Source organism: Gadus chalcogrammus, chromosome 3 (assembly GCF_026213295.1).
Source record: "Gadus chalcogrammus isolate NIFS_2021 chromosome 3, NIFS_Gcha_1.0, whole genome shotgun sequence".
Taxonomy (NCBI): Eukaryota; Metazoa; Chordata; class Actinopteri; order Gadiformes; family Gadidae; genus Gadus; species Gadus chalcogrammus.
The window spans coordinates 21705313-21835312 of NC_079414.1; the positions used below are offsets into that span (position 1 = coordinate 21705313).

The 130000-nt window shown below is 46.8% G+C and overlaps 18 protein-coding genes and 1 pseudogene across 29 annotated transcripts in view; 11 read left to right on the top strand and 8 right to left on the bottom strand.

The window, feature by feature from the left end:
- The window catches only part of cnrip1a (cannabinoid receptor interacting protein 1a), a 2152-nt gene extending 940 nt beyond the window's left edge, over window positions 1-1212 (top strand). Inside the window, exons 2-3 of the mRNA XM_056586762.1 lie at window positions 529-688; window positions 883-1212. Of these exons, the coding sequence (XP_056442737.1) occupies window positions 529-688; window positions 883-1047 (325 nt within the window). The 3' untranslated portion in view covers window positions 1048-1212. The remainder of the gene's footprint in view (window positions 1-528; window positions 689-882) is intronic.
- Window positions 1213-2175: 963 nt separating this feature from the next.
- On the top strand, window positions 2176-9792 carry ppp3r1b (protein phosphatase 3 (formerly 2B), regulatory s1ubunit B, alpha isoform, b). The gene is made up of 6 exons (XM_056586761.1): window positions 2176-2382; window positions 4909-4948; window positions 6768-6944; window positions 7114-7173; window positions 7532-7716; window positions 8165-9792. The coding sequence occupies exons 1-6, from the start codon at window positions 2380-2382 to the stop codon at window positions 8210-8212; spliced, it is 513 nt and encodes a 170-aa protein (XP_056442736.1). The 5' UTR covers window positions 2176-2379; the 3' UTR covers window positions 8213-9792.
- Window positions 9793-22273: 12481 nt separating this feature from the next.
- On the bottom strand, window positions 22274-33901 carry srd5a2a (steroid-5-alpha-reductase, alpha polypeptide 2a). The gene is made up of 5 exons (XM_056586753.1): window positions 33586-33901; window positions 24703-24857; window positions 24195-24296; window positions 23743-23893; window positions 22274-23392 (listed from the first exon to the last, which is right to left on the bottom strand). Exons 1-5 carry the CDS (start codon window positions 33861-33863, stop codon window positions 23326-23328), a joined length of 753 nt encoding a protein of 250 aa, XP_056442728.1. The 5' UTR covers window positions 33864-33901; the 3' UTR covers window positions 22274-23325.
- On the top strand, window positions 28246-28364 carry LOC130380222 (5S ribosomal RNA; annotated as a pseudogene).
- A 10085-nt stretch (window positions 33902-43986) lies between the features above and the next one.
- On the top strand, window positions 43987-46432 carry LOC130379746 (ladderlectin-like). The gene is made up of 6 exons (XM_056586763.1): window positions 43987-44223; window positions 44817-44864; window positions 44952-45043; window positions 45168-45293; window positions 45816-45915; window positions 46235-46432. Exons 1-6 carry the CDS (start codon window positions 44163-44165, stop codon window positions 46306-46308), a joined length of 501 nt encoding a protein of 166 aa, XP_056442738.1. The 5' UTR covers window positions 43987-44162; the 3' UTR covers window positions 46309-46432.
- Window positions 46433-47005: 573 nt separating this feature from the next.
- Window positions 47006-49148, bottom strand: LOC130380097 (3-oxo-5-alpha-steroid 4-dehydrogenase 2-like). Its single transcript, XM_056587280.1, has 4 exons — window positions 49067-49148; window positions 48723-48824; window positions 47835-47985; window positions 47006-47574 (listed from the first exon to the last, which is right to left on the bottom strand). Exons 1-4 carry the CDS (start codon window positions 49146-49148, stop codon window positions 47508-47510), a joined length of 402 nt encoding a protein of 133 aa, XP_056443255.1. The 3' UTR covers window positions 47006-47507.
- Window positions 49149-51163: 2015 nt separating this feature from the next.
- Window positions 51164-53384, top strand: LOC130379747 (ladderlectin-like). The gene is made up of 6 exons (XM_056586765.1): window positions 51164-51248; window positions 51869-51916; window positions 52004-52095; window positions 52220-52345; window positions 52523-52622; window positions 53041-53384. Exons 1-6 carry the CDS (start codon window positions 51188-51190, stop codon window positions 53112-53114), a joined length of 501 nt encoding a protein of 166 aa, XP_056442740.1. The 5' UTR covers window positions 51164-51187; the 3' UTR covers window positions 53115-53384.
- Window positions 53385-59145: 5761 nt separating this feature from the next.
- Window positions 59146-62669, bottom strand: LOC130379741 (struthiocalcin-1-like). The gene is made up of 9 exons (XM_056586756.1): window positions 62397-62669; window positions 62107-62190; window positions 61923-61991; window positions 61683-61808; window positions 61456-61512; window positions 60903-60994; window positions 60447-60572; window positions 59672-59768; window positions 59146-59442 (listed from the first exon to the last, which is right to left on the bottom strand). Exons 2-9 carry the CDS (start codon window positions 62153-62155, stop codon window positions 59372-59374), a joined length of 687 nt encoding a protein of 228 aa, XP_056442731.1. The 5' UTR covers window positions 62156-62190; window positions 62397-62669; the 3' UTR covers window positions 59146-59371.
- A 905-nt stretch (window positions 62670-63574) lies between these two features.
- LOC130379727 (zinc finger and BTB domain-containing protein 17-like) lies at window positions 63575-66993 on the top strand. The gene is made up of 2 exons (XM_056586743.1): window positions 63575-64210; window positions 65435-66993. The coding sequence occupies exons 1-2, from the start codon at window positions 63835-63837 to the stop codon at window positions 66328-66330; spliced, it is 1272 nt and encodes a 423-aa protein (XP_056442718.1). The 5' UTR covers window positions 63575-63834; the 3' UTR covers window positions 66331-66993.
- A 235-nt stretch (window positions 66994-67228) lies between these two features.
- On the top strand, window positions 67229-70191 carry LOC130379748 (rheacalcin-1-like). 2 transcript variants are annotated; one of them, XM_056586766.1, is made up of 7 exons: window positions 67229-68011; window positions 68128-68198; window positions 68291-68347; window positions 68556-68647; window positions 68895-69017; window positions 69354-69453; window positions 69589-70191. In XM_056586766.1, exons 2-7 carry the CDS (start codon window positions 68150-68152, stop codon window positions 69657-69659), a joined length of 492 nt encoding a protein of 163 aa, XP_056442741.1. In that variant the 5' UTR covers window positions 67229-68011; window positions 68128-68149; the 3' UTR covers window positions 69660-70191. The 2 variants fall into 2 exon arrangements, with proteins under 2 accessions (XP_056442741.1, XP_056442742.1); XM_056586767.1 differs by having other exon boundaries at window positions 68132-68198.
- Window positions 69289-73407, bottom strand: LOC130379723 (zinc finger protein 174-like). Of its 4 annotated transcripts, XR_008895151.1 has the most exons (5): window positions 72734-73407; window positions 72154-72242; window positions 71612-71696; window positions 70617-71471; window positions 70546-70561 (listed from the first exon to the last, which is right to left on the bottom strand). XR_008895151.1 is itself a non-coding variant. In XM_056586733.1 (4 exons), the coding sequence occupies exons 1-4, from the start codon at window positions 73212-73214 to the stop codon at window positions 70771-70773; spliced, it is 1326 nt and encodes a 441-aa protein (XP_056442708.1). In that variant the 5' UTR covers window positions 73215-73407; the 3' UTR covers window positions 69289-70770. The 4 variants fall into 4 exon arrangements, 3 of the variants coding, with proteins under 3 accessions (XP_056442708.1, XP_056442707.1, XP_056442709.1); XM_056586733.1 differs by having other exon boundaries at window positions 69289-71471; window positions 72154-72212; XM_056586732.1 differs by having other exon boundaries at window positions 69289-71471.
- A 316-nt stretch (window positions 73408-73723) lies between these two features.
- LOC130379724 (zinc finger protein 500-like) lies at window positions 73724-79021 on the bottom strand. The gene is made up of 5 exons (XM_056586736.1): window positions 78472-79021; window positions 78026-78135; window positions 77787-77927; window positions 75843-75909; window positions 73724-75622 (listed from the first exon to the last, which is right to left on the bottom strand). Exons 1-5 carry the CDS (start codon window positions 78752-78754, stop codon window positions 74883-74885), a joined length of 1341 nt encoding a protein of 446 aa, XP_056442711.1. The 5' UTR covers window positions 78755-79021; the 3' UTR covers window positions 73724-74882.
- A 485-nt stretch (window positions 79022-79506) lies between these two features.
- chchd10 (coiled-coil-helix-coiled-coil-helix domain containing 10) lies at window positions 79507-82402 on the top strand. The gene is made up of 4 exons (XM_056586768.1): window positions 79507-79696; window positions 81270-81516; window positions 81593-81734; window positions 82241-82402. The coding sequence occupies exons 1-4, from the start codon at window positions 79656-79658 to the stop codon at window positions 82258-82260; spliced, it is 450 nt and encodes a 149-aa protein (XP_056442743.1). The 5' UTR covers window positions 79507-79655; the 3' UTR covers window positions 82261-82402.
- On the bottom strand, window positions 81562-85628 carry LOC130379728 (zinc finger and SCAN domain-containing protein 5B-like). Of its 2 annotated transcripts, XM_056586745.1 has the most exons (4): window positions 84501-85628; window positions 83984-84093; window positions 83748-83888; window positions 81562-83639 (listed from the first exon to the last, which is right to left on the bottom strand). In XM_056586745.1, exons 1-4 carry the CDS (start codon window positions 84781-84783, stop codon window positions 83037-83039), a joined length of 1137 nt encoding a protein of 378 aa, XP_056442720.1. In that variant the 5' UTR covers window positions 84784-85628; the 3' UTR covers window positions 81562-83036. The 2 variants fall into 2 exon arrangements, with proteins under 2 accessions (XP_056442720.1, XP_056442719.1); XM_056586744.1 differs by having other exon boundaries at window positions 81567-83888; window positions 84501-85626.
- A 1090-nt stretch (window positions 85629-86718) lies between these two features.
- Window positions 86719-88225, top strand: ddt (D-dopachrome tautomerase). The gene is made up of 3 exons (XM_056586772.1): window positions 86719-86948; window positions 87045-87220; window positions 87943-88225. Exons 1-3 carry the CDS (start codon window positions 86841-86843, stop codon window positions 88013-88015), a joined length of 357 nt encoding a protein of 118 aa, XP_056442747.1. The 5' UTR covers window positions 86719-86840; the 3' UTR covers window positions 88016-88225.
- A 460-nt stretch (window positions 88226-88685) lies between these two features.
- On the top strand, window positions 88686-90853 carry gstt1b (glutathione S-transferase theta 1b). The gene is made up of 5 exons (XM_056586755.1): window positions 88686-88915; window positions 89156-89243; window positions 89471-89621; window positions 89849-90025; window positions 90380-90853. The coding sequence occupies exons 1-5, from the start codon at window positions 88804-88806 to the stop codon at window positions 90575-90577; spliced, it is 726 nt and encodes a 241-aa protein (XP_056442730.1). The 5' UTR covers window positions 88686-88803; the 3' UTR covers window positions 90578-90853.
- Window positions 90854-100638: 9785 nt separating this feature from the next.
- Window positions 100639-110132, bottom strand: LOC130379715 (uncharacterized). 6 transcript variants are annotated; one of them, XM_056586720.1, is made up of 10 exons: window positions 110000-110132; window positions 108231-109687; window positions 106975-107328; window positions 106536-106624; window positions 106226-106316; window positions 105807-105937; window positions 105035-105125; window positions 104769-104857; window positions 104173-104545; window positions 100639-103575 (listed from the first exon to the last, which is right to left on the bottom strand). In XM_056586720.1, exons 3-10 carry the CDS (start codon window positions 107267-107269, stop codon window positions 102611-102613), a joined length of 2124 nt encoding a protein of 707 aa, XP_056442695.1. In that variant the 5' UTR covers window positions 107270-107328; window positions 108231-109687; window positions 110000-110132; the 3' UTR covers window positions 100639-102610. The 6 variants fall into 6 exon arrangements, with proteins under 6 accessions (XP_056442695.1, XP_056442694.1, XP_056442689.1 ...); XM_056586719.1 differs by having other exon boundaries at window positions 108078-109687; XM_056586714.1 differs by having other exon boundaries at window positions 106975-107382; window positions 108078-109687.
- Window positions 109046-118734, top strand: LOC130379718 (zinc finger protein 79-like). Of its 2 annotated transcripts, XM_056586725.1 has the most exons (7): window positions 109058-109630; window positions 110824-110927; window positions 111094-111196; window positions 111612-111742; window positions 115648-115738; window positions 115898-116001; window positions 116419-118713. In XM_056586725.1, exons 1-7 carry the CDS (start codon window positions 109336-109338, stop codon window positions 116794-116796), a joined length of 1206 nt encoding a protein of 401 aa, XP_056442700.1. In that variant the 5' UTR covers window positions 109058-109335; the 3' UTR covers window positions 116797-118713. The 2 variants fall into 2 exon arrangements, with proteins under 2 accessions (XP_056442699.1, XP_056442700.1); XM_056586724.1 differs by having other exon boundaries at window positions 109046-109630; window positions 115898-118734.
- Window positions 118735-125861: 7127 nt separating this feature from the next.
- The window catches only part of tmem132a (transmembrane protein 132A), a gene marked incomplete at its 5' end in the record, with an annotated part of 12151 nt that continues 8012 nt past the window's right edge, over window positions 125862-130000 (bottom strand). Inside the window, 7 exons of the mRNA XM_056587281.1 lie at window positions 125862-125867; window positions 126043-126327; window positions 126430-126927; window positions 127472-127663; window positions 127827-128046; window positions 129020-129222; window positions 129359-129502. Of these exons, the coding sequence (XP_056443256.1) occupies window positions 125862-125867; window positions 126043-126327; window positions 126430-126927; window positions 127472-127663; window positions 127827-128046; window positions 129020-129222; window positions 129359-129502 (1548 nt within the window). The remainder of the gene's footprint in view (window positions 125868-126042; window positions 126328-126429; window positions 126928-127471; window positions 127664-127826; window positions 128047-129019; window positions 129223-129358; window positions 129503-130000) is intronic.

The following is a 130000-nucleotide window of genomic DNA, read 5'->3' on the forward strand; positions in this document are numbered from 1 at the left end:
TTGCAAGGGTGGTCCGACCCAACATGGGACACGTTCAGGTGTACTGGGTCAGTGGCGGAACATATTTTTACTGTGCCCCCCCCCCCCGTGCAGAAGTCCGCCCGCCCCCTCCCATTTGATATGATTTATTACAAATTAAATATCCATCTGCATTAAATATATAAATCTATAAATACATAACATTTTTCTATGTATTTTTATTATTAAATTATAATAAATAATAATTGATATGTATTTGCTATCTTTGTATATATATATCTGATGGTTGAGATTGCCCTTAACCGAATAGCATTACATGACTAATCAGACGCTACCAATTAATGTTATTGTGTAGCATCTCTTAAAAGCAGCAGATCTCAAACTACGGGTTCGACCACAAATTGGTCGCGATCTAGTCAGAGCCGGGTGGTGGCCGGGAACACAATGAATCCCCCAGAGGGGGGGTCCTCTGACTAATCAGAGGACCCTCAGAGGTGGTCTTTGGGTCAGCCGCTGTTCTGAGTGTCCCTTCCCTCTCCCCCCAAACAGCAACATGAACATCGGGGGGGTGATATTCCCCCTGGAGCTCCAGGCCCAGGAGGGAGACCAGGAGGTAGGGGACAAGATGGTCTACCACGGCCAGTACGACACAGAGGGGGTCCCCCACACAAAGAGTGGAGACCGACAGCCCATCCAGGTCAGCATCGAGGTAAGACCTGTCGCCAGTCCTCCCACCGGGGGGGCCTGGGGGATTCTACCGTCATAGTGACATGACTCTCGTGCATTCAAATGTTAACTTCTAATGTTATACTTTGACGTGATAATGTTCCAATATGTTATATTCTTATATGTTATATTATTTTAATGTGTTATATTCTAAATTCCTGATGTCCTCTCCTCTAGTTCCCCAAGGCCGGTCAGTTCGAGACCGTGTGGCAGGTGAAGTTCTACAACTACTACAAGAGGGAACACTGCCAGTTCGGGAACAAGTTCAGCGACATCGAATACGAGTGCAAGCCCAACGAGACGCGGACCCTGATGTGGATCAACAAGGAGATCTTCAACTGAGCCTCCGGCGGGACGCTGGCCTGCCGGGGAACCAGAGACCAGGAACAACACTGCTTTCAGAACAAGAGCCGTCTCCCATGCAGGTTTCTCGCGGGGCGGATGTAACCAGGCATGAGCAGTCGAACCAGAACACTTTTTACATCAATCAGCAGCTTTGATGGGACATACCAATACACGGCTGCAGGCTGACCTAGAGCCGTCCCAGACCCCCCCCCCCCCCGGACCACCTTTAGACCCCCCCTAGATCACCCCTAGACTACCCGTAGGCAACTCATAGACCACCCCTAGATCAGGCTGGAAGGCATACCAGTTGAACCTGTGTACCTGTGTATGGCACAGACAGAGAGAGAGAGAGTGAGAGAGAGAGAGAGAGAGAGAGAGAGAGAGAGAGAGAGAGAGAGAGAGAGAGAGAGAGAGAGAGAGAGAGAGAACTAATCGTGAAGGTGTGTTTGGTATTGCGTTGGTGTGTGTGTGTGTGCGTGCGTGCATATGGCATGATTAACCACATGAGTGTCTGTGTGTGTATATTTAGGTGTTCATCAGTCATTTGTTCTGGACGTCTGTGATAACTCTTCGGTGGTTTTGGTGCATGGTTGGATTCATTTTGCCAAAAGCGGTTTTGTGTCTTATGATGTTCTCCGATCTAGTTTTGTTATGTATTGAGCAGGAAACCAATGTGAATAAACCTGATGAATACACAGAGCCTGTCAATGGATGCACAATACAGAAAAAAAAAAAAGTCTATGAATCGCTCAACAGAGGAAAACCATGACATTTTTTTTAAGGGTCAAACCGCAGGAGCCTATAAAGACATTGAAATAAAGACAGTAGGCTAAACAGAGGCGGGTTGAAGAATGGTAAGAATGATTATAAAAGTTCAAGTTAAATAGAAAACAATAGAGATAGAGATATATATAGATATATAACCTAATGTTTCTATTTAACTTTAACTTAATATATATATATTATATTCTATTATTAATATATATATATATATATATATATATATATATATATATATATATATATATATATATATATATATATATATATATTAGAGAGAAGTATGTAAATGAGAAAGAGCGAGAGAGTACCCGGATGCACCTCTCCTTAGCTCCTCCTCCGCCTCCTCTTTCAGCCGTCAACCTATCTCTCTATTACGGTGCCTGTTGCAGTGTTCTCGCCTTCCCCTTTTCGCTCTGTCTCCGTGGAGGTGAATGTGATCGTGGATAGGAAAGTCAGATTCTAGTCTTGCTAGTTGCACAGATACAGGTGCGACCCTTTCTAATAAAGTTAATTTCTCCGGGAATTAGACGAGACCACGACCTCAGTATGGTAAGGACAATCTCTTTATAATACTGAGGCGAAATCAAGTTGTATTGTACTTGGAGTCAAAACGGGTTTATTTACGATCTCCTTCCGTTTTTCTTAATAGCAACCTGAAGCTAGCCGTTAGCCCGTCTGATAGCATAGTAAACCTAGCAGTACAGGCCAGTTCCGTTTAGTGGTCAAATATAATCCGTTTATCTTCTAATCAAACTGCTGACGAACAACTATGTTCCTATGCAAATATTCATAATATGTCATCATATGTACTGGCTGCTAACGAAGGAAACATTTCCACATTGATAGGCGAACATTGTGTTATACTGCGTTGCCATTCGGTTTATGCATTAAACATCTCCAAATGTTTCCTCATTTCGCAACGTAACGTTACGATGAAATGCTCAACGTAACATTGTGCTTAACGTAAACACGCGCATTGCAACAATTTGCTTAACGTAACGCTGCAACGCACAACGTAATATTGTGTTGAGGCTTTAACGCACAATGTAACAATTTGCCTGACGTAACGCTTTACCGTTGGAAAGATGGATAACGTTACAGCTACAAACCCACCATATACATTTGAGAATTATTTGATTCAACGTTGAAATTGAAATAGATATCAAGTATAAAAGCACACAATCAGTTTACCTCTCAGCGTTAATGCAGACAACATGCCGATATCATATTTATTAAATTCATTAAGAGTTAATTATATGTTACCATGTTACCAAAGACATGTTACCAAATTACCATACACCATCCCAGTATTAACACAATGCATATTTATTGACGCAACAGTCTAACTGAAGAATATCACATCATTCTACGGTCAGAAAATGCAATCTATTCATTGCAGTTAATGCTTATTATTATTATTATTATTATTATTATGTTCTATTATATGATACTCAACTAAGCAGTGTCAAAACAAAGCTAACAAAATGCAATTTGCATAATTTGGTAGTATATTATTCGGAACCTCTCAAGAATAGTATTTTACTAGACTTTTAGCACTAACTAGATTAGGGTTATTAGAAGGAATGAGCATATCTACAGAATGTGCAAATGGAATATTTAAAGGATGGAGCATGTTATGAGCAGAGAGTGTTGAAGCGGCGTGATTGTGACCAAATCTACCCCTCTCAGAAGCCTGATCTCGTACATTCATGGGCTGCATTTTTAATTGATGCGCATATTATGCATGACGCAGTTTGGCATACTACAGTGTGTACTGTTCTCTGTCCTATAAGATTGCGAGCCAAAAGTAGGCATAGTCACAGATTTTACTGAACGGCCATATTTGGTGACGACACGCCACAAACCCACCATTTTTATATTTATCCCGTCAGTGCGTTATATGTTGTATTCCAAAACAAAGCATTACGGGTGGTCCTCGCACGACTAACAAGACCCCACTAACACCTGGAGACAAGGGTGACCCATCGCTGAGCTCTGGGGGTCCTTGATGGAGGGGCGGCGCTGATCTTTGACTATGTGGTCAACAGAGAAATGGGGTTTGGGCTTCCCCAAACACCACCTCATGATGCATTATTAACCCCATCCCTCCCTTGGCCCGGAGACACATGGATCGTCTTCCTGTCACATGTTAAATGGGCTTTGTTTTGCCGTGATGGACAATTCACGTAAGAGCCACAGGGAAGAGTTGAGAGTTCGGGACGGACACTTAGCATACCTCCGCGGACCCGTAGCACATGACTGCGGACACTTGGCATACGAATGTGGAGACTAAGCATAAGACCGCAGGTGGGAATCAAACCTGTGTCGCTACGAGGCCCTTCTGCCACAAAGCTAGTGGTTGAGTCCTACGGTTACTGGTGACACAATCAATACACAGCAACAAATGAAGAGTGAGGACAGGCAACCCATTTGTCCCAAACCTAGCCCTGTTTGTAACGTAAGAGCGCACCGTCCCAGTGTTCTTCTGATCCGTACCGCACATGCCCCTCCAAAGCCACCTCCAGTCACATGCTCAAGGAGGAGCAGATGGTTAGGATGTCTGCAGGTGGATTCATATGGGGTTGGAAGGAACCCACAACCCTTTGTCCCATCCTGAACGATGGGATAATATCCCTCCTGTAGGTCTCGATAGATTTGAAATGCAATCTATATTGGTGTTTACTCCCAGACAAAATGGCGGGTGTGTGACCAGATGAAAGCACCACCTTCAACTTGTGTGTTGCTGCTGCAGTGTGTGTGTGTGTGTGTGTGTGTGTGTGTGGTGCTCAGTCGAACAGGTCAAACCTCCCCCGCACATAACACACCGCTGTGCCTGCTGCTGGTCATCAACACCAGGGGAAAGATTGCATGTGGTCCCACGGCGACGCAGTAAACAAACGCAGGACCACATTGTAACCTACTGACCTCGCCGTGTCGGAGGGCAGCTCCACAGCCAACGGCAACATGCTAATTAAGAGTTTTTGGTGTACTGCGCACACTGTCCATCTCTCTAGGTCCCCACTCTGAGCCTAGCTGGCCTTCATTCTTTTCTTCTCTCATCCTCCTCTCCTGCAGGGAAATGAAGCCAGCTACCCTCTGGAGATGTGTACTCATTGTGAGTATCCCGTTAATTATCTCACCTCCTCCATCCACATCTTCATGCATCACACCTCAGCCTCAAATGCCAAGTAGGACACGTAGGGTTGCTGGGCGACGAAAATAAACAAGTCCAGATCTCTCTCACTCTCTCTCACTCTATCTCTCACCTGCTGTCCAGCGGTTAGCTATTGCAATATCAGGCTGTTAGCCTGGTGGGCGGTATCAGGCTGTTAGCCTGGTGGGCGGTATCAGGCTGTTAGCCTGGTGGGCGGTATCAGGCTGTTAGCCTGGTGGGCGGTATCAGGTGGTTAGCTTGGTGGGCTGTTAGCCTGGTGGGCGGTATCTGGCTGTTAGCCTGGTGGGCGGTATCAGGCTGTTAGCCTGGTGGGCGGTTAGCTAGGCGGGCGGTATCAGGCTGTTAGCCTGGTGGGCGGTATCTGGCTGTTAGCCTGGTGGGCGGTATCAGGCTGTTAGCCTGGTGGGCGGTTAGCTAGGCGGGCGGTATCAGGCTGTTAGCCTGGTGCGCGGTATCAGGCTGTTAGCCCGGTGGGTGGGCGGTATCAGGCTGTTAGCCTGGTGGGCGGTTAGCTAGGCGGGCGGTATCAGGCTGTTAGCCTGGTGGGCGGGCGGTATCAGGATGTTAGCCTGGTGGGCGGTTAGCTAGGTGGGCAGTATCAGGCGGTTGGCCTGGTGGGAGGTTAGTTGTCCTGCAGTACTGACAGATTGCACAGGTCCTGGTGTTTTTTCAGCACCCAGTCAGAGGGTACATACTGATCTGTGTCATATGATCAGTAAGTGGGACACAAACAGGTGTGTCTGGCCCTTACTTATGCATGGCCAGCTTGTACCTCTCCAAATGAAGCCAGACAACAGCATACCAATATCAGTGTGAAAGAGTCTAGTGCTCCATCTAGTGGGGGCAGCAAGTCATTCATTCAGCAAATGCTTTTATCCAGTTTCCCTTAGATACATGTCACTAAGGAGCAGGTAGGGGTAGGACATCTGGCTCAAAGATGCGTACGGATAGACTGCAGACCTTCGGGATTGAAGCTTTCAGCTATGGTTTGACTTAACTACGTGGTTAGGTTAACCCCAGACGGTGGGGGTGGTCGGGCTGACCGTCTTTGAAGGGAGCTTTTCTAGCTTAGAGGATCAGTAGAGCAGTGCACCAGAGCTCCACAATAGGTCAGGGCACATGGTCTATGTTCTTTAAGGTCTTCAACGCTACTCAAGGTTACTGAGGGTTTTCTGGTACGCTGGGCAGAGGGTGACAAGTCAGACTTAACATTAAACATTAGCCTACATGAATAAGTCTGACAGCAGATCTGGAGCAAGGCATTATAGTATTGTTATGTTATAATTTTGTAAAGAGATAAACAAATCCAATATTGGAGCTCTGATTGTGATTATGAATATTTGTAATCAATCCAACAGTAAGGATCCAAACTTTTTCAATGTGGGCTAATTCTGGGCTAGCCCTGACTGCTGACCCCTGACCCAGACTTCATTATCAGTGCTGTAGGCTCTAGGGCCCAGGTAGCCCCTCAGAGAGATGACTTCTTACACACTCACTTGGGCACACAAACGCTAATAAAACGCTAATAAATAACAGAACAGCTGGATTCATATTTGTACATTATTTTCAAAACATTTTTGTGTATTTTTTTAAGGGAGAATTTGTGTTTTTTGGAGAGAATGCTGAATAAATGCATAATTTTTTCATAACAAAAATAATCGTGATCATGACCTTTTCCATAATCAGGCAGCCCTAGCACGCACACCGGGTACATTTTGCCCAAAATAAACATAATATGAATCTGTCTCTCCCCCTTCAGTTGACCCAGATGAGATCAAGCGGCTGGGGAAACGTTTCAAGAAGCTGGACCTGGACAACTCTGGCTCCCTGAGTGTGGAGGAGTTCATGTCCTTACCTGAGCTCCAGCAGAACCCGCTGGTCCAGAGGGTCATCGAGATATTTGACACTGACGGCAACGGGGAGGTGGACTTCAAAGGTCGGTCTGAGTTGAGCTGTAGTGACCTCGAGACTGGACCCACCAGTCTCTCATTTGGTCTGTCGGTAGGGACCTGGAGACTGATCGGTCCAGGGTCTCACCTGGTCTGTCTGTAGGGACCTGGAGACTGGTGGGTCCTGGGTCTCATCTGGTATCTGTCTCTCCTCAGAATTCATCGAAGGGGTCTCCCAGTTCAGCGTGAAGGGGGACAAGGAGCAGAAGTTACGCTGTGAGTCTGTCAATCCATCCCTCATCCCTCCCCCCCTCATCCCTTCATCTCTCATCCCTCCCCCTCTCACCTCTCATCCCTTCATCTCTCATCCCTCCCTCTCTCATCTCTCGCCCTCATCCCTCCCTCTCTCATCCCTCCCCCTCTCATTCCAACCTTTCTCATCTCTCCCTCTCTCATCCCTCCCCCTCTCATCCCTCCCTCTCTCATCCCTCCCCCTCTCATTCCAACCTCTCTCATCCCTTCATCTCCCCGGTCCGCACAAGCAGTGATGATGAGGAGGAGGAGGAGGATGATGATGATGATGATGATGATGATGATGATGATGATGATGACGTGAGGTGATGGTGTCTCCCAGTCGCCTTCAGGATCTACGACATGGACAAGGACGGCTACATCTCCAACGGGGAGCTGTTCCAGGTGCTGAAGATGATGGTGGGCAACAACCTGAAGGACACGCAGCTGCAGCAGATCGTGGACAAGACCATCATCAACGCCGACAAGGACGGAGACGGACGCATCTCCTTCAGAGAGTTTTGCTCCGTGAGTCCCCTCCATCACCTCATCCACCACCACCACCACCACCACCACCCTGACACTGCATCCACCACCACGCTGACAATACAACCGCCATCACCACACCGCCACAACCACCACCACGCTGAAGACAACCTCGCCACATCCGCCGCCCCCACACTGACTACACCCTCACCTAATCCAAGACACCATCGTCAACATACACCATCACTACGGCAACTACACTCTCCGCATACACATCACAACGGAAACTAAACCGTCACCACTTACACCTTCACCACGCTGACCACGGCTCTGTTGCCGCATATACCATCGTCACCGCAACTTCCCTGTAACCAAAATTCACAATCATCATCACCTCGACGACAAGGCTGTCACCGCAGCAACAACGGCTCCAGAAGCCATATTAACAAAGCAGCACTTTAATCCTCCTCCTCTTCTGCTACCCTGCCAGGTGGTCGGAGGTCTGGACATCCACAAGAAGATGGTGGTGGACGTGTGATGGAGCTGCCTGCATCTACATCACCATCACCACTTCCTGTTTGGAAGTCATTCCAGTACCACCCAGGTGGTTACTGCAAGGGGAGGGGCTTATCACATGTCTGTTTACACTGCGGGGGGTGGGGGGGCTGGAGATAGTTTTCTATATATACGTGTGCGTGCGTGTGTGCGTGTGCGTGTGTCTGTGTGTGTGTGTGTGTGTGTGTTTATTTTTTTCACACACATATTTCTGTAAGTGTTTACTTTAGGGACGTGTAAACTGGTGTATATTTATTGTAAAGTATATTTTCTGGGACTTGAGGAGGCTGCTGTGACGTGTCATTATGTACTTGATCTGAACGCACAGCAACCGCTGGCACCAAGCTAACTGGTATAAAGCTGCTAGCACCAAGCTAACGGCTATATAGCTGCTGGCACTGGACAAGATGCTATACAGCTGCTGGCCCTAGGCTTACTGCTATATAGCTGCCAGCAGCGGCTAAGCTGCGAGCACCACTCATATGGCTAGCTGCTAGCATCTAGCTTGATTCTAGCACTTGCTAGCTACCAACAACAGGCTACTGTTTCTATCACTGCTCTGTCTAATGTACCAATCATTCTATCTTGCTGATTAATCAATGAGTTGCTAATCAACATGTATATCTGATACATTTGTCAATCAGTTACAAAACAACATATCTAGCTGCTACATTCATCTGCTTTAATATCTGGGTAAGAAGTAGCTAGTGTGTTGCTTGGTAAAAAGTGCTTCTAGGCAGCAGCTGGCATGCTAATTGTTTAGCAGCAGCTGGCATGCTATTTGTTTAGCAGCAGCTACCATGCTTTATGTTTAGCAGCAGCTAGCATGCAACTTGGTTAACAGCAGTTAGCATGTTGCTTGGCTAGGCAGCAACTAGCATGCTACTCGGCTAGGTAGCAACAGCAAAGCCCATTTCAATTTGGAACTTGGCTCATTTGGTTTTTCCTCTCCTACCAGATAAATATGAATCTAGGCGTGCTTTTGTATTTTTCTACATGTTTAGAAGTAAGTACTCATTCAGAATGCAGAGGTGGAACTATTGTCCATGTGTTACTTGATAGAAGGCAAAGTTATTGATTAGAAGATGTGGTGATTTAGTTAAGCATTTGAACAGATCAGAAGGCAATTTCTGCCAGCACAAATTTAACCCTGAAATTAAACATTATTCCCCAGATGGTTTGTGATAAGTGTTCACTCAAACTTTTCAAAACATTACAACAGACGTCCAGTTGACAGTTCTTACTCTTTAAGTTGTTCACACATCGATAAGGGTTCCAATACAAACCATAACAACACCTACAATATGTTTTGTGTATGTTGCCAAACAGAAGTGAATGTTTAAACGTGTAAATAGGTAAAAAAAAATAAAAAAATAAACATGCTCCAGGTGTACTGCTTTTGTGTCGATATGTTGCCATGACGACAGCAATGCTTCCGCACTTATTAGGTCGATAAAAAAACAACCTGATCTTAAATGTGATCTTTCAATGAAATGTTGTCAAAGGTATTTTAAACCGTCATGAATAAACAAACTATGTTCTTGCTATTATTTTGAGCAGATTCCCTTTTTACTGGATTGAAAAGTAGAATTTGCAATAGCCAAGCCCCTGCTGAACCACAGCGTTCTACTTCGTGCAGATGAATAATTAGTAGGCAAGTAGTAGTCAGTGGGTTTCATTATATTTTATGATGTGGCACACATCATTCATGTTATTTATTGTTGCTTGTGGCTCTTAGTTTTGGAAGAAAACCGCTGAATGTCGTGTGGGGTTTGTTTTAAGAAAAAAACGAATAATGCATCACATGCATCTCTTGCATTTTTTTCTCCAAATGTCCTTCCTGCACGGTACAATTGTTCGCTTCTATCCGTCAGTACGATGGTTAACAACACTTCCGATACAAGCAAACACACATCCACACGCAATAATACGCACACACAATCATACGCACACACGCCCTGCTACCCCTTCCCCCATCTTCCTCCTCTTCCGTCAGACGTGTTTTACGGAATGTTGTCAAGGGAATGAACGGAAAATCAGCGTTTGAGGTAAGACATAGCCTACTGTTGCTGCATGTGTGTATGATTGTGACCCATGAATACAGCGTCAATTGTGTCCGCAGACTTGGTCTTGCACAATCGCCTGTGTGTGGATGTGTGTGTGTGTGTGTGTGTGTGTGTGTGTGTGTGCGAGGGCGTTTTGGGACGGGAGAGCTCCCCCGGCGAAAGGCGCGTCTCCGGTCTCCGGTCAGCACGCGAGGGAGAGCCTTGCCTCGCCCTAAGGACGAGGGCGCTCCGGTTCTCACGGTTCTCACTGCTTTGCAATTCAATACATAACAATATACGGTATACTATATATATAATATATACCACTTATTTATATATATACTATTTATATAGTGTGTGTGTATATATGTATATAGCGTGCTATATATATACAACATGAGGGTCGCAGAATGATATGGCTTATATATGAGTCATAAGGATATAGATAATATATGAGCTAATGTATATTAGGATATAGACTAAGATATTCGATCATATATTATAGGATGCTGCACGCTCGGCACGTCTATAGTTGTATTTTGTGTCCGCCGACATTCATCTGGTGTTCGGCTGGGATCTTCCTTGTCCATCCCCCTGGAAATATAACTCTCTCTCTCTCTCTCTCTCTCTCTCTCTCTCTCTCTCTCTCTCTCTCTCTCTCTCTCTCTCTCTCTCTCTCTCTCTCTCTCTCTCTCTCTCTCTCTCTCTCTCTCTCTCTCTCTCTCTCTCTCACTCAGTCTCTCTCTGTCTTTATTGCTATGTCTCTTGTCTCTGTCTCTCTCTCTATGTCTGTCTCTCTGTCTCTGTCGCTATCTCTCTCAATCTCCCTCTCTCTCTTCTCTCTGTCTCTCAAACTCCCTCCCCCGTCTGACTGACATGGTGTGTGTTGGTACAGGATTGGTTTAAAGGTGTGTGCGAAGTTATTTGTTAACTGATATAACATGACCTTTCTCTTGATGGGGAGGCTTTGTTATTAAGCCTCTGCCTCCTCTTGATTTCTTGTCTTGTCTTGACTGTGTTTGTGTGTTATCATTATTTACAACTGGCTTGCAGTAAGCTAGCTTACAACTTGTTTTAAACTTATTATCACAAACCAGAACATTTCCCAGTCACAGTGATTGATAAACACATGCACGATGTGTTCACAGTAACTCATCTCCTAATGAGTGTTTATTACCATACAGTGGATTCAACAGGGCTTGTAACTAATCTCCTCATGAATGTATCTCACCATGCAGTTGGAACACCTTGGCTAGTAACCCAGTGTCCACCACACAGCTCCCACTCAAGGAGCTTTTCTGATCGGTTTGGCAAAATGAAGTTTACATTTTGTTTTGTTCAAGCACACTGAATGTCTGTCTTTCTGTGACACCCAAACACACGCTGTGTGTATGTGCCACTGTTTTCGTTTAAATTCAAATGAGTTGGGAGCTGGCACTTGGCCCTATCTCCTGGCTGCACCGGACACTTGGTTGGTCTGGGAAAACACGCATGAGCCCTGATGATACGAGCAGCATTAGAGGGGCAAAACAACAAAACAAAGAACAACTAAACCAAACCACAAACTCAATCAGCACCTACAGAACCCAAACTAAGTCGAAAAATCAGTGTGGCCAAACAACAGCAAGCCTCTTACTGAGGACAGAAGAGCAAAGGAAAGGAGATGGCCAGTCACTGGAATACTGTACTTGAAAGAGGTCTGCCTGCGCCTACTGAAATATATTTACAGAAGCCGCAGAACAATAATCTCTCTCTCTCTCTCTGTGTAGATGTTGGGCTGTGTCGTGGTTCTGCTGGGAGCCATCCTAAGTGCTGGTGAGTGTCTCCCACTCACTCTGTGTCTCTCTCTGGCCCACTCTCTATATCTATCTCCATCCAACTCTCTGTCTCTTTGTCTCTCTCTCGCTCTTTCACTGTCTGTCTGTGTATGTGTTTCTTGCTCTCTCTCACCCGTTCGTATGTTTTTTGTTAACGTCGAAGCCCCCTCACCTCTTTGACATTTGACCGGATCTTTTTCTCCCAGAATGCTTTGCTAAAAATGACCTCCATGAGCGTCTGGCTCACGGCCGGCAGCTGAAGATCTTCCTCCCTAAGACCTCAGAGCGACTGGAGTTCATCCCTGCAGGCCAGTCTGTGGCCAGCGACGTCTATTGGGAGAAGGGCCAGCACAGGTACCAGTACTGTCTGACTAGAGTAATACAACTACAGGAAGTGTACTTGTATCAGCAACGTATGACTGGAGTATTGCTACAGTTTCAGTACTGGTACCAGTACCATATTTATAAAGTATTGCTACAGTATCAGTACTGGTACCAGTACCGTATTAATAACGTATTGCTACAGTATCAATACTGGTACCAGTACCGTATTACTACAGTTGTGGTAGCATTAATAATAACAACTTATCTAATTCACTTCAACTAGCTATAAGCAAAGAGGAATCGGAGAGGCCAGGTCAAGTATAGATGGAGAGTTTATTGCCACCCGCAAACGAGAGACAACAAAGCCGAATGGTATCCGTGAATATACACTACTGAATGAATCCCGGCCAGCTCCTTATATCCCCAATTCTTACACAATACAAAGTTGGACTTTCATCAAATATTGATGTGCATAGAATTTCCCATCAGGGTCATACTGTGTGGATGTCAGCATACTCTTATGTCTTCTGAATCCCAATGTGACCTTAGAACATATATTATCCTTATACAAACAGAGATGATGCACACGTGTGAATGTAAGCATTGTCTTCAGAGAGTACATAAAAAATGGGAGTAGACTGGACTCTCTTACTGGTGCCACATGGCAAACTCAGATGGGAATGAACTGGACTTACTCACTGGTGTCACATGGCACATAACATCTAGGCTAAAGGTGATCAGCTCTTTTCCACCATTAAAGTATATATATATATGATATGTAGGCCTAATAATAATCATAGTTTAACATAGAATGTGAGGTTAATTTCTACCACACAGTAACAGTACTGGTACCAGTACCGTATTACTAGAGTATTATGCCGCTTTTCCATCGCACATGTAGCTCGACTCGACACGACTCGACACGACTCGACACGACACGACTCGACACGACTCGACACGGTAGCAGCACGGGTCCTTTTCCACCGCAAATAGTACCTCCTGGACGTGGGCGGGGTCGGCTGTGTGAAAGGGCCGTGACGTATTTTTGTACGCGACGCAAACAACACCTACGCAACCCACACATGGACAGAACCCACATAACAACAATGGATGACATCGATGCGTTGGTATTCGTGTTCGTATTATTAGCTGGCATGTTGAATAAGTTGAAGAAGTGGAATATGTTGGCTGTGGCGCTGCTATGGCTGTTACCAGCATGGTTGTCATGTCGCTCTCGTGACTTTGTCACACTCTCTGGCCTATCAGTGGCCGGCCGTCTGCCGACGTCACCTTTTAGCATCGGCTCAGCTCGCTTGGAACCTAGAGCGAGGCGGTACTAGAAAAAGCAGCCACTTCAGGTACCAGATACCATGTTTTCGCGGTGGAAACGCAAAAGAGTCGAGTCGAGTCGAGTCGTGTCGAGCTTGTACCATGCAGTGGAAAAGCGGCATTACTACAGTAACAGTACTGGTACCAGTACCCTATTACTAGAGTATTGCTACAGTATCAGTACTGTAACTGCTACCCGTCCAGTATGACTAGAGCCGTACAATAGTCGCATGCTTGTGTCTCCACGCAGGCCGAAAAGAGGGAGTGTTTTTACGACGGGAAGTGACCGCCGCTGGACTCTGGATAAGGTCAGCACGTTACGTCATTATCTAATCGTCATTATTCATAGATACTGTGTTACTAATGAGTGTAATGTGATGTGTAGGTGACGTACGCGGACGAGGGAACGTACATCCAGAAAGACTTCTGGCAAAAGGAGGTGTCCAGTGTTAAAGTAGCCGTAACACGTACGTGTCATTGGTTATTACCTAACCAACTCAACTAGTTAATTGCTCGTTCACTACGTCTGTCTCTGTCTATTCCAGCTAGCCTGCTCGTATTAACTAGTTCACTCAACTAGTCCACATCCTCTCAGTCTTTTCAATCTGGCTTGCTGGTATTTACTCGTTAAATCAACTAGTCCACTACCTCCCAGTCTATTTTGGCTAGCCTGCTAGTATTAACAAGTTAAACATGAACTGTCTAAGTTTTCCCATGAGCCACTTCCAGGGGCTTGATGTGTAGCTTAAACTTTGAAAAAAAAGTTTGTCTCCCTTTACCTCTCTGACTTTCTACCTGTCTGTCTCTCTCTGCCTGTCTGTGAGCAGCAAGACACGTCTTTACGAAGTGTGTTGCTGGGGAGGATCTCTCTGTGTCTCTGGAGGGCATCGAGCTGAGTGACGCCACCCTCCGCTTCTCTGGAGAAAACATCAACATCACCCTGGTAACGCTACAGGGGTTACCCTGGTAATGCTTTGTTGGGGGGGGTGGGGGGGGGGGGGGGGGGGAGCATGGAGAGATATGATGGATGGAAAGAGAGTTGGATGGAGGGATGAGTGATGGATTGTGATGGAAAAAGACTCAAGACTCACCTGTTCACCTCGACTCTGCATAGCCACCCTCCCCCTTCTGGCCAACATTGTATTGTATTGTGTTGTATTGTATTATAGTACTTTAACTGTGTAGCAACTGCAGTAGCTGCTATCGTTGCTGTAACACGGGGAATTGGTTAGCCTATGGTTGTACTTGCACTTGGTTCTATGAACATCCTTACTGTACCGACAGCGATATATTGATGCACTTCTTATGACAAATAAAAAGATAAAAAGCGTCTGCTAAATGCCCTAAATGTAAATGTAAATGTAAATGATGGATCGATACATAGAAAGATGTCTGGACAGATAGTTATAGCTGAAAGTCGAGGGGCCAGATCCGAAGGAAGCTGAACACTCGTGTGTGTGTGTGTGTGTGTGTGTGTGTGTGTGTGTGTGTGTGTGTGTGTGTGTGTGTGTGTGTGTGTGTGTGTGTGTGTGTGTGTGTGTGTGTGTGTGTAGGTGCGGGATGGGGCCCCAGTGGGGCTGGACCACATGGACTACCACGACCGGGTGCGACCGCAGCGCACCAGGATTGACATCCGGGAGGTGAACACCACCGACGTGGGTCACTACACCCTGGTGGACCGCCGGGACCGCGTGGTGTCCATCGTACGCATGGATCTCACCGGTACGACTCCTGATAGATCTATAGAGCTATATCTATATATATACCACTCTGAAGAGACGCATAGATATATATATGTACTGTATATATATATATATATATATATATATATATAGGGATATATACAGTATATATATTATATACCACTATATATAGATGCATAGATATAGGTATATATAGAGCTATATTTACATAGATACATGCCACTATGTGTACATACTCACACAGCTGAGCCTAATAATGTAAAAAATCCTGAGCCTTAAATACCCCCTCACACACACAGTCTATATCTGGTGTGACACATTCTCTCTCTCGCTCTCTCTCTCTCTCTCTCTCTGTCTGTCTGTCTGTCTGTCTGTCTGTCTGTCTGTCTGTCTGTCTGTCTGTCTGTCTGTCTGTCTGTCTGTCTGTCTGTCTGTCTGTCTGTCTGTCTGTGTCCCCTCTCTTCTGTGCCCGCTATATATCCTAGTAGGCCTACTCTCTCTCTCTCTCTCTCTCTCTCTCTCTCTCTCTCTCTCTCTCTCTCTCTCTCTCTCTCTCTCTCTCTCTCTCTCTCTCTCTCTCTCTCTCTCTCTCTCTCTCTCTCTCTCTCTCACTCTGTCTTTCTCTTTTAAAATAACTTAACGAAGGTCACCAGATGCTAATGCTACTGCTATGCTATGCTAAGATCAGGAGTGTGTCCTGGAGGGGCGGATGCCAATGCTAATGCTGTGTGTGTGTGTGTGTGTGTGTGTGTGTGGGGGGGGCTACAGACCACCATGACTCCAGCGGGGCGAACCCCCTCCTGGCCCTCCTGCTGCTCATGGGCATCCCAGCTGGCATCTGCTGCTGCTGCAGGAAGAAGATCTTCAAGAAGAAAGGCTCCCCCACCACCCACACCTCCACCACCCTACAGGTACCCCCCCCCCCCCCCCCCGAAACACCTCCACCACCCTACAGGTACCCCCCCCCCCGAAACACCTCCACCACCCACACCTCCACCACACTACAGGTACCCCCCCCCCCCCCCCCGAAACACCTCCACCACCCTACAGGTACCCCCCCCCCCCGAAACACCTCCACCACCCACACCTCCACCACCCACACCTCCACCACACTACAGGTACCCCCCCCCGAAACACCTCCACCACACTACAGGTACCCCCCCCCCCCCCCCCCTCAAAATACCTCCACCACCCACACCTCCACCACCCTACGGGTAACCCCCCCCTCGAAACACCTCCACCACCCTACAGGTACCCCCCCCCCCCAAAAAAACACCTCCACCACCCTACAGGTACCCCCCCCCCACCCCCCCCCCCCCCCCCCCCCCCCCAAAAAAAACACCTCCACCACCCTACACCCCACCCCCTATTTAGTTAAATTGGGCATGTATTAATTAAGCGAGTAATCAACCCCTCCCCTCTGTTTCCAGACGAGCCCGGTGGGTCCAGCCGGCCCTCCCCCCTCCTATCAACCTGGTCCTGGGGAGCCCACGGTGAGTCCCCCCCCCCCCCCTCCCGTGAGTCCAGGAACAACCAGAACCACTCAGGAACCGCTCAATGAGTGATAACATTTCTGTCTGTGTTTACAGGTGTTTTACCATGGGCCCAATACGGTATACACACACACACACACACACACACACACACACACACACACACACACACACACACACACACACACACACACACACACACACACACACACACACACACACAAACACAAACGTTTTACATGTGTGTGTGTGTGTGTGGTTGTGTGTGTGTGTGTGAACAGGGTCCGGCGGTACAACCCCCTCCAGCTGGGGGACAGTGGAACGGCCCGCAGCCTTCTCCGGTACGTGTAGCTGACCGTCTAGCAGCAGTATATGCTACAACAGAACCAATGCTAACCCACTAGCAGCAGTATATGCTACAACAGAACCAATGCTAACACACTAGCAGCAGTATATGCTACAACAGAACCAATGCTAACCCACTAGCAGCAGTATATGCTCCAACAGAACCGATGCTAACCCACTAGCAGCAGTATATGCTACAACAGAACCAATGCTAACCCACTAGCAGCAGTATATGCTACAACAGAACCAATGCTAACCCACTAGCAGCAGTATATGCTACAACAGAACCAATGCTAACCCACTAGCAGCAGTATATTCTACAACAGAACTGATGCTAACCCACTAGTAGCAGTATATGCTACAACAAAACCATTGCTAACCCATTAGCAGCAGTATATGCTACAACAGAACCGATGCTAACCCACTAGCAGCAGTATATGCTACAACAGAACCAATGCTAACCCACTAGCAATAGTATATGCTACAACAGAACCAAAGCTAACCCACTAGCAGCAGTATATGCTACAACAGAACCAATGCTAACCCACTAGCAGCAGTGTATGCTACAACAGAACCAATGCTAACCCACTAGCAGCAGTATATGCTACAACAGAACCAATGCTAACCCACTAGCAGCAGTATATGCTACAACAGAACTAATGCTAACCCACTAGCAGCAGTATATGCTACAACAGAACCGATGCTAACCCATTAGCAGCAGTATATGCTACAACAGAACCGATGCTAACCCACTAGCAGCAGTATATGCTACAACAGAACCAATGCTAACCCACTAGCAGCAGTATATGCTACAACAGAACCAAAGCTAACCCACTAGCAGCAGTATATGCTACAACAGAACCATTGCTAACCCATTAGCAGCAGTATATGCTATAACATAACCAATGCTAACCCACTAGCATATGCTAAAATTGGTCTCAAATTGACCCCTTACACATTCAACATAGAGCTCTGATCTGCGGACTATTGTTCTGAGCTCAGTTTTGATCGGGCAAATAGCGGGCCGGCCTGGGTCGCTGGGACAGAGCCCTCCCCCAGAGGGATTGCTTGTGGTGCAGGGGAACCTTTCAGCGACACCGTGTTCCGGAGGTTGGGGTAGCCCACCAGGACCACTGGATGAGAGATCACCTGAGCTCACCTTTAACCTGACAACACAGGAGGGTGTTTGCTAGTGGCCACCGCAGCACGCTAACAGGAAGTGGTCGTGCTGCTGCTCTTTTCACTCCTGCAGGGCTCCTACCCCCCCGTGAACCCCATGTACCCCCCTGTGGACCCGGGGTTCCCCCCCGCTGGCCCGGCCTACCCCCCTTCAGGCCCAGGGTACCCCCCCGCTGGCCCGGGGTACCCCCCCGCTGGCCCGGTGTACCCCCCCGCCCAGCCCACGCAGTGGAATGTCCCGGCGCCTGGACCCTACCAGCCCGGTGCCGCTCCAATGGTACGTACCGCCTCACACCACCCTCCTCCTCCACCCAAGGGGAGCAGGGAGCCTCACACCACCCTCCTCCTCCACCCAAGGGGAGCAGGGAGCCTCCCGCCTCCCTCCTCCTCCACCCAGGAGTTCACCCAGAGTTGACTAGGCCCCGAGTGTGATTTGAGAACGAGCAAACGAGCGAGCGAGTGGGCGTTTCTCTGGAGTGCGAACGGCGTTCCCATCGTGCGACTGGCGCAAAACCAGGAGCTGCTTCGAATCGTGATGTACTCTACTCCCGTGTTTTTTTCGCGTCCCAACTTCCTTCGGCTTCCACTCCCTCTGTTGATAGTGCGGTTACGTCTTAATACATGGGGAGTACTGAGTATCACAGCAGAAAGAGTCAGCGTTGCGGAGTGGGTAGCCTCATCCACGATGCGTTGTAAATAAAACACACTTCCGCTGTATCTTCCGAACTTCCGATGCACTTCCGGGTACCTCCGGACTGTGTGTGATCACTGATCACGCCTGATGCGGCTTATGAACGATGTGGCGGGTGTAAGGGCCACTCCGGGTCATCTCCAGAACCCGGCTCTCCGGAGATGACCCTGAGTGTGAGAGGCCAGTCAGTGAACACGTGTTTGCTGGAGGTTTGCGGGCTAAAAGACTGCTTGTCTCCAGGGCTACGCTCCAGCGATGTACTCCGCTCCACCGGCCGACGCCGCACTCTCTGCTCCCGCCAACGCCCCGCTGCTGGGTCCCCAGGTAACGCACGCACACACACACACACACACACACACACACACACACACACACACACACACACACACACACACACACACACACACACTCAGTCAATCACTCACTCACGCACGCACGCACGCACGTAAGCACACACACACACTCACTCACTCACTCACTCTCTGAGCCTTGCCCTGCCCCTCCAGGTGGAGGCATCATCAGCACCAGTGCCTCCTAACCCCGCCCAACCCGGTGACTCCGCCTACAACTTCCTGTAACCCACCGACCACCACCTGGTGCACCACCTGGTCCCCCACCTGATGCCACCACCTGGTCCACCACCTGGTCCACCACCTGGTCCAACACATGGTACTCCAACCTGGTCCCCCACCTGATGCCAACTGGTCCCACCACCTGGTCCACCACCTGGTCCCACCACCTGGTCCACCACCTGGTGCCACCACCTGGTCCACCACCTGGTCCAACACATGGTACTCCAACCTGGTCCCCCACCTGATGCCAACTGGTCCCACCACCTGGTCCACCACCTGGTCCCACCACCTGGTGCCACCACCTGGTCCCCCACCTGGTCCCACCACCTGGTCCCCTCAACTGGTACCACCTCCTGGTACCCCCACCTTGTCCACTACCTTGTGCCCACTAGTCCAACCACCTAGTCCCCACACCTGGTCTCCCCACCTGGTGCCACCTAGTCCCCACACCTGGTCTCCCCACCTGGTGCCACCTAGTCCCCCAACTGGTCTCCCCACCTGGTGCCACCTAGTCCCCCACCTGGTCTCCCCCACCTAGTCCCCCACCTGGTCTCCCCCACCTAGTCCCCCACCTGGTACCCCTACCTGGTGCCCCCACCTAGTCCCCCACCTGGTACCCCTACCTGGTGCCCCCACCTAGTCCCCCACCTGGTACCCCTACCTGGTGCCCCCACCTAGTCCCCCACCTGGTACCCCTACCTGGTGCCCCCCCCTGGGGCCCCTGCCGGGCCCCTTAACTGGTGCCACCACCTGATTTAACCCGAGCATATCAGCCATGTTTGATGTTTAAACGATAGAAACGTGTTTAAATAATGGATTTGGGTTAATTAGATACATATTTAACGCTTAAATACATGCTTATCGAATAATCAACATTTGTATGCATGATGTATTCATAGTTATTCATATCGGATACATCCTTGTTTTTTAGCTTTCTTTCCCGCTCTGCTTTGTGTGTATTGTTAGGCCTTTGTTTAAGGGTAGGAGATGAGTGTGACTAAGGGCTTTACTTTGGTTATGGGTAGGAGATGAGTTGGAATAACTGTCCTACTTTGGTTAAGGTTTTGAGATGAGTTGGAATAAGGGTTTTACTGCTCGCATGGCTAGCATTTCTTTGGTGAGAGATTGGAATGATGACTTATTTTAGACAGGGTTAGAGTTACATATATAGAGATTAGCCTTGTATGGGGTTAGGATTAAGCATTGGGATTGAGGTTTAAATGTTACCTGGATCAGTGGATCAATTGTCAAGTGTTACTGCAGCGATCAGTAGGGTCTTTATATCCCCTGCTGTGAATCATCTATACCATCCGTAAATAACCAAGAAATGTTTTGAATGTTGATGTGGAAGGAAAGTAAGGTACCAAGAAAACAAATGAAAGAAACGTAAACCAGTAGATTGACGTGGATAAAGCGATAGCCTAGTGCTACATATGTACACCAAAGGTCAATACCTTCAGAACAGTTTTGCAATTAGTTGAGGTCACTTATTCAAGGATCACAGATGCCTTCCACCTAAGTCTAGTGTAGCGTGATATGGTGGCTCTCCGTGGTGGATCGGCCTCTGGTCTCCACAGGAGCTTCTGAAGCAAGGTGCTGTTTCACTACACGGCAGTTGAACTGTATACAACGGAAACAATATGCTTAGTCCGGACGTTAGCAAGTAGCAACGTCCTCAGTGGCCTTGCAGAGTTTCAACTCAAACATTTTCTACATGAAGTCGCCTTGATGAGGTCAAACGGTTGGCTCATTCTCCTTTTTGAATCTTCATTCTAACTTTTTTCTCATCTCAACGCTGATAGCCAAACTCACAAGACCATGCAATACCTCATAGTTTTACTGGGGTTGTTTTTTGGCCTGAGATTCACCATGGCTTGGTTTAACAATGTTAAATAAATTGCCAGAATCGAAGTGCTCAGATAACAGAAGTAGAAGGCAGAACATCTATTGGATCAGATACCTGGAACTGGAGGGGATATGTTACACATCAATAAAGTTGTGAAGTGTAATATTTCAAATAGCTTCTAGCGTGAAATTAACTGGACACATCTATATTCGATGCAACAGTCAGTGATTGAAATATTGTCCTGTAACTGATATATTCTATAAATAAAAAGGATGTCCTCTCTCTTTGTTTACAAGAATCTTACCGTCAACACTCCCAAAACCTCTCCCCCGCATGCCACCAAGCCAGCCGAGCTATGCTAGGACGCGTCACAGTTTTTCAGTTCATTGCTATAAAAATTCTGAAGGTCTTTGGCCTAACTGGAAGAGGCTAAATCGAACACATTGTGTCTTTAAATTGATTGACATTGATTAACATAATTACTGATTTAAAAGGAATTTTTAGTGGAAGGTTTGCTGAATGGTAGCTAACAGATGCTTCTTTGTACCCCTTGGCCACTTGCCCTAGTGGAGCGAGGCCATTGACTAGCCTAATGAGAAGATATTCTCCTCCCCCCAACTCTTCAAAGTTGACTTCTGGTGATTAAAGAAGCCTGTCACTGAAACATGAATTAATCTATTTTTAATCTGATTCCTGGGGAGAACAGGGCAGCTATTACATTTACATCAGGTGTAAAATAACCATGGACAAAGGCCTCTCTGTCTGCCTCTTTGTTTGGACGGGTGTTTGGGTATTGTATAGAGACACACAATCAGTCCACCTGGTCCGACCAGTCCAGTAACAAGTATCTTTATAATAGCCTCTGCTTTAAAGGATGTATCAGCGTTGTTGGGTGACATCACTTCTGTTGGTATTTGAAGCGAGATCCCAAACAAACCCCCTCCCATCCGTGTTTCCTGCATCCCGTAAAAAACATGATGAACGCAGCGCAAAACCCAACAACACCCACTCCTTGTCGGTTTTTTAGCAGAATTAGCAGAGAAGGAATTTAATATATATTTAAATTAGTGTATAATCCCATGAAAATTCAGTTGGTTGCAATCTGCAACCCCACCACTAGAGGCCACTAAATTCTACACTCCGCACCTTTAAGTTTGTCTGCCTGGACAGTCAAATTTTTATTTTTTTCAAAAGTGCTTTCCTATCGCAGCCATAGTTCTCCTGGTTCAGCTTTGCGTGTGTGTGTGTGTGTGTGTGTGTGTGTGTGTGTGTGTGTGTGTGTGTGTGTGTGTGTGTGTGTGTGTGTGTGTGTGTGTGTGTGTGTGTGTGTGTGTGTGTGTGTGAGAGCGATTTAAGCATCTGTTAATCTATGATCTTTGAATACCACGGGCCTTACCATGTCAACCTTGTGTTTTAAGTTTTTAAATTGGAAAGTAGAAGATGTTTGTATTACAATAGGGAATGTGTCGTAATTTATAGTAGTTCTTGACCAATTTATTGGTAGGATATAACGGTTCTCCAGTTCTACCTCCAGAAGACAGGGGGCGACATTTCTTACTCTTTTGCCCCCATCTACACTAACACACATCTGTGTAACCATTCAATTTGCCTTTATTCAACTCTCCAACAAAGTCTGTGTGAAAATGTTGCTGTTCATAACAAATAAAGTGGGATAAAAAAAAAACGTTTGCTGGTGTTTGTTTGTTAAATGTCCACACACGGAAGAATACAATACAACTTGTATGCAAGGTTCTACAGAAGGAAAGGAATCAGGGCTCTTCTGGACTGAGGGTAGTCCTTGAACTGCTGCTGGTAGAACCTGAGGAGAGAGCAGAAACACATTACGCCTTAACTTCGCTTGAGGATCCATTCATCCGTCAGGGTGTTCTCTATGTACAGAGGTGGAGGTGAACTGGTGCATGGTGCATGTGAAGGTGGTGTAATCTATCGTGGTTCAGATGTTGGTGGTGTTACCTATGGTGGTGCAGGTGAAGGTGCTGTTACTTATGGTGCTGCATCTGAAGCTTGTGTTACCTATGGTGGTGCACGTGATGGTGGTGTAATCTATGTTTGTTCAGGTGATGGTGGTGTAACCTATGGTGGTGCAGGTGTAGGTGGTGTAACCTATGGTGGTGCAGGTGAGGCACCTGTATGGGTGTAGGTGCATACCTGTGGTGGTGTATGGCTCGTGGGCCGATGGTACAGCTGGTGAAGAGAAAGAAGGCGGCTGCAGGCAGCGACCAGACGGCCACAGCATAGCCAAACCATTCCAGGATCTCCCCGAAGTAGTTTGCCCCCGACACAAACTCAAACATCCCCCCTAGGGCCGGATGAAGGCGGCACGGTCAGTACTGAAGGACTGCACTGGGACTGTAGTATCACGTCATCACTGTAGTATGCTGTTAGTACTGTTAGAAGTACTGTAGAACTGTTAGTAGCACTGTGTTAGTATAGTACTGTTAGTAGTACTGTAGTACTGTTAGTAGTCCTGTAGTACGGTTAGTAGTGCTGTAGTACTGTGAATTGTACTGTATTGCTGTTAGTAGTCCTGTTGTACGGTGTTGGAATCGTAATGCTTTGTGATTACTGTGGTAGTACTGTAGTACGGTGGGTATTGGTACCTCTGGGGATTCTGTAGTGGACTTCTCCTGGTTTCCTAAGGCTCCGTAACAAATGGTCACTGTGGATGTTGATTATCAGACCTGCAAAGAACAGAAGCAGACCTACACACACACACACACACACACACACACACACACACACACACACACACACACACACACACACACACACACACACACACACACACACACACACACACACACACACACACACACACACATATCAAATATAAATGAAATATTGGCACAGAAACACAGTAAGGCCAGAACAATATGCATTGATAGTATGCACACCAAAAAGTGGTTTAATTTGCTGAACACAGTTGCCCACTAAGATTATTTTTTACTTTCTATCGGTTTTTTATTATAATTTTCAAGTGTGATTTGAGCATAGGGTTAGCTTATGTAAGGTATGTGTCTTTTCATAATTTGTCTTACCAAATAAATGCATTAGTAAATCGTATTCATGGTCATTTAAAAACAGGGGCCTTGGCCGCCCTAGACCCACCCACTGCCATCCGTACGGGGTTCTGCCAGGAGGGGGCGCAGTGGAGTTGGTAGTGTCCCTGCAGAAGCCCGTTCATGCCGCAGAAGATGAACGATTTTACGGCGATGTGGACAGGAAACGGCCGCCCGCGGGTCCGCCAGGCGTAGATGAACGACCTGGGGAAGTATTTTATATTCAAAGTTGTCTCCTCTGCCTGAATGTCATGCCTTATGAATAAAATACATATTTGCGTGTGTGTGTGTGCGTGTGTGTGTGTGGATCCAGGGTCTGTGGCCATTTCCATGCAAAATATGACACTGGGTTCAAAATTAAATCATAACATGAATTCAAACATTTGCACAACAATTTATTCACAATCAGGGTAACATGTTGTACACACAGTAAGCCACCCACATACAGTTTAAACTTCAGTTGAGAGTTGCGTAACTAGCTCAATTTGGAAATGTGTAAAATCATCAATAAATATGTACTGACATTTGTGAATTTGTCAAATATAGATTTGAAAGTGTATGGACAAATCTGTCGATTAGTAGCCTACATAGATATAAAATGTATGTAGGCTACTAATTGACAAAGCTCCAAGAGCTTGAAATAGGCCTACAGATTCATCAGTTTCAAGTTTTCAACTGTGAGCAAACGCAGATCCTGAGTTTTTATGGGATTGTTAAATGGCTTATCGTCAAATAATACAATTACGGTAGTGATTGCAGTTAGATTACTTTCACTAACATGAACTAGGGCTATATCTAGTTCATATTTCATGACCGCTCATGTCGCTCCTCCACAGTCATCGTATAAGACACCCCATAATAGCTGTGATGAGTTGTGATAGTCCCGACCCGGGTCAGGCCTGAAGAGGAGGGGGGCCAGACCCATGTGCTAGACTCAGCAAAGAAAACATGAGCTGGCCAATAAATCTGGGGCGCAGTCAAGGTCCAGATATTGAACCTGACGTGCTACGTGTCTGAGCTGGGATTTTGTACCATCATTACTGTTAGCATAGCTTATAACCAGAGGCCAGAGGCGTCGTCAGCCCCTTTTTACTGGGGCACGTGCCCCAGTAAAAGTCTCCAGTGCCCCAGTAAAATTCCATTGATCATTATTAAATTAATCTGCAGAAGCGCCGCACTCGCTATGGAATCGACAGGATTCATCAAGTACATCTCCTGCTGCCTCGGGAGTCTTCAGTCGAGCCTGCCTCTTACCAGCCAATCAAAAAACGAAAGGGGCTACATAAAAGCCAATCAGAAAATAGCCCTATTGTATCTGGGTAAGATATAACGCAACAACCAATGAAAAAAATCAGTTATTTACGGATTCGTCCACGTGACTCTTCTGAATGTTTCAGTGGTAAAGTGTGTAAAGTATGACCAAGTGTTTCTTTCTGTTCAATAGTCTAGATAGAACTTTATCAATCCCCTGTAGGAGAAATTTGTTAATAAAACAATAATGGTAAAAAAAATAAGGAATCTCCCACTTCCGGCTTCCATGAAAGAGAACCATACTAATTCACACAATAGCGTTGATGCAAATCTAGCATTAAAGGTTAATTTAAGGAAGTTCTCTCCAGTCACGCTGAAACTAGTTTGCTAGTAGTAGCGCTTTAATTTGCAGTGTAAGAGAATTCTGAGAAATCTGAATGCTGACAAAATTCTCAGAATTCTGACACTGCAATTTATTTGCACGCTACGACTAGTGAACTACTTTAAAAAAAACTCGACACTGCGACCAGGCGACAAATGACTGGTGAGAAGCTTCTTAAATTAACCTTTAATGCTAGATTTGCAGCACTTTAATTCCCGTCAACTTTGTTTTCTAACACCAGCATTTCCACAACTATGCTCATGTTCGTGACTGCTATAGGCCTACAAAACCATTTATAGTGCATCTATTTTTCTGCTGGGTAGTGATAGTCGCCCTAAATGCAGCTTTAATTTGGGCTCTGATTCTGAATAAATGCCGCTGCTGAACTGTGTGAATAAATAAAGGGAACTGAAATCTAAAGAAGACACGTGGTTTTGATGTAGGCCTACCGTGAATTCCAGCTGAAAGTGGAACATTGCTGCCATCAGGGGAAATTAATGTAACCTAGGCATATTGTAAGTAGCTTTCAATTCCTTGTTTTTTTGTTGATCATGTTTCGTTGGAAACCACGGGAGCTGGAAACAGCCCAGAGTAAGTCATCTCCTTTTTTAACGTTACAACAAATTCACAACTTGTTTGACACAAACAATGACAACTTGATTGCTGTTAAAGAATGTTGCCCACATAATTAGCACCAGTTTTTCAATACTGAGCGTCTGTAGCCTGTAGTTTTATAGCGCACGCACACACACACACACACACACACACACACACACACACACACACACACACACACACACACACACACACACACACACACACCATGCGTGCACGCACACACGCGGAAAATGAATAATGAATGAAAAATTGTCTTGTCTTCAAAACTTGAGGAAGTTTTAGTGGACAAAAACTTCCTTAACACAAAAAAGGAAATTATGGATATACAGGGTGTTTTTAACATATATGGATCCAACAATGTTCCCAACACTGACACAGATAATTCAGATCATTGCACTCACAATTCCTGTAAACAGTTGTAGTTGTGAGCGATCTTTCAGTGTGTTGAGAAGGCTCCACACCTGGCTTAGGTCAACCATGGGGCAAGGAAGGCTTCACCAACTTTCTCTTTTGTCCATTGAAAAGGAGCAACTATGCAAAGTGAGTCAAAGCCACGTTATTGACCGCTTTGCCACCATGAAGGCGCGGCGATACAGCTTAATAGTGAAAAAATAATCATTAAAAAAGGCTCTATGCAGTAGTGTATGGCCTTATTTAGTTTAATTTAAGAGCTTTGATGGTTCTATAACATTTTCCAGGTTGATTGGTGGCAATGAGCCACCTCACCTTAAGTCAGAAATTCTATTAGTTTTAAACCTTGTTTCTTGCCTTTTTAGTACATGTCGTTCTGGCAAAATTATGCTGTTTCCACACAGCTTCTAAATAAATATAGATGTGTAGACTTCTCCTGATAAAGAGGTGAAGGTCATAAAGAGACTTTTTGTTTATTTGTCAGTTACCTTATTTGTAAATCTTTGAGATGTGTATGTGTTTAAATAAATATAATTGTACGGTACTCATGAATCCATCTTTGCGTCTTTACCTTTACCAGTGCTTTAATATAGCCTACAATATGAAAGTGACAATGATTTTGAAGCTTGTACATACCCTTCTGTATCCATCTATTTCATATTGTGCACACGTAAAAAAAAAAATGTTGGCAGTTGGGGGCCTTTGCCCCAGTAAAACTCTAGGTCTAGCAACGCCCCTGCCAGAGGCCTATATTAGACATTCTCTGTTATAACCTACTCTCCAAGGCGAAGCTAAACCATTGAACTGAAGCAGCTCTACCACCACAAAAACAGCATCAGGTTGACTCAGCACTTCAAGGTTCACGTTGACTTAGCAGCAGGTGAAGAGGGTAGTGGTTCACGTTTACTGGGCGCAGCCTTCTGTAAATGCAAATACAGCCATTCCACGCTGAACACGCCCGATCTCGTCTGATCTCTGAAGCTAAGCACTGTCGGGCCTGGCTAGTACTTGGATGGGAGACCGCCTGGCAATACCAGGTGCTGTAAGGGACAACAGATGGAATTTAGCCTTCCGGCTAATTTGGGTGCATTTACAGGAACGTTAATTAATGTACACTGTCCATGTTAAAATAATAATAAATGCGTGATTTATCTGCTAAGGAATACGATTTGGGTCAACAGAATCAAACAAAACGTATTACATATATATATCTATATAAAATAAGAGTATAAAACCCAATGAAGCAAAACAATATAATCAAAATGTATAACTTGCAATCAAATGATTTGTTAATGTTGTAAACTTGGTCGTATACATCTTTGATAATGTCCTTTGTCTATAGTTCCCCACATGTTTCCTGTATTATCATTTGAAACGCGACAAAGAATCTAAGTTGGCGCCACAGGGTTTGTTTTTCGTCTGAGATCGTGTCTCTTACTAGTTGCTTCTTGCCCAAGATGTTGGAGGCAGGGCCTGGTTTCTCAACATCGATATTGTATTGAATCTATTTTCACCGTTTGAGGATATGGTTCTGTCCCTTGGAATTCAGAGATTCAAACAATGTTGTGTACTTGTAACTCTATGAGCAAATACTCAGAAATGAAACCACAACACATGTGTGTTTAGTGCAAAACCAGTCAAAAGCATACAGAAACACAATTGAGACTTGTGAAGAAAGTACAGCAATTGTTCACGTTGACTTTTCAGAATCCTGGAGATGCAAGTATCAATCTGAAGTACAGGCCTGACATTTTGGACAAAATCTGCCACAGATAACGCTACACACCGGAATGTATTACATTAAGGTTGGAAAGGCAGGGTTTTGTACACTTTCAGAGTCAAAGAGAGATGTTGTGTCATTACGATTTAATCTTTGCCTCATTTTCATTAACTCACTGATTCTTCGGGACAAAACATGTCCTACATAGAAAAGTCAAATTGATATCAAAAATGAAGAAATTCAAATTCACAAATTCATTGTTAAAACATATATATCAAATAAAAAAGAAGGGGTATAAATATAAAAAAACAATTCATGAAGTGAACGTCAAACAATATTTTCCATAAAAATCTGCCTCAGTTTCTGTCAACACCGTCATATTTTTTCATAAGCCTCAATAAATCAGGGAATAGCAAGGTCAGCTATATCCCTGAGGACCCCTTTTCATCTCCCTGCCTGTGGTGAATGCAACATGCTCTGATACGTTTTACATTTTTTGATATTTTAGACAATCAATGTCAATGTTCCTATGGTCACAGCTGGACCATGTCAATACCATCTTACTGTTAAGATACTTTTTTTAAACCATAGAGGATGGAATTTAAGCATTTTAGTGAGGTTATTGGGACACTTAGCAACTGAGGAAAAACTAGCTAGCTGCAGTTTACAATACATGTTTTGGCGGGAAAATACTTGCCCTTCCGTCAACTCCCTCAGACGTCTGACGGAGTTGACCTATAAGCTGACGGCGTTGACAAATCCACCAATGACCTCTTAATGTGCTCATATAATATCATTTGTGTATATAGTAAAGGGTTAAAATGTTATTTCAGGGTTTTATTAACACATAAATGTACATACATAGCATGCATTACATTATTTAAACATACACATCTGACTTGTAGAGAATGGGCAGGCAGTGGTCTGCTTATTATTGTGTAACGTGTAACTTTCCCAGCACATATATCTCTGTCTCTACATATATATGTAGAGACAGAGATAGAGAGAGAGAGATATGAGAAGCCAGTGTGTAGATTTTCAAAACATCTGGTTATGAAAACTACATCCCGCACCTTGAGGATTTTACATCCATCCATCCATCAATCAATCATGTAAAGTAAACAGGAATCGGATTCTACTGTCTTATTTAAGTACAATTTTCATTCATTCACAGAAAAGGTCCAGACAGAAAAGATCCAATGAAGATGCAGTGCTGGAGGCTCACACCCCTCCAGATAGTCCGCAAGATCAGAATATTCAAGAATACAATGCCAGACGCAGCAGACAGTCTCCAAGACAGGAAAGGGAGAGAAGTAAAACGAGAAAAAGGCATTCAAGAGAAATAAAAACTTTGAAAGAGAAGCTTAAGAAGGTAACAAAGCAACGAAATAAACTGAGAAAAAGAATATGTTGAGGAAGAAAGGCTACAATTAAAACCCCACTTGACTCCCCAGGCACAGAAACAAAGAAGATGCTTTCAGGAAGCAGAATTAGGAATCCAAAAATCAAGAAAGCCCTTCTATTCCACAACATCCTCAGAAGAGAGCTGAGGAAAAACAAACAAACTACTGGGCCATGGCGTCAGGAACCAGAAATAAGTGTGTCATCACTCAGGCAAGATTCTAAAAAGGTGTCGTCTCCTTCACCAAATCCACCAGTTTGGGATAACCTACAAGTTAATGAGAGGAAAGAAACAGGCAAAGAAAAAGCCAACATTCCTAAAGGGTATAACAGATACTGTTAAGGATTTCTTCCTGAACTCTGCACATGTGACCACTGATAAGACTGACACCATCAGGAATAAGATGAAGCAGCAGAGAATGATCCACATTAGGAACCCCACAGTGAAGCTGAGCTATTCTGTACTCTGAAGACATTCTATATAGCACCAAAATTATCTGATCGAAAGACATGTCTGTGTCAAAATCATGAAAATGCATACTGAATGCTCGAGGTCCTTAGAATGTCTGGAGTCATGAAGTCAAACAAACTGGATGACAGTTTTCAATTAGTTTGTTGCTCTCCAGCAAGTGAGGCCTGCCTTCTTCGCATCTGCTCCCGATGTCTAAACAAAGCTACAGTTACAACCCAAGAGCAAGACAAATTCCATGTGCAGTGGGAGAGAGTTCAAGAAGACACAGTCAATGGAATCCACATCAACACTAAACTCGTCCAACACAGTGGCAGTCTTTCAGAGCTCATCAAACTCTACTCAGAAATGAAACCACAACACATGTGTGTTTAGTGCAAAACCAGTCAAAAGAATACAGAAACACAATTGAGACTTGTGGAGAAAGTACAGCAATTGTTCACGTTGACTTTTCAGAATCCTGGAGATGCAAGTATCAATCTGAAGTACAGGCCTGACATTTTGGACGAAATCTGCCACAGATAACGCTAGATACCGGAATGTATTACATTAAGGTTGGAAAGGCAGGGTTTTGTACACTTTCAGAGTCAAAGAGACAGGATGCTGCAGCAATCTGGACACATGGATCCAGTCCTAAAAGATATCAAAACGAGATATCCACAGGTTACCACCGGTCACTTTTGGTCTGATGGTCCAAGTAAACAGTATAAGAACAAGAAGATTTTTTTCCTTCTGTCTTGTATCCCCCCTACACTGGGGTTTGCAAGAGCAACATGGAACTTCTTCCCCACTTCCCATGGTAAGGGCGCACCAGACGGCATTGGTGCGCCCAGTGAAAAGAACAGCTGACAACCTGGTCCTGAGAGGAAATGATTTGACAGATCGACACACATTCTTTGAAAAGGTCTCAAACAGTCTGAAGAGCGTTCAGCTGTACCACATTGCAGAAGAAGACATGCAAAGACACGATACACTTCTCATGCATCCTCTCAAACAGGTTCCCTCAACAAGACAAATACATCAGGTCATCCCACAGAATAACAGGATCTACCACAGACAACTATCCTGCTTTGGCAGCAAGATGTTGGTTTGCCAGTGCTTCTGCCCAGCAACCTTCTATTTCCATGGCTACCCAGAGAAACAGCACAGTGGGAGGGCAGCGAAGAAAAGACCTTTGGCCATGTTGCTGGAGGACATAGAAAAAGAGATGGGAGGGGAGATGGAAAGGGAAGATGTGATGGAGGAGGAGTCGGAGGAGGAGCCTCTGAAAGGTCCCGAGGGTACTGTGACAGTAACGACTGTTAGCAGCCTTAATAATGGAGACTGGAGTATATGATGGCCACTGGTGGCTAGCCAAGACCATTGCTGTGGATACTGAGCGGCAAGATGTGAAACTGGAGTTTCTGCATCCCCATGGTCCAACAGCAAAGTATCAGCCTAAGCTTCTCACAAAGGATGTCTGTTTCTGCCCAGTTGAAGACATCATAGTGAAACTGATGGGAAATGCATCACCAGTCCAATTAGGAACACGAGAGATCTACAGCATAGCCCCTGATGTGATGGACTTCATAGAGCGTGAGCATGTCCGACGCCTGTTGCTCAAGGCACAAGGGCAGGTTAGACAAAAATGAAATCTTAAGTAAGCTAATTGAACCTGATTCTAAGCTACAGATTTTGTGTTGCAGTATTATTGTCAAGGAATTTCAATTTAAGATCACACCCACGCACACGCACGCACGCACGCACACACGCACGCACGCACGCACGCACACGCACGCACGCACGCACGCACACACACACACACACACACACACGCCACTTTAAAAAAGAAATCAGTATGAAGACCTAGTAAATGACTACTGACAAAGTAGGAAAGGAAGAGGAGAAGAGGTGGATGAGAAAGAGGAGAGCAGGAAGTGGCGTAGGGGAGGTAGATAAGAATAGAGGGGGAGGAGGGCCCCTGCTTTCCCCTATTGTTTATTTGATAGTTGGAAACGTTGTATGTGCAATATGTTTATTATAATTTGCTTTACAGTAAGTTCAATACTCTAATAACAAGGAGTAGTTTTATAAGTAGTGTTTAAAAAGCACATTTGTTCAATAATCAGCAATGCACACACATTTTTGGTCAACACCGTCGGTTTTTCGTCAACACCATCAGATCTTCGTCATCAGTGTCAGATGTATGTTTTTGTTCATTTTTTGGGGAAAAATAATTCAGTTATGTTGTTTTTGTAATCAAGGACCATCTAATCTACATCCTCTTGTGTCTTATTTATTTAACAAATTTGTTTTTACAATATTGAAATAAAAAAAAACGATATTTAGAAATCTGGGTTTTCAGAATAGTGTGAAATCACAGCTTAAGTTTATATATTGTATTTTTTACAAATCAGCGTAACTAAACACTATGACAACATACTTCAGAACTTTAGATACTTGTTGGATTTGAATAATTAAAATTAAAAAATACTTTTTAGTGTGTCTGATGGAGTTTACACAAATCTCACGAGAGAGAAGAATCAGTTTGGTTCGTTCTTGTTAAAGATTCGTTCATATGAACTGATTCGGTCGCGAACGAACCATCATCACTCCCACCCCAACCGCGTGCTGCGCGTGCACGTAGTGGCGGCGCTGCAACCGGACTGTCCGTTTAAAATCCGTACGGGTGGCCACCCACCTGTGGAAGTAATGCAGGCAGAAGGTTCCGAGCAGCAGGCTGCGGCCCACTCCGGCCCGGGACTCGGTGCTGAGCAGCAGGAGCAGCGGCACCAGCAGCGAGGGCACCTCTTGGATCATCCAGACCAGTTTGGTGTTCACTAAACACCGGTCCTCGGACCTCGTGTAGCGGCCGTAAAGCGTCCGCCTTTCCGTGTTTAGCAGCACCCAGCAAACCAGCGGCCCCCCAAGGAGCAGAGACCAGCTCAGCCACTGGACCAAATTCTCGCTACACTCCATTTTCGTCTGTGTCCCCTCTCTTCTGTGCCCGCTATATATCCTCTACTCTCTCTCTCTCTCTCTCTCTCTCTCTCTCTCTCTCTCTCTCTCTCTCTCTCTCTCTCTCTCTCTCTCTCTCTCTCTCTCTCTCTCTCTCTCTCTCTCTCTCTCTCTCTCTCTCTCTCTCTCTCTCTCTCTCTCTCTCTCTCTCTCTCTCTCTCTGTGTTTATTTGTCTCGTTCTCGGTCTGTCTGCCTGTGTCTACATCGGTTATGTAAAAGGTGTCCCTTCAGTCCTCTCTCGAATGTGTTAGGCCTACTATATTAACCGCGTTTCTTCATCAAATCCGTAGCCCGTAGCCGTTTTTCCCCATGGTTGCGACCCACGAAAACTTTGTGATACTTTTTTGTACTGTCGTTGTGTATGAGCGACTGAGCGTTGATGAGTAATAATAATGACTAGAAAATGCGCTGAGTGGGCAGTGCAAAGTGTGGTTATATTTTTTTAATAAAGCCAGATAGTTTAAAATGCAAAGGAATGTGGAATGGCTTAAATCAAGTCAAAGTATTTGAACACAGTTCAAAAGTGTAAATTAAGCAAACAATGTCAACATCCACACCAGTTAAAAAAAATGAGTTAGGCAAGACAAGGCAACATTATTTATCTAGCACTTTTCATACACAAGGCAGGCTCAAAGTGCTTCACATCTAAACTTTGTCATAAATAAAAGAATAGATAACTAAAAGAAAACATGCAAAGAAATGAGTAAAATAGATATGCATTTGGTACTTTCTCTGGAACTCTAACCCTGACAGAACTTGGGCCTCAAACCCCAATCCTTTCTCTCTGGTGTATCAGATCATGTATCTTTCTGGTAAAAAATAGAAGATAAAGCCAAAGTTAAAAAGGCATTTTAGTAATAAAATACGATTTAAGAATTGGTGTAATATGTTCAATTTTTTTGGTCTTTGTTAGAACTCTAGCAGCGGCATTTTAAACAAGCTGAAGTTTCTTGTTTGAGTTTTTTGGAAGTCCTGTATAAGGGGGTGTTCACACAGGCAGTTTTTTTTTCAGTTGTGGGTGGTTGTTTTACATTATATTCCTATGATACAGGGTGTTTTTGTAAAAACATCCTGGGTGCTTTTAAAAACACCGCTGCCAGATGTTTTTTTTCACTGCTCTGGGTGGTTTTCAAGTTGGGATAAATTCAACTCGCCAAGAAAAAGCACCCGACGTCAGGCGGTTTTTTGACAGCTGACCAATGAACGAGAACCGACGTCACTAGGACAACGTTGGAAATTCAAGAATGGCGACCCAAACCAAGAAGTCTTTCCGACGGAGCAACTTGTTGTTCTTGTTAGTGAACATGTTGAGTTATATGACATGACCAACAAGTTATACCACAACATATATCACAAGGAGAGTATCTGGAGGACGATCGGTGGGATTTTGGGACATTATCAAACCGTAGCTCCTGAATACAACTATGAAACGCCCCGTACTGCTGCCGTCCCCGGTTTATGTCATGCACCCGCAAATGGGAAGGTTCATCGTTATCCTCGTCGTTGTCATCTAACGCCAAAACAAGGGCTAATTTTCTCATCCTCGACATTGTAACTGACACTGTAGCGTAGTCAAACCACTTTGATACGGTAACCGATTGGCAACGTTGGCTCTAGAACATTCTGCTCTAGAATGAGCTTGACAAAACCACCCTGTAAGTTTTTTAGTTGGTAAAAAACCGCCCGGGTCAGGTGTTTTTTAATATAAAAAAACTGCCTGTGTGAACACGCCCTTAGGAGACCATTGCAGTATCAAACTTACTAGTGATAAAGGCATATACACGTTTTTGTCTTCGGCGGACATGAGCACTCTAAGTCTTGCTAAATTTTTAAGGTGATGATATGCATATTTTGTAACTGATTTGATGTGACTGTCGAAATGTAAATCTGAATCTATGATGGTGTTGTTGATAGGCTTTAAGGTTGTTTTTGGTTTGGAGGCTATAGGTATGAGATTTGTGAGGTTAGCAATGTGTCTAAGTTTCCCTTTGTTTACTCTCTTAGTGGTTACAGCAGGAAGGCAAAAGTTGATGTTTGTTTTGATGTAGGTGTAACAGGTATAGAAAATGCCTTTTGTTATAAAACAGTTCCCCCCATTTTCTGGTTTTAGCAGTTAATAGCAGTTATTGTATTATTTTCATGCCACTAGATGGCACTGTGCACTGTTGCCGTAGTGAGTTGCCATGGAGACGTAGCTCGAGTTAATAAACGATAGTTATGATATTATAACTCTAGTTCTATGATTGTAGGCGTAGCCGCCTAGGCTTCGCCTTATGGGCTTGTCCCGTGCGCGCGAGCACGCGGTACCGTGTATATAAGGCGGCGCATACCGCCGCTCATCCTCCACGCTATTCTTTCAGCATTTGGAGGGTACAGCTGGTGGGAAACTAGACGGCCACGCCTAAAATCATAGAACTAGAGTTATAATTTCATGACTATCGTTCCATTTCATGTAGGCTACGCCGTCTAGGCTTCGACCTTATGGGCTAAGGCGAAGCTGCGAGCGGAGCCTAATCAATGTACTCCTGCTGGACACTAGTAAAAAAAAAGAAATTAAGTCACCAGGGCACATAAGACAAAAAAAAGCAGAGGATGTGCAAAACACAACAGCTTAATAAAAAACTGATTCCTCTTAGATCAAGCACGGCGATGTTCAAGAGAAAAAAGTGAGTCTGCAAAGACTCCGGCCCCAATCCGTCCTTCATGGAATCCTCGAAAAGTGAAGAGAAAAACCAGAGTAATACGGTTTCCATTAGGTCCGCTACCACCGTGGACGGAGCTACGGAGTTCCACTCTCCAATGAGGAGCTTCTCTCGTCCGTTTCTTATTTTAAAAAACGGCGGGAGTGCTATACTGGCAGACAAAACCAACTCGTCAATTGGCGAGCCAATAGGAACCCCTCTAATCCGCTTTCCATTTGAAAAATGGAAGAGAAATACTGGGAGAGAAATACTGGCAGTCAAGTCCAACTCGCCAGCCGGCGAGAGGAAATTCAACGATGCCGCTTAAAATAACATACCTTCATTCTCAAGCCGTAGAATGGGCACCGGACTCCAACACAGAGTTGCCAAGTGAGCCCCTGGACATGTCTGACATGTAAAAACGGACAAAGGGGCCGGGGGAAGACTAAGACGCAGCTGCGCAGATGTCTTCCACCGAAACGCCTCTGAGTAGAGCCGTTGAAGCGGCCACGCTCCGTGTCGAGTGAGCTTTAACGCCCAAAGGTGGCGCTAAGCCCTGCCGAGCGTTGGCTAAGCAAACACCTTCACATATCCAGCGAGAAAACCGCTGTTTAGAGAGAGTGCGGCTCCTGCTAGCGTCGCTATAACACACAAACAAGTGTGGAGCGGAACGCGGCCGAGAGTTTCCCGTACATATCCAGCGCCTGCACCGGGCACAGGAGATGCAACTCCGCCTCCGCCTCACTAGAATGAGGCGGGGGGTGAAAAGCCTTAAGCACAATATCTCTTAATAGACCGGAAAGAACTATTAATGTTCTTAGGGAGGAACGCAGGATTAGGTGTGAGCAGCACAAAGGAGCTGTCCTCGTTTAGCAACAAGCAGCTCGGGCTGACAGACAGAGCGGTTAGCTCACCGGCCCGCTTCGCAGAAGCCAAAGCCAATAAGAGCGCCGTTTTAAAGGACAGGGCATCCAAAGGGGCCTGTGACAGAGGCTCGAAAGGGTCCCTGGACAACCCGCGCAACACGGTGGGGAGATCCCAGCGTGTTGTAATTATGCGCGAAACAGGCCTGACCCATCTAGCCCCACACAAGAATCTCTTGACCAGTGGATGGCTGAAGATCGGTCCACCATCACAGCCCGCATGGCCAGCCGAAACGGCTGCCGCATAGACCTTGATAGTGGAAAAAGCCAAACCCTTCTCCAAAATGCTGAAGAAACGCAGGTACGCTTCCCACCCCGCAATGGGATGGGACAGCGTGGTTCCTGTCACACCAATCGGAGAAAGCGCACCACTTCGCCGCATAGTGGGAAGAAGTAGAAGGTGCACGAGCACTCTGAATAGTGTTGATAACTGTTTTAGGCAAACCTTTGCCCTGCAGGATCAACCTCTCAGGAGCCAGACCAACAGCCGTCCCGATACATCAGGTGGGTGGTGCACCGTCCCATGGGCCTGTGAAGGCGCATCCGGTCTGAACGGTACCGGCCACGGCGCCGTCCGTGAGAGCGCCCTCAGCTCTGGAAACCACAGAGCTGAGCGGTTCTCCGGAGCCACTATAATCAGGGGCAATCTCTCCTGTCTGACCCATTCCAGAAGAGGAAGGATCAGCTGGAGCGGGGGAAACGCATACAAGAGAGCCCGCGGCCAAGGTGTGTGTGCCAAAGCATCTACCCCCAACGGGGGGAGATCCCAAGGGTTGAGAGAGAACCACCACCTGCCGTGTGTGTTCTCTCTGCACGCAAACAGGTCCACCTGAGCCGTCCCGAACCTCTGCCAGATCAGTCTGACAATGACGGGATGCAACCGCCACTCGTCGCGGCGGGGACCACCGCGATATGCAGGGCTCTCAGACTGAGGAGATACTGATGAGCCCAAAGCCAGAGCTCGACCGCCTTTTGGTGGAGAGCAGAGGAGCGCACTCAGAACGTGGTGGCCACGTACAAGTTGAAAGAAATGCAACAGCACTTTCCTCACAGCGACGAGTTCCAGCACATTTGTGTGGACTGTAGGGGGCGTGCGCCACTCGCCTCCCACCGAGTGAGAGAGGCACGTTCCTCCCCAACCCGTCAACGAGGCGTCCGTGAAGACCACTACGTAGGACGTCACTCTGCCCAGGGGAACACCCCATGGAAGGGCGGGGTGGTTTCCCCAATATACCAGGTCTGGTGACACCGAACAGGGTAAGAGGAGCACCCTGAGCTTGTGTCGCACGGGGTCCAACCGTTGGTGAGCAAACCACCGCTGGAGTCTGCACATAAAGAGCAGACCCAGGGGAACCACGGGATGGGTGGCTGCCATCAGCCTTAACAGGCGCATGGTGGACAGCGCGGTCACGTTTCTGAGAACGCGAAAGTGGGAGAGTGCCAACAGGATTGCGCCTCGCCGAGGAGGCGAGGGCATCGCTGTCATGGCGGCTGAGTCTAGGCAAAGCCCCAAGACTAGACTATCTGCCGGCCGGGGAGCGGTAAGCTCTTCTCCCAGTTGATGGCAAAACCCAGGAAAGAGAGATGGTTTATCACCGTCATGGTGTCCCTTCTCGCAGCTTCCTCTGAGTTGCTCAAAATAAGTAGGTTGTCGATGTAGAAGAGAACCCTCTTTCCCTGACGCCTGAGCGGTCCCAACGCCGTCTCCACACACTTTGAGAAGGTGCGCGGGGCCAGGGAGTAGCCGAATGGCAGGCACTGGTACTCCACCCCCATAAAGGCAAAACTGAGAAACTTCCTGTGCGCCTGCCGAACAGGGACGTGGAAGTAAGCATCCTTGAGATCCAGGGATGTGAACCAGTCGCCCTCTCTCACACATCAGAGCAACGGTACCGTGGGAAATGTGTGCGGTGCCCACGTTGATTGGTGCATAGTTGAATTTTTTTAAATTATTATATTATATTTATATATATTGTATTCTAAAGTATTTGACTCAGAAAGGAGTTAATAAACTGTTGATTGCTTATGCAAGATTGAAAACTGTTGTTCTCCACTTCGTATTACCCACAGCGCAAACCAGCCTGTGGGCCTTGTTCCTGCCCAGAGTCCCCTAGATCCCCTAGGTAACATAGGCAACCTTGGTTTCAGCAGATTATGCGATACTTCCTTTATAATGTGTCTACGGCTGAACCATTTTTTTGTCTCCATTATACTCAGGACTACTATCAGTACAGGGGGGGGGGGGGGGGGGGGGGGGGCTGGGGCTCTCTCCGCTTGGGTGTTATCAGCCTGTGGCCATTAAGTAGCGATTCTATCATTGACACAGATGCAAGTTTGATGCCAACATATTCCAGTTTCTTAAATTCAGCTGGAAAATCACAGAGGGATGAGACAGCTGTTCTGGAGTTCTTGTTGTGGCTACGGGAGAAATGAGGCTGGAGGTCATCGTTAATGTGGGAGTGCAGAGGAGGCGGGGGGGCAGTTCCTCGCCAAGCCAGCATCAGCGATGGGGGTTAAACAAAAACCTAAAGTGATCAAGTTTTAATACATTTGAGTAAAATGTAGAATAGCTGAACTGTTCTGATAAAGATTGCGAGGGTTGAATCAAACAACCGTGTTTGTGCGTGTGTGTGTGTGTGTGTGTGTGTGTGTTTGTGTGTTTGTGTGTTTGTGTGGTAGTAACATGGAATGTGTGTTATAATTAACGCTATTCTTTCACATCTAGAGAGTAGGGTGCCAACATGTGTAGAGAATAACAAAGAAAGAAAGAATAAAGTGGACATTAAATAAACTGCTGCGGAGATGGAGCTTTATACCATAGGTGTCCGAAGAGCTCAACTTTCTTCCTTACGCCGCGGTCAACCGCTGCCCGGACAGATCTCCACACACAGCGCACCACGCTGTGCCATTATTTACACCTAAGTGAAATATTTCAATGATTCATTTGTTTAAATCATGAAATGTCTTACCTTCCACCAGGAGGGTAAGTCTCAAAAGGTCGCTGCTCAAGAAGGGGGCTTTTCACAGAGGGCTGTATTCAAACATATTCACAGAAAGTTGAGTGGAAGGAAAAAGTTTAGTTGGAAAAGGTGTACAAAGCAACAGAGATCATCACAGCCTTAAGAGGGGTCTAGAAGAAGAGATTATCGTATCCCCCATATGTATGCAAATTAAGAATAAAACACCACTACACACATACTAAGTCAAACCAAAAGAAAACCCTTCTACAGCACTGTAATGTAGCTACTCACAGCAAAATAGGGTGACTCAAACCATCCGCTAAAACAACCATAATATGGCTTACTCTAGACTCAGCCCCCTCTTATACAGCAGAAAGCCCCACAAGAGAATAACATAAAAAATTGTCTGTTCAATTTGTAACGGTGGATTCAGTAACGTTGTTATGAGTTTTAACAATATCAGTTAGATGGGCCCCAGAAACTCTTTCTGTCGCGGCGGCTACCTGGACTGTTTTTGTGCACTGATCCCTCAAATGAACTGTCGCTAAACCCATCCCCCTTCCCATATTAGGGTAGTGGAGACGGCCCTACTTCCAAAGTAGGTGATCCCGTTTTCTGAGCAATGATGAGTTATTTATTTACTCTACCTAAAGGAACCTTTACTTCCCCTTATTTTTGGGTTCATGTGAAGTCACTTGTAATAACACTAATAACACTTTTAAAACCTTTAAATTAATGAAATGAAGTACTTGTAATTCACTCTTTCACAACATACGTTTTTAAACTAAACCAGACAATATTCAGCAGTTCACATATGAAACCCACTATTCACCTTATTTCCCAGTATGAGACACAGTTTCACCCCTCAAAGCTTTGTCTCAGTTCATAGCTTAATGGGTCAGGTCCCATCGGTCAGGTTGACCCTAGCTAATTGTAACCCATTTTCCCCAATGTAACGTTTATCTTCTGGATAAGTAGAGGGTGTGCAGGCTGTCTAACCCTATCTAGAGCAATGGTTCTGGTACGTTTAGTTAAAGGACTAGTAGAGGGTGTGCAGGCTGTCATCTAAAGCAGTAGTAGTCCCCCCTTGTTTAAAGGGAGGGTATATGTAGGCTTTTAATTACAGGGTAGGTACATTTATGCAAATGGTTAGGTATGTACTGTAGGTCACTTCCTATTGAAAATACACTTCTTATTTTCAACCAAACTTTTTAATTACTTTGTGTGTCAAATGATCGAACATGAAGTTAAAATATCAGGTTGACCAATTATTTCTCAGTGTGTTTAAACAATGCAGTGTATAATAATAATAATGTCAATAAACTGGGCTCCTGGGAGTCGAACCGCCACAGGTGTTCGGTCTGGAACGAGACTAGAACGAGACAGGAACGAGACGGGAATGAGTGTCAAAAGTATGATTTATGAGTTAGTATACGTCCACACAAGCAAACAGTCATCCCTTCGGCTGTTAATACCCCGAATGATCGGTCAATGGTTACGAGTACACTTTGTAAAGCCAGAAAAATACACACATATATGTAAAAATCATAACTATGAATAAAAAGTTCCATCCTGTCATGACAGGCGAGGAATGTTTCTGTTAAACATCATAGCCAGTATCAGGACATCATAACATGCCAGATCCTGGCCATGACAGTGATCCACAACAAATAAAAGTCCCCTTATCACAAATCTATATGGTCCACTTACAGTGAAGAAGTGTTGGTCACCTCCTGTATGATTAGATATAAAGCCTAGTCACTGAAGATAGGCTGACGCACATGTTTCCTGAAGTATCCCGAGATACATAGAGGTCCTAAACGTTTGAAATTAAATATATTTTGATTTGCATATATTTGCGGAGGTGGCATTTAATCATTCAGATATTAACTATGATAATTATTGAAATATTTTGTACATTTTATGAATGATTATCCACATTAACTTGTAGCATGGTTCTTAAAAAATAAGGAGAAATAAATGAAAGGCTGAGAATCAACAGCAATAGGACTGGATAAACCACCTGTAACTTTATTTAATTATATTAATTTAATATTTTAATATTTGTGGTAACAGCAATTATTCTCTCTAGCTCCGCCCCGTCCGTGAATCAGACTTGTAACAGAGCAAGGGATCCATGATTCAAGACCAAGAGATTTTGGAGACAATGCTAATTTTTTTTTTTTATAAATATCGGAAGTCGTCACATTGTGACCTCCATTATGCTCCTTTCTGCCAGCAGGGCGCGCTAGAGCTGAGCAAAAACCTAACCAAAAATGTAGTCTCAGCTGGCGTTCATTCGAACTGTACTAGTCCCCAGGTATGGAAAAGTAATGCATTCACCTAAGATTAGGAAGATTCTGCTCTAGTTTTTCTGATTAGCGACATAATTATCTCAGAATTTAGGGAACATTTCTTATGTGGTAAAGAAATAAATGCTCTGTTGTTTTGAATGAACGAGTTTATTATCTCAGAATTCTGGGAAAGGTTTTCATAAAAAATAATATCTGAAATAATGTGATACCTCAAAATACAGAAGCTGTCATTCACTTCAGAGCTTGATTTCATAGAAGCAAACGTGTCCCGCCTGTTGAGTTTTATCCGGTTCTATTTTGGTGTAGTTTGAGACATCGGGAGATACTCGTGTCCATCAATAATATTATAATAATAATGATGGTATTGTTATTGGTTTGTCCACTTTGTGCAGGCACTGCAGGACTTTAGGGTTGTTCAGACCAAAGGCCCATTCTGATCAGATTGACAGCGTTGCTCCAGGATCAGTTGAACCTTCAGAAAGAATAAGAGCAGAATTTATTTACTCAAGTGAATGCATTAAACTTACATTCCTCACCCTACACGTCTGATACATAGAGCAGTGCAGGGCCTTCACGAAACAGAAGACACAAACACAAACAACACCGCAACAACATCACATCACAAAGACACAACAACACCACACCAACAACCCAACAACATCAAATCACATGACATGACATCACAACCACATCAAAACATCCCAACAACACGACAATATCACAACAACAAAAAAACGTAGAATCACAGAACGTATCACAACGACAGATTCAAATCTAATAATTGCAACCAAAACAAATCATCCAGACTCAAGAGGTCTACAAGGTGAGGTCAGCCTGATTAGGATGACCTCATCAGGATGAACTCATGAGGATGACCTCATAAAAGAGGACGTCCTCATGAGGTCACCCTCTTTAGGTCATCTCGGGGTGTTTGCGGACCCCCTCTTCCTAAGAGGCCCCACTGTGCAACTTAGCCGACATTATCATGGACACTCAATTCATACCAATGTTATTCCTTTATGTTTGTGCTGTATATTGTCAGAACCGTTTACCAGTAAGGAAGTCAAGTCAAGCAACTTCCTTCTAGTGCAGCTCCATAAATCTGAAACTGGGAAGTCCCACCTCCTTCTGAGTCTTCAGAATTCCAGGGTGTGGAGATGTTTGAGTCACAATCCAACACAGTATTGCCCAAAGAGGCGAAGTCCACGATATTTTATTGTGGTGACGATACATGAATGAGTTGTATATAAAGAGTGGACTGTCCTGACACCAGTATCACCTGCAACAGGTACATCTCCCTCCTGCCTGCTCCTACGACCTCAGACCTGCTCCTCCTACCTCCTCCTCATCCAGAGCTTCCTGAACATCATCCTCTTGGTCATGAGGGGTCTTCTCGCCCTAGTTCTCCTCGGGGGGTTGCTGGCCGTCGGAGCGGCTCCAGGTCAGTCCCCCGGCTCTGGTGAACGGCGCGCCGTCTCTCGCTTCCCTAGAACATTCCAGTACTAATATCATGTGTCCAAACGACTTTGTTGTCTCGATCCTGCCTGTGAAGCCTTTAGCGTGTGCCTGCTACAGATGTTAACACAGGTGTGACTTTTCTAAAGTGTCTATTGTACCGTTACCATGTGTGCCGTGGTCACAAAGGGAATGCTGCGCATCCTTCCATGGACTGTGTTTATTTCTAGAGCTTTTCCTGATCAGGGAGAACATATAAACACACCTGCACTCGCTTAGTCGGGCTTATCCTGGATCAGCAGAACCCGGCTGTTGCCGGGGAGAAAAACGACCAGGCAGGCGGAAAGACGGACAGACAGGTAGAAAGACGGACAGACAGGCAGACAGACTGACAGGTAAACTGGTAGAAGGACATACAGAGAGACGGAAAACAGACAGATAGGTAGACAGGCAGACAGACAGACAGGAAGGCAGACAGGTAGACAGACAGACGGATTGGTAGACTCTAGACAGTTAAGTGTGAGTTGTGGAATTGATCTGTCGTCTCTCTGTCCACTAACCCTCAAGTCTGTCTTCCAGGAGCACGCAACAGTTCAGCTCTGACCAGTCCAACTGAGACTCGTGCAGGTGAGAAGCCTCTCAGACGCCACACATGAACACTGTTCACCCAGAGCTCCTTACAGGACCGGACCAACCCTTCTGTCTCCCCCTCAGAGCGGATCAACTTCTGCCTGGACGGCTGGGACAATTTCCGTGGTGACTGTTTCTACCTGGAGAACAATCCTGCAAGCTGGGGCACTGCAGAGGTACAAGCTACATGTGTACTGCACCTGTAAACCTGCATACAAATACTGCACCTGTTTACATGCTGTATATAGTGCGACTGTAAAACTGATAACGAATACTGTGTGTTTGAATGCCTTGCTCCAGAGACTATGTGCAGAGCGGGAGGGCAGCCTGGCATCGGCCCACAGCGCCGTGGAGTACCACTACCTGCAGCGCCTGGCCCAGACAGGAGGCCACACCTTCGCCTGGCTGGGGGGATACAACTTCCTGGTCAGCAGTCACGCATGCACACACGCACTTGTGCACAAACGCACTTGTGCACACACGCACTTGTGCACGAACGCACTTGTGCACACACGCACTTGTGCACATGCACGCACACACACGCACACAAACTCGCACAAAAATGCACACACGCAGACACATATACGCAAGCACACATACACACAGACACATACATGCACACATACATACAACCACACATAAACACACTCACATACACACTAATCTAGAATCTACCTAAACACAACATAATCTAACACCACACACACACACACACACACACACACACACACACACACACACACACACACACACACACACACACACACACACACACACACACACACACACACACACACACACACACACACACACACACACACACACACACACAAATGGCTGATGGTAACTGCCTTGTGATTGGCTGATGGTATCTGAAATGTGATTGGCTGATGGTAACTGGCATGTGATTGACTGATGGTAACTGGTAATACATGTGATTGGCTGCAGGGTGAGTGGCGGTGGGAGGGCGGAAGTCCCTTCGACTATGTCAATACGGAGTCCGACGTCTCCCCCAGCGAAAACCAGTGTCTCATCATCAACACGGAAGGTAGACCCACCCGTCACCAGAATAACACAATGCAGCACAGCATGCAGAACCAAGGAGGTGGTGGTGGTGGTGGTTATGATGGGGGGTCATGATGGGGAGGAGGGGATGAAGAGGCTGGGGTGGTTCTGTTAGGGGATGAAGAGGCTGGGGTGGTTCTGTTAGGTGATGAAGAGGCTGGGGTGGGTCTGTTAGGGAATGAAGAGGCTGAGGGCGGTTCTGTCAGGTGATGAAGAGGCTGAGGGTGTTTCTGTCAGGGGATGAAGATGCTGGGGTGGTTCTTTAAGGTGGTGAAGATGCTGAGGGTGTTTCTGTCCCCCAGGGAACAAGGGATGGTCCAACCACCGCTGCAACAACTTCTTGCCCTACATCTGTGAGATGAGATCCAGCTGCTAGCCCACCGGAGGAGTGTCGCTCACATCTGGAGCTGGTGCTGACTGCTCTTCATCCAGATGTTCCAACCAAACAGTTTAGAACACACTTCATGAGACATCCTATCTCTGAAGTTACTATTCTGCACGACCACTAATAAAACAATTTACATTCTACTACCTGTGTGTCCAGAAGTAATTGTTTGATAATCTGTTGTAAAGCTACCAGCAAGAAATTGATAAAACACACATTTGGTCAAATACAAGTTTGAAGCGTGGAGATGGTCTGAGCTTTGGTTGCAATATATGATGACAGAGGTGACAGCATATTCTTTGTCATTGACATATCAAAACGTACAACTTCAAATCAAATGATTACATCATTATAACAACGTTTATAGGTCATAAAAGTCGAAAAAGCATAATAGGTCCCCTTTAAGTTGGTCTGCCTGGACACTTCTTTTTTTCAGAAGTGCTTTCCTATCGTGGCCATAGCACCCCTGGTTCAGCTGTGTGTGTGTGTGTGTGTGTGTGTGTGTGTGTGTGTGTGTGTGTGTGTGTGTGTGTGTGTGTGTGTGTGTGTGTGTGTGTGTGTGTGTGTGAGAGAGAGAGCGAGTGATTGTACTTATCGCTATGTTTGCTGCTGTGGTTTCAATGCTTGTTTGCTCTCACATTTCTAAGCATCTGTTATTCTATGACCTTTGAATACCACGGGCCTTACCATGTCAACCTTGTGTTTTAAGATTTTAAATTGGAAAGTAGAAGACGTTGCATTACTATAGGGATGTGTCGTAATTTATAGTAGTTCTTGACCAATTTATTGGTAGGATATAACGGTTCACCAGTTCTACCTCCAGAAGACAGGGGGCGAAATTTCTTACTCTCTTGCCCCCATCTACACTAACACACACCTGTGTGACCATTCAATTTGCCTTTATTTAACTCTCCAACAAAGTCTGTGTGAAATTGTTGCTGTTCATAACAAATAAAGAAAAAAAAAAACTTTGCTGGTGTTTGTTAAATTTCCACACACGGAAGAATACAAAATAGCTTGTGTAAAAACTAAACAGTAAAGAAAAACAACACAAAATAAAATATATATATTACCTTAAAGCCAAAATGTTAATCATATCGTGTAATTCAATAAATCACAAGTGCATACAATAGAAACTGAAACAAACTGTATAATGATATGCAGTTTTTTTTCATAAATTATGAAAGGTGCTACAGAAGGAAAGGAATCAGGGCTGTTCTGGACTGAGGGTAGTCCTTGAACTGCTGCTGGTAGAACCTGAGGAGAGAGCAGAAACACATTACGCCTTAACTTCGCTTGAGGATCCTTCCATCCGTCAGGGTGTTCTCTATGTACAGAAGTGGAGGTGAACTGGTGCATGGTGCATGTGAAGGTGGTGTAATCTATCGTGGTTCAGGTGTTGGTAGTGTTACCTATGGTGGTGCAGGTGAAGGTGGCGTTACCTATGGTGGTGCAGGTGTAGGTGGTGTGACCTGTAGTGTTGCAGGTGAGGCACCTGTATGGGTGTAGGTGTATACCTGTGGTGGTGTATGGCTCGTGGGCCGATGGTACAGCTGGTGAAGAGAAAGAAGGCGGCTGCAGGCAGCGACCAGACGGCCACAGCATAGCCAAACCATTCCAGGATCTCCCCGAAGTAGTTTGCCCCCGACACAAACTCAAACATCCCCCCTAGGGCCGGATGAAGGCGGCACGGTCAGTACTGAAGGACTGCACTGGGACTGTAGTATCACGTCATCACTGTAGTATGCTGTTAGTACTGTAGTACTGTTAGAATTACTGTAGAACTGTTAGTAGTACTGTGTTAGTACTAACAGTTATACAGTACTACTAACAGTACTACAGTACTACTAACAGTAATACAGTACTTCTAACTGTACTGTATTACTGTTAGTAGTACTGTAGAACTGTTAGTAGCACTGTAGAACTGTTAGTAGTACTGTGTTAGTACTAACAGTTAACAGTACTACTAACAGTACTACAGTACTACTATGTACTACAGTACTACTAACAGTAATACAGTACTTCTAACAGTACTGTATTACTGTTAGTAGTACTGTGTTAGTACTGTAGTACTTTAGTACTGTTAGTAGTACTGTATTAATGTTAGTAGTACTGTTAGTACTGTAGTACTGTATTAATGTTTGTACTGTAGTAGTGTCAGTAGTACTGTGTTAGTACTACTGTAGTACTGTTAGTAGTGCTGTAGTACTTTGTTAGTACTGTTAGTACTGTAGTACTGTACTATTAGTACTGTAGTACTGTTAGTAGTACTGTGTTAGTACAGTGGTAGTCCTTTAGTACTGTCAATTGTACTGTATTACTGTTAGTAGTCTTGTAGTACTATGTTGGTATCGTAATACTGTGTGAGTACTGTGGTAGTACTGTAGTACGGTGGGTATTGGTACCTCTGGGGATTCTGTAGTGGACTTCTCCTGGTTTCCTAAGGCTCCGTAGCAAATGGTCGTTGTGGATGTTGATTATCAGACCTGCAAAGAACAGAAGCAGACCTTCACACACACACACACACACACACACACACACACACACACACACACACACACACACACACACACACACACACACACTAACCTCACCCTGACAGGTCGAAACGTAGTTCGGGTTACAAATAAAACCATTTCTGGAACTCCAACCTGGATTCATTTATTCTTTTTTACACATTCAATATTAGTTATTAGCACAGCTTTTTTAGTTTTTTCATAGTATGAGCGAGTGGACTGAAGTCCGGTACGGCAGACGTCGCCGGGAGGCCCGATCTCCACAGATCCACTATGGAAGAGGTTACTCTCCACCCAGGGGCCGTCGTCCCCCATCGCCAACCTGGGGTAGGCGCTCATCTTATCAACCTGGATTATCGCCGCAGGCTAGGCGACGTTTTCATTCGCCGCGCAATGACCGGCGCCTGCCGCAGCCACGCACAGGCCCAGTGCGGGGCCCACCGGTCAGATACCAACCACCACCACGTACTGGTTGGTACTCTCCACCCCGGGACAGACATCGTGGTCCTCCACAGAGGGCTGGACGTCCCCGCGCGCCACCGGTTTGGCGTTCGCCGTCGCCGCCTAGGCCCCGACATCGTTCCCGTGGACCTGATGGGGATGGATCCTGGGGTCAGGGCCGCTGGGGGTTTGAGGGCTGGATGGACCGTGCACCTCCCCCACGTGATCGTGGGGATTTCCATCCCCTAACCCTATGGAAAAATTTCCGATTTTATACGCGTCTATACGCGGGGTACGCGTTAGGTGTGTTTGTACCTTTAGGCGCACATGGCTAATTTGCATACGCGAACGGGATTGGCTGGCTCCGCAAGCCAAATAATAGAACATATTTAATTATCTTTCTATATATCTATTAACGCATGTGTCTAGTTTTAATGTGATGTATTTTGTGTATGTCCAGTCAGACTTGTTGTCTCCCTTGTTCTGTGTGGTCTGTAGGTTATACTGTGTGAGCCGAATCACCAAAAATAAGATTCTGCTCTTGTTTTTCTGATTAAGGACATAATTATCTCAGAATTTAGGGAACAATGTGGTAAAGAATTATATGCTTTGTTGTTTTGAATGAACGAGTTTATCAGAATTCTGGGAAAGGTTTTCATAAAAAATAATATCTGAAATAATGTGATGCCTCAAAATACAGAAGCTGTCATTCACTTCAGAGCTTGATTTCATAGAAGCAAACCTGTTGAGTTTTATCCGGTTCTATTTTGGTTTAGTTTGAGACATCGGGAGATACTCGTGTCCATCAATAATATTATAATAATGATGGTATTGTTATTAGTTTGTCCACTTTGTGCAGGCACTGCAGGACTTTAGGGTTGTTCAGACAAAAGGCCCATTCTGATCAGATTGACAGCGTTGCTCCAGGATCAGTTTAACCTTCAGAAATAATAAGAGCAGAATTATTTGCTCAAGTGAATGCATTAAACTTCCATTCCTCGCCCTACACGTCCCATACATAGAGCAGAGGGCCTTCACGAAACAGAAGACACAACACAAACAACATCGTAATAACATCACATCACAAAGACACAACAACACCACACCACCAACCCAACAACATTAAATCACAACCACATCAAAACACAACAACATCACATCACAACCACATCAAAACATCCCAACAACCCGACAATATCACAACAACAAAAAAACATTGCATCACAGAACGTATCACAACGACAGATTCAAATCTAATAATTGCAACCAAAACAACTCATCCTCAAGAGGTCTGCAAGGTGAGGTCATCAAGGTGAGGTCATCCTGATTAGGATGACCTCATGAGGTCACCCTAATCAGGAGGACCTCATCAAAGAGGACGTCCTCATGAGGTCACCCTCTTTAGGTCATCTCGGGGTGTTTGGGGACCCCCTCTTCCTACGAGGCCCCCCGGTGCATCTTAGCCAACATTATCATGGGCACTCAATTGATACCAATGTTATTCCTTTAAATTTGTGCTGAATATTGTCAGAAACGTTTACCAGCAAGGAAGTCATATCAAGCAACTACTTCCTTCTAGTGCAGCTCCATAAATCTGAGTTCCACATCCTTCAGAGTCTTCAGAATTCCAGGGTGTGGAGATGTTTGAGTCACAATCCAACACAGTGTTGCCCAACACTTCCTCAATGAAGAGGCGTCCACGATATTTTATTGTGGTGACGATACATGAATGAGTTGTATATAAAGAGTGGACTGTCCTGACACCAGTATCACCTGCAACAGGTACATCTCCCTCCTGCCTGCTCCTACGACCTCAGACCTGCTCCTCAGACCTGCTCCTCAGACCTGCTCCTCAGACCTGCTCCTCAGACCTCCTCCTCATCCAGAGCTTCCTGAACATCATCCCCTTGGTCATGAGGGGTCTTCTCGCCCTAGTTCTCCTCGGGGGGGTGCTGGCCGTCGGAGCGGCTCCAGGTCAGTCCCCCGGCTCTGGTGAACGGCGCGCCGTCTCTCGCTTCCCTAGAACATTCCAGTACTAATATCATGTGTCCAAACGACTTTGTTGTCCCGATCCTGCCTGTGAAGCCTTTAGCGTGTGCCTGCTACAGATGTTAACACAGGTGTGACTTTTCTAAAGTGTCTAGTGTACCGTTACCATGTGTGCCGTGGTCACAAAGGGAATGCTGCGCATCCTTCCATGGACTGTGTTTATTTGTAGAGCTTTTCCAGATCAGGGAGAACATATAAACACTCCTGCACTCGCTCAGTCGGGCTTATCCTGGATCAGCAGAACCAGGCTGTTGCCGGGGAGAAAAACAACCAGGCAGGCGGAAAGACGGAAAGACAGGTAGAAAGACGGACAGACAGGCAGACAGACTGACAGGTAAACAGACTGACTGGTAGAAGGACATAAAGAGAGACGGAAGACAGACAGATAGGTAGACAGGCAGACAGACAGACAGACAGGCAGGCAGACAGGTAGACAGACAGACGGATTGGTAGACTCTAAAGTGGCCTTTAGAGTCTACCAATGTGTGAGTTGTGGAATTGATCTGTCGTCTCTCTGTCCACTAACCCTCAAGTCTGTCTTCCAGGAGCACGCAACAGTTCAGCTCTGACCAGTCCAGCTGGGTCTCGTGCAGGTGAGAAGCCTCTCAGACGCCACACATGAACACTGTTCACCCAGAGCTCCTTACAGGACCGGACCAACCCTTCTGTCTCCCCCTCAGAGCGGATCAACTTCTGCCTGGACGGCTGGGACAATTTCCGTGGTGACTGTTTCTACCTGGAGAACAATCCTGCAAGCTGGGGCACTGCAGAGGTACAAGCTAAATGTGTACTGCACCTGTAAACCTGCATACAAATACTGCACCTGTTTACATGCTGCATATACTGCACCTGTAAAACTGATAACAAATACTGTGTGTGTGAATGCCTTGCTCCAGAGACTATGTGCAGAGCGGGAGGGCAGCCTGGCATCGGCCCACAGCGCCGTGGAGTACAACTACCTGCAGCGCCTGGCCCAGACAGGAGGCCACACCTTCGCCTGGCTGGGGGGATACCACTTCCTGGTCAGCACACACTCACGCACACACACACACACACTCACACAAATGGCTGATAGTAACTGCCATGTGATTGGCTGATGGTATCTGGAATGTGATTGGCTAATAGTAACTGCCATGTGATTGGCTGATGGCAACTGGAATGTGATTGGCTGATGGTAACTGGCATGTGATTGGCTGCAGGGTGAGTGGCGGTGGGAGGGCGGAAGTCCCTTCGATTATGTCAAACCGGAGTCCGACGTCTCCACCAGCGAAAACCAGTGTCTCATCATCAACACGGAAGGTAGACCCACCTGTCACCAGAATAACACAATGCAGCACAGCATGCAGAACCAAGGAGGTGGTGGTGGTGGTGGTGGTGGTTATGATGGGGGGTCATGATGGGGAGGAGGGGATGAAGAGGCTGGGGTGGTTCTGTTAGGGGATGAAGAGGCTGGGGTGGTTCTGTTAGGGGATGAAGAGGCTGGGGTGGTTCTGTTAGGGGATGAAGAGGCTAAGGTTGGTTCTTTAAGGTGATGAAGAGGCTTGGGTGGTTCTGTTAGGGGATGAAGAGGCTTGGTTGGTTCTGTTAGGGGATGAAGAGGCTGGGGTGGTTCTGTTAGGGGATGAAGAGGCTAAGGGTGGTTCTGTTAGGGGATGAAGATGCTGGGGTGGTTCTTTAAGGTGATGAAGATGCTGAGGGTGTTTCTGTTGTTCCCCAGGGACCAAGGGATGGTCCAACCACCGCTGCAACAACTTCTTCCCCTACATCTGTGAGATGAGATCCAGCTGCTAGCCCACTCGGAGGAGTGTCGCTCACATCTGGAGCTGGAGCTGACTGCTCTTCATCCAGATGTTCCAACCAAACAGTTTAGAACACACTTCATGAGACATCCTATCTCTGAAGTTACTATTCTGCACAACCACTAATAAAACAATTTACATTCTAATACCTGTGTGTCCAGAAGTTTAAAACCTACTGCCTACTATTTATACCTGCACTAGCGTCTGCTGAACTAGTTTGAACAAATTATTTGATCATCTGTTGTAAAGCTAACATAACAAGAAATTGATCAAATACACATTTGGTGAAATATAAGTTTGGTCTGAGCTTTGATTGCAATATAAAATGATGTCACAACAGACACCGTCACACATCATATTCTTTTGTCATTACTCAATATTACTTCCATACTACCAAGCAGATTAATGAAAATGGACAAATCCCTCTCCCATTTGTGTTGGCATGGTTGCGGAGAGGCAGGAACATTGATACATCTATTGTGGAATGGCCCCTCAATAAAGAGATTTTTGGAAAGATGTGATCTGTAACTTGTCTTATATTCTGAAAGTGAAAATAGCACTCTGCCCACTAATTTGCCTTTTAGGCAGGAGAGCAGCAAATATTGAGTCAACTCTTACGCAACACATAATAGCTTTAGCCTTTATGTCGGTTAAACGAATCATTATGATGAATTGGAAAGTACAAAAACCAAATTGCTCTAACACTGACAATTGGTTAAAACACTTTATGGATCTCCTGTCAATGGAACGCGCAACCTCGTTCCTCAATGATCTAGACCTTGGAGACGAAGGTCTATGGATTTTTATAAGACTTTATAGGACTTCATTTGAGAAACTGGGCATTTAAATGAATTTATTGAATATTATGGATCTGCTACCCCCCCCCTGTTGTACTGTGTATTGTTTGGTCCTGTGAGTTTTGTTATCTTGTGATGTATGTATATGAGGTTTGTGATTGTTTTGTTTGTTGTTTTGTTTTGTGTTTAAGAAAATAATAAAAAATGTGAAACAAAAATAAAATATTACTTCCATACTCAACATGATTACCTAATTCCCTATTAAACACCTTTTTATTCATAACGACATTTATATAAATTTATATTTAAATTGTATTCACTGCTAGACAGTATTTTATTCACTGTTAAACACTTTTTTATTCAATACAAAAAAAAATTGATTCAATAGTAAGCAGTTGTATTCAATACAAAACTGTAATGTATTCACAATTAAACACTTTTTTGTTCACTATAAAAATATATATTTTATTCACTTTTAGATATGGGTCACTCAATCAAAACAAAAACAAAAGTCTTTGTCGGTGAATATCTATCGGATTTCCGGCCGCGGGCATCAAGGCCCTCTTCATACTTCGATGTTGTTATCTTGCGTCCTTTGTGAGATGTAGTATTTATTTGTTATTTAGTAGTAGCAACTAGAATAATAGTATTTCTTAGTTCGTCAGTACATTATTAAATAGACTTGAACACATATCCTGATTCTCAGTGGCGATGAGAGGACCACCCTCCTCCAAACATCGGTCAGCTCATCGCTAACATCTTCACTGAAAGGTGGAGCTTTCCTCAGACATCCCAACGGTTATCGCGGCTCGACGTCATTACATCCGAATAAGATAAGTCTTTATGGATGCCTGACGGGAAACTAGGGAAGGACCAGCCTTTATGGCTCCCGGGTGCGGACCTAAGGCCCTTGGATGCGCCCGGTCAGGGCGCCGCCTCCCTACAGACAGGGTGCTGTTTTGGTTCTGGTGGGGACTGATTGACGACTTCCTCCTCAAATTTATCCTCCACCCTGCCAAAACAAATCCTCACTTACTCAAACAAAGAACAAACACTCATCAACCAGAGTTCAAATAAAGCAAATGGGGGTAGTGAGAATTTAATATTCATTAATGCATTTGTATCAGGCTCCTCAAGCCCCTCAGAGTGCTTTGCACAGTAGGTGTGTGTGCGTACGTGCGTGAGTGCGCGTGTGTAGGTGTGTGTGTGTGTGTGTGTGTGTGTGTGTGTGTGTGTGTGTGTGGGGGGGGGGGGGGGGGGGTGTCCTTCACTACATACTAACAGTGTGTTAGCCCCCCACCTGTAGCTCCCCACACACTTGTTTGCAGTAGCGTGCGTATAATTCAGAGGGGACCCTACCAACTATTGGTTTATGATGACCACACCCACTTTTTTTTTTTTTTGATATATCTATGTATTTATAATATTGTATTATATATTTTATATATTATCTATATATATATATATATATATATATATATATATATATATGCTTTACATCACTCACACCCGTGTTCCATAAGTCCCCTTGTCCTGTGTGCATATTTCCGGTCTGACTGGGCAAAGTTGTTTGATGGCAAACTTCTCTTCCAAATTGAATCTCTTCCAATTTATTTTTTTAACAGAAACTCAACACTGTTAATCAAAGGTGCATCACCGCACTCGCCATACCTGCATCTGATATAGAAACGACGAAAGATTCCGGCGGAATAATTCAAGTTAAAACAACAACAGAATATGACCATGGGGCAGACTACTTTACAACCATATAGGAGTCTTTTAGCGCGTATGGCCATTCTTATTGCAGCCTGCAGGGTTACGATAAACATAATGGAACGCGGTCGCTGAGCAGCCCTGCCGCACATTGCATGACACCTTCAACTCAAATAGAATCGCCACCATCATCCAAAAGTTGATGTCAACAGACCAAAAATAGTCAGAAAGCCGACAGAAACTAGTTAATGTGACAATCACATTATTAAAAAATAGGCCCAGACAGAAGCTCTAGTTGCTTCTCGTTTGGGAGCAATCAAAGATCATCATGCCTTGTCAGATAAAGGATGACTATTGACTATTGACATTAATGGCTGGACTCTCATACAAAGGAAGTGCTGTTCTGCTGGGCTTATCTTTACGGTTAAATACATAGAGTTGTCATGCGTTCCTGGAGGAACGTGTGATGAGGCAGCGCACTGGTTCCCAGAAGGACAACAGAATGAAAACCCAAAGCCCTATGATGGGAACAGCATGAAAAGAACAATAATCCATTTGTATGCTACGCCGTTACGTACGACCTGCTCTAGCGAGAACGGGACGTAACTTCCTGTTTTGCAGCACTTATAGCATTCCCGTTTCTCTTTGGCTAGTCATTGTTATTGTTACCTACATTAGCCTCTTTAGTTTAGTTAACAAAACTTTCTTGAAAACAAACAACACAAATGTACTTTGTATTGCACGCACAGCAAGAACGTGCAATGCATAAATTGGTGATCAGAATAAAGTAGCAATGTAATCAAGGGTTAAAATCGACATTAAACTGACCAACGTGGTACAAATACAAAGAAAATACATTTCTTTTCAGACACAGCCATTTTTGTTGTCGAGTCGTACGGCCGGCCTCGCTGAACTCGCTCTTCTTCAGAATAGCGAGTGGGACCGAACAAAAAGGGGGGGTACCTCCGTGAAATGACGCAAGAAAGCTGGGAGATTTACAATTTACGACTAGCACGTACCGGCGTACCATAAAAATGGATTACACCATTAGCCTTGTAGGGGTTAGCATGTCGGATTGGGGCTTGTAATGAGTTAGCATATCAAACTGAGACTTGTATGGGCTAGCACAGGGGTGGCCAACCTGCGGCTCACGAGCCGCATGCGGCTCTTTGCCTCGTTTCGTGCGGCTCTTCAGTTCACATCAAATTTTGTGTGAAATATATATATATATATATATATATATATATATGTATATATATATCTTTTTTTTTTATCTTTTTTTTTTTTGTATGTGTGTGCATGTTCGCAAACGTTTTAATTGATGACGCAAAATAATGTTCACAAACGTTTGGTGTTGATGCAACATAAAATGGCCTGCTCAGCTTGGAGGAGCTGTCACGTTAAAATTGTACCGGGGGCGAAAATTGTACCGGCCTACGTCATCAGTTGTTGACAAATTCCAAACCTGCCTGGCAACAGACGACGCGATCGTTTGTTGCCTGGCAACGGGCGATCGCGTCGAATGACGTAGGAAGGTTCTTGAACATTCGCAAACTTTCATGCTCGTTCATTGCACTCCTTCATTGAGCGTGACAAGACAGGTTTTTAAAACCTGCTTTAAACACTCAGTTTACTAGCTAAATTTGATTAAACAATTCAATCCAATACAAATATAAAGTAAAAACAAGTGTTATCTAGCGATCCGTTATCTGTATTATGTTATTTGGTGTTCGGCAACATAAGCGCGAATGGTTTTTGAAATGTGCTTAAAACACTCAGTTTACTAACTAAATTCGATTAAACAATTCAATACAATACAAATATAAAGTAAAAAAAGTGTTATCTAGCGATCCGTTATCTGTATTATTTTATTTCGTCTTTGAAAACATGAGCCGAATGTTTTTTGAAACTTGCCCGGCAACGGACAACCCAATAAAATTAGTTGTAAAATTCTCAACAACTGATGACGTAGGCCGGTACAATTTTTGCCCCCGGTACAATTTTAACGTGACACAGCTCCTTCCCATGAGTAAACAATTTACGTCAAGGCTACGCTCCAAAAATGGCAGGTAAAAAATGCACAATAAAAATAAAATATGAAGAGGAACACAGGACGAGTGGGAGAGTTTATATTTTTTTGATGAACGTAATGGGAAGCATTCTGCCTTATAGGCCAGGTGTCATTAGCGCAATTGAAGGCTTCAAATCTTCAGCGCCACTTCAGCTCACTCCATGCTAACTTCGACCAGGAATTTCGGAAAGGGACTGAACTTCGCAAGCACAAGTTAATCGCTTTGAAAAGGCGGGCAGAAAAGCAGACACAGATGTTCCAAAAATCTACGATGCACTCAGAGACCCTAACGCTGGCATCTTATCAACTGGCTTGGAACATTGCACGAGCTAAAAAGCCATACAATGAAGGGGAGTTTGTAAAAAAATGCCTAAGTGACGTTGTTAAAATCTTGTCTCCTGAAAACGACAAACTAAAACTAATGGTGTCAGACGTCCAACTGTCCCGCCACACTGTTGAACGCAGAATATCGGACATTAACACGGCTATTGAATCGCAGTTGCACTCCGGTCTTCAAGAATGCGAATATTTTAGTGTCGCATTGGACGAGTCTTGCGACATTCAGGACAAGCCACAGTTGGCAATATTTGCACGGTCGGTATCAAGTGAGTGTCATATCAGAGAAGAACTCCTTGACATTGTGCCATTGAAGGAACAAACCCGTGGAATAGATGTAAAAGAAGCGATGATGGCTGCATTTGCGAAAGTGTGAATAGTGAGTGAGTGAATAGGGAACGATTTCGAACACAGCTCATGCACCACAGCTGTGACCCGGAAATGGTGCAGCGGGGTGTGATGTCATTTCGCCGTGCGAGCAGACCGGTAGGTTTCGAGCCCCTCCCCTCTCCTCTCGCAGCATTGAGTGAATACGGCAGTTTAGCGCTACATAGTATGTTTTCCACCGGTGCCAGTTAATTTCAATTACAATTTGCGGGGCTTTTTAAGTTGAAAAAATAGCTACCACAGCGCTTAAAAAAAAAAAAAGAAGTAATTATTAAAATATAATTATCGCCTTTTTATCGGCTACTTGAGACGATCGACGATGGAATCCATCTATCGTCGATAGTCGATAGAATCGACTATCGGCCCATCGCAAATGTTCATGTGTACCCGTGTGTATGATGTGGCTCTTTGCAGTAACACAGTAAAAAATGTGGCTCTTAGTCTCTGACTGGTTGGCCACCCCTGGGCTAACACGTCAGAATGGGGCTCGTAAGGGACAACCCTTTTAGTAATCACCCTGGTCACTAGCACTCTGCTGTTTGCTAGCCCCCTTGGCAGGCACCATGTTGGCTATAGGACCCTGGTCGCTAGCACCCTGTTGGTTAGCATCCTGGTCATTAGAACCCTCCTATTCGCTAGCATCCTGTTGGCTAGCATGTTGGATGGCAGCATGCTGTTGATTATTGCACATGAAAACCAGGACACATTATTCAGTAGAACTTGATTTATTACAGGATCAAAGCACAGTGATAGATTATTTAGTTCAAAAGTCAATAGAGATTTTAAACTTTTTTTTCATTCTGGCTTAATTTTTCATTGGAGTACAGGATCTGAAGCCAGATATAGGAAGAGGACAAAGGTCAGGATTTATGCACGGTTGTCCAGAGCCCAGGTGTCCGGGCTGGTTAGCATGTCAGCGTGCTCGCTAACATGTCAGTGTGCTAGCTAACAGCTGCCAGGTGACGTACTGCAGATAAATCTCATATTGGAGCTACAGCTCGCTTTGGCCCAGCCACCTGAACAAAACAAAGCAGAACAACTTTAACTATCATGGACATTGATCAGACAGACAGTCAGATACTCAAACAGGTAGTCATACTGATAGAAAGATAGTCACTAAGACAAACACTCAGACTCTCAGACAGACACTAGCGAGACCCGCAGCCAGACAGTCAGATACTCAAACAGATAGTCAGACAGACAGAAAGACAGGCAGACAGCCAGCAGACAAACAGACTGGCTTACTTGATCTGAGGCAGGTGCAGGCGCTGCTAGTGCTGGAGGAGGTGCTGAGAAAGTCTTGGTAGTACATTCCAGTTCCATCAATCCACCTCCAGCGGGTCTGTAACCAGCACAACCATTCCATCTCATCATGTACCAGTGTGCTACAGGGCTCGTACATGCATGCCAGAATATGGATCGCATGGAAGTGATTGTAATTGAATAAATAAAATAGTCTAAAACGGTCCGTTGCATGCGCTTGGACCTGATGGTGTACCTGTACAGTAGAGCTGAAGGGGGCATGGGTGGTGTACTAGAGCTCTAGGGGGGTTGGGTGGTGTATCTGTACAGTAGGGCTGGGGGGTGGTGTATTAGAGCTGTATGGTTGGTGGGTGGTGTACCTGTACAGTAGAGCTGTATGGGTGGTGGGTGGTGTATTACAGCTGTATGGTTGGTGGTGGTGTACCTGTACCGTAGAGCTGTATGGGTGGTGGGTGGTGTATTACAGCTGTATGGTTGGTGGGTGGTGTACCTGTACAGTAGAGCTGTATGGGTGGTGGGTGGTGTATTACAGCTGTATGGTTGGTGGGTGGTGTACCTGTACAGTAGAGCTGTATGGTTGGTGGGTGGTGTATTACAGCTGTATGGTTGGTGGGTGGTGTACCTGTACAGCAGAGCTGTATGGGTGGTGGGTGGTGTATTACAGCTGTATGGTTGGTGGGTGGTGTACCTGTACAGCAGAGCTGTATGGGTGGTGGGTGGTGGTGTATTACAGCTGAAGGGGTAGTGGGTGGTGTACCTGTAAGAAGTAGGATCCTATCCACACGTCATTCTGGCCCCCCAGCGTGACCAGCTGCTTGAGGAAGCGGTTATCTGCCGGGTTGTGGATGGAGGCCAGGTGTGCGCCCAGGGACTTGCAGTGATCCTGACATAATGATGGTTACAAGTTAGTTTGTGCTAGTTACCGCTAGTAACGATAATTACACGGTAGTGACATGCTGGAGACACTGGGTTCAACAGGTTTCTCTTTATGCTAAGAATGCACGTCTATTAATGTGTAAACACCCAACATGCTCGTTGTATTCACAGGTATTATATTAGTATATCCTTTGATCAGATAAGGCTTAGTAAGGTGCCTAACTTGCGGGGCAAACGGGTTACCTAACCAGCCTCAGTGTTTAGAGAGCGGTTAGGAAGCACACACTGTAACTGTGTGTGTGTATGTGTGTGTGTTTGTGTTTGTGTGTTTGTGTACCTCTGCGCTGTTCCAGTCCACCCTCCTGTTGGTGAGGGTGAAGCAGCGACCATCGTGGCTAAACCAACCGTCTGGACAGAAGACAGCTTGAGCTAGAAAGAGAGAGAGACAAAACGCTATGAGCTAGAGAGAGAGAGAGAGAGAGAGAGAGAGAGAGAGAGAGAGAGAGAGAGATAGAGAGAGAGAGAGAGAGAGACAAACGCTATGAGCTAGAGAGAGAGAGAGAGAGAGAGAGAGAGAGAGAGAGACAAACGCTATGAGCTAGAGAGAGAGAGAGAGAGAGAGAGAGAGAGAGAGAGAGAGAGAGAGAGAGAGAGAGAGAGAGAGAGAGAGAGGAGATAGAGAGAGGGAGAGAGAGAGAGAGAGAGAGAAAACGCTATGAGCTAGAGAGAGAGAGAGAGAGAGACAAAACGCTATGAGCTAGATAGAGAGAGAGAGAGAGAGAGAGAGAGAGAGAGAGAGAGAGAGAGAGAGAGAGAGAGAGAGAGAGAGATAGAGAGAGAGAGAGAGAATACTTTACAAGCTAGAGAGAGACAGACAGACAGACAGGTACCTTCTGGCTTCTCAGACTGCGGGTCTTGCAGCTCGTTTGGGTGTTCTACCAGAGGCTCTGGAGATAAGTAGACATTAAGTACAGCATATATATTATATACACACACACAAACCTATATTTATCTATTCACACATATATACATAGACACACATATACATATGTATATGTATATACTGTATACATATGGATATATAGCTTATGACAGTAGTATTATATGAGCCAGTCACCTGCTACTTCCTTCATGGCTTTCTCAGAAGGTGCTGCCGCCATCACTACCTCCTTCAAGACCCCCTCCTTCTGTTTAAGCTCCTCCTCTATCTGTCTCAACGCCACATCCGCTTTGGGAACGACAGCTGTGGATGATATAGTGAAAGTCCCTGAACCACGAGACAATGTGGACATGAATCCTTCATCATCATGTTTCAGGGTAGGAACCAGGAATGACGGAGTGATGGAACAAAGCTCACCTGCAAGGACAGGTACAGCTTCACTTTTTACCACGGCAACTCCTTGCTTCCCGCCCTTGACAGCTGGAGCTGCAGATCAAAGAAATATAGGCGACATCATTCTCTCTCTCTCTATTCATATACGTATACATACATATATGTATATATATGTCTCTCTCGCTCTCTCATCAGGATGACCTCTGACCTGCAGTTGCAATGCAGAGCATCGCAAACAGAAACCACACTGTTGCCATAGTGATGAATGAATAAGTCTGCTGTCTTGAGATACCTGAGAGAGAGAGAGACAGAGAGACAGAAAGAGAGACAGAGAGAGAGAGAGAGAGAGAGAGAGAGAGAGAGAGAGAGAGAGAGAGAGAGAGAGAGAGAGAGAGAGAAATAGATCTGTTACAACACAAAAACAAGGATCATCAAAAATGTAATGTCAGACATCTGAGAATATCTTATTGAAAGTTTGGAATGAAAAGGAAGACAAACCGGTAGGTGTGATCCGTCTTCAGGTGTCTTCAGGTGTGTTCAGGTTTAGTGCAGAGAGCAGTCCTTATGTACCCATACACACACGCACACACCTCATTGTCCGAAGACCAGGAGACGTAGGGAGGTGGGAGGACTCTCATGAGGGAGTGGGATGGAGGAAGAAGGAACAGATTTTTCCCGTCTGGGATTATAAAGTATGACCTTTTCTTATCTCCTAAAGAACCCTTTAAGGGTTAATCATCCTCATCTTAATTAGCCTCATTAACTCAAATTAGGTATCAGATTACAGATGGTTCAATCAGGAAGGGTTCAGTGTGGTCCGTGTGTCCGGGGGAAAGCGATGCATCATGGGAATGTATGTTTTTCTATCTGGTCCAAACCCACGAGACAATATTGATTGAGGGGGACAGGTAAAAGCTGATCTACATACATATTGTCGTTTGAAACCTTTGATCATTTACCAAGTATATACAAACCAACCAAACTTGACAGTCCGTCTCGCTATCTGTCTGTCTGTCTTGGTTCCCAGGAATGCTGAGTAGACCTTTCACCCAGGAAGAAAACGCCTCGTCCAGTTAACCAGAACAGCATTACTCAGTAGGCAGTAAAACCATCTGCTGTTCTTCCCTACATGACTACACTGGTTTACAGTTATGGTTAAACTTGTCTACAGTAATGACTACACTGGGTTAGTTATGACTACACTGGTTTACCGTAATGGTTACACTGGTCTACAGTCATGACCACACTGGTTTACAGTAATGACTTCACTGGTTTAGTTATGACTACACTGGTTTACAGCAATCAGAACACTGGTCTAAAGTAATGACTTCACTATATCACTATTATCACTATAATGTTGGATTATTTATTAGTATAATCCAGGTTCAACCTTTTAGGCTTCTTTGAGCGGGAATCTATCTAGCAAACTATGCTTATTTCATCTAGTGTTTCATTTAAAAGGCACAGGTGATGATATGTATATTGTATAACATATCAAACCCTAACGGCTTTAATTAAGACTGAGTTTATGATATTATGCAATAAAATATTATTAAAATAAAACGCCTCCGAGGCGGATTTGTTGCAGCGACCTAAAGATCCCTGCCGTAACCGGCGTAGATACACCACACCATCCTCCCATCTACCAAGTGAGCAAAGGGAGGACATCAGTCGAAGACTGAGCGGTTTCATAATTAATCACCGAATGTTTTTCATATGCATGACTGTTAAACATCATAACGGTGGCTGGCACCGTTATAATGACACTAGATGGCACTAGAACCGACTAGAACGGTGTTTACAAAGCACAACAGGAAACAGAAGAGGAAGAAAAAGGAGGCGGAATAATGGCGGAATAACATCCCTTATTACAAAAACAACAATTTAAGCTTTTAAAATCCTCACATTTTATTTAACTACGCGCAGATTGCCTACAATGGGCAGCAAGACGAGCGACTCGTTCCACGTCCAGTTGGCGTCTATAGTAGAAGTGCTGGCCAACACGGCCGTGGCTGAGATCTGCAAACTTGTAGACGATGGCTATGCGATGCTGCATCTTGAAATCTCACAGAGCCAGAGAGAGATCGACAACCTTCGACGCAAACTGCTGTTGGCCAAACTCCAGAGTTCCCGACGGAACCACGTGGTGGACCGACCTGGCGCGCTGCGACGCGCGTCTCCTCGCGTGTCCGTCAGGTCGAGAAGCGTCAACCCCGTGGAGTATTTCAGAGCAAAAGGCAAACAGCCGCTGTCAGTGACGGAAGGCGTGGAAGATGATCCAGTCATTATTAAGGTGGAAGGCAGAGCGCAGGGTGAGTGGGCATTACGTGACTATTTGCGTGCAACGTACTGTTGTCAATCAGGACGTTGATATGAACAGTGACAGGGACCCCAGTTAGGAAGTGAAACAAGTTTACGGTGCCAACTGGTTTCCGATCTATCTGTTACCAGTGAATGTGGCTGATGTGATTGTTATTACTTAAGTTAAGTGAACCAGATGTAGTGTCGGAACCGGTCGGTATTCAGTTGAGGGATTAAAATACAGGCTACTCAATCGCATTGACATGGCCAATAATGCCTAATAGACGGGTAACGGTTAGCTGAAGAACTGACAGGCGAGCAAATCCAACCGTAATCTTTGCTCAGATCAACAGTTCTTGACTTATTGTTGTTGTGCGTTGATTTGCAAAACTGAAGATAAATGGCCTACTGATGATAAATGTAGATGAAAACAAAGGAAAGAGAATAACAAATCCATAAAAAGCTGTAGATAAATACAAATGAAAGACAACACAAGACTGTTATGAATGATGTGTCATGACAATCAGGAAACGGGTTCAGTTGAATCTTTATCTGAATTCTATGAGGAATGTCAGTCTCCCGTAAATGGGGAATGACCTTCCTTATATGTTGATAACGTTCTTGTATCTTTATTGTTGACCTGTTTTGTCTGTCTGTTTGTCATACCGCAAAATGTCCTTATCAAATACACTTTGATGCTTTGATATGCAGCAAAACAAAAAAAGTTTCTATCCACTTCTCTTCTTACAGCCAAGGTTCTCCCAGGGCTGTTAGGTCCATGGTTTTATCCAGGGCTGTTGGGTCCATGGTTCTCCCAGGGCTGTTAGGTCCATGGTTTTCCCCAGGGCTGTTAGCTCCATGGTTCTCCCAGGGCTGTTATGCCCATGGTTCTCCCAGGGCTGTTAGGTCCATGGTTCTCCCAGGGCTGTTAGGTCCATGGTTCTCCCCGGGCTGTTAGGTCCATGGTTCTCCCAGGGCTGTTAGGTCCATGGTTCTCCCAGGGCTGTTAGGTCCATGGTTCTCCCAGGGCTGTTAGGTCCATGGTTCTCCCAGGGCTGTTGGGTCCATGGTTCTCCCAGGGGTGTTAGCTCCATGGTTCTCCCAGGGCTGTTAGGTCCATGGTTCTCCCAGGGCTGTTAGGTCCATGGTTCTCCCAGGGCTGTTAGGTCCATGGTTCTCTCAGGTCCATGTCCGAGCGTAGCCCTCAACATGGCTCCATGTGTTTGTCTCCGTAGACGCCGTCGGACCCTCTACGCACACGCCAGCGCCCCCGGCCTCGGCACTCCCGGGACCCCCAAGTGGATCTCCCCCGGTCGCCGCGGGCAACCAGACCCCAGACCGGACCCACTCCTCCCGGGACCAGGCCTGCTACTGGGAGAGCTACCCGGTCCCCCCAGTGTCCCTTGGCGACAGCGCGGTCAACCCGGCGACGGGGGGAGACGGTGGGGACTGGGCCGGGGCCGCCCTGGGGGAGCTGGGGGATGAGGTGTCTGGCCTCGAGGTGGGGGGGCGCTGGGGGGCGGAGCCCGTTCCCGTCAAAGAGGAGGTGGAGGCCAGGGAGTCGTGGCTCACTGGGGAGGGGCTCAGTGGAGAGGAGGGAGGAGGGGAGGATGAGATGGACGCTGCAGGAGCCAATGGGAGCGCTCTGTTTAGGACGTTTGACCTGGAGGGCGGAGGAAGATCAAAGTTCTCCTCGGGGAACTTCAAAACATTCATGGGACGCTCCTCCTCCTCCTCGTCGTTAGCGAACCGCGCATCGAACAGCCGTCAGCACCTCCTCCCCTCCTCCTCCTCCTCCTCCTTCCCCAGCCGGGCCCCCCTGCCCCTGGGCCCAGGGGGAGAGCCACTGTTCCGCTGCGACGTCTGCGGGAAGTCCTTCACCAAGTTCCCGTCCCTGCGGAGGCACGAGCGCGTCCACACAGGGGAGAAGCCCTTCTCCTGCCGGCACTGCGCCAAGCGCTTCTCCCACAGCCACCAGCTGAAGAACCACGAGCGCACCCACACCGGAGAGAAGCCCTTCCGTTGCAACGTCTGCGGCCGCTGCTTCGCCCAGTCCAACCACATGAAGAGGCACCTGCGCACGCACGCCGCACCCAACGGGATCCAAACCGCCGACCCGCTGGGCCGGTAGCCGGGACGCCGCGTTCGTCTCTGAACATTTGACAAGGAGTGTTTCGTCCCCGTCCTAGCATCCAGGTGGAAAGTGGGAACGTTCTGTGAACTCCCGATCTCCAGGGCTCTGCTTGTGGGTGAGGTGGGAAGCGGGCATATTTTTTTTATGTGTTATTAAAGTCAAAACTGTGTATTAAAATCACTTGGGTGAATTGTGTCAACATTGTGTGATTTATCAAGCGAGTTTTACATATGAAGTTAAAGTTGCTGTAGGTAAGATTTGAGAGTTGTAAAGAGAGAGAGGAAGATGAGGTTTGGAAACTGAACAACCACAGCATCTCCTCCCTCCCTTTAATTCGGCCCGCGTTGCGTTCACACACCTCAACGTTGTGCGGTGCGTGATTGACAGAGAAGACGGATTCCCCCTGACCAATCTGAGTTGAAATCCCGATTCTATCTTGCAGAGGCCGTTGCAGTCAAAGAGGAACAAATATTATCAAAGTATTTCGCTTCCGAACAGCTGATCGATGGCTGTGGCATTTCTAACAAATTGTATGAAAATAATATATATCAATATCTGACCTACAGCACTTAAAGTAAGACTATATTGTGGTGTGAAATGTTTTGGGATGAATTTATAATATACATAATATTGACAGGTTACTAATAAAATCAATACTCTTAATGATTTGGTTTATTGATTGTTCCACACAATGAGTTTTTTTTCTCCATTTCCCTACATTTAACTGAATGCATATTTCATGAACATGTATCCATGTAGCACCATTTTAGTGTCTGCTTTCTGTGAAATATTGACAAAATTGCTAATAACCTAATAAATATATATATATATATATATATATATATATTATTGAGGACCAGTGTACTGATTAGTGTAAACCAGTGTAGTCATAACTAAACCAGTGAAGCCATTACAGGAAACCAGTGTAACCACTACTGGAAAGTGGTGGTTATTACTATAGAGCAGTGTAACCATTAATTGAAACCAGTCTAGTCATAACAAAACCAGCATTGCAGGAAACTAATGAAGTCATAACTAAACTAGTGTGGTCATTACTGTAGACCAGTTTTACCATTCCAGGAAACCAGTGGTGTCATAACTAAACCAGTGTGGTCATTACTGTAGACCAGTGTAACCATTACTGTAAACCAGTGGATTCATAACTCAACCAGTGAAGTCATAAACAAGTTTGGTAATTACTGTAGACCAGTGTAACCACTACTGTAAACCATTGTTGTCATAACTAAACCAGTGTGGTCATTACTGTAAACCAGTGTAGTCATAACTAAACCAGTGAAGTCATAACTAAACCAGTGGTCATTACTGTAGACCAGTGTAACCATTACTGTAAACCAGTGTAGTCATAAACTAACCCAGTGTAGTCATTACTGTAGACCAGTGTAACCATTACTGTAAACCAGTGTAGTCATGTAAGGTAGAACAGCAGATGGCTTTACTGCCTACTGAGGAGTGCTGTTCTGGTTTACTGGACGAGGCGTTTGCTTCCGGGGTGAAAGGTCAACGATAAGTCTACTGAGCATACCTGGGAACCAGGCGTGGGCAAGACAGGAGAGTGGTGTGGTGTGTGTATATAAGGAGCCTGGCACTCTGCAACACACCCGTGTGCACCTGTGTACAGATCACACCTGTATCCACCTGAGGAAAGATCACACCTACGGTTTGTCTTCCATTCATTCCAGCCGTTGTCAGATGTGGGACATTTGGTTCTTTCTCCTGTTTTTTTTTTCTAACAATCATTTTTACTCTCCGTCTCTATCTCTCTCTCTCTCTCAGACAGTGGGTTTCATTCATCTCCATGGCTACATTGTTGTTCCTGTTTGCAATGCTCTGCATTGCAACTGCAGGTCAGTGGTCATCCTGACACATATAATGCAGCATATATATATGCGTGTGTGTGTGTGTATATAACATATTGTTAATGTCTGCTTTTCTCCAGAGCCTCTAGTAGAACACACAAAGGAGCAGGCAGATCTACAGTCTGGAAACCAAGAAGGTACCTGTCTGTCTGCGTGCGTGTCTCTCCCTCTACCATCTACCTCGTCTCTCTCTCCCTTTCTAGCTCATAACTTATAGTCTCTTTCTCTCTCTCTCTCTCTCTCTCTCTAGCTCATAACGTACTGTCTCTCTCTCTACTTCATAACATATTGTCTCTCTCTCTTTAGCTCATAAGTTATTGTCTCTCTCTCTCTCTCTCTCTCTAGCGAGCTCGGTCCTCTGTCCAGCTGGTTGGTTTAATCACGGCTCACGCTGCTTCCTCTACGTTGACAACCCCCTGGGCTGGAACGACGCAGCGGTACACACTCGCTTTCGGCTACGAACGTGTTAATTCGTAGCTAACGTGTAACCATCGGAAAAAACGTCACGAATAGCAGTTACTATCGAGCGTGAACTGTCAGTAGTTGATAACTAATCGTTAACTATTGTAACTATTTTGGAACTAATGGAACTAACGCGTAGTCGACAGGCTATCGGTAACAGTTGATAGCTATTGTGAAACTATCGTAACTAGTTAACTATTGCTAACTAGCTCGTTATCTCAGGATCACTGCAAGAAGATTGGCGCAAACCTGGCCTCCATCCACAACCCCACTGAGAACAACTTCATGCAGCTACTGGTCCAGGTGGGGAACAACGACGCGTGGATAGGAGCCTACTACCTGCAGGTACAACACCCACCCCTGTCCACCCACCAGCCCTCAGCTCACTGTTCACAGTTCATACCCCCCCCCCCCCCCCCCCCCCCCTTCAGCTCACTGGTCACGGTTAACCAGCCCCCCCCCCCCCCCCCCCCCCCCCCAGCCTTTGGTGCACACCATGATTTGATTTGCTTAATGCACTCCCTTGATAACCCTTAATAATATAATTAGTACATGATCCTTAATGCACATCTTGATAACCCTTAATAATACCATTAGCATTTTCCATCTGTTCTTGCTGCTGTACTGTGATGTCCTTCCTGGATCTATAAAGAACCGTTTGATCTCATCTGATCCTGACAGACTCAATGGAGATGGATCGATGGTGAAGGGTTGTACTACAGCGACTGGATTGGCATGTCTTCAGCCTCCAGCAACCCCTGTGCCTACCTACGCAAGAATAGTAAGTCTGTCTGTGGTTCTGTCTGCCAGTCTGGGCCCGCCCAGCAGCACCAGTATGTCTGTCTATAGTTCTGTCGGCCAGTCTGTCATTTGTTTCCATGTTATCTGACGTTGTTCTGTTTTGTTTTGTTTTCAGACGGTTGGGGCAACTCTGTCTGTAGCACCAATCGGAGATTCATCTGCAGTACAAAACCTGGCAACTGCTAGCTATCTGGCTAACATGTCCAAAGCTTGCTGATGGGTATCCCTATTTGGGTTCAAGGCTTTGGATCTTACTCCTGCATGTTTATTATGGACTTAAGTAATAATAATAAGTACGGTAGTAATAATAATACGTTTATAATTATACGTTTATTTTATAAAGCACATTTCTCACACTCAAGGTTGCTTTACAGTCTCATGAGCACACACAGAACAAGACAGCAACACAACACAGATAAAAAAATATATATATATATATATATACACACACACATACACACACACACACACACACACACACACACCACTATGCAGTGGTGACAGAGGAGACGAAGTGTTCTTGGAACAGAAAGGTCTTGAGATGACCTTTAAAATAAGTTCCAATTAGGTTTCTTTGTTAGCATGCCAAGATGCTAACCTGCCACTCACATGGGCTCAGACTCTGTGCGGCCCTGAATAAATGCTTATCGATCACCAATTAACATTTCCATTGAGTATTAAGTTTACAACGAGATTTTGAGTGCTTTGTTCCAGTAATAAAAATGATAATAAAAAAAGCTTTTCAGATTTGTGTGCTCTTTTCATAACCAAGATATCATAGAATATCATTAAAAACCAGGGTGCATTTTTGGTATTGCTGAGGCAACATTTATTTAAGAGTTTTATGTTTAATATAAGGCTTCCCTATCAAAATAGGGAACAAGATTTGATATGAAGGACGGACATTTGTAGTTTGCTAGTTTGTCGACAAAATATCCGATGGTATTATTTCTAAAATAAAATGGGGGACATATCGCAATTCGTAACGGACAGACGTCCCGCTATGTCACTTTATGTACAAACCTCGCGCTCCACCTCTACAGACAGACGTCCCGCTACGTCACTTTATGTACAAACCTCGGCACCACCTCTACGGACAGACGTCCCGCTACGTCACTTTATGTACAAAACCTCGCGCTCCACCTCTACGGACAGACGTCCCGCTACGTCACTTTATGTACAAACCTCGGCACCACCTCTACGGACAGACGTCCCGCTACTAATTAATCGATTCAGAACCTTATGAATCGAAACCGAATCGATTCAGGACATGGGCCACGGCACCCAGCCCTACCCGCTACGTGGACGACGCGGCGTTGCAGAGGGCCTGGTGTCGGCCCAGGTTCCCCCGGCTGGAGTAGCGGCGACCGCACTGCGTGCAGGCGTAGGGCTCCCCCACGTGGATGCCCATGTGCGGCTTGAGGCTGCTCGACCGCAGGAAGTGTTTCCCGCACACGCTGCAGCTGAACGGCCGCACGGCGCGCTGGCTGCCGCCGGGGCCGTGGCTCAGCCGCTGGTGCACCGTCAGCCCTTTGGAGGTGGAGAAGTCCTTCCTGCACATTGGACAGCTGAAGACCCACGGGTGAGCGGGGTCTCGACCGTTCCCCTCCGATAGAGAGGTCCGGGGGGTCCGCTTCACGGACGAGGAGGAGGAGGAGGAGGGGTTCTTGTTCTGGAGGGAGAGCGGCGAGGAGCCAATGCCGTCCTTTGCTCCTCCCGTTGGCCGGGGGGTGAGGAGGCGGGAGGAGAGGCGTCGGGGTGCGCCCATTTCGATGGACCTGCTTCCTTTTGATAGGCTGTCTCCCCTAGCAACGCCACGACCAGGAGCTGGCCTTGAGACCCCACCCAGCAGGAAGCCTGCTCCCCCTCTGGGCGACGGACCACCGACCAGACCGCTGCCAGACCAGGCCTGCTCCTCCTGCCGGTCCCCTCCAGACATGAAGACCAGGGGAGCACACCACTCCTCCTTAGGGGCGAGGGAGGGCTGCTCGTCTACCACTAGAGACAGAGAGACAGATGAGAGGTACTGCTCTAGGCTAGTCTGGTACTGGACTGGTAAGAGGTACTGGTCTAGTCTAGTCTGGGTCCAGCTCGTGGTAGCGGTACTGGTCTAGACTGGGACCAGGTCTGGTACGTACTGCTGCTAGCAGGGAGCTCCCGATGGCATTCTCCCATGATGCACCCTGTCAGCTCCTCTTCCAGCTTGATCACCACCAAAGGCTTCTGAGAGAGTGAGAGTGAGAGTGAGAGTGAGCTATAGCACGATTCCTCAAACTACATCCTAAGATGGCTGAGAGGGAGCAGTGGCATCCCTATCTGCAGCTTTTCCCTCTAGGACGTTTCCCTGCTTTAACACTGCAGTGTGCTCACTACAGCGCTTCAACTTTTGCATGCTTGTCGGGTTGTGTGGCCTCTCTGAAGAGAACCCTTATATACCATATAAAAGTTTATTCTGAGTTACGTTGTCAATACAGTTCAAATAATTTTCCACCACATACTGTGGCTAATATAACGGCTAGAGCAGCAGGTATATATATATATACTGTATCTAATAAAACAGCTCTATAGAGCAGAAGATACTGTACCCTATAATACAGCTCTGTAGAGCAGCAGACATAGATAAACTGTACCTAAAATTACAGCTTTGTAGAGCAGCAGACATAGATAAACTGTAGCCTACCTCCTCCAGCATGTCCGTTTCTCCATCCCGACCTCCAAGGAGAGGCTCAGCACTGTGACCTAGAGATGACACAGACTCCCATGACATACCTGTACATTTAACAGTTCAAAATACTTATGGTCAGTTTTAGCTCGAGCCCTTCCCAAAAAAAAAAATGTCTGAACGCTTTGTACACACAGCTTTTTGCCGGGATAATACATATTATATTATAATATATAATAGCTCGGGGAGTCCCTATAGGGACACCATCACTTTCTCCTCCGCGTTCATTGCCAGTCAATCATCGAAATTCGCGGAAAGGTTCAAATATTTCCACTCGCGCGAATTGTTCGGGCGAGTAGAATGACTCGAAATCCGCGTAAATTAGGTTCTCAAGCCTGGCCAGTCATCAATTCGCTTCTATTCGCGTCTTCGCATTGACTTTGAATGGATTCTCGCTGCACCTTCGTTATTTGTGAACGCACTACTTACTCATCCATCATTCAACAACAGTAACATCAGCAACTCATTCATCATACAACCGAAACATGTCATCAATCCTACTAACTCATCCATTGTTCAACAGAAACATGTCATGAACCTTTAACACTGGAACTCCTTTGCGGAGGTGAGGGAACAGCAACACCACCTCTTTCTGAGCAGCTCCCCAACGGCGGGACGGGGGCTCCAACTTCCATCAGCCGCAGTTTGCTCTTCAGTTCCAGGTTCTCTCTCTGGGTCCGGGACACCTCCAGCCTCAGGTGGGTAAAACCATCGTCCACCAGCTTACAGATCTCCAGAACAGCCGTATTAGCCAAGACCTCCATAATAGAAAGCAACTGAGTGTGAAAATGCCCGCAGTTCTCCATCGCCTTGTTTACTTTCCAATACACAGGGCTCGGCTGCAACCTGGCTGTGACGCCACTCTCTCGCAGACGGTTACTTCTTCTTGTATTGGGGTTAATAACGGCTTGAAACGCTTGAAACCTTGCAGCGCATGCCTCCGCAATCCACCAGTGCTCAGCGGCCAAGCATGGTATTGCAGCTGTTTTAACGGGCTGTGGACGGGTCCATCGATTCATGCAGTCCCAGAAGTAAATATCGCCGTTCACTCCAATACAAGTGGGGACAGGAATGTGTCTCCGCAAAAAAAATCAGGATATCAATCAAAGGCATATAATTATCTTTATACCATATAGTAATAAAATGGAAGTTTTCTCTTTTCAAAATGCCACCTCAAGCGTTTTATTAGCATATATTTTTGCAGGAAAAGGAGGGGTGGGCAGCTGAAAGGAGTCGTAGTGAAACAAATGTTGTTTCCGCCCGGCATCCGAGAGGGCTCAGTGCACGGCTCCGTTAAAGGTCCCATGGCAATGCACCAGGTGTGGTGTGATTAGCAGCTACAAGCCGTTTTGGAAATCGGCCCCTTATGACATCACAGGTGGGCGTGTCCATCTAGATGTGTACTGGATAGATCAGTCTATCAGCCTACCAGCCTACCCAGTGGACTGTAGCAAACGTTGCTCATCTATCCATCACACATCTAGGTGGACACGCCCACCTGTGATTTAATGGTTTTTAGGCACTGCAGTTACTTTTTATCCCTTGTAGACTGGTTCAGCTGTTGATTCTCGTTTCAGAAACAGAAAATTATATTAAACAAGTTTTATTTATTTTTTTGCATACGTCCAGTTATCGCTTAAGTATGTTTTTAAGAATGACATTTAACAATCTTGCGGAAGTGTGGCATCAGAGAGCATGTGAAGCAGACGCAAATTGCTAAACCATAGCTTGTGTATCCCACTGGGAAATATCCCAGTTTAGTGTTTATAGTTTATAGCAACGCATTGAAGAAACAGGGTTTTAAAATTTGGTTTATTGTTTGACTGAACAACCAATTGAGGCACTGGCATCTTCAGTCATCTGTGATTAGTAAGAACATTACATTGCAGTGTGCCAAGTTCACAGCAGCAACGTTTCACTCACGTGCATCAGTCCTCCATGGCATCTTAAGGGTCAGGGCTGGACCCTGTTGGTTGAGGCCAATAATGCCGCGTTTCCACTGCAGGGTGCTGTACGGTTCGGTTCGCAAAGGTGCGGTACGGATTGCGTTTCCACCGCCAAAAGTGGCCGTGACCCGGACTGAGCCGTTCTAGTTTTGCCCTCATCTTCAGTCAGTACTCCTCCGTTGGAGTACTGAGACGCCTGAAAGGGTGCCGGAAAATTCGAGCTACATACCCCCTCCGTTGATTGGTCGACAGAATCGTCACTTCCGGGCGACGTGGGGATAAAAACAAACAAACAGTAGCCTCGAGGTATTATTCTTTACAATGAACATGTCGCGTTAAACGCTTGCTTGGGCGAACAAGGAGGAGGAGACGTTCCTCTGCATTATTGGGGAGGAAGACGTTGTTTACGATGTTTACGTAGCTGCCGCGGCGATCGACATCCAGCCTACCATAAAGGGTACGGTCGGCGGTGGAAACGCAACCTCGGAACTAAGCCGGGCTATACCGCCCCCTCCCTACCGGACTGAGGCGAACCGAACCGTACCGCACCCTGCAGAGGAAACGCGGCATAACACACAAGTCTCAATCCATTCAGCTGTGTGTTTCTGGATTTCGAGCCGGTGTCTAGATGGTGGTGTTGTGGTGGAGCTCAGGGGGGGGGGGGGGGGGTCTCTAGATGGTTTTCAGGGGGGTTTCTAGGTTGAACCTTGAGTGGTGCCTAGGTGGAGCTGTGGGTGGTGTCTAGGAGCTCTGGGTGGCGTTGTGGATGGCCTGGTGTCGGATGAGGTTGCTGAGAAAGGAGAACTTCTTGCCACACTGGGAGCACTGGAAGCGTTTCTCCCCGGTGTGGACGCTCTGGTGCACCTTCAGGTTGTTGGAGGTGGAGAAGTGTTTCCCACAGTGGGCGCAGCGGAACGGCCGCTCCCCCGTGTGCACCATCAGGTGCCTCTTCAGCCCCGACAGCTGTCCGAAGCTCTTCCCGCACTGGGGGCACCGGTGCGGCCTCTCGGGCCCCCCGGGCCCCCTGGGCCCCCCTGGTCCCACTGGTCCCCCCGGAGCCCGCCGCGGGGGCCGCAGGTCGCCGTTTGGCCCCGCCTCCGCGTGGCGTCGGGCCGACGGCGGAGGGTTTGTGCCGTGATGGGCCGACGGAGGGTAGGCGCCTGCGGGAGGCGCAATGGCGTCCGGCCAACGGGGGGGGCCGTGGTGGAAGGGCCCGCCGTACGAGCCGTCGGCCGCGAGCAGCAGGTCCCCGGGGGGGCGGTTACCGCCGCGTACCCACGGCAACGCAACGTCATCGCCGCCACCGGCTTCCGTCAGGTCCTGAAGCGCACCGATCAGGATGACTTCCTGTTTGGAGCCTCCGGGGCTGCGGCCATCGGGGGGCGGAGCTTCCCGGAACATCTGAGAGGAACAAGATGGCTGCTGGTCGTCTTCCTGTCCGCCATGTTGGCCTTTCCAGAGCGCTCCAGGACTGGCGTTCTCTGGTAGCACAAACACACACACACAAGCACACACACACACACACACACACACACACACACACACACACACACACACACACACACACACACACACAGTGTATCTCTTAGTGTAAAACAACAACATGTAGCTGTGTGTGTGTGTGTGTGTGTGTGTGTGTGTGTGTGTGTGTTGACTTAAGGGAGTAAGGTGAGCTCTGAGTGGGGTCTGAGGGGAACTCACCAGGAGGTGTAAAGGCAGCACCATGATCAGTCCGACTGCAGGGGGTCCCTAGACTCAGGGCCCGCCCCTGTAGACAGAGAGAGAGGTTCTGATTGGTCCAAGAATTCACACTCCCCTATTAACAATGGTGTCATTCATGAGTAACAACGTTGGGTGATGGTGTCATTATTGGGTAATGATCTCATTAATGTGTTTTAATGTTATTTATGGGTAATGATCTCTTATTGGGTGATGTCATAAATCTGTAATGTTATTATTGGGGAAATTAAATCATTAATGCTTAATGTCATCAATGAAACATGTCATCAGAAGTCATGATGTAATTCCTAAGAAACAACATAAAAGGAGTAACCCTGCCCGACTAGCCTATCAAAAGAAGCAGATTAATGAAGTGGCTTAGAGAAATTGTATTGATTCAAACAAATTGCAGGTAATGCTTTCGACTACAGTTGAATTACAAAGATTACTAATACACGTTTATCATACAATAATTATTGTACCACAGCATTGTTGAATGCTTGATTCTGATGGATCAATACAAGTTTTCAGTAACAGCCGTCCCGTTATCGTGACTTCGACGGCGGTCCGCTCACGGCCCCTGTCGTGCATTCCTTTCAAATAATGGGAAGGCCCCGAGTGGTTAATTCTTACTTTAAATGTAGTAATCACCTCAGGAAGGCGCTATATGCTTTTATACAAAAGACAAAACAACCACAATCTGTACAATAGGATTTATTTAAGTGTAGGTAGGTACAAAGATATACAAACACGCTAGCTTGTTGCAGCGGCGTGAGGGCTCTGAGGATCAGGCCCGCCGCTCGCTATACGCAGAGTACGCAGAGTGCGTACGGCACCAAGTACCTGAGGGGGCACCAAAAATTAAGGTTTGTAAAAAAAATAAATAATACATTATTGAATGAAAAGATAATGTAAATTAGTTATGAAGTGGCCCACCGTTGTTTGTTCTTAATTGAATAACCTATCACTCGATTTCGGCAAATTAGATGTCTTTACCTAATATATAATAAGGGGCTCCCCCCCCCCCCGTGAAGGGCACCGAAACGGCCAGCAGCGGCCCTGCTGAGGATCCATGAGGCCTCATCTTCTCTGAGTCTCTGACGCCCACAGTGAGGACCCGAGGACCACTAACCTCTACGCTCCACGCCCCTCCGCAAGTCAGAAGAAGACAAAGACATCCCCTGGAAGAGGAGGATCAGGGGGGGAAACCCTAGAGCCAGACCCTTCCCGGGACCCCGGGCGGGGTCAGCAGTTGTGCGTGAGCTTATGGTGTCTCCTTAGGTTGCTGGGATGGGAGAAGCGCCGGGGGCAGACGGTGCAGCCGAAGGGCCGCTCCCCCGTGTGCACGTAGCCGTGCACGTCCAGCTGGCTGCGGCACACAAAGCTCTTCCCGCACAGCGAGCACACGTGCGCCCGCCGGCGCCGGTGGCGCGCCGCGTGCTTCTGTAGCTCCGCCTCCTGGTTGAAGCGCTTGCTGCAAACGTCGCAGCCGTGGGGGGCGAGACGGCGGGGGTCAGGGGTCACCGGGCTGGGTCTCTGATGGAGCTTTGGGGCGGAGCTAGCAGGGAGGTTTCCTGATAGCGATGGTCCCGGTGCGACGATGAAACCGAGAGCTGCGGTGAAGGACTCCTCTCTCCCTCCTTGCTCCTCCTCCCTTCCTCTCTCCTCCGGTCTCTTCGCCCCGCCCAACCAGCGAAACCCCTCCCCCTCGTCGTCGACCTTCATCACCGCGGCGGCCGTACGGTGGTCACTTGACGACAGAGTTTGGCTGAACGCCGCTGTGACCTCGGACCACGTCTGCCTCTGGCGTTCCTCATTCTGCTCGCCAGAAAACAGCGGGCTCTCGGCTCTGAGATCACTTCCTGTTAGTGGCTCCTGTGAGCAGCCGCTGGTGAAAAGCAAGGAGAGGTCATCTGATCCACTGACCTCCGATTGGCTGCGAGGCTCCTCGGGTCCAGCAAAGGGCGTCGGGCCCGAGCCGGCGTCTGGTCTGTTGGAGGTGTGGTCTGACTCGCTAGGCTCCGCCCCCTCCACCTTCACGATCCTCAAAGGCTCCGCCTCCACAACCTGAGACAGAGAAGAGCAGTGTCATCCTCATGTACATGTTATGGGATGTATTCACAACAGTCCATCACACTACCACACAGGGTGGATGGCCGAAGTACCTCCATCTTGGTGGAGGTCACGACCTGCTGGTGGGGGTCCTGGTCCCGGGGTAAGGGGGGGGTCTTCTGGCAGCGGCCCAGCCCCCGAAGCCGGCCCTGGGGGAACGAACCTGCCGGACACCACTGCACTTTAACACAAAATCTGCTGCAAGATAGTCCTACCTAGTCCAGCCTCCAACTGAGGGTCTTCATAATGATATATTCCTACCTAGTCCTACTTCCCACTGATGGTCATTATAATAATAAAGTCCTACCGCTCACTGAAGGTCTATATATAGGGAGGTGTGGTATTTAGGGGGGAATAGGTCTATGCATATATTCAGGTGTGCGTATTGAGGGGTTTGTATTGAGGGGAGTGAAGGAATGTATTTATTTGGTGTGTAGGTGTGTGTATATAGGGGTGTGTGTATATAGGGGTGTGTAGGTGTGTGTATTTAGCGGTGTACCTGCCAGGGCTTCACGGTGCGGTCTGCCCAGAATGCGGGAGCCAGGGAAGCGGGCTGTCCCCTCGGGTCCCTTCATTCTCTCCGCCCGGTACTTAGCGACCTGCATCTCCAGGAGTCGGACCTTCCTGCGGAGAAAGTCGTTTTCCTTCTGGTTCTGAGACACCTCGAGATGAACGACAGCATATCCGTCGTCCACAACCTTGCAGATCTCGGCCACGGCCGCGTTAGCCAAGACCTCTATGATGGAGGCGATCTGCGAGTGGAAATCCACGGGAGACGACATTATTGTGTCCAAAAACACACTAGACGTAAAAAAAAAAACTACTTTAAACGTTGTATTTATCCCAGGCCATTCGCCAAATATGTCAAGTTCAGTAAACTAAACCATGTGTCGTTTTTGTATTGGTTAAAACCCCTTTAAGACAGAATAACCTGTCTTTGTTTTCAGGAGACTGTAGTGGGAACTAATGTCCTCCTGGCTTCTTGTTTTGTGGTAGAGTGTTGAGGAGAGCAGCACCGCCGCCTGTTGTTCAGGAGCGGAAGTCCTCATCTCATCGTTCCAGGCATTCTCTGGTCCATGGTTCTCATCCATAATAGTTCCATGTTCTCATCTCACGACGGAAGGCCTGAACGGGTGCTCCAAATTAAAGTTTTTTTGCGAGGGATTTCCCTTACAGAACTAACCATCTCTAACCTAATACTTAAACTTACCGTCTCTAACCTTATGCTAAACTAACCATCTCTAACCTTATAACTTACTTATCGATATATTATATTTTCAAAGCTATAATGTTTATTTCTATTTTTTATTATAGTGCGAATTTATTGCTATCAGGCCTACCTGTCTTTTGATATTAATAATGTATTGTCTGGCACTAAATGTCCCTTCAGGGATGAATTAAGTTCCCATGTAATGTGAAGTGATGTAATATCATATACTCTGACGTGATGCAATGTAATGTAATGTGTGAGGTAACGTAAGGCTCAGGGCCTCTTCAAAAGTCCCTTGACCTCAGCCATCTGTTGCTTGTTGTCTTCTCGCGATATCTCTCCAGCGAGGCAGCTGTACAAGGTCGTTTAAGACCGGGACACGTGTTCATGTCACCTAATATATTCTAGAAACCTTGACCAGATCACTTTAACCGTGGCTCTTGCTTTTAAATCCGTTTTACTGCGTAGGTAAGATGTCTAGAGGAAGCCGCAGTCGATCCTCCGCTCCGGCAAGGTAAACTTCATCACTGATAATACTACCTTCACATGCCCTGATAATAATACTTGTTTATAGGTATGTCTCTACTCTGGTGTAATTGATCAATAGTACCGACAAGTGACTAAATATTGAGAGGTAAGCAGTTGTTTGTGTAGACACGCTTCACTGTTATTCGACTGAGCTGCGTCAGGAAGAACATAGCTACTCAAGGTCAGTAATTGACAATAATAAAGTATTTATGTCAACAAACCAGTTCTATCCGGATTTTCTATAGGTATATTTATTTAGTGTGCGGTGGACATTGGAAAAGTGCTGCGTAGTGCGCAGGAAATGTTAATTAAGTTTAACTGCAGTATCTTGGAAAGAAACACTGAAGTATTACTAAACAAATATAGAAGTTACTGAGAAGCAGAACAGGAGATTTATTAAATGTTTTGTAAGCATTTTCTTTAAAACATGAATGACCTCTTCAGCTAAGACCAAACTTCAACCAGACCCTGTTATGTAGACATACATGACACGCATCTAGCATGTTAATGTCACTTTATGTGCAAATAATTAACTGAATGAATTATGCATTATTTACCACATACATATTCAGATAAGGTTTAATCAAATTATTAATTAACAGCATTATAACCAATCTCAAGTCAAACACATAATGGGAGCCAAGAAAGTGAACGCATTCATCAGTCTAGTTAGTAACATTAGTTTACTGTAATTTTAACTCGGTACCATAAGCCACCCCATGGCTTGTAGCTACTGTTATCCCTCGACTTTCTGAGGAACTCTAGTTTAGATATTGGAGTAAATAGCTGCAGTAGAACATTTACAAAGTGCTGGTTTACACTGACCACTGGTTACACACCTGTCTTCCCATTGCTCTCTTCTGAAACTCCAGGCCCTGATATACATGAACTCAGTTGAAATAGTCCATATCCCGCTGCCTATTATTGGAAAACAATACCACAAGTATTATTACCCCAGTATCTGGTATCCGCAAATATTTATATTTATTTCAAGAAGCCACCAGTATCAACTTTGTTGCAAGTATGTCGTGGCTAACCAACCCGCTTCTAGCGGCTTACCAACACATTGTAAGCTACAGGCTAGTACCACAGATCTGGGTGATCTGACAGGACATTAACCTTTCTTTCGCTTCATATATTTTTCTACCAATCATAATGCTTGAGGCAAGGATCTGTAGGTGCCTTACTTGTGAACACAAACTGGATCAGTAGCTGAAGTAGTAAACTGTAAAAAAATTTAAATAAAAATAAGTTTCTGTAAAGGTTTCCAATCAACCCCGTTAAGACTGGTCAATGTACAAATACACCTTTAAAATCAGTAGCTGAAAGCCTAATTCACTCAAAGTGTTCTTTGGTAGAAATCTCCGCACCAAAAGAGGAAACAATGCTTAACTCCGCCCCTTGCAGTTCCTAAACAGGCTTTGCCGTCTGCCCCACTTTGCTAGAACATGGAAAGACTGCTGGATCGCAGATTAGCTAGTGGCTAACCACCACACTGTTAGCCAGTGGCTAACCCTCGCACTGCTAGCTAGCGGCTAATAACCATAGTCCTTCTTCAGTCACAGCCCCGCCCCGTCCCACGCGCCCTCCCACGCCCCCATGCCTGTCCAGCCCGCCCCTGCTGCCATGGCCCCAGCCCAGCCCCAGGGGCCAGGCCTCATGGCCCAGATGGCCACCACCGCTGCTGGGGTAGCAGTGGGCTCGGCCATGGGTAGCGTGATGGGAAGCGCCCTCACCGGAGCCTTCAGTGGAGGCAGCAGCAGCAGCAGCAGCAGCAGCCCGGAGCCGGCCAGGCCCGCCTACCAGGTGAGCACGGGTCCTCCGGCTGGTCCCCCTAGTGGTGTGGGATTACATTCAGCGACTAACTCAAAGTAATTTGCAGGAGGCCCCCAGGCCGGCCCCCGCTGCTTCCGGACCCTGCCACTATGAGGTGAGGCAGTTCCTGGACTGTGCGACGACCCAGGGCGACCTCAGCCTTTGTGAAGGGTTCAGCGAGGTCCTCAAACAGTGCAAGTCCTCCTATGGTAAGAGTTCTTAAACATAGATTCATTATAAACAGAGTATTTATAAACCAATATAGAGCCTATATAATCCCATTTGGGCTTCTATAAACCAATATAGAGCCTCTATGAACACAGACCCGCAATAACATAGAGCCTCTTTTAACCCAGAACACAGATATAGAGCCTCAATAAACACTAATATATCGAGCCTCTATAAAAACTGAGCTTCTATAAACCGCACAGCTCGGTGGAAACGAGGCAATAGAAGCTCTTCAAAACATGGAACCTCTATGAACACATAGAGCCTCTATAAACATGTGTATGGATATAGAGCCTATATAAACAGACACATATATAGAGCCTCTATAAACGCATATATAGCCTCTATAAACACAGCCTCTATGGACATGTAGACAGCATTCTAGACAGCACCCTTGAAGTTGAAAGATTGTGCCGTTTGAAATCCATCATCTCTTTACCAACCAAATGGTTTAACATTTCATCCTTTTGTGTTTGATTTGTTTAAGGTGTGACGGCATTGGTGTAAGGGTCGGCAGCCATTTGGAATCATAACACTAGAATACACTTTCATCTCTTTGTTTGTTTGGTTGATTGGTAATTGTAAAATATGAACGGTTTTTGATGAAACTTCAATAAATTGCTGCTAACTTTTGCCTCTGTCTTGTGTTTTGACTAAAAGTGGCCAACTAGAAGATTGGTTGGCTTCTCCTTGGCAAGACCTTTGGCGATAAACTTTTACAAACTGTGGCCCACTCACATCCAGTTGGTAACATACATAATAATGCAACTCCACGGTCTTTCACCAGTGGGCCGTAGGCTCATCTTCAGTGTGACCTCATACTAAATAAATTGGTACTTCAATTATTGACATGAACGTCGTCGAGATGGCCAGTAAGCACTAAGCAGGGTATGATTGTACTGTGACATTCATTGGGGCCTCCCAATCAATATCACCACCGCCGTCGTACATTCCTTTCTAATAATGGAAAGACCCTGAGTGGTTCATTCCTTACTTTAATCGTAGTTGTCTCTTCAGAAAGGCGCTATTTTTTACACAAAAGACCAACAACCAGAATCTTATAGGATTTATTCAAATCGTGTACAAAGATATACAAACGAGCAGACTTCATTCAACAATCAAACCTATTGCTGCAGCGCGAGCGCTGTAAGGATCTATGAAGCCTTATGTTGTCTGAGTCTCTGACGCCCACAGGGAGGCCCGAGGACCACTAGTGTGCACTCACCTCCAGAGGTCAGTGGGGGGTGGAGATGTAATGCCTGTATCACTGACCCCAGTTGGGGTCAGTGGTTGTGCATGAGCTTCTGGTGTCTCCTTAGGTTGCTGGGATGGGAGAAGCGCCGGGGGCAGACGGTGCAGCTGAAGGGCCGCTCCCCCGTGTGCACGTAGCCGTGCACGTCCAACTTGCTTCGGCTAACAAAGCTCTTCCCGCACAGCGAGCACTCGTGGGCCCGCCGGCGCCGGTGGCACGCCGCATGCTTCTGTAGCTCCGCCTCCTGGCCGAAGCGCTTGCGGCAGATGCCGCAGCCGTGGGGGGCGAGACGCCCGGGGTCAGGGGTCAACGGGGGTCTGTAGTGGAGTTTGTGGGCGGAGCTAGCTGGGAGGCTTTCTGATAGCGACAGTCCTGGCGCAATGAACCCATGACCTGCGGTGAAGGACTCCCCTCTCCATCCCTGCTCTTCCTCTCTCCTCCTCTCCTCTCTCCATCCCTGCTCCTCTCTCCCCCTCTCATGCTCTTTTTGAAGCCCGCCCGACCAGAGATAGTCCTCCGCTTCGTCGTCGTCGACCACCATCACCGCGGCGACGGTACGGTCGTCACATGAAGAAAGAGTTTGAGTGAACGCCGCTGTGGTGTCGGACCACGTCTGCCTCTGGCGTCCCTCTTTCTGCTCGACAGGAAACAGCTGACTACCCGCTCTGACATCACTTCCTGTTAGTGGCTCCTGTGAGCAGCCGCTGGTGAAAAGCAAGGAGAGGGCATCTGATCCACTGACCTCCGATTGGCTGCGCGGCTCCTCGGGTCCAGCAAGGGGCGTCGGCCCCGAGCCGGCGTCTGGTCTGTTGGAGGTGTGGTCTGACTCGCTAGGATCCGCCCCTTCCACCTTCACGATCCTCAGAGGCTCCGCCTCCACAACCTGAAACAGAGGAGAGCAGTGTCCTCATGTACATGTTACGGGACGTATTCACAACAGTCCATCACACTACCACACAGGGTGGATGTCCAAAGTACCTCCATCTTGGTGGAGGTCACCACCTGCTGGTGGGGGTCCTGGTCCCGGGGTAAGGTGGGAGTCTTCTGGCAGCGGCCCAGCCCCCGAAGCCGGCCCTGGGGGAACGGACCTGCCAGACACCACTGCACTTTAACACCAAATCTGCTGCAAGATAGTCCTACCTAGTCCACCCTCTGATAATACCACCGTCTTAAAATAACGTAGTCCTACCTCCCGCTGAAGGTCTTTATAATAACATAGTTCTACCTCCCACTGAAGGTCTTCATAATAACATAGTCCTACCTCCCACTGAAGATCTTTATAATAACATAGTCCTACCTCCCACTGAAGGTCTTGACCAATAAAAATTGTATTATCATAAATTAGATTGTGTCGTTTAAAATGTATCTGGAATTCTTCAAAAAGTCAATATGGAGGTGCGTGTATTTAGGGGTTTATAGGAGAGTATATTTGGAGGTATGTGTATTGAGGGGTGTGAAGGTGTGTGTATTTAGCGGTACGTATTTAGCGCTGTACCTGCCAGGGCTTCGCGGTGCGGTCTGCCCAGTATGCGAGCGCCAGGGAAGCGGACAGTCCCCTCGGGTCCAATCATTCTCTCCGCCCGGTACTTAGCGACCTGCAGCTCCAGGAGTCGGACCTTCCTGCGGAGGAACTCGTTGTCCTTCTGGTTCTGAGTTACCTCGAGATGAACGACAGCATATCCGTCGTCCACAACCTTGCAGATCTTGGAAACGGCCGCGTTAGCCAAGACCTCTATGATGGATGCAATCTGCGAGTGGAAATCCACGGGAGACGACATTGTTGTGTGAAAAAACACACTAGACGTAAAAGAAAAAATAACTTTAAACGTTGTATTTATCTCAGGCCATTCGCAAAATATGTCAATTTCAGTCTTAAACCATGCCTCGTTCAATCTATTGGTTAAAACCCCTTTAGGACAGCATAAGCAGTCTTTGTTTTCAGGAGACAGTAGTGGGAACTAATGTCCTGGCGTCTTGTTTTGCGGTAGCGGAGTGTTTGGAAGAGCAGCACGCTCTTCATAGGTCCGTCCGTGAGCACGCCGCCTGTTGTTCAGGAGCAGAAGTACTCATCACCCCGTTCCAAGCGTTCTCATCTCACCACGGAAGGCCTGAATGGGTTGCTCCAAATTAACGTTATTTGGGGAGAAATACAGTGCGACTTTCCGTTACAGGGCTTTCGCTGTCTAAAAATGTCAGATTTATTTTTATTGCGTTGGTTCTTGTTCCCCTGGACATGTTACTTTCCGCCTAGCTCCGGGGACAGTTAAATGGCATACACAGCTCATAGAAAATAAGAGATCGGAAATTGAAATTATGCTAGACCGGAAAAGCGCTATAATTCAGGAGACTCACTCACCCATCCTTATGTTATGATAAAAACAAGCCAACAGGGGACCTCAGTTAGTTAGTTGTAGACAGAACTTCTTTCACCCAGATCAAGAATGTTACATTACATTAAAAAAAAAAATCGAACCTGTGTGGTGTGAATTCCACACCACGTTAATCGTTTTTGTGTAAAATAATGGGTCATCAGAACTTATAACATTTAGGCCTATTTATTAAACTAATAATATAACGACATACAACAAGGAGGAGTTCAATGTGTTGACAAAAGCAAGGACTTCTTGTCCAGTTGCAGACAGGTCTCATAATGCTGACAACAGCTCTGCTCCCCAATAAAAACAGAATTTTCCCATTACACCTGATACCTTAACTAATAATGTTTGGAAAAATTTAATGTATTTATTTCAATTTTATTCTAGTGTGATTGTTTTACCATTATTAGGCCGATCCGTCAATTTTTTGTGGTATTGTCTGCTGCTGTCATAAACTAGGCCTAAATGTCCCTTCATGGATGAACTAAGTTCCCATCTACGGTGACGTAATGTGACGTGATGAAATGTATTTGAATGTACTGTGATGTAATGCCATTTAATGTGTTGTAAAGTATAATGTAATGTGATGTGTCATGTGTGTTAATGTCAAGTTATGAGATCCTGCGTAGTAAAGATGGCTAGAGGAAGCTCCGGCAAGGTGCAAAATCTTTATTTCTGATAACACCACCCCGACATTCCCTGATAATCATACCTTATGATCATAAAAACAATTTCAAACTATTCACATAATGGTTTTGGAATGTTTTGAATAGTTTGAGTTATTGTTAATGTTGAACGAAAACTAAACTTATGAACCACTCTCTTTACCGATTTTTAATGTGGAAACTGGGTTAGATCATCAGATTTTTGTATGACTTGACTTGTGACTTGCTTGACCAGAGCAATGACTTGACTTGTGACTTGCTTGATTCTCACCACAGTGACTTGGGACTTGCTTGAGACTTGAAGGTTATGACTTGAGACTTGCTTTTGACTAGCACATGAGTGACTTACCCCCACCTCTGCTTATATGTTTAGTAGCTATTGTGGTGTGATGTCGGTACACTCCCAACAGCGGGGCCGCGCTGTGAGCTGCTGTCGACGCAGAAAATTTTCTTCCTCTAAGATAATTGGAAAGTTGTATACTGCCGCCTGCTGGTACATCTTCTAAACAAATCAATGTATTAAATTATTCGTTTTCAATCACATTCTACAAAAAGTCGGTACTGAATATACCTATACTCGTTTTGTTTAATACAAACTAACCTGCCCTGAAAATGAATAATCTGCATCGATGAGGGAAATGTGAGCATTACGAGCGTCCAGTAGGGGCGACACTTGACCTTTGAGCCTTCAGACAGTCTGCCTCAGTTAACTTGTATCCGACTGAACTGCAAAAGGTACTAACTAACGGTGCTGTGCTTCTCCTGCAGACCTCACTCAAAAGCCAACCACCAGCCATGCCTTTCATCGTTCTGGACACCAATATATCTGCGGATGTTTTACCTGCAGACTTTCTGAAGAAGCTCTGCTCCTGCACTGCCGCTGCTCTGGGAAAACCAGAAGAGGTGAGTATCTTAAAACTTCTGTCAAGCTTTAGACCAGCTTTTTTTAAGAACATGTGTTGTTGAAAGAACCTCTAAAGCCCCCCATGTGGTTCCCAGAGGATGAACGTTGCGGTTAAACCTGGGTTACCGATCCTGATGGCCGGGTCCTCTTCTCCGTGCGTCATGCTGTCCGTGTCTGCGATCGGAGTCACCGACACCGCAGAGAAGAACCGGGAGCACAGCGCCAAGATCTGCGCGTTCCTCGCGGAACAACTAGTTATCCCAGTAGACAGGTAGGTTTACATTACAGCGCTCTCTAGGCCCAGCCCAGGGGCATCCGTAGAAGACCCAGTAATTAGTATAACAACGAAAGCAGTCGACAATAACTGTGTAATCCAAGGAATGCTGGGACTACAGGTCTCCTCAAATGTAAAAGCAATTGTAGAACATTATAATTAAGCTTGAAACTGTGGATGAACTCTGCTTTAGTTGTAAGCCTATCTGCAATGTAAACCCACACACTATACCGTTATCCACCACGTCACCCTGGCACTGATGTTGCCCAATTCATGCATACCAATAACTGCTCTTCAAACATCAATCTCTAACCTTCAGTGGGGGAGTAATCTTTAACCCCTCTCGCTGTTGGATCCACTACACACAGACAAATGGTACCGCACACTATTTAAGATATAAAGTGTATCTTTTTTAGTTTTTTTTAGTTCTAAACTGCCAGGGGATTCTATTGAATTAGGTTTTTCAGAGGGAGGGAGGCAATATTCCAAAAGGGAGGGAGGGAGTATTCCCAGAGGGAGGGAGGGAATATTCATAGAGGGAGAGAGAGAGTATTCCCAGAGGTAGGGAGAAAGTATTCCAAGAGGGAGTCAGTATTCCCATAGGGGGGGGAGTATTCCAAGAGCGAGGTGGAATTCCCAGAGGGAATAATATAAGCAGTATTCCCATTGGGATTTGTTTAATTGTGGAGCTAAATGGTGTCCTGTGTTTTTGTTTGCAGGATCATGATTTGCTTCCACGCATTGGAGCCTCATCAGGTGGGGAAGATGGGGACGGTCATGAGTTTCCTGTGATCACTTGCTGACGCCATGAAGATTGGAAGCCCCGCCCATTATCACTTACCGTGGCCAGGGAAATGGAAGCTCCGCCCATGATTACCTTATTGTATGTGAAGGAATGATAATAATAATTCAGTAAATGTTATTTTTAGATGTTTTACTCCTGACATAACTGACAAGGGATCTGATGTATAGCCAAATAAAGGAAATCAATTAGAAAATATTGAAAACTGTTTATCTGTCCTTTAATACAAGATTTTGTGCATGACAATACAGCCAACCACGGCTAGCTCTAAAGTAGTGTTTCTCTAACTTCTTCTACTAGTACCCCCTCTTAAGAATTTTTTCAGCCGCGTTCCCCCTTCACCGGCCTATAACATTTTGGGAGAGAAAAAGAAAAAAAATAGGTTAGTTCTATTTGGCAGTGTAAACATTTTAGTGAGAAACATGGGCCTGTGCTTCATGTTGGCTGCCAAATACAGATAATCTAAATTGCCTCTCAAGCATATAAAACGGTTTGGATAAATCAACGGAGTAGGTGAAAGGTTGAAGACAGAATGGGCATGATCGAAGTAAAAATCAAAACCGACTGTGCCAGTGTTGTGTGCGCTTGATTCAGCGTTATAGGGTTAGCTTGTAGATGAAAGGCGTGGAGTAATAAAAAGATAGATGTAGATAATTTAAATAGAGGTTGGACAGAGATTGGTGCGCAATGCGGGGCGGTTCTATCGTGGGCGGTTTAGTAAAAGAGGGCTGAGAAAGGCTTCGTGTCTTCGAAAAAGACGCAAACAACTTTGAACAAGATGGCTTTAGAGATCTATCTAGATCTTTTCTCCCAGCCCTGTCGCTCCGTGTACATCTTCGCCAAAAAGAATAACATCCCTTTCGAATTCAAAAAGATTTCTCTGCTCGAAGGTAGGCATTTCCTCGTCAAAGTAGACATTTTTTGTCATTTAAGTTTGCATGAAGTAATTCACCATTCTGGCCTATATCAAAAAACGTGCAATAAAAGCCCTTTAGGCTGATGACCTGATACAAAGTAAAACAAGCAGAGTTATTTGCTGGATAGTAGTCGGCGGAGTGAAAGTTCCTATACGGAAAGGAAAGGCAATGATCATGGCAGGCCGAATGAAGTGTTGTGTATTTTGCGTTCAGGGCATCAGTATGGAGAGGACTTTGGTAAAATCAACATGATGAGAAAAGCACCAGCCATCCGCGACGGTGACTTCTGTCTGGCAGAGAGGTATTCGTTTGTGTGGTCTGCAGTTTAAATAGGGCAACCGTTAGGGGTTATTCAAAGACATGGAAAACCCCTATTCAAAGACATGGGACTATTTCAACTTATAATGGGAAAGATTGTACAAATTGTAGGCGATTGTAAAAGTAATCGTGTGTGTGTGTGTGTGTGTGTGTGTGTGTGTGTGTGTGTGTGTGTGTGTGTGTGTGTGTGTGTGTGTGTGTCCGTCCCAGCGTGGCCATCATGCAGTATCTGGCTGAGAAGTTCCAGACCCCGGCTCACTGGTACCCCTCTGACCTGCAGCAGCGGGCTAGGGTCAATGAGTACCTGTCCTGGCAGCACATGGCCATCCGAATGCACGGCTCCAAGATCTTCTGGCTGCGGGTGAGTGGGCCATGCCCTGGTGTCTGGGGGTGAGTGGGCCACACCCATCAGGGCTTCTATAGGGACCCAAAAGAGTGTCCGTAGGACCCGGTGTGCACACCGTTCTAGGGGTCATCAGACCGCTAGTCTTTGAACCATTTTGAGGAGTGACCCATCCCTACAGAAATGCTGCTGGAAGCACTGTGGGGTTCTGTCTGCCCAACTGTATCTCTTCCCTTCTGCTGAAGCTCCTGATTCCTAAAATCATGGGGGTGGAGGTCCCTCAGGACAAAATGGACGCCGCACTGGAGGACCTGAACGGATCGCTGAAGCTGGTGGAGGATAAATTCCTCCAGGATCGGCCCTTCATCGCTGGAGAGCAGGTCTCGCTGGCCGACCTGGTCGCCATCGTGGAGATCATGCAGGTCAGCCACCCCGCTGTCGCACCCGCTGTCAAAGGGATTCAAACCCGTCACCTTAAACCGCAAATCAACCAAAGAAAAGGGGACCTATTGTACAAATCCCAGGTTTTCTTGCCTGTGCATAAAAATAGTTATTGGGGAATCTTACGCCCTAGTGGTCTGTGAATAAGGTTGATCTAGGTTGATCTATTCTCCCTCCATCCAATATTTAAGTCACTAGATTGCACCCCTATGTGTCTCTGGGAGAAGGGGTCCCCCCAGTGTTCCTTCTCTAGGCTCCTTCCTCTAAACACGGCGGGGTTCGGGGGGGTTTTGGGGAACTCTCCTGATCGTATTCCCTCTGTGTGTCCGTGTCAGCCGGTAGGTTCTGGTCTGGACGTGTTTGAGTCCCGTCCCAGACTCGCAGCCTGGCGCGAGAGGGTTCGGGTCGCCGTGGGAACAGAGCTGTTTGACGAGGCCCATAAAGACATCCTGGCAGCGCAGGAGATGGTGAAAAACATGGACGCCAGCAAGATGCAAGTCTTCAAGCCGAAGATCCTGAAGCTTTTTTTGTAACCTCAGGATATTTTGGTGGTACCCCAGTAATGTGGTTTCAGGCCATTTGAAGTTCACTTGTGTCACACAGTTTCAGCTGTAGTAGGTGGGGGGGGGGGGTGATGATACTGTGGTCACATGTTGCACACTGAGGATGTTACCCAGCAGTCGCTCTGTTCCTGACCAGATCAATATCTGGTATTCATTCCATTATGAGCTTTTGTATGGGAACGTCCCTCCTTAAACCTATTTGGAAATGTAGGCTAAATATTGCAAACAATAAAAAGACTACTGCCATCTCAAAGTATTTGTAGGTTTTTTTTCAAGCCAGGACAGAAATGGATCCTGTAGTCCTGTTTGAATAGACTTTGAGGGTGGAAGCCAGGAATTCGGAGAGGCCACGTTTTTCTTATCTAGAGTTAACTCATTCACAGCAGTGTCACGTGGCTGCAACAAGATCCCATTGCACCGAAGAATAAACACAACACACAAAGAAAATGACGGCTGTAGCACTTCCCGAAAGTCACGAGGCCGTGAGGAAGTTTGCTCATTTCTAAGCAGAGCTTAGGAAAAATCGGAGATACTTTTAATTGAATATTTGGAAAGTTCAATATTGGAGTACATTTATCTGAAGGTATCAGAAGTGTGGCAAGACAGTTTGGGATGACAGAGGAATAAGAGACAGGATGGACATAATCCTTACAATCATCTATACATTTTATAAAGTATACAGCTTGAATACAAACCACGCCTCTCTCATTCCTCACATTAGTATGAATTAAAGAATTCTCTCCGTGTGGTAACCTCTACTCCTGAATTTACGGTAACGATGGGCTCGTATTTATGGTACACCCGGAAGTAAACAAACCTCGATTATTTATTGAAATATTACAATTCATATATATGGTGTGACTTGACTTATGGACGGGTGACCGTCGTTGGCGTCCTTTTGATGATCAATTGGCATTATTGGCATCGCAGCATAGCCGGGATTATTTTAAAGTAAAACATGGCGATGGAGAACTACGGGAATTTTCACACTCAGTTGGTTTCCATTGTGGAGGTCTTGGCTAATACGGCCGTTCTTGAGATCTGCAAGCTGGTGGACGATGGTTATACCCACCTGAGGCTGGAGGTGTCCCGGACCCAGAGAGAGAACCTGGAACTGAAGAGCAAACTGCGGCTGATGGAAGTTGGAGCCCCCGTCCCGCCGTTGGGGAGCTGCCCCGAGAAAGGTTGTGTTGCTGTTCTCTCACCTCCGCGATGGATGAGTTACAGTGTTAAAGGTTCATGACAAGGTTTCTGTCGAACGATGGATGAGTTAGTAAGGTTTATTATATGTTTCTGTTGTACGATGGAGGAGTTACAGCCTTAAAGGTTCATGACACTTTTCTGTTGAACGATGGATGAGTAACAGGGTTAAAGGCTCATGTTTTTGTTCTACATATCGATTGATACATACAAAAAGCTCAAAACTTAACCTAAGCATTGTGAAATATGAAATGCATATTTATACCAGTCATGAGTCTGTTTCATCTCTAGGTCACAATCACAGTGCTGACTCTCTCCTTGGAGGTCAGGATGGAGAAACGGACTTGCTTGAGGAGGTACAGTTTATCTATATCTGCTGCTCTACAGACTAGAGCTGTAATATTAGGTAAAGTTTATCTATATCTGCTGCTCTATAGAGCTGTTATATTAGATACAGTATATATATATATATATCTGCTGCTCAATAGAGCTGTTAGGTAGTTTATCTATATCCGCTGCTCTATAGAGCTGTTAAATCAGGTACAGTATATCTATATCTGCTGCTCTATAGAGCTATTATAGTACAGTACAGTATATCTGTATCTTCTCTATATATATGTTATTCTGGTCTCTCTCTCTCTCTCTCTCTCTCTCTCTCTCTCTCTCTCTCTCTCTCTCTCTCTCTCTCTCTCTCTCTCTCCCCCCCCCCACTCTCTCTCTCTCTCTCTCTCTCTCTCTCTCTCTCGCTCTCGCTCTCGCTCTCGCTCTCGCTCTCGCTCTCTCTCTCTTTCTCAGAAGCCTGTGGTGGTGATCAAGGCAGAGCAGCTGGAAGAGGAGCTAACAGGGTGCATCATGGGAGAACGCCATCGGGAGCTCCCTGCTAGCGGCAGTACGTACCAGACCTGGAACGAGACTAGATCAGTACCTTTAATCAGACCAGTACCAGACTAGTCTAGATCAGTATCTCTAACCAGACCTGGACCCAGACTAGATCAGTAGTGAGGTTGCTTGATAAATCCCTCTCTAGTGTAGTACATTTTGTGTAATGACACATTTTTCAAAGTTTGCACTGATCTAAATCAGTTTCAAGCGTTATTGAATTGCGTACCGTCTCCCGAAACACCAATCATCAAGGCGGTCCGATGGATGAGTCCAGGGCCGTATACCACACCACAGACGATGCACAGACCTTGTTTTACAATACATTGCCGAATCATTGTTTTGAAGTTGGGCTTTCAATTGATTTAAATATTGAATCACACGACATGCTTCGATTAATCATCGATTAACCCAAATATAAAAAATGGCTTGGAAAAGCCTCCAAAATGAAGAGATTTCAATTTGAAAGACATAAAGGTATTGTGGCAGATTAGTAGAGCATTGAAGCGCTGATAGAATTTGGTGATCTAAACCTCTTACTGTGACCTATGGTCTAACGAGGCCTTTTTTAATGATCCCCTATTCCACAGCGGAGCTCTGGTTACCTCACCACTAGATAGACAAGGTTACAAGTTGTAACTTACAACCCCTTCCAATGAGGGGTTGTTAATAGTTAAGGGGTGAATGTAGCCAAATTAATGAACATTTAAGATTGACCTTGCAAATATCGGATGGCGGCTGCTGTGCAAAATATGGAAGTGTCGTAATTTGCGTTGAAAATAAATTAACGCTTAAATGTTAAATTCATTTTTGACAGCCCTATTTTGAAGAATTATTAATGAGAATAAAATATGTATAATAGGATCCCTTTAACTCACCCTGTTTCCCGCTGTCCCCTCTCTGTCACTGTCTCTCTCTCTCTCTGTCTCTTTGTCTCTTTGTCTCTTTGTCTCTTTGTCTCTTTGTCTCTTTGTCTCTCTCTCTCTCTCTCTCTCTCTCTCTCTCTCTCTCTCTCTCTCTCTCTCTCTCTCTCCCTCACTGTATCTCTCCCTCTCTGTAACTCGTCCTCTCTCTCTCTCTCTCTCTCTCTCTCTCTCTCTCTCTCTCTCTCTCTCTCTCTCTCTCTCTCTCTCTCTCTCTCTCTCTCTCTCTTACTGTCTCTCTCCCTCCCTGTATCTCGTCCTCTCTCTCTCTCTTCAGTGCTGGTTGAGTGTACCTCCCTCGCCCCTGAGAGCGCCGGGGCTGGCGGCGATGGAGGGTGCCACGCCCAGCCGGGGGTGGAGTTTTTGACCTCTGACCCAGGGAGCTCCCATGCGTCACGGTCTGAGTGGGCGTCGTCCTCGCCGTGCGCCGATGAGGACGCGGCCGGCATGGCGACGCCCTCGGAGGAGGACGGCCCCTCCCTGGACTCGTTCCATGACCTGTTCTCCTCCCCCGACGTAGCGCAGGCGCTGAGCGCTCCTGGCCTCTGGGAGGGCGGTGCGGAGGAGCGCCTGGCCTCCGCCTTCTCCTTCCGGACCTCCTCCTCCTCCTCCGTCACCACGGCGAGGGACCCTCAGACCGCCGAGTCGGACGGGCGGGGACATCGGGACGCCCCGCCGTGCGCCCGGGGTCAATTCTCCGGCGGGCCAGTGGCCCCGCCGCGGCCCCACCCGGGGCACCTCCGCCAACCCTTCCTCCACCTGCAGCAGCTCCACGCCCAGAGGCTCCACCCTCCGGCCGCGGAGCAGCCGTTCCGCTGCGGCGTGTGCGGGAAACACTTCTCCCAGTCCAGCCACATCAAGCGCCACATGAGCGTGCACACGGGCGAGCGGCCGTTCGGCTGCAGCGTGTGCGGGAAGCGCTTCTCGCAGGCGTGCAGCCTGAAGGTGCACCAGGCCGTGCACACCGGCGAGCGGCCCTACGGCTGCTCGCAGTGCGGGAAGCGCTTCTCCCTCCTGGGGAACATGGTGCGGCACCAGGCCCTGCACGTCAGGAAGGAGCCGCATGGCACCGTAGCCGCGCTCTAGCATCAGGGACGCCAGGGACGGTTTGAACCTGCCTACAATGGGTGGCTTGTAAACATTTTTTTTATAGTAATTTATATTTTAGTGTGCTGTTTTTTATAGCCTATATATTTCAAAATATAATGTATCAACGTGCCTACAATGGGCGGTTTGTAAAAAACGTGTAATAATAATAATTTATATATTAGTGTGCTTCTTTTTTTTTTAGAACTGATATATTTCAGAAATACTGTTAAGGGTTATACAAAAAATTAAGTGTTTTAAATTAAAACTTTAATGAAACATTCTGGAGTCGGGCATTTTAATTTGAGTATTATTTATAAAAAAAAAAGTATCTCATATTTTTCCTGTGATTTCCAAAGGACACGCGAATATCCTAATGACGTCAGTAAATCAGAATGCAGGACAACAAACTGACGTCATCGCAAAGCGACGGGAACTCAGACGAGCCACAACATCGTAACAATTGGAAAAATTTTGTATTTTCTCTTGTAATGTAAAACGGGAGTCCCTGCATGCAAGGAGCCCAACGTGGTGAACCACAACGGTCGTATTCGGCGTCGTCATTCTAATTGCTGCTCATTTGCGTGCGGCTGGTCTGCGGGTCAGAGGAGATGGCGATGATGGCGGATTGTGTTGGCTTTCAAGCGCAGATCGCTTCCATCATAGAGATGCTGGCCAACTCTGCCGTGGTGGAGATCTGCAAACTGGTGGACGACGGATACGCAGCCCTGCGCTCCCAGATGGACAGGGAGCGAGAGAAGAGCGAGAAGGAAAACGACGCGCTGCGACGGAAACTACGGGACATGGACGTCAAGATGCGGACCTACGAGCGGAAGATGAGGAGACGGATCCAGCGAGCTGATGATCTGCACAACGTCCAGTATCGGCCCCCCGAAGGTAAGGATGAGTCGATAAGGAACATTTTGGTCAACAGCCGATACATAGGCGTATGACACAAACTATATGTAGAGATTGTAATGGTTTCAAAACATGCAGATCGATATGGATCTCAGCATCCATGTTCTGCCGTGACAACCATCACCGCACTATGAATAGTGTGTAATAACAGGGTTCAGCTACACGCTGAGTTCTCTCATGTAACTATAATGACACGACCAATTACAAGTGTTTTGAAATTAAATAGCATTAATTTACGTCCTCTTCCATTTGGAACGTCTCTAATGGAATCATTGAGACATATTCTGGTCAACAAACATAATAGATTAGAATATATAATACTGATGAATATAAATATTTCTCATACTGTAATATTATAGATTAAATGCTAAATACTGAGTTATTGTAAATGGTCAATAATTGCTTGTTTCAGAACCAGAAGATCAAATAACCTGTGATGTGCCCATGGTCACAGGTCACATGGCCATGGAAGACACACCTCACGACCTGTCGCAGGTAAATGCAGTTTTTTGTGTTGGGAAATATTTCATATTTCACTCTCAACTAATGTTGACCCTGTGGTTGGGTATGGGTGCCCCCAGCAGGAGGGCCAGGTCCACCTCAGCCCAAGAAGGAGGTTCGGGGCTCCGGGTCTTTCCACTCACTCCTTCTGTGTGGAGTTTGCATGTCCCTCCTTGCAAGATAACCCTCCCGCACTGCCCATAAGCAAGGCAAGGGCAATACAACTGGATTTGGTTACACATTGGCTACACTGTGTGACCCTGCTCCTACCAAGTTAGGATGGGTTAAAGAAAGTATCTTATGAAACTGTTGAGTTGTCGTTGAGGCTGTTGTTAAGGGCTGTGGTTGTAGTGATTTCTGATTGTTATCTATCTGTGATCGATTCAGTCATGCTGAATCGTCACTGGTTCACCATGGGGGGTTATGCTATTGCATTGGAGTGGCACAGCCACCTCTGGAATCTTGCATACTTGTGTTACCACGTTAATGAACCTTCTGTTCACGACAGTGTTCAGGCTGTTGTTGAGGCTGTATTTGAAACTGTTGTTGAGGCTTTTATTAAAGCTGTTGTAGAGGCTATCGTTTAACCTGTTGTGGAGGCTGTTGTAGACGGAGAGTACTTTATTTGCTATAGAAGAGTCTTTGGTTCTCCATGAGATCACAGTGCCTCGGAACGAGGGCGGTTAGACTTTATTGTTATCATTTCCTTGTTGGTTGTTATGGGAGGTCTAGCCGGCTTGCATTTATGTCAGGTAAAATAGTTTTTATTGCGAGCTGAGTTTTGAGTGACTATGTTGGCGTGGTTCTGGTTCGTTATATTATATTGTTTGCATGACCAGGAAATAAGTTATTGTGCCGAGTAAGAGGTATGGTGATCTAGTGATTGTATTCTGTATTCCAGACCCCACACAAACCTGTCGTTGAGGCTGTCGTACAGGCTGTTACTGAGGCTCTCCCTGGCTTTATTCCACAGGAGGAGGGCGTGCTGGAGCCCCTGGTGAAGGAGGAAGCCGCTGAGAAGTCAGACTGTAACCTGGACCTCAAGGTGGAGTTGAACATCCGCTCGGAGCGCGGTCTCTCCACAGGTGGGTGCTCTCGTCGTCGCACCGTAGTCTCTGTGACGCCAGTCTAAAACCGAAATTCATCATAACTTTCATGTCTCCGTGGGATTCAAAATATCATTTCTGAAGTTTGACCCGGTCAAGAAAGCAGCCATGAGTCAAACACGAGCACAAAGTTAGAAAAGAAGATTAGGAGGACAATAAATACAATCGTATGTTAAGTCACGTGCAAGGACCAAGACGGTCTGGTCACAGGCTCCTTAGAACCCCCCCCCTTCTAAGTAGACGTGGCTCACCCTGGAGAACAGACACCCTCCTCACTCGAAGAGGAGGAGCCGCCATTGAAGCCCGTGTTGTTGTGTATGCGAGTGTGTCCCTGACCCGTCTCTTCTCCTCCTGGCCTTGCAGTGCTGCCGACGGCCGAGGACCCCGGCCCCTCGGAGCCCCCGGCCAGCTGCTCCGCCGGCCTGGGGGGCCCCGCCGGCGCCACCATGGACCTGACCTGCAGGGCCCGGCGGAAGGCCCCCAGGGGCCCCGCCGGCGCCGCGGCGGGCGACGGAGAGGTCGACCTGGACGGGGGCGGAGCCTCTGACGTGGCCTTGAAGCCGGAGGCGGCGGCGGCCGGACTGGAGGCGGAGTCCGACCAGCTGGCGGCGGCGGCGGCCCCTCCCAGCCCCGAGCGCCTCAGCCTGGGCCTGGACCTGGCCTGGATGCAGGAGCGCGTCAGCCACCTGGGGGCCGCGTTCGCGGTGGCTCAGCTGGGCCTGGGGAACCCCGAGGGCGGCCACCCGGCGGCGTCCTTCGCGGGCCAGGGCGGGGGGGCGGACTGTCTCGACGGCCCCCCCCACCATGGTCTTCCCCGGCGGCGCGGCGGCGCACGACATGGCCTCCTTCGCCGCCTCCTTCGACCTAGCCGCCGCCGGAGCCGCCGCCGCGGGCCCTCCCGGCCCCGCCGCCGCCCCTCCCTCGGCCATTGGTGCCCTGGGCGGCGTGGCCAAAGAACCCATGGTGTGCGGGGTGTGCGGCCGCGTGTTCCCCAGCGCGCCGGCGCTCGAGCTGCACCGGCGCGTGCACGCCGGCGAGCGGCCGTTCAGCTGCCCCCACTGCGGGAAGGGCTTCGCTCAGCCCAACAACCTGCGGGTCCACCTGCTCATCCACTCGGGGGAGCGCCGCTACAGCTGCTCGCTGTGCGGGAAGAGCTTCATCTCCTCCAGCCACCTGAAGCGCCACCGCACCGTGCACACGCAGGAGAAGCCCTACAGCTGCGCACGCTGCGGACAGTCCTTCAGCCAGATGTGTAGCGTCCGTCGCCACCGGCAACAGTCCCAGTGTGGCCTCTAGGTGGCCAGCAGGGGGCCGTGGCTGGTTTGTTCCTTAGACCCCTCGTGAAGGTCGGCCTGACGAGGTCCTCTGAGAGGGGAACCCAGGCGTTCTGTCGCGACGCTCCGCAAGCTGCATCAAACCTTCTGAAACATGCATGTGACTTCTCGCGGCGATCTAAGAGAAGATCCTTCTGGAAGTAGCTTCTAGCAGAATCTTGTGGACCTAAATACTGCTCTGTGTGGGTCTGGGGGGGTGGGGGGACAACATGACATCCTGAGATTAACTTCATCACAGTGGAGACCACACATCTCCCAGTCAGTGGATAAGATACTGGATCTATAACGGGCAGTGTTCATGGCAGTTATGGCCACAGATTGGACCGGAAACCCACTATCTTGCCTCTGGGAACAACTACAAGATAAACCGAGACTGTATAGGATTTATCAATATGAATACTGGCCCCAATAGTACAAACACTATCATGGCTGCAAAGTCACGAGCACGAACAGAGATGGCATAACAATCCCACAAATGTACATTTCTGCTTCGAGTGACCGCACGGCTGGAAGAGCTGTAGAATCACCAGTGTGACCAAACGGTTTCTCATCAGCTGAGTGACGACCGCTCAGATATTGGACACTATCATCCGTGTAGCAAAGCACTTTTTTATTCAATGGTATAAAATCAAACGCCAAGTTCTGTTAACTCCCATTGTAGCAGATGGTGATACTAGGCAGGATCAATCAAATGATCAACCATACAGGTTGATGATGAGTCCATGAGACGTTTGAGTTATTTATTATTGATTATGCTCCAGAGTGAGTCTTAGAGTCGTATACAGAATAAGAGAACGTAGCTCTCTCTTCCAGACCCTTGTTGCTGTTTGCTTTGTCGAGCAGTAGTTAAAGTCAGACCTGAACCCCACCCGGACCCCGCCTGTTGGGTCAGGCCTGGAGACACACTACAACGTCCGGTCCTCTGTTTGACTTTCGTCCCCTCTGGTCTCATTCCTGAGATGCACTCAGAGGCCACGAAACTGTGACCCTTCTGGAGCACATTGACCTCAAACCTTCTCGGCTCCACCTCCAGAGCTGAGAGGAGCCTTTAGAGCTTTAGCAGAGCATGTGTTCATACGTTGATGTGTTTATTTCATGGCACCATCTTTGAGATGTGGGTATCGTTCAGTTTTGTTCAGTAAACCGAGTCCGCATTCGTTCAGTTTAAAGTCATGACCAAATTCTGGTTAAGTACCAGCATCATTCACCTACAAATGGAGTTGTCACACGCTCACTTTAACAGATACATTTCATAAACAAACAATGATGATAGAAAACAACCTAGATGTAAATACAGATCTCATTCAGACTGTAGCAGATAGGCATCCGGGGCTGCTGAGTCCCTCGCCTTCAACCAGTGTGGAGGTCTCCTACTGATAGGCCAACCAGTATTGAGGTCTATTTCTGATAGGCCAACAAGTGTTGAGGTCTCCTTCTGATAGGCCAACTATTGTTGAGGTCTCCTTCTGATAGGTCGACCAGTTTCGCCCAGGAGGGCCGTCCTACTCCATCGGTTGCGATGCCCTTCACGACAGCTTTGTGATTTTTGTGAGACCCCTAAATATTTCGAGAGGTGTGATGCTGTCGGTCTCTGTCCACTACATTGACAATGTGAGGTAGAACTGAACAAGTAGCTGTGCGGGTTTGGTGGCACCGACCGGAACGTTCACAGCGGCGGCGGCTTCCCTTCCAAGTGTTCTTTCAGACATGTTTTCAGTGTTTCAAAGTATATGGTTATCAATAAACCGGTTGAAGTCCTCATGACCACTGGAGCTCTGGTGTGCTGCGGCCTGGTAGGACCTGAGAGGCTGCGACACAAGCAGGGCCGTTGCAACAAGTCCTGGGCCCCTATACAAGAGGTACTGATGGGCCCCCCTGCGCTGAATTGTTGACGGGGGGGACGGGGGGGGGGGTGGAAGGAGCAATTGTTGACGGGGGGGGGGGGGGGGGGGGTGGAAGGGGCAATTGTTTGGGGGGGGGGGCCTAGTACTATGGGCTGGTAGTTACTTTTTTTAATTTTTTTTAAAATTATTTTATTGCCATGGGCCCCCCCTGGGCTGTGGGCCCCTAGAATCGTCATCACCTTTCACCCCTTAACGACGGCCCTGGACACAAGAGTACGGTCATGGGTCTCGTGTCCTCCAGGGTCGGGATGACTTGAGAGGTCCCATATTAGACCACCAGGTGTGAGTGTGATGAGCCTACATCACAACCGGGCGTATCCTACTAGATGTGCCCTGGATAGATCAGTCTACCAGCCTACCCAGTGGACTGTAGAAAATGTTGCTCATATATCCGTCATACAACTTGGTGGACATGCCCTCCTGTGATGTCGGAAGAGGCCGATTTTCAAAACGGCTAGTACCGGCTAATCAAACTCGCACCTGGTGGTATGATACGTGACCACAAGGTGTGAATGTTCAAAGGCAGACCGACTACAACTATAAAGCCTGGTTTAAACTTCTCCATCCGAGCTCGTGCAGATCTTCAGAAGTGCCCCACACACTTTATTTGAATGTAGGGCTGGGCAGTTATTTGGCCAAACCCTAGTTTTACATGGAATCGACCAATAGCACAACATGTTTAGGAATTCAAATACCATTCACAAGTCTGATGGTTGTTACTTTTTTCAGTATATGAAAATGTTATGTTGGTATCGGACTAAAACTAGTTTTCCTTTCTCACTGACATTTCAAACCTCATAGTTGAGCATTTTGAGGGCACATCTTATTATTGCTATTAAGACTGTGAAACAAAAGGTCGATACTCTTTCATAAGGATACAATTCCATTGAAATACGATAATCGGTGATCTATAATTCTTGCCCTCCTTCAAGCATACACCAGGGGCAAAATAGTTTTTCACCCAAAAATGTACACAAATTACATGAACTGACTGCAAATAGGGCTGCTCAAACCCCTGTTGCTTTGGATATTTAGCTGTGAAAAGCATCAAAACGTTCTCAAAATACACTGCAGTCATCTAAGGTGTCATGAGACTGGGACTAGTCGCAGTGACGCGGTTCTAAGCTCCGGGAGGACTGCGCGTCTCAACAGGCTGAAGAGGTGCGTGCACATCATTTTCGCATACCAATAGCTGTTTTACCCAATGTTTTATTACTCCATGTAGATCATAAACTGTTAAATTTAAACGACTCCTTGAAATCGGTTGAGAACTTAACCATCTCGTACAGGAAAAAACGGCAGTTCACTCGTTAACAGGCCAGTCTGGGCCTCCATTATGGTGACGTTGTCGTACTATCCAAAGGTCAACACGGTGTCTGCATGTCAATGTTGTTACTTGCCTCCCTCATGATGTGGCGCGTGTTATGATGACATACAGTATTCACGTGAAGCGATCACCGACCTATACAACTTTCAACCAAAATACCAAGGAAATTTAGATCCTTATTTGTCAATACTTTTTATTTTAACAAATAACTATTTAAAACACCCTCCTACACTGCACTTATTTTGAAGACATTTAAAAAAATAGTTTGCTTTGGTTTCCCTGAATTCATGTATTTAGAAAAGTAGTAAGTGGTATTGTAAAGGGTTTGTACATCACAATATTTCATGGGACACTCTGCAGTACTGTGAGGAGTCAATAAGGAACAGTTGTGGTTCAGAGGCAAAACTGTGAAAATGTGAACCAAATGTATTCTTCAACACCTTTTGGGTTTATAATCCCCAAAAGATTGTGTGAGACATGCCTCACACAAGGAATGTCTCCTGATGATAACAAAATGTTTCAATGACCAGGACAGCTACTTTCCTCCACCCATACCCCCCTCACAGTATGCATCCCCCTCTTCAAGTGCTTGGAAGGTACTGACCATGTTTGAGGTCTGACTCATGTCGCAGTGCCTCTGTTGTCCCTGAGGTTATATTTGCGTGTCTGGTTCTTTTCAGAGGTAACCGTCGGTAAAGGTCCTGGTTGGTTCCCCTCTCCAGAGGTTAAAACATCCTGACTGGTGGGAGTGACTAAATGACTTGAATCAGCATCAGAGCCCTCGTGGACTCAGGCCAGAGAGTCCTGCTAGTCCTCAGAACCCGGTCACTGATCCGGCCGCCCCGGTCCGCCCCCCTGGAGCCCACAGCCGGCTCCGGTCTGCTGGTGGGTCCTGAGGCTGCAGACCCAGGCGAAGCGCTTCCCACAGCGGGGGCAGCTATAGGGCTTGTCCCCGGTGTGGACCCGCTGGTGCTTCTTCAGGTTGCCGGCCTCCGAGAAGCGCTTGCCGCAGGTGGAGCAGCTGAAGGGCTTCTCCCCCGTGTGGACCCGTTGGTGGGCCTCCAGGTTGGACAGCCCGGAGAAGGCCTTCCCACAGGCCCGGCATACGTAGTTCCTCCTGCGGCTTCCCCCGCCTAGCCTGGAGCTAATACCGTCGAGGCCCCCGCTAACATCCCCTATCCCTGTGCCATCCCCACACAGCCCCATATTAACACCGCCTAGCCCAGCGCTAACACCACCTAGCCCCCCGCTAACACTGCCTAGCCCCCCTCTTACATCGGCCAGCCCGGCGTTAACACTGCCTAGCCTTGAGCCAACACTCCCAGGCCCCATGTTAATACTATCTTGCCCCACCCTAACCCCACCAAGGCCCATGCCAATCCCGCCTAGCCCTAAGCTAACGCCACCTAGCCCCATGCTCACACTATCAAGCCCCCTGCCGACCCCATCTAGCCCAATGCTTACACCACCCAGCCCCGAACCATCACTGGTCAGCGCCTTCCTTTCACTGCCGCCGGCTGGGTGACCGGCTGGGGGATAACTGGGGAAACTCTGCAAACGGCGGATCAGTGTTCCAGCGCGATGGCCGACACCGCTCAGACCGGCGTTGACGTTAACGGTGGTGGCTAGCGGGTTCTGGGGGGCGTGGAGACCACGATGGGCGGCCCTGTAGCCGTGACGCCTGTGCTGCAGCGACTGAGGCTGCGTGGTTCTCATCATGGCCGCCGCCCGGCTCCAGGTGGGCTGTTGGGGTGGGGCCTGTAACCGTGGCGATGCAGACAGCGAGTTACCTGTGAACAGATCGTGGTCAACACCTCCGGCTCTTCAACAACAAGTACAGAGTATCCGTCGGTTTACTTTGCCTCTTCATTTCCTCTGGAGATGAGGTTTCACCCGTGTGTTTGTTTGACAGGTCACTTTCCCACCGATTGGCTAAAAGGGAATGGCTGCACAGGACGTGGCCGTCTCAAAACGCACGTGCCTTATGATCAGACAAGAAACCAGCAAAGGTAATGGGAGGAGGAAGAACTTAACCTTTTCACGTAATTTCCAGGTAGCGCAATAACGCCACCAAATTGTATGGGGATGTTTGTCACACCTAAGAGGTGGACTTCATAAACAACACCCCTTGATGGTTTCAGCACTAATCCTTCCATGTTGTTAGCCTGGTGGGTCTGTCCTCTACTGAATTATACTTATATCGTGTTTAATCACCAAGGTATAAAATGGTACATTAGGTGAGACTAAGCAGCGTGTGTCTTTTACTTCCTCTTCCTGTTCTTCCTTTCTGTGTATACCTGGGGAAGGGCTGTGATTGGTCCGTCTATCTTGGGTAGGGCTGTGATTCGTGTGTTTACCTTGAGCAGGGCTGTGATTGGTGCGTTTACCTGGAGAAGGGCTGTGATTGGTGTGTATTCTAGAGCTCCTCTGGCTGAACCCTCTCCTCCTGCGTGGGGGATGGTGGTCTTCCCCTACTAGGACCACCTCTTCCTCCTCCTCCTCCTCCTCTTCCTCCAGCAGCTCTTCTGTGCTGAAGGAGGGAGGAGCAGTGGGCGGGGCTCCTGAGTCGGGGGTCCAGCGGGTGAAGAAAGCCTCCAGGTCCAACACAGAGACCTCTGAGGCCGCAGCCTCACTGCCGGGCCGCCGGGGCTGCTGGGAGGTGGAGTCCTTGGACTGCGTGTTGGTGTCTGTGGCCCCCGCATGGACAGGGATAGTAGTGCAGGGCTCTTCTGAAGGCTTGGCCTGGGGGTCAGCAGGGGTCTAGACAGGAGAGAGATGGGGGGGGGGGGGGGGGGGGGGGGGGGTCATCAGAGGATCTCGTAGTTCAGGGGTCTAGACAAGGAAGATGGCAGGGCTCAACAGATTATCTCTTCGACCAATATTATTTATGGAAGCCTATTCGGTGGATCCGGAGCAATCCGAAACTATGATCAGATCTAAACTCTTCATTTGGATGAATTAGAGTTGAAGGATCCACACTAACCTGTGAGAAGCCCTGCCAACATTCCTGGAGTTCCTGGACCGGTTGGCTGGTGGCTTTGTTGGTGTTGTCCAATGGTAGCCCGACAGAGACTATAGAGGAGGACCAGTGGTTGGCATGTCAACATGTTATTACAGGTCCTAATCCTCATTTCACCATGGATAGTGAATCGTCCATTCAAATATGTTGTATATCATGGTATATATATATTATATACGCCTGATAGATGATTTAATGTATATATTCACGTAGATATAGCTCTTCCTTACCGTCTTGTATGATGATTGTGGGGTGGGAGTGGTCTGGAGACTCTAGCCCCGCCTCCTGCTTCACCAGCGTCACGTCAGGCTCCTCCTCCTTCTACCGCACAGAGGCACAGAGAGATCTGACATTACACAATGCACCCAGGGACCAGGCATTACACACCGCACACAGAGAGAAGGACCAGACATTACACACCGCACACAGAGAGAAGGACCAGACATTACACACCGCACACAGAGAGAAGGACCAGACATTACACACCGCACACAGATAGAAGGACCAGACATTACACACCGCACACAGAGACGGATCAGACATTACACACCGCACACAGAGAGAAGGACCAGACATTACACACCGCACACAGAGACGGATCAGACATTACACACCGCACACAGAGAGAAGGACCAGACATTACAAACCGCACATAGAGACAGACCAGGCATTACACACCGCACACAGAGAGAAGGACCAGACATTACACACCGCACACAGAGGGAAGGACCAGACACTACACACCGCACACAGAGAGACGGACCAGACATTACACACCGCACACAGAGACCAGACATTACACACCGCACACAGAGAGAAGGACCAGACATTACACACCGCACACAGACACCAGACATTACACACCGCACACAGAGACAGATCAGGCATTACACACTGCACACAGAGAGGAAGACCAGACATTACACAACGTACACAGAGAGAAGGACCCTGCATTACACACCGTACACCGTACACCGTGATTCAGACCGAGGAGCCACTGACCTCCACTCCTCTGGTGCTGGCCGATGGGGCGGGGTCCGGACACTCATTGTGGTGATAGGCGGCCTGGACCTCCTGCTGAGGGCGGCTGCTCCGCTGGACCCGGCCTCCCCCAGGTCCTCTCTCCATCTGACCTGAAGACCCACACAACGATCAGCACGGCTCCTATTGGCTGCTGAAACACTGTCTAATCCACAGAGCTCTGCTCCTATTGGCTGCTGAAACACTGTCTTATTCACAGAGCTCTGCTCCTATTGGTTACTGAAACACTGTCTAACAAAGAGCTCTCCTCTATTGGCTGCTGAAACACTGTCTAACCCACAGGGCTCTCTTTCTATTGGTTAATGAAACACTGTCCAACCCACAGAGCTCTGCTCTAGTTTAAGAATGGGAGCAGAACCCAGAGAGAACCAGCGACTCACCATCAGCTCTGATGAGCTGCACCTCCTCTTCTGTCTCCTCCATCTTCTCCTGCTTCACCAACTCTGTTTCAAGCAGCTCTACGTCCGCAGACTACACACACACACACACACACACAATAAAGGTTTGGCTTTATTATTATCATTATTATCAAGTACAAACCATAGAGCACAACACTTATATTATTATTATTCCATATCGTATCAATCAAACAACAGTCCATACAACGGCTCAGCATAACACCTCTGTGTTAATAGAGGCATCGAGCCGCAGTCCCTGCCGCTGCCACCGGGTGGCGCCCGCTCTGCTTACCGTGTCCTGCTGGAGGTCGCAGGTGGTGGTCTCTCTCACCACTCCGCCTGGCCAAGGAACCATGTCCATCTGCCCCTCAAACACCACACCTGGAGGGCCAGCCAACACACAATGGGTCATAGGCTGCAGGGTTAACGCTAACCCATATCAGGTTTTACCTGGAAACCTGATTTTCAATTTACTGAAATAAGAGTAGGCTGATTGTAGACGACAAGTAATAGAAGTAGACTAACACTAGATGATATAAATACCAAAAGTATGTATAAGATGACTTGTAGGCCTATTCTTTAAGGGATAGTTTGGGAAATACAAGACTAAGAACTAAATATAAGCCTGATCCAAGCTATTTACTTTAACGAAATGGGATGGTTTGTTTTGAGAGGGATAGCGACCTTGGATCCAGTTTGCCATCTGGAGTGTGATTCAGTTGATATTTTACCAGAGGCTGCCGAAGAGGATCTGAAGCGGTCGTTGGAGCCGACGTGCACCCTGGTTCGGCCGATACTGGCGGCGCTGTCCCGCAGCCTCCGCTCGGCGAAGCCGCGGGCCATCTTGAGCTCCATCAGGTTGAGCTTCCTCTTCAGCGCCTTGTTCTCTCTCTGGCACTGAGACATCTGCAGGCTCACCACCGCGTAGTCGTCGTCCACCAGTTTACAGATCTCCGCCACCGCGGCGTTAGCCAGCACCTCCATGATGGAGGCGAGCTGGGTCTGGAAGGCTAGGCGGCCGGCCATGGTTGCGTCTCGGACCAAGAGTGAGAGAGCCGATGGAGAAACCTCTGGAGGCTCGGGTTCTGTAGGAGACACATGGCGGCATGTTGGATCCAGCATTCGTAACTCCAACACTCCTACAGACAGAATGAGAAGAGCTATCTTCCATGCGCTCTGAAAGGCTGTCAAAGAAACACTGTTGAACATTATACTGAAAGTCATTTTCATTATCCCACGTTAATTTGAAAGCATTTATTTTACTCTTCAAAATGTGTGGTGGCGGGTACCCCATGAGACCCCTGGCCTAGGGCACCTTTCCACAGTCCTAGCAACCTCCCCCCCCCCTTCTCTTTCCTAGCACCTCTCCTCTGTCCTAGGCCTCGCCTATGTAATAGCCCCTCTCCTCTGTCATAGCCCCCTCATCTTTCCTAGCACCTTTCCTCTGCCCTAGCCCCACCCATCTCTATCCTAGCCCCTCTACTCTGTCCTAGCACCTTTCCTCTGTCCTAGCCGGAGCTGAGGGGCGCGTGCACACATTAACGTACCACGCAAATATCAACCGAGCAGGCAGGTAGTCGTATTATATCCGTATACTTCTCTCCACAGCAAAAATAAACTGTAGTTTTACTTTATTTTGCAGGGTATTGCGCACGGATTAGTAATGTCGACTCGACAGTGCTTCAAGGAGACACGGATAGGGTTTAAACAAATTAAGTTCGATCAAATCGTTTCGTTCGAGTGATGACATCGACTGGGCGCCTGCTAGGGCTTTAGACTAGACGCCCTGGAGTTTGACTCATGAAATAGCGACATAAAGAACCTCTTAACGCACCAGATAAGCAGCCAACTGTTCGCCTCTCAGTTCCACTGCCGGTGCCAACATAAAGTCTACCACTGTTCAAGATCTTCCGAGCCGATATTCACATTTAAAATATATATTTTGAATATAGTCCATAATATAATTGTGCTGAATAAAGGAACTTACATTCTGTTTACACTCGTGACGTAATTATCCACGGAGAGCTACTTCCGCCGATGACCAAAAAATCGTAATTACCGTAGTTACTCTGGTATGTTTCTTTCATGTGTCTTGTTTTGGATTTTTCTGTTGGATTAGTTTGACATAATAAAGTATAACTTGCAGGTTCTTGATCCCTTACGGTTGCACCTTGTTCAACTGTTTTTAAGTATCCCCAATTAAACATTACTACTTAGAGATACGAGCTTAGATCATCTAGATTTGATCTTGACTTTATTCACCACATGCTCATGTGTGCATTGAATCCTGAGTATGCTATGCAACATCTATTAACAACATGCATTAACGGCCTTTTTTTAACAAATCTGAAATAGGCCTACACACTGTCGTTAAAGTTGTACTTGTTACTATACTACTTTAGTTTTATTGCTACTATTACAGTGACAGCATTCTTTTCATTCTTCGACATCAGTAAAGTCCTCTGTATATTGAATATGCCTTTTAAGAAAAATACACGAACACCAATAGAGTTTAAAAAGTGAATGGATCTTTTTGTTTGAATTAATAAAAGTATTGATGTACATACGTTATTATTACCAGTGTTCCAAGATCTGCAGCCTAAATATGAAAAGCTAATGGCTGGAAAAAGGTTCTGGCATCAGTGGGCATCTGATCTCAAACTTTTGCAACGATATAAGGTCTAAACAAACCGAATACTTTATTTTTTGGTATGAACAAACGTGTCACTCATAAATTCGTACTTTAATACGATGACTCAATGTATCAGTATATCAAACATTGTGATAGATATTAAACATTTATCAAAGTACAATTACTAAGGTAACTACGGTACTTCTCTCTCCTATGGTAGCTACGACAGGCGGAAATGGGTCCGACCGACTGCGAAGCTAGAGTCGAGTAGCAACAAGCTAGTTGGCTACGCTACTTTCTTGCCTGACGTGTTCTTAGCAAGTTCCGTCAAAATTGTTCAATAACACCCGTAGGTGTGTCGCATTTCATGCTTTGGTGCGACCCGAGTCGCCCCCCGACCAGAAGGACGATAACTAGAGGATCCCGTCACTAAACCAGAGGTAGCAGTCCGAGAAGAACCATGGCTAGCCGCCTAGCCTTCCAGACCCAGCTCGCCTCCATCATGGAGGTGCTGGCTAACGCCGCGGTGGCGGAGATCTGTAAACTGGTGGACGACGACTACGCGGTGGTGAGCCTGCAAATGTCTCAGTGCCAGAGAGAGAACAAGGCGCTGAAGAGGAAGCTCAACCTGATGGAGCTCAAGATGGCCCGCGGCTTCGCCGAGCGGAGGCTGCGGGACAGCGCCGCCAGTATCGGCCGAACCAGGGTGCACGTCGGCTCCAACGACCGCTTCAGATCCTCTTCGGCAGCCTCTGGTAAAATATCAACTGAATCACACTCCAGATGTCAAACTGGATCCAAGGTCGCTATCCCTGTCAAAACAAACCATCCCATTTCGTTAAAGTAAATAGCTTGGATCAGGCTAATATATAGTTCTTAGTCTTGTATTTACCAAACTATCCCCGAAAGAATAGGCCTAACAGTAATCTTATACGTACTTTTGGTATTTATATAATCTAGGCCTACTATTAGATAGTTATATTACTTGTCTACAATCAGCCTACTCTTATTTGTGTACTTTAAAAATCAGGTTTCCCTGAGGCAACATCGTAGGACAAACACCTTTGTCTTAAATGGGTCTGCGTCTTTGATGTAGCAGTAGACAACACAGCGAGCACACTGACCATGGATTCGTCAGCGATGTTGAAGCAGGGCAAACACAGGTGTAGCAGTAGCTCTCAAAATTAGCCTTTGGTGGGCAAGAGTTTTCTTGTCCAAGCAGCAGCGGGAGGAGGAAAATGTAGATGCCCAAAGTCACATGATCCCAGAATGTCTTGATTCACATGTTCCCAGAATGCTCCTGTCTTGTCTAAAAAACTGCTCCGAAAAAAACCTTTTTATATCTATCTGGAAGCGACAATGTAATAAATTGCGAGCCCAGCAAGAAATAACGTTTGAGTTCAACACATTTGTAAACAATTTGTAAATCTCAACTCGTTCTTTCCGAATCAAGTTGAAAGTATACCAACCGACAATGTAATAAATTGCGAGCCCAGCAAGAAATAACGTTTGAGTTCAACAAATTTGTAAACAATTTGTAAATCTCAACTCGTTCTTTCCGAATCCAGTTGAAAGTATACCAAACTTTAATAGCAAATTCTCCTCTGAGAGAAGCCGTTCAGCATTATGTTAATCGTTGTAAGTGTATTTATTTTTTATCGAAGATTGACAGACAGCAATATGGACCCCCAGTCACGGGAAGAGAGGCTATGATCGGTCAGAAAGGAGCCAGGAGCGGTTCAAATATATATTGTCTCAATCTGAGGCAGGCCCAGCACAACCAATCTCCTCCCAGCTTATTTCCCTCATTGTCTGCTGGATGGCAAAATCATAACAGCAACACCTTTTTAGTGTGGGACCTTGCTCACATTATAACAGCTCCAATTGCATTTCAAACAGCTGTAGCCTATGCATCCTATGACCGATTGTGTGTTGGCTGGCCCTCCAGGTGTGGTGTTTGAGGGGCAGATGGACATGGTTCCTTGGCCAGGCGGAGTGGTGCCAGGAGCGGCCAGCCGAGAGACCACGACCTGCGACCTCCAGCAGGATATGGTAAGCAGAGCGGGCGCCACCCGGTGGCAGCAGCAGGAACTGCGGCTCAATAACTCTTAACACAGAGGTGTTATGCTGAGCCGTTGTATATGGACTGTTGTTTGATTGATAAGTCAGGAATACAAGTGACACCTTTAATTGTGTGTGTGTGTGTGTGTGTGTGTAGTCTGCGGACGTAGAGCTAGTTGAAGCAGAATTGGTGAAGCAGGAGAAGATGGAGGAGGCAGAAGAGGACGTGGAGGAGGAGGTTCAGCTCATCAGAGCAGATGGTGAGTCGCTGGTTCTCTCTGGGTTCTGCTCCCGTTCTTAAACTAGAGAAGAGCTCTGTGGGTTAGACAGTGTTTCATTAACCAATAGAAAGAGAGCTCTGTGGGTTAGACACAGTGTTTCAGTAGCGAATAGGAGAGCCCTGTGTTAGACAGTGTTTCAGTAGCCAATAGGAGCAGAGCTCTGTGGATTAGACAGTGTTTCAGCAGCCAATAGAAGGAGAGCTCTTTGTTAGACAGTGTTTCAGTAACCAATAGGAGCAGAGCTCTGTGAATAAGACAGTGTTTCAGCAGCCAATAGAAGGAGAGCTCTGTGGATCAGACAGTGTTTCAGCAGCCAATAGAAGGAGAGCTCTGTGGATCAGACAGTGTTTCAGCAGCCAATAGGATCCGTGCTGACCGTTGTGTGGGTCATCAGGTCAGATGGAGAGAGGACCTGGGGGAGGCCGGGTCCAGAGGAGCAGCCGCCCTCAGCAGGAGGTCCAGGCCGCCTATCACCACAATGAGTGTCCGGACCCCGCCCCATCGGCCAGCACCAGAGGAGTGGAGGTCAGTGGCTCCTCTCCTCTCCTTAAAGCCCAGCTCAGGGCCCACGGCCCCCGCGCCCCGCTGCACCCCCCCACTCCTCTAGACCCCCTCCTGGCCTCTAGTCAAGTGACAAACGGCGACGCGCTAGCGGGACAGTTTTGTGGCGAGGTCCCGGAAGACCCCGCCGCCGCCGCGGTGAGCCGGCCGTCGTGTTCGTACTCTGCGGCGAGCGCCTTCCCCTCGACGTGCGGCGGCAACGGCTGGAGCGGCGGGCCTTCGGCCGAGGGTTCGGATCCCGTCCCTCCCCGGCCCTCGGGCCCCGCGGAGAAGGCCCTTCGCCCAGAGAGGATGTTTGTCTGCACCTTCTGCTGGAAGGCCTTCAACAGGCCCAAGAAGCTAGAGATCCACCAGCGCATCCACACGGGCGAGAAGCCCTTCAGCTGCCCCACGTGTGGCAAGATGTTCTCCGAGGCGGGCAACCTGAAGAAGCACCAGCGGGTGCACAGCGGGGACACGTACAGCTGCTACCTGTGTGGCAAAGGCTTCGCCTGGATACGCAACCTGAAGGCCCACCAGAGGAAGAGCCACCCGGAGATCCTTGTGGACCAGGAGAGCTGAGCCCACCCCACCGCAGCGCCTCAGCCCGGAGACTCTGGTCCACCTACTCTGGCCCAACACACAGCTGACCTTTTAGGGACCATTGGAGCAAGGGTCCGTGGCTTCTGTGCCGTATTTCTATCTTCTATTCATGGCTGGGGATCCATTACAGCTGGATAACTGACGTGATCCGAGGGGAGGTGGATAACGACGCCCTTTCCGTCTGAGGTCATCCTGTGTTTTGGTGTCTTGTTGACCGTGTAGTGTCTGAGATCGGCTGGTCTTACAAACCCTGACTCTGTCCACCCAACCAGGGTTCTCGGTTTGACTATCCCGGATCTTCAGGGAGGTCTTCAGAGGTTTCCGTGCCAGTCGTGGTTTCCCTGTGGGCGAGACACAGTGCCATGTCCACAAAATGTCAGCCATGTCCAACGGTGACAATTCAAGCCATAGCATCAGACTCTGGGTTGGACCGGCCTGGCAAAACGTAACTCTTCAGCGGTTGCAGATGATGCAATAAGACTAAGTACAATGCTTTCCAGAACCCCCCCCCCCCCCCCCCCCCCCCCCCCCCTGCTGATTTAGCTAGGGAGTTAACAGCCGCATTTCACATAGAACATTTCTTATTGGAAGCTCATGCTCTGACGTTACACGGTTAACAGATGTAGGAGCTGAAACCGGGCATACCCTTACACACGAAAGAGGGGCCGACCTCCGATGAAACTAACAGGACAACAGCCCCCTCCCGGGGATACAAGTAAAGGCCACTTGGGACATCACAACTAAGGCTAGTGACCTCACACCTAAGGCTTGCGCCGTCAGCTGCAGCCAATCGGAACTGTTCTGCCAAATCACATGTCTCTGTCAGAGTTGAATAATGTCTTATAGCCACTGTATTTTAAACTTGCGACACACGTTAGTAATCTTAACCAATATAATTTGTTGTGTTTTTTTTTTGGTTAGGTTAGTACACTTTTCATTACCAGTATAGCTTAATGCATGGGTCACCAACAGAGTGCCCGCGGGCACCAGGGCGCCCGCAGGGGCCATATGAGGCGCCCACAGGCCGGTTCTAAACATAGCACAACTCCTTCTTGAACCACTCTTTCCCACCTTTTTTAAGTCATTGTTGATAATTATTGTGAGAAATCATTAACGTGATCAGTGTCTTCACATAGATGAGTATCATTAATCATTAATAATAATAATGATATATAACTAAAGGCAAATTTGTTATTTCAGAAGAGTATATCAAACTGGGGGCCCTTGGTATGACTCAGTACCCATGAGGTAGCTCTCGGGTTCAAAAAGGTTGGTGACCCCAGGTTTACTGGTTCAAATTCTTCATTCTGAAGTAGATATTAAGTAGATAGTCTGTCAATATTGTTCCACGATGGTTTTGTTTCCCGAATGTTTTCAATTGCACCAGTGATTATGTTGGTTATTCAGTGCTTGTCATCAATTCAATTGGGTAAAGTTGAACTTCTGACTTCCAGATGTGTTCTTCCCCTGATCAAATTGGTGGTGTTCCCATAAAAAGGACCCATGATATTCTCCCCCAGCTAGTTGAGCTAGCCTGGGGAACTTTATTCTTAGGATATGTGTTCGCTACGATACTTCCCTAGCCTACCTAGCCATGCTAATGTGCTGATGAGGAGATGCATTCAGTACAAGAGACTTCCCAAGCTAACCAAGTGAATGAAGGGCCTGTAGAGGCCCATTGGTGCTAGGCGTTGCTCTGAACCACATCTCTACTCCTCTGAAGACCACCGGAGTGGCCTGTGGCCGCACGGCTAACATGCTGTTGGGTATCCTGTTCCGCGTCCGCGGAACGTATAAACAATAAGATAAATAAGCATATAATGTGGCAAACATGGGATGTCATTGGTTGAAATTGGGGCTGTCCACTTTCCATGAGTTGGCATCACTAGGAAAAGAAGATGAATACATTGGATTAAATAATATTATTTTAAGTATATAAATATTCCATCTCCAGTTTTATTCAATGCAAGGTTCTGATTCATGAACATCTCAGGATAGCAGGTGAGATGAAGAGTGGGAACGACCATGCAGCAACTACGGGACAGAGAGCAGGTGCAGCCAGCAAGTTATCTACTACTCATGCATAGACGGTTAGCTAGCCTTAGCTAGCAGGTTAGCTATTCATGGCTACCAGGTTATCTACTACTTGTGCATAGAGGGTTAGCTAGCAAGTTAGTTATCGCTTATCTGGTTAGCAGGTTGGATACTACTCATGTGGGTAGATGCTAATGTTTATCAGGTTATCTATTCATTGTTTGCGGGATAGCTACTGCACGTGACTACCGTGTTGGCATAGGGCTGGTTTTGTGAGTGGAGTGGTGCATTTTTGTAATGATCAAATGATCATGTGTGTAGATGGATGTCCTTATCTTTACACTTTCATATGCAAAAAAATGCTGGGAATAAAATATGTTTAATAAAAACAGTTATGGTCTTTTTTTAAATATAATGGCTCTCATTAAGTGGATGTCTTTTAAAGCGATCAATGAATAAAGTCTTAGTATACACTTCCAAGTTACCACAGCAGAACCTTTTCGAAGATCCCGAATACACCAACAAACTGCCTAATGATATCTGGCCATCAGCATAGCAACTTCTCTGGGACAGTGACAATAAAGGCAGATGTGGATCATGTTGTGGATGCAATGTAAGAGGTTATGGTCGCAATATTATTCAGACCTTAAAATGTGTTCCAGGGTCGGTGCAGTATAATGAGCATCCATGATGCATCTGGCTGAACCACAGTTCTGACTGCGTGTCGAGCCGTACTTGGAAGCACCGCACCCCTCGACAATACTTTACTCGCCCTAACTCAACACCATGTCGGCCAGGACCTGTGCAAATTAAAACAATCAAGCCCCCTTACCGTACTGCATTGATTTGTAATGTTCCAAAATCAACGGATGCCCATATAGGATTGTATGTTAATGATTCGCAGGAGGTTGTGTGCGTAGAAGCAATTGATTATTGCCGCAATATTATTATATTATATGTAATATTATTTTCCTTGTTTACTTTAAGCCTTTTCCCAAGGGCTGATTAACGGAGACTAGATGCACGGATAGATGAGTGTTGAAGGGTTCAACTGATGTTAATAGACTGATATAGCCCTGATAAGCGCTGCTGATGTCAACATTGAGGGTCAATTGAGCAGACCAGACTTAACAGCCACCATCGGCATTCTACACTCCTATGCGTCCCGTCCGATCTCTCTGTGTGGGGTGTGTAATGTCGGATCTCTCTGGGTGCATCGTGTAACGTTTGATCTCTGTGCCTCTCTGTGGTAGAATGAGGAGGAGCCTGACGTGAAGCGAGTGAAGCAGGAGGCGGGGCTAGAGTCTCCAGACCACGCCCACCCCACACTCATCATACAAGAGGGTGAGGAAGTTTGTCGATCCCTTTTGTCTTTGAATATTTGTCTTTCTCGGGAAAAAAAAAAAAAAAAAAGTACAAAGTGTGTGTGTGCGTGTGGTTTTAATGTAACAAGAGGGTAGAAAAGGTTCCTCTGACTTTACGGATGGAACATGTCTCTCACAGGATTGGTGGAATCCAGTACAGACGACTACAAAGCCAGCCTTTCATTGGACGGCGTCAGCCAGCCGGCCCAGGAGCTCCAGGAATGTGGGCAGGGCTTCTCAGAGGTCAGCTTTGACCCCTCGTCTCTGTGGACCTATGGGGGCGTGGGTCTGAGTGGGGGGGTGGGTCTTCCAAGGCCCTCCTCCCCCTCCAGCCCACTGAACAGGACCCTAGTGGCTGGCCCTCCCAATGGATTGGCTGCCGGGGGTTCCGGTGGGCTGGGATTGGCTGCCGGGGGTTCCGGTGGGCTGGGATTGGCTGCCGGGGCTTCCGGTGGGCTGGGATTGGCTGCTGGGGGTTCCAGTGGGCTGGGATTATCTGTGTCTGGTGGCAGGGGATTGGCCTCTGCTGGTTCTAGTGGCCGGGGATTGGCTTCTGCTGGTTCTAGTGGCCGGGGATTGGCTTCTGCTGGTTCTAGTGGCCGGGTATTGGGAGTCGGCGGTGGTAGCACTTTTCACTCCAGAGACTCATTTCTGTCCCAGGACTCTTCTTCCATCCAGGCTGTCCTCAGGGGTCAGGGCTCACAATACGTGGCTCAGAGTCTGGACCCATCGGGGTCCAGGGGGGCGTCGTCGGTGGCCCGACGCCCTAGCCCCACCAAGCGAGCCTGGGCCTGCAGCTTCTGCGGGAAAGCCTTCCGCTCCCCGGCCAACCTGGAGTCCCACCTACGCACGCACACCGGGGAGCGGCCCTATGGCTGCACCGTGTGCGGCAAGAAGTTCTCCCAGCTGTGGAACCTGAAGATCCATGGGAACACCCACACTGGGGAGAGGCCTTACCAGTGTCCGCTCTGCCCTGAGAGGTTCTCAGACCCCAGCAACCTCAAGAAGCACCAGAGAAGACACCACCCCAGCACCTAGACCCCCCCCCACACCTAGACCCACAACACCCCCACCCCTAGACATAGACCACCTCACACCCAGACCCCAAACATTCAGACCCACAGCACCCCCACCCCTAGACCTAGACCACCTCACACCTAGACCCACACCCACACCTAAAACAGAACACTTCTAGACCAACACCACCCTTACTCCTAAAACAACACCTCTAGACCCACACCATCCCTACTCCTCGCACACACCACCCCTACACCACTTAGGGGTCACACTGGAGGTCCCCAGCCCAGAGGTACCTCGGGGTGGAGGTCAACAGTCCAGAGGTCCGAACCAGCTTGGCCAAAAGCAGGTCACATGTCTTTGCTGTCATGCAGGCGCTTGAAGTTCTCCCAAGTTTCATAGACTGGGTCGAGATCCGTTTTGGGTCGTGGGCTGACACGGAGAAATCAAGGGCTCTCGTTAAAATTTAAGGATTAACAATTCTGCTGCACTCTGGGAGTTCTGAGTCTGAGGAGGTCAGAGTGTTTTGAGAGTGCGCTGGCGAGATGTTCCCAGAGTGAGATGTTCAGAGGTCCGAGTGTTCTGAGCGTGGGGTGTTCTGAGCGTGAGGTGGTGAGAGTTCTCAGACTGAGGTGCTCGGACCATTCTGAAAGCGATGCGGTCGGGGTTCAAGCGTCCTGAGAGTGAAGCGTCCAGACCATCCTGAGACTGAGGCGGTCAGGGTGTTCTGAGAGTGATGCGGTTCCCCCTGACAAAAGGTCAGAAGCCCTGGTGCTGCCAGCCCCTCTGTGAGCGTAGATCTTCTTGTTCTTGATGGAGAGTGAAGCCAATGTTTCACAGTGCCCCAATTCAGGAAATGAGATCCTCTTGGGAGGAGGTTCAATGTCAGCATTTAGAAGTGGTTTCAGTTCACAGTGGATCGCTATGGATCCGCTTTAGTGTTGCGTCAGTTCCAGCTTGCAGACTAGCTCCTGCAGTCAGGCTTCCAACAAACTTTAACTGTTCTTTCGATCTGTACCTACTTTCAGTTTTTTTTTTTTTACTGATGTTTTTACATTAATATATGCTTGCAGTTTAGTTTTTTATATTTCCGATACGACATTATCATGGTACCCGATTATATTTTAAATTCTTTATTTCTTTTTAAGAAAATATATATGATGTGTGAATAATGAATGATTGGGATGGATAGATTGGTTTTTTATTCACCCCCTAGAAACATGGGACAATACATGAAGGGATTTTATTGTGTCACATGTTTGTAAATTTGATCTGTGAAGACAAAATGATTAAACATGTTTTAAAAAACAAAAATGATGTGCCAATTTGTGGTTATTCTAAGATCGCTTCATACGAGTTTTGAGAAGTTAAATTACAAAGTTGTGACACAATATTAACCGCAGTATTAAGATGACTTACTTTATCTGTAACATTACAAAAAGTTAATTTCAGCCAATAGGTAGGAAGGATAGTCTTAGGGGTCAAGGTGTGCACCCCCTTCCTGTTTTTCTTGACCTATTCTTAAACCTTACTGTAATGAAAGTTATATTGCTGAGCTACAATGCTGAATAGTAAATAGCTGACCTATCAGAATGCAGATCTATGCTTTAATTTTCTAATATAATCACTGCTTCCTACATGTTAACATTTCTGTCTGCTGCAGCAACTCGTGGAAATGTTGGGACAATTGAAACCTATTTGGACACAAATCCTGGATAGCTGACCGCAATATTCCAAGTTTTCCAGGGTTCATATCGGAGGCTGTGATTATTTCACAACACGCATGTAAAGCAGTTCTGCTCTATTAGAAACCATTGGTCCCTTTGAAGCAGAGGAAACCTCTGTATAGTGTCCTCTGTTCTGGGTGTAAAGAGTCCCCTGGTCAACAAGTATAGAGTTCACGAGAGTCCTCTGGTCTATGAAGTATAGAGTAATCTGACCCCCCCCCCCCTCTCCTTGTCTAGACCCCTGGTCTACGAGATCCACTGATGACCCCCCCCCCCATCTCTCTCCTGTCTAGACCCCTGCTGACCCCCAGGCCAAGCCTTCAGAAGAGCCCTGCACTACTATCCCTGTCCATGCGGGGGCCACAGTCACCAACACGCAGTCCAAGGACTCCACCTCCCAGCAGCCCCGGCGGCCCGGCAGTGAGGCTGCGGCCTCAGAGGTCTCTGTGTTGGACCTGGAGGCTTTCTTCACCCGCTGGACCCCCGACTCAGGAGCCCCGCCCACTGCTCCTCCCTCCTTCAGCACAGAAGAGCTGCTGGAGAAAGAGGAGGAGGAGGAGGAAGAGGTGGTCCTAGTAGGGGAAGACCACCATCCCCCACGCAGGAGGAGAGGGTTCAGCCAGAGGAGCTCTAGAATACACACCAATCACAGCCCTTCTCCAGGTAAACGCACCAATCACAGCCCTTCTCCAGGTAAACGCACCAATCACAGCCCTTCCCCAGGTAGAGACCAATCACAGGCCTTCCCCAGGTAAACGCACAAATCACAGCCCTTCCCCAGGTAGAGACCATTCACAGGCCTTCCCCAGGTAGAGACCATTCACAGGCCTTCCCCAGTTAAACAGACCAATCACTGCCCTTCCCCAGATAAAGGAACCACACCCTTTCCCCAGGTAAAGGAACCACACCCCTTCCCCAGGTAGATGGACCACACCCCTTCCCCAGGTAGATTGACCACACCCCTTCCCCAGATAAATGGTTGCCAGCCCTTCCCCAGGTAAACAAACAGGAAGAGGACGTACATGGTACATACTACTTCGGAGGGCTGTGTCTCAACTCCTGTGCTGTTAAATAATGAGCTTGATTTTATAAAACAAACTAATTATGAAGTTAAGGTACAAAGTAAGCTGACTGGTTTAAAGACGGATACTCTGTACTTGTTGTTGGAGAGCCGGAGGTGTTGACCACGATCTGTTCACAGGCACCTCGCTGTCTGCATCATCACGGATACAGGCCCCTCCCCCACAACTCACCTGGAGCAGGGCAGCGGCCATGATGAGAACCACGCAGACCCAGTCGCTGCAGCACGGGCGTCATGGCAACAGGACCGCCCATCGTGTTCTACATTCCTCTCAGAACCCGCTTAACACCAACGCTGGACTTGCTAGCGATGTCAGCCATCGAGCTGGAACACTGAATCGCCGTTTTGCCCATTTCCCCAGCTTTCCCCCAGCCGGTCTACCAGCCAGAGGCACTGAAGGGAAGGGGCTGAGCAGCGATGGTTCGGGACTAGAAGGTGTTAGCATTGGGCTCGATGGTGTTAGCCTTGGGCTATCTAATGTTAACATGGGGCTGGGTGGTATTAGCATGGGGATGGATGGCATTAGCGGGGGACTAGGTGGGGTTAGCTCGAGGCTAGGTGGTGGCAGTTTAGGACAAGGTGGTGTTAGCATTGGGCTGGATGGTGTAAACATGGAGTTAGATGGTGATAGCACTGGGCAAGGCATTGCTAACATGGGGCTAGGTGGGGACAGCGGGGGGATTGGGGATGTTAGCGGGGGCCTCGGCGGTATTAGCTCCAGGCTAGGCGGGGGAAGCCGCAGGAGGAACTACGTGTGCCGGGCCTGTGGGAAGGCCTTCTCCGGGCTGTCCAACCTGGAGGCCCACCAACGGGTCCACACGGGGGAGAAGCCCTTCAGCTGCTCCACCTGCGGCAAGCGCTTCTCGGAGGCCGGCAACCTGAAGAAGCACCAGCGGGTCCACACCGGGGACAAGCCCTACAGCTGCCCCCGCTGTGGGAAGCGCTTCGCCTGGGTCTGCAATCTGAGGACCCACCAGCAGACCGGAGCCGGCTGCGGTTCGGGTCCGGGCGGGGAGAATCTGGATCAGCTGGGACAGTGACACCCAGAGGCCTATAGACTCAAATATAACCTCAGGGACAAAGACATTAAGCTATTATATTATTATTTAACACATTCAAATTGTATTTCTTTTCAAAGTAGAAGGCACTCTGTCCAGACTTACTACGCAAACAAGTTAAAGAGAACAGTCAATCTCTGCTATTTTGTATTATAAGAGGTTACTGCTTCATAGGTCCATTCCCGATCCGGAACGCCAACTCTGTATCTGCCATTGGTCCTGAACGATTTTCCACACAACACGTGTTGCAATGCTGTCTCTTATATTAGAAAATAGCCCAGGGAGCCTGTTCCCATGGAGCCTCTAATGCCGCGTTTCCACTGCAGGGTGCGGTACGGTTCGGTTCGCCTCAGTCCGGTAGGGATGGGGCGGTATAGCCCAGCTCAGTTCCGAGGTCACGATTCCACCGCCGACAGTACCCTTTATGGTAGGCTGGATGTCGATCGCCGCGGCAGCTACGTAAACATCGTGTCATCATGGCAGCGCGACACAGTGTAGCCTGCTCAATAAAAACAATGGAAAAGTTTTACGTTATTGTCGCGTTTTACATGTCGCGTTTTACGCGACATCTTCATTGTAAAGAATAATACCTCAAGGCTACTGTTTGTTTGTTTTTATCCCCACGTCGCCCGGAAGTGACGATTCTGTCGACCAATCAACGGAGGGGGTGTGTAGCTCGAATTTTCCGGCACCTATTCAGGCGTCCCCCAACGGAGGAGTACTGAAGACGAGGGCAAAACGAGTACGGCTCAGTTCGGGTCACGCCCACTTTTGGCGGTGGAAACGCAACCCGTACCGCACCTTTGCAAACCGAACCGTACCGCACCCTGCAGTGGAAACGCGCCATAAGGGTCAGCCAACACATAAATGTAGTCTACCCGTATATGTGACTTTACAGGAAACCTAACCTTTGAGCTATTTAAAACATTTTAAATCCTTCTGGTGGTTAATTTTAGGGGAGACTACTGGCATCCTCCATTTAAGGTTTCTGATGAAGCTCGTCCTTTGACTCTTCCACATACACAACTCGAATACAACTCGGCAATAAATAGATTCATCTCAGAATTTTGACCTTCATCTCAGAAATCTAATTTAAATCTCAGAATTCAGAGTTAAATCTCAGATTTTGGGTTTAGGTCTCAGAATTCTGACTCAAACCTCATAATACTGACTAACCTCAGAACAGAAAAATAATCACATGTGGCCCTAATGCTCTTATGTCTAACCAAGTCTACCTAACATTAATCCTGAGTTGATTGTTTTCATTCTAAAATAAAAAAAAGTATAAATCAAAGCTTTTCTATTTTCTAGTATGTATTATTTGTTTTACAGTAGGCTAAATACAAGAAGCAATGTAGCAATAATTATTGTTCAGCCCAACACCCGATAGCATTTAACCTAGTAAGCCAAAATGTAACGGAAGCATGAAGCATCTGATCGACTAGTAGCTACGCAAGCGAAGTGAGGGTAAAATACACGTTCCAGTTTTGTGAACATTGTGAATCTAAATACGTGTAAAAGACACAATTTATATTGACCAACATATTGATTGGTGCAGAGCTACATTTGGAGATTCCGTTTATGTTGAACAAGGGACGTTTTTCACCTAGCCTATCTCACAATTTTCGTGTGACTCGAAATTGCACACCTTTCATGACATAGCATTTCAGCTAATTTGTTGAGGGTTATTTTTCCATAGGCTAAATTTGATTAATAGATTCTTTGGTAATTTTCACAAAATGTTCATTCTTTGGAAGAAACAGATTCGCCATGATTAAATCCAATCCTCACAAAATGGGATAATATTTTCCATATTTTTTTTTATCATCGAAGATGAATGTGTGATTGCGAAGCTCAGCCAGTGTGACCACGGGATCCGGAACTCCTACTGCTGTTGGTGAACAGAAAAACACGGGGTCATGCGCTCTCGTATTTCAACCGTCTCTGGTCTCATTTACTTGAAAAAAGGAAGGAACCAAAAGTTCCTTTTATTTCGCCGCCCACCATAAGCAAATGTAAGTGTTGTTAATGCATGTCGGTGAGGGTTGGTGAAATGTAGACAAACATTTATGGACTGGTTGTCTGACATGAAGTGTTGAAAACAAACATTATGCCTCCGTGCTGACTTCTTATGCAGCAGTCTGGCTTGTAAAACAATGTTTCCAAACTTTTGCGGTTGACAAAAGGCGACATGAAAAAGATTGAAGCGAAGAAAATAAAAGATAGCAGAGGATGGTTTCGATCCATCGACCTCTGGGTTATGGGCCCAGCACGCTTCCGCTGCGCCACTCTGCTGCCGATGACGACGAATGATGTTTTAACAAACTAATAGCAGTCTATATGTGATTAAGGGTGTTTCAAGCGACTGAGATAAACAATACAGCCCATATGGAGGACCACATTGCAAATCGATAATTGAATCAAAGAGTTAATAATTTCACTCATTCACAAGTTATTTTCGTTCTAGTGGTGACGTTAGTTACAACCCCATGCTTGTACCCTGGTCTCCAACAGATTCATCAGCAGGTCTTACGACTGCACCACCAAGAAACTTGCTATTGATGGTCAAATTGTCTACACATTTAATTCAAAAGGCGATGTTTAAAAACCACATAGGCCTACATAAGAAGGATTATTAACCAGCAGGTCATACCACTGAACCACTAAGACACTAACTAAATAAGCCATGTCGGAAATTCAGCTTTAAATTCCAAGGCTTCCTATGGAGTTAGATTCATGCCAAAACCCCGCACACACGCAAAATGTGTTTTGCTCACGCAAAACGATTCACACGCACACAAAACGTGTTTTACTCACGCAAAATGATTCACACACACGCTCAGTGTGGTTTGCAAATACAAAACATCATTCACAAACTAAAGCATTTTGCTTCAGAAACAAATACAGTATGTTTTACACAAAGTACAAAAAAAATCCTTCAAGTACACAAAACAATTCTACAAGTACGGAACACGAAAGCTGCGCGTGGATCGGAATGCATTTGCGCACGGATCGGATTGCATTTGCGTGAGGAACAGCAAGGCGGAAAATTAGTGCCAAAAGTCACGTGACAAATAAATGTCCTGTTATTCACATTACACAACAGCAGGTGGCGGTGTTGAGTCAGTTTAAGGCCGCCAGGACGATCTTTTTTGTCCCCAAAATCTTTATTTGATTCCAAAACAGAGTGGCGACACTTCCATTGGACTCACCTGTTGGCCGCTCATTTTGTTCAATTTAATCTCCCAAACTAGCTTTTCTCCGTGTCGTACGATTCCGTGACAAAGGGGCGGCAAGTCGCATAGTATGGAGTTGAATCCACACACGTTTGGCCGGCATCAAATAAAGATTATGGGGAGAAAAAAGATCGTCCTGGCGTCCTTAAACTGACTCAACACCGCCACCTGCTGTTGTATTTGTCACGTGACTTTTGGCACTAATTTTCCGCCTTGCTGTTCCTCACGCAAATGCAATCCGATCCGTGCGCAAATGCATTCCGATCCACGCGCAGCTTTCGTGTTCCGTACTTGTAGAATTGTTTTGTGTACTTGAAGGATTTTTTTTTGTACTTTGTGTAAAACATACTGTATTTGTTTCTGAAGCAAAATGCTTTAGTTTGTGAATGATGTTTTGTATTTGCAAACCACACTGAGCGTGTGTGTGAATCATTTTGCGTGAGTAAAACACGTTTTGTGTGCGTGTGAATCGTTATGCGTGAGCAAAACACGTTTTGCGTGTGTGCGGGGTTTTGGCATGAATCTAACTCCATAGCTTTCATTTCATTCTCTTTTGCGACGCATACATTGAAGACAAACGGAAAAATCACGTCAACGTCATAAACAGCTTTTTTTTTGACAGGTTAGATGGGTCTTCTATATGAGTGCATGTGTTCAACTTCATGATTCACCCTCCAATACAAAACCAAAATACGGTCCGTTCTATTTCAGTACGTTAACTTTCCTAACTATTTTTCACTGAATAAAAATATAGGATTCATTCATTTAGACCAGGGATGGGGAACTGGCGGCCCGCATGCCCACTCAGCCTGCACAATTAAAAAAAAAAAAAAAATTATAATAATAATAATAATAATTGATCGAGTTACAGAAAACTCGTTCAAGAAAGATGAGAAGAATTCATAGAATTCAAAGGCAAACCCATGCGTCTAGTTTGCTTAGAAGCGATATCAGTCATTAAAGATATCCACTTGAGTCGCCACTACAACTACTACAACTGCTTGTTGGGTTTGAGTTCATTGAGTTGTTGCACTTAATGTTGGGCCACTGTTTTTCAGTTTTTTGACTTCATTGAATGATGATGTATGTGAGCCCTTTGCACTGATAAAAATACTGACCATTCATGTGGCTGTTTGACCATGGAAAACATGAAATTAATGTATGTTGGTTAAATTAACATACCGTACATAGGTTATGATTCTGGACGATTTTTTAGGTAGTGGCCATCGCCAAAATGCACCAGAATACAGGAAATCATCTACCAAATTAAAAATTATGTAGCTTCTCTCAGCTCACGTATAGTTGAAGTGTGCAGTCTTGTGGCCCTCCGATGGTTATGATAAAAAATGTGGCCCTCTTTATCATGAAAGTTGCCCATCCCTGGAGTAGCATCATCATCACTGCCAGCTGACATCAGACGCCTTGCTAGAGAAAAACTGTTCAAGCCATCACATTAGGTGAGTCTAGAAATGCAGCAAACATGAGGCTTAGTAACACAGCAGTTATAGACTTTTTTTTCATCTTTAGTTATGTGTTCATAATGGTACGGCCCTCTGAGGACTTTGGAAAAATTGAAATGGCCCTTGATGTGAAAAAGGTTCCCCACCCCTGATTTAGACTGTAAAACAGTTGAGTTAACATAAAAGTAATCACTAATAAAGTGCTTATTTTCTTTGAGGTCCTTTTCAAACATCCGCAACAAGACAGGAGCAATTGATTTAATCGAATAACCTCTTCTGATTTATTAATAAGATGTTAAAGTTGTACGTCCACACCACCCAACTGGATCATCATTTTCAGGAATACGAGAATGATTTTATAACTTTATTTCCCTTCATGTTACTGTTCTAGTACAATGGTCTAAATGTTTCTTTTATACAAGGAGACCGTTCTGACAGAGTAACATCGATGTCATATGCCCGAAAGTGTAGTTACCAGATACTTTATCTATGAACGGTATTCAGCTAAACAACACATCAACAAATTATCTCTGCCACCTCATCCTTCACCTCCTCCATATTATTTCCCTCTTCCCTCTCCTCCTTCGCCTCCCCGTGACTCTCTCCTACCACCTCCTCCATATTCCCTCCCTCTTCCCTCACCTCCTTCGCCTCCCCGTGACTCTCTCCTACCACCTCCTCCATATTCTCTCCCTCTTCCCTCACCTCCCCGTGACTCTCTCCTACCACCTCCTCCATATTCTCTCCCTCTTTCCTCAGCTGCTCAACCTCCTTCGCCTCTCGCTCCTTCACCTCGACCTTTCCACAACTCTCTCTCCTCTCATCCTCTCCTTTCTCCTCTCCCTTCTCCTCTGGGCCCTCTCCTCCAGCCCCCCTCCTCCTGCTCCTCCTCCTCCTCCTCCTCTCTGTGAGGGAGCAGGGCAGACAGTTGACCAGGAAGAGGAGGGAAGAGAGGCAGACGAGAGAGAGGAGTGTACCCACCCCTACATCTATCTCTCCTCCCCATCTCTCCTCCTCCTCCTCCTCTCCACCTCCTCCCCACCCCTCTCCATCTCCTCTCCTCCATTCCCTCTCTTGGCTGGGAGTCCACACGGCGCGCTCCAGGATTTTCCCGCCATAATAGTCAGCATTGGTTTGGTTACCGCTCCCAACAGTGTCCAGCTCCTGATTGGACGAGTAGAAGTCGGCATTTGCATCCACCCATGTATCCGAGATGTCCAGCTCAAGCTCCTCCCCCTCACCATACTGGCTGCCGATTGGCTGCAGTGGATCCAGGTCCAGGTGGACTCTTATCCAACCCGATCCCCCCGCCAGACTCCGGGTTCCTGCCTCTGGCGCCGCCCTTTCCCCCTCAGACAGGAAGTTGGAGTTGAGTGGCGGTTCTGTGCATTCGGGCACCAGCAGCTCTGCCCTTAACAATGGGCCTCCCCCGTCTCCCCGGGCAACCACACGCTGGGTGGAGCCAGGCATCACGGCGACCACGCTCTCAGCCAATGAGGAGAGTCGGAGGGAGAAGGGAAGGCCGGAGAAGGAGGAGAGGAGGGAGGAGGAGTCATCATCAAACTGCAACCACACGCTGAGCGACGCCTCCTATAGGGGAGCAGCATGTCCAGGTAGAGGGAGCACAGCATTAAAGAGTCAAGTATTAAAGAGCAACCAAAGCATTAAAGAACCAGTCAAGTATAAGGAGTAACTAAAGCATTAAAGAACTAGTCAAGTATAAAGAGTAACTAAAGCATTAAAGAACTAGTCAAGTATTAAAAAGCAACTATATTGAAGAGTAACTAAAGTATTAAAGTGTCACTAAAGCATTAAAGAGTCACTCAAGTATTGAAGAGTAACTATAGCATTGAGGGGTAACAAAAGTATTAAAGAGTAACTAAAGCATTAAAGAGTAAACAACGTATTAAAGAGTAACTAAAGTATTGAAGAGTAACTAACGTGTTAAGGTTTAACTAAAGCATTAAAGAGTAATTCAATTATTGAAGAGTAACAAAAGTATGGAAGTGTAACTAAAGAATTATATAGTAACTAAAGCATTAAAGATAAACTAAAGCATTAAAGAGCAACCAAAATATTAAAGAGTAAAATTAAAGTGAAAAGAAAACCAGCTAGCTTACAGCTACTAGCCCACCTGATCAGGACTGTAAAGGATGTTGAAGGCTGTGACTGTTGCTGTGACAACTGAGGGGTGGGCGGGGCTGGTGGTGATTGACATGCCGAGCCCACTGACCAGCTGCACGGAGAGGTCGCTGGGAGCCACAGGGTCAGAGGTCACCGTGATGTCACAGCTTCCCAGCACGCCATCCCACTGGCCAGACACTACCTGGGCGAGAGAGAGAGAGAGAGAGAGAGAGAGAGAGAGAGAGGTAACACAGTCTGGATTATAGTACATATCTATGAGATCAGATGAACTGAATTGAAATTAAATTAGGCATTTCTGTGGTAACCAGGTACGCACCACATGACTATATAAAAATGGTCCTTACCTGCAGCGTTGTCTTTCCTGGCTCTAAACCAATCAGACTGTTTTGTTTGCCCAGGAACGCTACCTGAGGGTCCTCCACTCTGAGCGAATCACTGACCAACTCTGTCACATCCACCATCCAATCAGAGGAGCCCATGAGGTGTGTGATCCCGCCCTCAAGGTCGTGAGCCTTGAACTTGGTCAGGACCTGAACCGAGGAGCGCTGGTACACAGCCGAGCACCTGAGGAGACACGTAGCATAGCAACATAGCTCAAAACAACCTGTAATAAAACGTAGCATAAGGTAGAACCTGAGGAGCCACGTAGCATAGAAACATAGCTCAGAATACCCTAGCATTAAACCTAGCTTAAAGTAGAACCTGAGGAGAAACGTAGCATAGCAACATAGCACAGAATAACCTAGCAAAATACCTAGCATACAGTAGAACCTGAGGAGACATATGTTAGGCCACATAATGTAGCGTAGCGATGTGTAACGTCATCATAAACATGATATACAGATTGTATGACGTGATGATAGACAGACTGAATGAATTAATGATAGACAGACTGAATGAAGCAATGATAGACAGACTGAATGAAGTAATGATAGACAGACTGAATGAAGCAATGATAGACAGACTGAATGATGTAATGATAGACCGGCCGCCTCTATGATGTGATGATAGACAGACTATATGATGTGATGATAGACAGACTGTATGACGTGATGATAGACAGACTGAATGACGTGATGATAGACAGACTGAATGATGTAATGATAGACAGACTGAACGACGTATTGATAGACAGACTGAATGATGTAACGATAGACCGACTGAATGATGTATTGATAGACAGACTGAACGACGTAATGATAGACAGACTGATTGATGTAATGATAGACAGACTGAATGATGTAAGGATAGACAGACTGAATGATGCATTGATAGACAGACTGAATGACGTGATGATAGACAGACTGAATGATGTAATGATAGACAGACTGAATGACGTGATGATAGACAGACTGTATGACGTAAGGATAGACAGACTGAATGATGTAATGATAGACAGACTGAATGACGCGACGATAGACAGACTGAATGACGTGACGATAGACAGACTGTACGACCTAATGACATGCAGACTGTACGACATGGCGCTGAGCTACGTGGCGTGCGGGGCGGCGGCGGCGGCGGCTAGCGGCGGTACCCGTGCTGGCTGCGGTGGCGCCAGCCCTGGATGGCGTTGAGCACGGGGTCTGAGACGGAGACGTGCAGGGGCACGGCGGGCGCCCACACCCTCAGACACAAGGAGCTACGGAGCGCGCCCAGACCAAACTCCACCCCCACACAGGTGCTACCCACTCCTGATTCGCTCCCGTCCACGAAGAGGGAGGAGCAGTCGCTGGACACCTGCCATTCCAGGCAAAGAGAAGAGAATGGAGGTGTGTGAGAGAGTATGTGTTTATGTGTGTGTGTGTGCGTGTGTGTGTGTGTGTGTGTGCGAGAGAGTATCTGCGTGTGTGCGTGCCTGCGTGTGTGTGTGTACCTTGATAATGTTCTCGTTGCTGGACTGACAGGTCGCGGCAGCGGTGACGTCGGACATCGTCCCATCTCGGCCGACTGCCATCACCGTGACAGGAAGTGACACGGACTGCCCGCTCAAGATGGCCGTGTTGATGATGGTGTCGGTCTGCGGAGAGAAGAGCATTAGCCTTAGCATCTAACTCATATCAACTCGAATATGAATTAGGATGTGGATAGAAAAACTATATCTACACTCACACACATATGTTCACATACTGTATGTGTACATATAATTCCACATTTGGTGGAATCATGTTTTCTAAAATAAGGATCAATGGGGATTTATCCCTTGTTTTATTACTAAATTTATAGCGCAGCTCTTCCCAGAGCAAAGAAAGCCTCCGATTGGTACATCCGTCGCTTGGCCTGTCTAAGAGCAACCAGCTAAGACCAATCCCAGACATTGTATACCAGGCCTATTCAACTAGCGGCCCGTGGGCCAAATGCGGCCCCTCTTAATTTTTTTCTGGCCCGCAAGTGGTTGCATGCAAAAAATAAATAAAATAAAGGAGAAACATAGTTGCATGCAAATCAGGTTTCTGTGTGTAGCCGGTGATACTAGCCAGTATCAGTACCCCATAATCAGGAACTGGCATCACTTATT

Bases quoted from the DNA above. Each gene is read 5' to 3' on its own strand.
- ppp3r1b (XM_056586761.1), top strand. The intron at 7,174-7,531 runs GTGAGTCTGTCA...GGTGTCTCCCAG, and splicing joins CAAGGAGCAGAAGTTACGCT to TCGCCTTCAGGATCTACGAC. The intron at 7,717-8,164 runs GTGAGTCCCCTC...CTACCCTGCCAG, and splicing joins CCTTCAGAGAGTTTTGCTCC to GTGGTCGGAGGTCTGGACAT.
- srd5a2a (XM_056586753.1), bottom strand. From the start codon at position 33,863: ATGGAGTGTAGCGAGAATTTGGTCCAGTGGCTGAGCTGGTCTCTGCTC. The intron at 24,858-33,585 runs GTGGGTGGCCAC...ATACTTCCCCAG, and splicing joins TGCCTGCATTACTTCCACAG to GTCGTTCATCTACGCCTGGC. The intron at 23,393-23,742 runs GTATGCACCTAC...CTCTCTCCTCAG, and splicing joins CGAGCCATACACCACCACAG to GTTCTACCAGCAGCAGTTCA.
- LOC130379746 (XM_056586763.1), top strand. From the start codon at position 44,163: ATGAGGGGTCTTCTCGCCCTAGTTCTCCTCGGGGGGTTGCTGGCCGTC. The intron at 44,865-44,951 runs GTGAGAAGCCTC...TCTCCCCCTCAG, and splicing joins TCCAACTGAGACTCGTGCAG to AGCGGATCAACTTCTGCCTG. The intron at 45,044-45,167 runs GTACAAGCTACA...GCCTTGCTCCAG, and splicing joins CAAGCTGGGGCACTGCAGAG to AGACTATGTGCAGAGCGGGA.
- LOC130380097 (XM_056587280.1), bottom strand. From the start codon at position 49,148: ATGGGGGACGACGGCCCCTGGGTGGAGAGTAACCTCTTCCATAGTGGA. The intron at 48,825-49,066 runs GTACCGGACTTC...GTGTGTGTGAAG, and splicing joins GCCTCCCGGCGACGTCTGCC to GTCTGCTTCTGTTCTTTGCA. The intron at 47,986-48,722 runs GTACCAATACCC...ATCCGGCCCTAG, and splicing joins CCACTACAGAATCCCCAGAG to GGGGGATGTTTGAGTTTGTG.
- LOC130379747 (XM_056586765.1), top strand. From the start codon at position 51,188: ATGAGGGGTCTTCTCGCCCTAGTTCTCCTCGGGGGGGTGCTGGCCGTC. The intron at 52,346-52,522 runs GTCAGCACACAC...GATTGGCTGCAG, and splicing joins TGGGGGGATACCACTTCCTG to GGTGAGTGGCGGTGGGAGGG. The intron at 52,623-53,040 runs GTAGACCCACCT...GTTGTTCCCCAG, and splicing joins TCTCATCATCAACACGGAAG to GGACCAAGGGATGGTCCAAC.
- LOC130379741 (XM_056586756.1), bottom strand. From the start codon at position 62,155: ATGGCAACAGTGTGGTTTCTGTTTGCGATGCTCTGCATTGCAACTGCA. The intron at 60,995-61,455 runs GTACCTGTCTGT...CTCTCTTTCTAG, and splicing joins GCAGTCTGAGAAGCCAGAAG to CTCAAGCTGTCTTCTGTCCA. The intron at 59,443-59,671 runs GTAAGCCAGTCT...TGTTTTGTTCAG, and splicing joins CTGCACCTGCCTCAGATCAA to GTGGCTGGGCCAAAGCGAGC.
- LOC130379727 (XM_056586743.1), top strand. From the start codon at position 63,835: ATGGGCAGCAAGACGAGCGACTCGTTCCACGTCCAGTTGGCGTCTATA. The intron at 64,211-65,434 runs GTGAGTGGGCAT...TTGTCTCCGTAG, and splicing joins GGTGGAAGGCAGAGCGCAGG to ACGCCGTCGGACCCTCTACG.
- LOC130379748 (XM_056586766.1), top strand. From the start codon at position 68,150: ATGGCTACATTGTTGTTCCTGTTTGCAATGCTCTGCATTGCAACTGCA. The intron at 68,199-68,290 runs GTCAGTGGTCAT...GCTTTTCTCCAG, and splicing joins GCTCTGCATTGCAACTGCAG to AGCCTCTAGTAGAACACACA. The intron at 69,454-69,588 runs GTAAGTCTGTCT...TTTTGTTTTCAG, and splicing joins TGCCTACCTACGCAAGAATA to ACGGTTGGGGCAACTCTGTC.
- LOC130379723 (XM_056586732.1), bottom strand. From the start codon at position 73,214: ATGAATCGATGGACCCGTCCACAGCCCGTTAAAACAGCTGCAATACCA. The intron at 72,243-72,733 runs GTTCATGACATG...TTAAATGTACAG, and splicing joins AAGGAGTTCCAGTGTTAAAG to GTATGTCATGGGAGTCTGTG. The intron at 71,697-72,153 runs GTAGGCTACAGT...TCACTCTCTCAG, and splicing joins AAACGGACATGCTGGAGGAG to AAGCCTTTGGTGGTGATCAA.
- LOC130379724 (XM_056586736.1), bottom strand. From the start codon at position 78,754: ATGTCGTCTCCCGTGGATTTCCACTCGCAGATCGCCTCCATCATAGAG. The intron at 78,136-78,471 runs GTACACCGCTAA...GGTGTCCGGCAG, and splicing joins GCACCGTGAAGCCCTGGCAG to GTTCGTTCCCCCAGGGCCGG. The intron at 77,928-78,025 runs GTACTTCGGCCA...TCTCTGTCTCAG, and splicing joins TGACCTCCACCAAGATGGAG to GTTGTGGAGGCGGAGCCTTT.
- chchd10 (XM_056586768.1), top strand. From the start codon at position 79,656: ATGTCTAGAGGAAGCCGCAGTCGATCCTCCGCTCCGGCAAG. The intron at 81,517-81,592 runs GTGAGCACGGGT...AGTAATTTGCAG, and splicing joins CGGCCAGGCCCGCCTACCAG to GAGGCCCCCAGGCCGGCCCC. The intron at 81,735-82,240 runs GTAAGAGTTCTT...GATTTGTTTAAG, and splicing joins ACAGTGCAAGTCCTCCTATG to GTGTGACGGCATTGGTGTAA.
- LOC130379728 (XM_056586744.1), bottom strand. From the start codon at position 84,783: ATGTCGTCTCCCGTGGATTTCCACTCGCAGATTGCATCCATCATAGAG. The intron at 84,094-84,500 runs GTACAGCGCTAA...GGTGTCTGGCAG, and splicing joins GCACCGCGAAGCCCTGGCAG to GTCCGTTCCCCCAGGGCCGG. The intron at 83,889-83,983 runs GTACTTTGGACA...CCTCTGTTTCAG, and splicing joins TGACCTCCACCAAGATGGAG to GTTGTGGAGGCGGAGCCTCT.
- ddt (XM_056586772.1), top strand. From the start codon at position 86,841: ATGCCTTTCATCGTTCTGGACACCAATATATCTGCGGATGTTTTACCT. The intron at 86,949-87,044 runs GTGAGTATCTTA...TGTGGTTCCCAG, and splicing joins CTCTGGGAAAACCAGAAGAG to AGGATGAACGTTGCGGTTAA. The intron at 87,221-87,942 runs GTAGGTTTACAT...TTTTGTTTGCAG, and splicing joins CTAGTTATCCCAGTAGACAG to GATCATGATTTGCTTCCACG.
- gstt1b (XM_056586755.1), top strand. From the start codon at position 88,804: ATGGCTTTAGAGATCTATCTAGATCTTTTCTCCCAGCCCTGTCGCTCC. The intron at 89,244-89,470 runs GTATTCGTTTGT...TGTCCGTCCCAG, and splicing joins GACTTCTGTCTGGCAGAGAG to CGTGGCCATCATGCAGTATC. The intron at 89,622-89,848 runs GTGAGTGGGCCA...CTTCTGCTGAAG, and splicing joins CCAAGATCTTCTGGCTGCGG to CTCCTGATTCCTAAAATCAT.
- LOC130379715 (XM_056586714.1), bottom strand. From the start codon at position 107,365: ATGCTGGATCCAACATGCCGCCATGTGTCTCCTACAGAACCCGAGCCT. The intron at 104,546-104,768 runs GTTAGTGTGGAT...TCTCCTGTCTAG, and splicing joins GTTGGCAGGGCTTCTCACAG to ACCCCTGCTGACCCCCAGGC. The intron at 103,576-104,172 runs GTAAACGCACCA...ATCTGTTCACAG, and splicing joins CAATCACAGCCCTTCTCCAG to GTAACTCGCTGTCTGCATCG.
- LOC130379718 (XM_056586724.1), top strand. From the start codon at position 109,336: ATGGCTAGCCGCCTAGCCTTCCAGACCCAGCTCGCCTCCATCATGGAG. The intron at 110,928-111,093 runs GTAAGCAGAGCG...GTGTGTGTGTAG, and splicing joins GCGACCTCCAGCAGGATATG to TCTGCGGACGTAGAGCTAGT. The intron at 115,739-115,897 runs GTGAGGAAGTTT...TGTCTCTCACAG, and splicing joins CACACTCATCATACAAGAGG to GATTGGTGGAATCCAGTACA.